General features: G+C 37.6%; 2 protein-coding genes across 3 annotated transcripts; one reads left to right on the top strand and one right to left on the bottom strand.

The window, feature by feature from the left end:
• Positions 1 to 8,422: 8,422 nt before the first annotated feature.
• INTS12 (integrator complex subunit 12) lies at positions 8,423 to 23,937 on the bottom strand. The gene is made up of 7 exons (XM_032186618.1): positions 23,801 to 23,937; positions 17,588 to 17,751; positions 15,428 to 15,580; positions 14,767 to 14,954; positions 11,139 to 11,298; positions 10,325 to 10,477; positions 8,423 to 9,403 (listed from the first exon to the last, which is right to left on the bottom strand). The coding sequence occupies exons 2-7, from the start codon at positions 17,741 to 17,743 to the stop codon at positions 8,822 to 8,824; spliced, it is 1,392 nt and encodes a 463-aa protein (XP_032042509.1). The 5' UTR covers positions 17,744 to 17,751; positions 23,801 to 23,937; the 3' UTR covers positions 8,423 to 8,821.
• A 102-nt stretch (positions 23,938 to 24,039) lies between these two features.
• On the top strand, positions 24,040 to 93,592 carry GSTCD (glutathione S-transferase C-terminal domain containing). Of its 2 annotated transcripts, none has more exons than XM_032187496.1 (13): positions 24,040 to 24,088; positions 24,654 to 24,788; positions 31,496 to 31,927; positions 34,254 to 34,712; positions 38,881 to 39,135; positions 39,819 to 39,912; positions 77,973 to 78,088; positions 78,727 to 78,771; positions 80,507 to 80,635; positions 84,088 to 84,221; positions 86,054 to 86,084; positions 90,182 to 90,247; positions 92,499 to 93,592. In XM_032187496.1, exons 3-13 carry the CDS (start codon positions 31,517 to 31,519, stop codon positions 92,640 to 92,642), a joined length of 1,884 nt encoding a protein of 627 aa, XP_032043387.1. In that variant the 5' UTR covers positions 24,040 to 24,088; positions 24,654 to 24,788; positions 31,496 to 31,516; the 3' UTR covers positions 92,643 to 93,592. The 2 variants fall into 2 exon arrangements, with proteins under 2 accessions (XP_032043387.1, XP_032043388.1); XM_032187497.1 differs by having other exon boundaries at positions 90,182 to 90,251.
• The last annotated feature ends 7,789 nt before the right edge of the window (positions 93,593 to 101,381 follow it).

Genomic DNA, 101,381 nt, shown 5'->3' with positions numbered 1-101,381 from the left:
ATTAACATCTCGAAGAGCTGGCTTTTCTATTACCCCATAATTTTCTCTTCTGTCAGTGTCCTACGTCAAAAGTCAACCTACAAGTACACATTGCAGCTAACGTTATGTTTTTCTTTCATGATATTCAGCAAATAATATTCAAGATGAAGACAAATAGCCTTGAAAAAGGACAAATCTAGTCTTCAGGGATTGTAGTTCAAAATGAATTATTCCTAAGCCCCTACCTTGATGAACATAGACAAATCTCAATACTCAGGGCTTTTCCATTGTCTTTTTTTATCCTCAGCCACTTTTGTAATGAACCTTTTTCTCAGTGACAACAAATATTGAAGTGGGAAGAGAAAAAGGGTTTCATTTTCATAGGAAACATTTCAATTTAAAACATACTGAGTATGTTGGTGCTAGTGGCTGGTCTCAGGGAAGAAGGTATATTTAGTTAAATATGGAAATGCGTGGAGAGGAATAGCAGGCACAAGAAACAGGTAACGTGAAATAGGGAAGTTATTATTCTCAGAAAAAAAAATCACAACTACTTCATATGATTGGCAATAATTTGTAGCAATATGAATGTGCCTCTAGGTTTGAAATTACATGCCTCTACACTAACTGTGTTATAGTGCAGGACGTGTGTAGTGAAACAAAACTTGTGTTATTAGGCTTGGGAATTTATTAAGCTTTGGGGAAAAAAAAGTGAAGCAATGCCTTACCATGAATATTTACTGTCTATCTGACTCCTTAGGTCAGATACAGAGATCTTACTGTCTAGTGAATAAGCTAGGATTTAAGATGTGTCAAAATTTCTCTTCCAGAAAAAAAACACATTCTCATTTTGAAAGTGTCTAACATTAGAGTGAACAGTGAGTGAAGAACATATTAATGAGCCGATTTACAATTTGCAAAACTCAGGGTCAGAACCCCTGTATTTTGCTAAGGTATCTTAAAAACCGTTAAGGTTATTTTAATAAGTTAAAATGGTTCACATCATATCCTCAGTGAGCATGAGAAAACAAACAAACAAAAAAAACAAGGAGTGACATGATTTTCAAGTCGTGCTTCTTGAGGTTCACTGCCTGCAGCAATCCTTAGGTCAGGGTGGTGCCCTACACTTGAGCTAGACCGAATGGTGATCTAACGATACGTCATCACTATTACCATTGATAACTGAGTGTTCATCACAATCTATTTCAATACAGAAATGCCTACCCCCTCTAGTGATGAATGAAGACCTTATTGTGCTAAGCACTGCATAAAAGGGGGGAAGAAGCAAGAGACTAGGCCTAAAGCAGTTAGTGTAAGAGAAAGATAAAACTCCTGTCAGGTATTTTCTGTATTGCTTCATAATTGCTTATTACTGACTGGCCATTAAAGTGACAACATTATTAAATTTGATGAGGGGATGTTGCTGATCAAGGGTGTGTGGATGAAGAAATTGTTCTAAAGCTATTGTGCAAGTTTCTACTTCCTGTAGCTGAAGTGCGGGGTATGAAGATAAAATGAACCCAAACCCTTCCTGAGATATAATAGGAAATAACCTGTCAGCAAAGAAAGGATGAGAGAAATTATGGTAGCTGATGCAAAAAATTGCTTTTGCTGCACAAATGAATCTAGTTGCATTTTCTTTAGAGTCCTGTATTTTTCTTTCATTTTACTGAAAAGGTGAAGTTCTCAGTTTTGCTCAGATGAATGTAGATCGCAGAGATAAGATCCTGAAATCTATGCTGGATTAAATCCTATGACAGAAACTTTTTGAGTTCTCTGAGATGGACATCCAGAAATCACTATGTGAAACACTGTGAACAATCCAATGACCAGTAATAATAGATATCATGTGGTTTTGCCTAACTTGTACATAACCTTATGCACTTCAGTCTTGCCGTTTGCAAGCAAAAAAGGTTCCTATCCCTTTTATTAATGGATGAAGCTGTTTTTACAGAAAACTTGTTATTATTTAAATGGAAAAAGTAAAGCTGGGGTGCAGGAGGGCAAGCATCAGCTTGGATGAATGAATTGAAACTACAATTGATTCTGCCCTACTGTGTTTTCCCTGCTTCAGTACTTATATTTTAAGATTGTGGGGAAGATGTATACAAGAAGCTTTTCAGCATGCCTTATGTTTCAGAATATTTTATTTGGAGATGACCTATTTGCAATAGCTGAAACAGTTTTAGAAATGACTGAATTGTGTTTAATAGGTTCAGTGCAGTCATGTAAGCACAATGAAGAAGTTTAGCATTTCAGACAAGAAAATTAAGGGACAGAGTCAGAAAAAAAAAGTCTGAAGTGTTAGTTCTGAGAACTCAGCTTGAGTCATACGGAGGGCTCTGATTTTGAGTGTTATGTATATTCACGATGAAAAATCAGGCTCTGTGAAGGTGTCTCAAAGTCTATTCAAATGCTGCTTTCCAAAATGTTTACTAAGGATCCTGAAGTAAAAAGAAATGAAGGATGAAATATAATGGAGCTGCCCACCTCTATTTCACTAAATTTTTACAGGATTTGGGAACTCCTAATAGGCTATGAAATCCTAGTCTATGGTTAGTACCCTTAATTTTATATTGTGGGCTAATTTATATGACTTCATTATATTCTTTTTATCTTTACAGTATCTTGGAATTTGCTAATTTCACTAATAATCACTTTATTAAGTATTCACATAGATTGGCTTATTTAATCATCTCAGGAAGTCAAAGTTTTGTGTGTTATGATTTGATATTACAGGTATATGGCAAGCTTTTATTTTTCTTTTAAACGAATTAATGCAAACTGCAATCACTGCAAAACATGAAGAGATGCTCTTTGAATCTAAAGCCTTCCTACATTAAGGAGATTTACAACAATTCAAATGAGACTTGCTAAGACACATTTTTGTTAAGGTCACGCTTTAAATACTAGGAACTGAGATATGTTAGTTCTCCAGAAATTCCTAAGAACTGTGTAATGTTTTTGCAGCAGTTTCTTTCATGTGAAGAAGGTTACAGTATTCTAAGAGCTTTCTTGTTCTCATTAATGACAGAACTAATCTATTTTGATTGAAGCAGGAACAGGCTACAGTTTTATTAGACTGATCTTGCATATATTCAAATATGCATTTTACTTACTTGAGCAGTTGTGACAGCAAGCATGTGCAAAAATTTCCAAGATTGGGTCCACACAAGCTAAAGTGTTTGTCAAATCAAGGGCAATTCACTTTAAGTGTTGACATTGACAGCCTGGAACCCAGCAAACGTACAAGCCAATGAACACAGCTTAGAGTCTTTGGCAACTGTGTGCTCCATTGCCTTCCCTCTGCTTGGAGGGTGCTTGTGCACTTTAACTAAGGAGTCACCTTTTCAGCACAAACACAGGTAGAAGAATTATTCCTTCTGACTTTGTGATTGAGTAATTAGCACCTTCGAATAGTAAAATACACTTCTGCTGTCATTTTAAAAGAGATTGTAAAAATACAGATATGTGAAATGAACTAGACCTGTGAAAGAAAACACAGCCGTAACAATGCTTGTGCTTACAGATCTATTATTGATGATTCCTCTTACAGTACTGTTCATAAATGGTGAAAAATCTTCTTTTAAATTATTGTAATAATAAAAATTTATTTTTGTAAAGATACGTTGTCTTTTTGTTTTGTTAAAACAAACAACAAAAACAACATCAACGAGACTTTTTCCAGGAGCAAAGAGCTTTATATGCTACCCAAAGTCTGCTTCTTCTGTTGTGAACTATAAAAAGTGTCACTGCAAAACTAGCACAGCAGAGAAAACAGACAGTTGCCTCAAACAATATTCTGCATATTTGGTATACATCTTAGCTTATCTATTAATATGTTAGAACTTGCTCAGTACTTTTACAGCAGTGAGATCCAAAATACTCTTCAAGTTTGCAAATATCACATTACTTCTGTTCTTTTGTAGCTACTTCTGTGGTTGTGCCCGTTACTTTCTGTCACATCCAGCCAGAGTTCCATCATAAGCTGTAATAGAAAAGAGGTGTATTACTAACGTAACAGAGAGCTGTGTGTTCGATGCCAGCATCTTTCCTCTTAGACCTGGATACCACCAGCAGTCCCTAGTCTAGCCAGAAGAAGTGTCATAGAAATAGTCATAGTCATAGAAGAAGTCTCATAGAAACACAAAATGGTTTGGATTGGAAGGGACCTTTAAAGACCACCCAGTTCCACCCCCTGCCATGGGCAGGGACACCTCCCACCAGACCAGGTTGCCCAAAGCCCCATCCAACCTGACCTCAACCTGGCATGTTCGTGCAACCAGAGCAAGTTCATTCACATTACTAAGGATGTCAAAATCTGGGCATCTATGAATAACATTCTATTTAAGTGGAAGTACAATATTGCCATACCAATTTATAAAATTGGTAAGAAAAGTCAAGTAGCCATTCTTACAGTAAGTCACAGAGCAATCTGGTTTAGGGACAGAAAACCACAGGACTGTTTTCCAATTCTTTTTTCTAAATAAATATGAGATACACTTCTCAAAATCCAAAGGACCTTCCTTCTTTCTGCCCTACACTAGATTCTTCAATCTGAAGTGCAAATTCAGTTAACAGTCCTGTAGAATGGATCCCTCTCCTGAAAATACAGTTGTTAATTCCACCCTAACTATAACTTCAAGGCAGAAAGCAACTGTTCCCTTCAATCTACTCTGTTTTTCAACAATGTCTATCTTACATATTCAAGCTAAACATTTGACTTAAAAGACGAGGTCTATGCTATAAATCCCTCCTGATCTAATACTTCAAAGAATCACAATCCTAATTGACATTTTTATACCAACAGAAGGAGACTTTATATTTCATTTAGGAATCAGGAAAAGTTACAATGGAAAAAAAAGTCCTTTGCTGATACATGTTGCAGTTCTACTGCAGATTTTGCTAATAGAGCAGCATCAACAAGTCCAGCTAGACTTGGCTTTATTAGAAGAAAACGATGGGGATTCACAAAAGGTATAGCATATGTCATTGTATTCTAAATGAATAGATGACCTACAGCCAACTCATACCTGGGTTTTAGAAGTAAAATCATCAGGATGCACTCAAATCAGGTCTCAGAGGTATTTTAAATGGCACGAGCTACCACAGTTTGAAAACAAAGATCTTTTTTTTTTTTCCGCTTTTGTTCACCCCATACAGTGTACCTAAAGAGAAACGCAGAGTTCAGATGTAAGCTCCTGAACTCTCAAAAGCAAAACTTTATGTATATTCAGAGGCAAGATGGGAGCAGCTTACGTCTTGAACCTTCCTGTGGGAGCAAATTATACCACTAGAGTGAATACTTTACATAGTAGCACTCCAGCCATTAAAAGAATCGATCTTCATACTCTGCTTCATAGCACATGCAACATTCTTCAGACTAACATTTCACAAGAAAATTATGCCTCCTGTTTGCAAATGAAAACTGGTTCAACGTCTTTTCCTACTACACCACCATTAAAAACCTCCTGTGATAGGGAGCAGGAAAGATGGGCTGATCAAAAAGCACCAGAATCCAGAGCTTCTTTCTCTTCTTAATGCTGTTATTTTTAAGTTGTCCTGGAAGCTGCAGGCACTACAAAGACAAAACCTTCCTTTTTTACCCCACAGGAAATTATAGTTAAAAAAGAACAAAAGCTGTCAATGTAACCAAGGCTATCCTGAGTAAGTGAAGCTATTCCTTTGGATATTTAAGGAATCTTAGCCTAAAATCTTAGTTGCGGAGAGGGGAAAGGAGGTGAAGGAAGTAGCTGCATACTACAGCTATTTACACACACTTGAAACACAGAACTGGTAAGAAAAGCTGTAGTTTTCACCTACCTCTTAAACTCTGAGGTGCTTTCATAATTAGAAATGCTCCTCTCAACGGAGGGAACTGAGAGGGGATCGCTGCAGGCTGGTCACAGTCAGCAAGACTGAAGATCCTTTTCCAGTTCTCGAGAGCTGAACAAAACGTGGATCATCTGGGACAAACAGAGGGAGCACAGCTGTGAACAGTTCAGGGGTGTGAGTGGAGAGCTGGAAGATACGACACTTTCTCAAGTACCTGTGTCTTAATAGCAGCATATAAAGCACTATGTGTTGCCTGCATGTGGCTGGAACGGGTTCAAAGACGCGTAACAAAATCCAGCAGGATAAATGAAAAGAGCTGAAGGGAAGCTTGTGGGTGAGAGATCTAGGGTCTAGTCAGGAAAATTACACAAATGTCTCAGCAAGAAACTCCTGAGAAACAGTCACAGCGTGTACAAACCTTCCCTGTAACAGCAGCCAGGCTAAGTGCAAGGCTGTATTGGGGGCTTACACTCTGCAAAGGGAAGGAGAGACCAAGCTGATCCCACCTAAGGCTCTGGACATGGGAATTTACCATACTGAACTTAAAGAATACCCCAACAGAGACAAATACTCTCTTTTTTTTTCCCACCCCCTCCTACACCCTTTTCCCTTTTCAAGCTCTCAGCATTATTAACAGGTAGGCAGAGGCCCCAAGATGCTTGCAGGATACAAGTCACCTCTAACACTGCCAGTGCCTGGATGCATCCCAGCTTCTCTCTTGCAACAGTCCTGCAGCATCTGCTTCCTCTGCTCCTGGAACCGAGACACTAAGTAACAATGCAAGGTAAACACAGATATGACAGTTAACATGGAAGGTGTGTGGAATACGTCACTGGTTATAAAAAGGAAACTTTTCCTATGCAGTTTTTTTTTCATTATTCTTTATGAAAAAGTGTGAACATTCACTTCCATGATGGACTAAAGGAATACATTCAGATTTCTGAAAAACCCTTTTCTATTTGAAAATCTATGCTATTAGGAATATTTTGGACCTATTTTAACATCTAAAATACCATATATCACTTCTAAATACACAAGTGAATTAGAGTGGGAGAAAAAAAAAAAAGCAAGTTTGTGAGTTGGGAAGAAAGGAATAAGGTTTCTGAATATCCCTACCCAAATCAAACAAACAAGAACCCCTTTGTCTCATGAATGCTACGAGATGGACAGTGGGGTGGCATATTAGGATCTCTGTTCTGGATTACATGGGTCCTAATACTTGGCCTCCTGAGTTCCAGATCCTGGCCCTAGCACCTTCAGGCAGCGTTGGCAGGCTAGCCAACCTGACATGCAAGCAGCGAGGTTGCCATGGGTCTTGACATTAATACACATCTGACACTGTGAAACACCAAAACTCGAGGTTGTTTTGTAGTTTTTCCTCCAGTTATAACTTAAGAGATAAGACAGGTGCCCTAGGATAGCTGGGTGAGGCCTGTGTCCTTTCATTTCTTTGTGAATACACTTCTACAGCCAGAAGATTGCAATCAAGTTCATACAAGCTTAAGATTCTTCTCCATCTCCAATATGCCCTGGCACCTCTCTCCAAACTGCACCTCCAAATCCAATACATCTTCCAATACATCTCCCTCGATATAAACCCATCTACCCATAAGCCTTGAAAGATGCAACATAGATATCCTATTAGGAAAAAAACCCGCAACATTTGCTAGCAAATTCAAACACAAAGTTTTCCAGCAGAAAGCACATCTGAGTAGCATTCATTTTAAAAACAAAATCACCGAGTGGAACAGGGAAAAGGAACCAAACTTCCATAACGCATGTGATCCATTTGCTACTTTGAGTAGCATGTAGAAAGACATGCACTTGCATGCATTTTTTCCTATTTCTACCTCCCCCAAAAATTACTAGAAAAGATTTTCCTACTCATGCCATAACTGTAACAAACAGAGAGAGTGGTTTTATCCATACAACGTATTGAACAGTGACCAGTGCTGTTGCTAACTATTATTTCTACCTTTGCTCACTCCTTGTATCAGAAGGCAGTGATCTCACAGTAATCACACAGGCTATGCTGGAACAGTTAAGAATGTAAGCTTCATTTTCCAAGATAGGTTAGCAGGCACTACTACTTTGGTACACACAACATGATCAAAGGTGCACCAGAAAGGGAACTAACGCACTGACATAAACAGTGATTCCCTTCATGTTTTTCTGTTTTCCCTTCTCTCTCATATCAAAACAATGTGGTTCAATGGGATTGGGGATTTAATTATAAGATACACTGCCCAACACATATTTTCCATTCACATTATAACAGGAAAACCAAGGGTTTTTACAGGTTGAAAATGCTGTTTTGGCTCTCTTCCACTCTTCTGACAACTTCGGGACTCATTTATCATCTTCTACCCTTTCCTCGTCCCTCAGAGAACAGCAACAAGATGACAGATGAGGTTTCTCAGTGCACAAAAGCAAAATATGCCACTTAAAATTCTCATGATATAAAACAGAGTTAATTTTTTTGAAGTCAGTAAAAAGAAAAATCTATTTTTTCTTTAATGAAGTGTACAATTTGGGATAAACTTCATTAACAGCACAACACAGAACTCTGAAGAGAAGCAGCATTTTAAATATCAGAAAACAGGCTGAAAGAGAAGTGGTAGTGATTTCCCAGATTAATAATGCTTTTTATTAATAGTACTGCTTAAGATGACAGGTTCATTAAATCCAATTTATTAAGTGTCCACATAAATCTTTTTTTTTTTTTTTTTAATACTCCAGAGGACCCGATGTTTACAACTTCACATTTCATTGCTTTGAGCTATAAAACAGGAGCATGTAATAGCAAATATCCCTCTAGCATATTCAATTCCTAATTTGTGAAGTCAGAAGGAATACTAGGATTACCTAAGCTTGGCCTCCTGTACATCAGTTTTGGGCTTCCCTGATTTAATTACTGGTTCAGTCCAGTAACCGTGATATTTTCTTTAAGAGAAACATAAATGCTGCCGCTTCACAGAACACAACCAACAGTCAGCCAGCAGCGGCACTACTTCTTGAGTTTCTTTTGAGCAGCCTTCTTCTTGACCATCTGTAGCCTCTTCATGGCATTGAGCTGCGATTCCTGAGAAGTCGGGCCTTTCAGGGAGGCTGACTGATTGCCGGTATCTGCTGTGGTTTTGCTTGCACTGCCCCCACTGTTACCCGCAGTCCCGCTGTTGCCATTCCCACCGCTCACCTGGATGCTGGTGCTCGGTGTGGTACTGCTGGGACTAGGGAGCCCTACTTTGCTGACGTTGTCGCTGCTTACCGAACGGCTAAGAGTGGTTTTTCCGAGCGTCAAAGGCGGAGGAGGTTTCAGCTGTACAGGGCTTGTGCTGTTGTTACCTGAAGCTATTTTTGACCCGAGTCCTGTTTTGGAAGTTGCCAACCCTGACAAACCCACAGGTTTCTGGTTGTTTGAAGAAGCTGCAGGTTTCCCGCTGGCGCTCTGTGCTGTTGATCCCAGTTTGGTAGTTGATGGATTGGCAGAGGAGGTTTTGGCTGCAAAGGCAGCCCATCCTGTAAGGCCACTGGTTGCTGAAGAGGAAACACTTGTACTGGCTGTGTTCCCCGAAACTGCTGCTGAGGTCTAAAATAAAGAAATCATTCTTATTATAGTAGCATTTATTTGTCTAACACATCACAGCAGGAATAGATTGAGCCCGTTTCAGTTCTTTTCCCAGGAACACCCAGTGGACAATATTTTGTCACTGGTCACTACAGTTAAAAAGCATTAACAGGAAAAGGAAAGGATGCAGATGAAGATAACTTTAAATTTCCCAGCCAAATAAAACCAGTAATACCTTCCTCCAGCCCCCTTTTTCTTTTTAAAATAAAGCTAGCAGCTTATCATATGGCATTGGGATCCCCCAACTTTTTTCACAGCTGTTCCCATCCAGGCAGCACAACAGCAAATACAACTTCAAACACAGATTAATTGCTTTGATTCCGAGTTACAGATGTGTTTTCCTAGGTAAGGGTCATCATTTGTTAGATTTGTTATTTATCATGCTGCTTCTGGTTTACCACCCTTAACCAACTTGCAACGACATCTATTAAATAACTTGGGGAATTAGAAGCATGAGACAACATATATTAGCCTCCTAAATTAGATCTCACAACATCAGCTGGGTTTCCCCGTTACCATAACAAGAAGCCTTCTAACTAACAAAAAATACAAATGGTACTTGACCACAAAGAGCAAATCATCTTTTATAGAATTATGAGGATTCCTACTTGTATAAAATACCATTAAGAAATTCCTGGAATAAATTCTGTTCACTCTTTTAACATAAAAGTACAGTCAACAGCTGGATGTTTTAAGGAGTTGATTTTTTTTTTCCCAGCTCTTTTAGGGCTAATGCAAAATCACTGTGCTATGGTACCACCTGCAGTATAGCAGGCTTTCATTCATGGTTCCTGTGAGAAAAGATGGGTCTAACTTCAAAAAATATATGTAATCATGCAGTGGAATGTAAACTCTCCCTCTGAAAAATTTAAACTGCATTACCTTGACTTCTGTTCTCTTGAATGCCAGAAAAGTTGATGGGGTCTCAAGTTTCAACTTAATTTCTGGCTTCTTGACCAATGGATCTTTCACAGCTGGTGCAACTGAAACCACTGCTGGAGCGGGTTTTTGAGGTGGTTTTTGTGTCTTCTGAGCCTGTGTAGAAAAAAAACAGCAACAACAGCTAGTTATAGGCTCCATAATGTAGACTGTTTTAAGAAAAAACACTAGCATTATCATATTGCAGTCTAGCCTTTACAATTTCAAGCCGAAAAGTGCCTCAGAAGTAAGGTAACAGACTAGAATTGTGGAGAACATAGTGAATATGGTACTGGGGACAGAATTCAGTCAAAAAGCCCTACTGAACAGGATTTTCAATTTCACTGTGGGGAGAGAGGCAGTGTTGATGCTTAGGGAACAGGAAAGCACTGTGCCATCACAGAAAGAAGGCAAAGACAGGGTGAACTTGAGGAAGACATGGACATGATCCAGCAGTATCGGGATGCAGGCTGTAGAAATTCTAAGAATTTGCAAGTAAAATGGTAGATTTCTTTATTATTATTATTATTATTTTTATTAAAAAAAAAAGGATATGGGCATATGGAAGGAAAAATTTAAGTCACTGCAAAGGCTATCCTGTGCAATAATTGATCTCAAGCAAATACTCTGCTCAGTTCAGAGCCTGATGATAGTAGAATACTTTAGGTTCTCCAACATGCTTCCAAAGACATCTGCAGACTACAAGATATCCTCATGTATAAGAAATAACCTGCTCTGTTCAAATAGTGCTCATACTAGACAAAGAAATGACTCCTACCATTCTCTTCATCTGTCTGGTACAGCGGGCACAGTACCACACAAGTCGAGGATCATTCACTTCCTTGTCTGTCACCTGAGGTTTATGGCAATCCTGGTGGTAGAGATTATGGCACTCCTGACACTCCACTAGCTGATTCCCAGAAATAACTGTCATTTGCCTGCAGAGAAAATAGTTAAGAACAGATTATTGGAGAAAACACTTAAAGGATTATCCAATTGTTGCAAATGTTGCAAGGCTTAAGACGAAAACTAGAAATATTTTTACTTTCACAAATGTTTTGTGCCTGTGGCAAGTGAGCTACATCACCTTTTTTTTCCCCTGTGTGAATAATAAATATTTCAGAAATTTGGAGTTTTTAGATTTTCACACAAGAATTTACATTAAAAAGTCCAATATTATTAAACATGCATACCTGACACTTCTTGTTTTCCTTTTTGATTTTTATATTAGAAATTAAAGTCTCACCTGGTTTTCTTCACCTAGGGATTTGAGATACCTCACTGTTTACCAATTATGTGACTTCTTTATTATAGTAGCATCCAAAGGCCTAGCCTACATTTGGATAATTTTGTTGTAAACTGTAGAGCAATACAGATAAAGAACAAATAATTTTGCACTGACAAGCATGTAAGAATGCTTTCTGCTAAAGGATTTTAAAGCATCACCATCCAAAATACACTACTTTGCAGGTGTTTTATTAGCCATCCTTTTGGTCCCTACAGACAGACACTTGGGATTTGAGATAATACCAGAATCATGGAAAGATGAAACAGAGAGGATTAACTGTGCAGCACTGCCTTGGAGCAAACACGTAAGCTGGTGATGAGGACTTAATTTTGCGTGGGTCTCTGGTGAAAGTAATCACGCTATATAAATGACAAATTAGTGATGTACACATGACTAGAAGTATGTCTGTGAGTTAGCCAAATACCAGTTTCCTAATGATTTCTTCTTTCAGATGACAAATCAGGCTATTTAATTGCTAAGCTGCTTTTGCTCATATCCCTGAGGAGCAGGTACCCAGGTAACCATGGAAACTCTATTTGTAGATGGGTACAGAAAGGTAATTCCTTATTTCTTTATATAACAGGAAAATGAAGTCTGAAGGTATTGTCCATATGGACACTAGAATGTTTTCTAAACATTTTTTCTCTTTTAAATGGGCTATTTAAAAAAAACAAAGAAAGAAACATTTCTGAAATTCCAGGGCCTATCATTTTAGATGCAGGATATTTCAAAAGCCATTTTGTTTGTCTATTATTCCTAAATAAATGGGGTCAGAACAAAGCTGTGATGTTTTAACCCCATGTCTCAAGGGATGAGACTTACCTTATTTGAAACTTACAAAGATAATCCCAGACTAAATAAAAAAACCTGAACTGTTCATGCCTGGAATCAAGTTAAACCAGCCTTGTTTTTAAATGATAGCTGTGAAACAAACCTATCGACTTTTTACCTTCAGAAAACAAACAAGTATTCATAAAAATAAGGTTGTTCTTTCAATAACATTTTAAAAATACATACATACATATATATATATATATATATATATAAATATAAAGAAGTTCAGTATTATCTGCAAATTGTTGTAATATTACTTCATATAACTGAGAATCCTTGTAGCTGTTGAGCCCTGTTTTCCTATGATCTGCAAGCATTGAAGGGTGAAGTTATTTAAATATTCTCTCCTTCTTTGTGCCTACCTTGGTATAACAGAACAAGAAAAAATCACCATGGGCAAAGTTCAATACACCTGATAATTGTGCAAATACTTTTTACATTAAATGTTTCTCTGGGATTTGCTAATGTCTTTACTTTGGTTTCTACATCTATTAAAAAAAGGAATAGTTAAAATTCAAATGCACTCTTTTGCATTTGTGAACTCACAGCTGGGGTTTTGTTGTCAACTTGTCTTCTTAAGCAATATAAGACATTTGGCTAAGATTAAAAAGAGATCCCCATGCACTCTACCACTGGACATGGTGTTTTCATTCACAACTGTTCACACACAAATATTAAAAGCTGTCAGTTTCCAAATGCTATTCGTACCAGAGTTATTTTACAGAAGTATCTAGTGCTTTGTATATTTCATATGTACAGGGATGTCAGTATTTAGACTCAAGATGCACAGCCTCAGTAAGGGCTCCCATATTGACAGCTGAGAAGTAAGTAGTGGAATACAGTGGTAACAAATGTTGGATTTAGGAAGTATGAAGTGTGAGTGCTCTGAAAACAATCCTACCCAGCTTGAGCTGGAAATCAAGAACCAGAAGACATCAGTTCCAGCAGGTTTCACATAAAATGAAAACAAATCCCGAGTCTTGGATGACTGCTGCCATCCTTTTTCTATGGGTTGTTTTGTTCCTGCTGTGCTTCTCCCTTCCTCTGGCATCACCTTAATAGGAGCTATTTTATTAGTGCTATTGCAAGAAGGTAAAATTGAAAGATTTATTTCAGACTTCAAATGTTTGAACTGTTCTTCCTTTTTCAACGTCCATAATAAAAAGATTAAGAAATTGAACCAACACATGGGAATAAAGTGAAATCTCATCACTGCATAACTGGTTAACAGTATAATTAGCTGTAACAATGGAAATTTATCCTGTATGGACTGGATGCACCTCCTCATCTGCAAAACTGGAACAACCATGGAGATGACTGAAGAACAAAGTTAAACAGAACATGGCTTCCCAACTGGCTTAAGCTGAGCTAGAAAATAGTAATTAGTAATGCTACCAGGAATCTGGCCAGTCCCACCTTCTTCCTTGCCCTGGCCCCATGTTTTTGTATCCACATGTGTCAGCATAAGTATGCTCACTAAGCTGACTGAAATGTAAACCCACTGAAGAACCTGAGCGGAGAGCTGATCTAGAAGCTGATTCAGTTGATAACATGTTGGTGATACACCCCTAACTGGGACAAGGAAGGAGGTACAACTGGAAGAGCCAAACAGTTCCTTTTGGCAGCAGTGGGGATTTACGGGGATATAAATCATCTGTGAAACCAAATCCTGATTCAAGTTATTTGATCCCAGGGTGAATATTTGAAAGTGTATTTTTTAATATTTGTTAACATGAGATGTCTTGTTAAGAGAATGTTGCTATGATCCATTTTATAAGCCCTTGCTGAAAAGTGAAAAAGAACCCATCTTGATTGCAAGACTGAAGATATATTTACAGGGTTAACTGAAAAACATGGTCGTGTGTAAAGTAATGCCAAATTATTATGAAGATGGGAGCAACACATACAGAACTCATAACACCACCAAAAATACACTCAGAAGAGAACAGATTTTCTAGAATGTTGCTTGGTATTAGCTATTAATATTTGAACTTGTTTTCCAATACTTAAATCAGTATTTGTTATACTAGGTTTGATATCTTGTTTTTTTTTTTTTTATTTCTCATGTCCTCTTTCCCAAAAAAGAAAAGTAGCTTCTCGTTACAGGCTCAATTTTCAAGCAACCATTCTTGTTCATAAAGGGTGCTTAAATGTACTAATTTTGCATATGTGCTTAAGCGATTTCCAGAACAAAACCTACAGGTAGCATTAACTAAATAGTACACAGACAAAACCAAACAAACAGAAGCACAGACACAATTGCAATGAAGCAGTGTTGACTTACCTGCAAACAACACAGGCCAAACCCATTTCCATAGCAAAATCATCAGCACTGGTTTCCTCAAAGCTAGATAAGTCAGGCATGGATAAATCTTTACTCGTCTGAACTGTAATAGGAGAGGAACGAGCCTCTTGCTTCTCAAGCCTGGGCTTCTTTGGCATATCAGCTCCTTCCACAGTATCTGCTTTTACCTATCACAGACACAGAATGTAAAAACACAGAAACCTAATGGATCTTATTAAAATGAGAAAATGATTGGAACAATTAGCTTAGCAGTATAAGACAGGGTACTTTATACAGCACACCCAGAGCATGTTTTCTTTAGATACATTTTCTCCAAAATATTTATGACCTAGGAGCTCAAGTCCACTTTTTGTACTTCACCTCAAAATCCTCAAGAAATCCTCAGGAAACCCCCATTTCAGGTTGACACATTTTATTAACCTGTTATTATGGCTACATTTAAAACATTCACTTGTCCCAAGACCTATACTGAATTGCCTAAGTGACAACATGATTGGATAAGGCAGCTCCTAGGCTCATAGCTATGCACAATTACTGAGAGCTGAGTTACACAGATTACACAGAAAAAGGGAGTTTACATGTAAAACACTTCAAATTTGTTAGCGGAGTTATGTCAACAGGAAACAAAAATAAGACTCACTTTATCAGAAGATTTCTTTTCTGTTTCTTTCTTCACCTTTTCTGATGCAGTGGGCTTGCCATTGTTGTTGCCAGAAGGCAAACTAGAAGCAGCTTTAGGCTCTTGCTTACTGGAAATAGGTTTGGTAACAGATACTTTTGGTTGTTCTACTTCCTAAAAACAGAAACAAAAGTTGAAGGCAAGTTACTTGCAAGTTTGCAGTTAGTTACATCACAGTATCACACAATGCTGTTTACTCATACATTATTTTTTTTTTTTGTATAGCCAAAATTTTTTGGATATATCTTAAATCTTTTTATATCACAGCCACAAATTAATGTTTCAGCTGCAGTTAGTTACTAAACCACTCACCTTCCAGAGGAAAAGATGCTTCTTATCTAAAGACAGATCCTCTTTGGAACATTAATTATTTTTTTTTCTGTTTTTAAAATTCAAAGGGACAATGAACACAAAATTTAGGTAGTTCTGAAGACTGAATATATGCTGAAAACGTAAGTTGACATCTGATGTCACCAGATATCAATACTTCATTCCCTGATGAAGGAAAATCTTAATCTCAGTTCATATTCACCTACCAGGCTAATAATTTAGATCTCAACAGAAATCAATAGATCTTCTTCGTGATGCCTTCATGTGAGCAATGGATAATAAGTGAGCCTGTAAATGAGTGATTAATCACAGCAATGTGTATGAGAAAGGTATCCCTCCAGCTTGGTAAAAGTGAATAATTCTCTGCTGTGCGCTGGGATGAGCCCTGAGCTTAAGCCCCACAAAGCATACTGACTTTCTGTTGCATGCAATCAAACAGATTTCTTCCTCTGGCTGTCATAACCCCATGCTCCTTGCTCTGTTTTTGGACACCACTGTCAACCAGAAACTAATCCTACAGCCTGAGAATGCAGGGGAAGGAATTCTTGTACTTTTTTTTTTTTTCTCCATTTCTGAGCTTTGCGGTCCAGCTGATACTGGAGACACAAGGAAAAGAGGAGAACAAAAGATTTCTTTCTCTGGGCTGAGCCCCAGTCTCACCTGATGTTGGGTGACTGCCTGTTGAACTGTTATTAGAACTGGCTTTCCAACCCCATCTGCAGTATTGGGGCAGGCTGCACAGGGGAGAGGTGGAGTCCCCATCCCTGGGCATGCTTAAGAGATGGGTGGATGTGCCATTAACGGGTAGGGTTTAGGGACGGTACCCAGTACATCAGGTTGGTGGATGGGTTCCATCTTGAAGGTCTTTTCCAGCCCAGGTGATTCTGTGATTATGCTCCCACTTTAAACTACAAACCAACGTATGCTGTAGCAGTAATAGTGCCTTTTAGATGTTTTGGAACCATGTACATGCAGAAACACAATATTCCTAGTGTACCGGCATACGGACCATCATTACAACACCCCAGCTTGACTTGTTGGCATCTTAAGGGTGAACACGCCCTCATTATCCATATGGCAGTACATGGCAACAGTAGGATGTCCCTGCTTGATTATTTTCATATGCTAATCTCAGATTCAAATATTCTCTCTAGCAGGTGTTTAGTGATTTTCAGGAGATGAAAAATCATGCTTTTATATAGGATGGTGATGCTTTTGGCCAACAAATCATTTACACTTCAGACCATTTGGGATTTTTTTCACTCTCATATGACTTCATCAATAATATTGAGAAAAGAGATCCAGTTTTATCAGTAAACAGCTTTTCGTTTAATATTTATCTGTTTGCAAAAATGTCTGCATTTTAAAGAGCTTTTAACTTTGATCATAACTGGAAAAATATAATTTTGATTCACCTTTGATAGCTTGTACAATAGCTTATCATGAAAAATGCCAAAGCCAACATAGAAGTAAACACAAGAAGTACCATTACAAAGTCATGACACTCGCGCTGTAGTACGGAATAGCCCTTTTACAGATCTGGATATACCAAGAAGGTAAAGAGATCTTTTTTCATTAACTGCAATTAATTAAATGAATTATGTTGTATAAAACGGGAACAATAAATTATATAATGTTTAAATTCAAACATTTAAACATTATATAATTACTCTTAATTTTTCCTTAGTTGCTGATTCTCTTTTCAACTCTTCAGCTGTAAAAGGTGAACTAGGAATAGGTGAAGCTTTTACAAGGCATATAAAAATGACGCATGCTGTCTAATATTAATACCTTCTGAGATGGACGATAGCTTGAGTCTGTTCCTCTGGCCAAAGACTCATCAAGAAGCGCTTTCAGCTTTTCAGCAGAATCCTTACTCTTCGAATGCAAGAAGCCCAGGGCTTTCAGAAAAATAGGATCGAGCTCCAAGTTCACCGTAGCAGCCATAGTGTTGTCTTTGTAGGAAGGAAAAATAAAATAAAATAAAAAAAAGAACTTAATTCATACAGAGCATAAGTCAAACAGCATGTGGCTAACTATGTTGTGTAAGACTTTTTTTTTTTGTCCAAAATAAAATTATATTAAAACACAGCAAGGGTAATATGTGAATTAATTATCATTAGAAGATGACTGATTGTGAACTTAGCAGTTGCAGAACTTGACTTTGGCTTTATGTCTGAAGTGATGTCAGATTTCGTTCTTTGCAATGCCTGAGTTACAAAACCTAAACTCACCATCCTTACACAAATAGAGCAAGTATTCCTTATTCTTCATATTCCATACATGCAGAATATTGAAATGAATGCAAAATAAGCAAAAATTTCAAGAAAAGCCGTTACTACACTTCTTGTTTGAAGATGCATATACAGGGAGTTTTATCTAATTGTTCACTTAAGAACAAAGAAAAATCTGACAGAATAATTCACTTCTGAAACTTCTGAGAACAGCTCACTATAACATACAACATAGAAATATAAAATAGCTTGCATGCAATGTTATTTATTTACTAAAATCTGAAAAATATACGGTTGATTTTTAAATTTAGTTGGAACAGATCAAAAATACAAACTTAAGTTGTGACTTAGCCAAGTTCCCTTGTGACAGCCTAGGTTTTCATATCAAGAAACTAGCCAGAGCTCTAAGATACCACACTGCCTATGTCTACATCAATGCCTATGCCAATGGAATAAAGTGAGGAAAAGGATAGAATGAATTAAAAAAAATAAAAGGTTGCTTCATAGCAATAGTATCTTACACTCTGGAGCTTTGTCTGTCAATTTCTCTAAGAAAAGGTCTAAGGGGACTGCACTTGCATCAGAAATTCTCCCTACAAAGAAAGATGCTTGCTAACTTAATTGGTAATTAACAATCATAAACTTGAGGAGAAAAACACTGAAAGAGAAGTTTCCTGCTGTTTTCCAAAACAGATACGCATAATTCTTATTAATCCCTTCAAATCTCACTTTGTCAGGGTATTTCATTTCTTATACAATAATCCAGAAGATGTTCTTGAAAGAACTTTCATCAGTTCTGCTCAAAAGCAGTGCCTGGACATTTTTTTCAGCTGGAGCCTCCAAGGTTTTGACTGAAGAATTCCTTTTGATATTCCAGGCAGTGAACTTTTACCTCTCTGGCCAATGCACCAGCAGCAGCAGTCTGCTCCCTCAGCACTTGCCTAGAAGTCTCCAGGAACCTTTATCTCATGCTGGGCTTTCACGAGACACCAGAGAATCACTCTACTGAGATCATCAAGGAGTTCAACATACAGTAGACTTCATAGGGATTTTATCAATGGACCCAGCAGAGAGTTAAGAATCCTCTTCAAGAACCTGTTCTCTATTCCTTAATCTACTTGTCAAATCATTTTCCAGTGGCCGCAGAACTTCTACTAGAAAGTACTATACACCACTAACTGTTTTTCCACTGATCAAGCAGAGACTACAGTACATGCCCCATCAATACAACTCAGTCTCTCTCTGATGTTTACAAAAAGCAAAATCAGTGTGTGTGGAAAGCACGCTTTTTTTTTTTTTTACGCATATACCTCTATTAAAATTTCTGGCTGTTCCTGAGCTCTGTGGTTAAGCTACCTGTTCCATTTCTTTGCTCTGCGAATACGGCTTCCAAATTTCAGTACCACTGTCTTAAATTAGGACTGCTACACCCTCTATTGTACAAAAACTGTAGAATTAAGACACCAACTACAGAAAATTAGAAAAATTCCCCAATTACAAACAACAAAAAAACCACACAACCTTCAGCTACTTTTCTGAGGCTTCTTCTGGGAATATATATACGTACCTAAGGAAGATGTAGCCTCAACAGTCATTAGCAGCCAATTCAGTACGCTTGTAGAATTTAGAGAACAAGAGTAAGCAAGACAATTCCATTATCATCTTTTGGAAGGTAATGCTTCCCAAATTTATTTTGAGCACTAGCTTTTTAAAGACTTCTATTGTTAAGAAATGGTTGAAAACCAGATTTAAAAGTGTTCCTTGTACTTAGTTTTTCATCGGTGTATGAAATTGCAGCAATTCTTTCTCTGTTCTCAAGGGTAAATTATAATAACATCATAGGCCACCGCAATTATAACCAAAACATCTATAGAAATTTCTCATGAGAAGAGAGGGAACTGGGCTTATAAAACAGTTTAAATATGCCTTAATTTGAAATTTGGTATTCAGTTTAGGCAAATTTTTAAATTTGAAAATTATATTTATAAATTACAGATGGTAAGTGTATCTAATGGAAAGATGAACACACCAATAGCTGTCTTTAAAATGGAATAATTTGAAAAAAATGAATGGATAACAACTATCAAGGACTAACACTAGCGATTTCAAAAAATCTGCTTTGAAAGCAGCCTTTTCCAGTTATTTACAGACAAGATCAGTAGTTTGATATTTATAAAGCTCAGATCCAATTACACTCATTCATGCTTTCTTTCACAAACTGCTGGTGAAGTCAGTATATAGCAACGTAATAGTTTTGGAGCAAGTAAAATGGAGTGTTTTATTAATGATGCCATAGGTGATTCTGGGCAAGAGCACTCTGACTTCCTTGCTGAAGTGGAATCTTTGCACAGAAAATAATTAAAATGCTGTTTCGGAGAAAGCAATAGGAAAGAAGTGAATATGACACTTTGCATAGCAGTTTAATTATGCTGCTGCAACATCAGAGGGCTTCGTTAAAATCCTTGCACCCAGGGCAGACATGGTTTTGCACATGCAGCAGGAACTGAACAGAACACGTAGGCGACCTGCAGAGCAGGGTCAAGAGCTCGAACGCACCCTCTAGCAAGCAAGCATTACACCATTAGTCTAGCCCTTAAACCACCCTTCTCAACTTATGTCTCACTATCCTGTAAGAGGTGTTTGATGACAGATGGAGAAGACCAAATGTACAGCAACAACATCCTCCTGAGATATAAGAAACCCTTCTAGGATGGATAATCACTGAAAACCTTCCAGTGTGGACTACACTAAATAGTTCTACGGGAAAAGCTCTATGGGGAAAAATGGCAATTGAGTAGGTTGTTATTCTCAGTGTCTAGGAATATTTTAATCTCTCATTTCTAGACTGAGCTATTGTCTTATGCCAAAAATCACAGAAAATTAATTGAGCACTATACAGAATACATGGTCTTTCAACTTAACAGTGAACCTTTCCGGGGTATTACAGCCCTTTCCTTTGTCACCTACTGTTTTGCGTGCCTATACACGTATTATTCATCGTCACTTTCAGTTAAATGGATCCGACTACATGACATTTTGAGGTACGGTCATATTGCCTTATTTTCGTCAGTCTGTTCTGAACTCCTATTTCTATTATTTTCTAAGACAATTGAGCACACTTTTCCATTCATTTTGCAGCGGTATTTTCAAACCCACTCTTTGTAAACTCAGCTATATTTACGTTTTCCACTGACACTGATTGCTAAAAGGAGGACTTTCACTCACATCCTTTTCAGCTACCTTCAACACCTGCAGTAGTTAACTTAAAACCCAATAATACGGAGCAGCAGCACAAAATCCCTTTCAGTGTGCTACTCTGTGTTTATCAATAATTAATTTTACACGCCACCAAAACATCAATTCATCCTTCCTTCCCGCCCTTGGATTTTTCTGTTCCTCAGGAATTTCTTTCTTCCTGCAGAAATCTAACAACTGTGACAGTGGCAGGTTTTGCATATTCACCAGCAATATTTTTTCAGATCACTCTCACATTTAATGCAGCTCTTGATGAAGTAGATCAAGGAAAGCAGGAAAAACTGAACTTCTATCTTCGGTTTTTGTTTCAGTATCTTAATCAGGATTTGATTCATGACAACATAATTTCACAGTCATCTCCCACGAGGGAGATTTCAAAACTCACACACTTTAGCAGTCCAGACAACTGTATTAATCAGAACACTTGGGTTAATCAGTTCTTATTTGTGTGACACCTTATCCAAAGAATTTTAGAAGGCTGGAATAAAGTCTTCCATTATGGAGTTAGTAGCACAGTGATCTTTCATTTTATATTCTATTCTACAGTGTGTTTTATATCGTACTTTTAAATTAATATTTCAATTTATCACAGTAACCTGCTTGTCTGACATTTCTATGATTACACCATTGCCTTATATTTACTGCTTCCTACTTCTCATAAACGATACTTCAGTTAAGAAACAGAGAATGACATGGGTTTGGCTGGGTTGGAGTTAATTTTTTTTGGTAGAGGCTCTTGTGACGCCGTGTTGTGGATTTTTGATTAAAATAGCGGTGATAACACACCGATGTTTTTAGTTGTTGCACAGCACTGCTCACCCAGAGCCAAGAGCTGTTCAGCTCCTTGCGCTGCCCTGCCAGCGAGGGGCTGGGGTGCAGCAGGAGCAGCTGGCCAAGGCTGATCAAAGGGATGTCCCTTGCCACGTGGTGCCACACTCAGCAGTAACAGTTGGCATAAAGAAGCAAGAAGGAGGGGATGTTCAGAGTGACCGTGTTTGTCTTCCTAAGAAGCCGTTTCCCTTGATGAGCTCTGCTTTCCTGCAAGTGGCTGAGCACCTGCCAGCTGATGGGGAGTAGCGAATGAGTTCCTTGTTTTGCTTTGCTTGCGTGCTCGGCTTTTGCTTTATCTAGTGAACTATCCTTAACTCAACCCGTGACTTCGTGCACTCCTACCTCTCTGATTCTCTCCCCGATCCCACCTGGGGAGAGCAAGCGAGCAGCTGGGTGGTGCTCAGCTGCCTGCTGGGCTAAAGCACAAAATGGCATCAATCCTTCTGCTTGGAAGGGGACCGATGGGGCCACCCTGTGCAGCCCCCTGCTCTAAGCACTTCCAATAATGAATTCAGACCAGCTCACTCAAGACATTGGCTTCCTTCATGGTCCTTCCATGGGTGGAAGGAGTGAGGCTGGCCAGCCTGTAGTCCTCTGAATTGTCCTTCTTGCCCTTTTTGCTAATGAATACAAGATTTGCCTTGCTCCAGTCTTAGGGAACCTTCCCCAGTCTCATGACTTTTCCAAGACAACAGTGAGTGGCTTCATTATGCTACCACCCGCTCTCAGCACCCCTTAGTGCAGTCCATCCAGGTGCACGGACCTGTCAGGCAATCAGCCCACACTACAATCCTCTCGTAGTTCCTCTTTTCCTTGAACCCTGCCTTGCTACAGAAAGGCCTGGGAGGCCACACTGTAGTCTGGGGCACAGCTGACATTGATGCCTCTGCCTCACCTAAGTCTGCTGTCAGTGAGTCACCCACCCCGTTCAGCAGCTGCACCGTATTTAACTTGTGCATTCTTTTCCTGACAATCACACAAAAGCATCTTGTTGCCATTAATATTTCTTCCTAGTTTTGAATCTAGTTTAGCTTTGGCCTTCCTAGTACCATCCTCAAACACCTCAGCAAAATTTTTATATTCCTCCTTTGCAGCCTGTCTCCACACTCACCTCCTGTGAATTTCCCTTTTTGCACCAGGGCTCCCTGTTCAATAAAGTTCTTCTGTTGTATCTTCCCTTTCTACAAACAGCTTTTGCTCTCCAGGATAGTTCTGCTGCCACAAGAACCAATTTTATCAGAGCATTTATTCAAGTAGATGAGACACCCATACCTGTGGGACTGAAATACACTCATCTCTGCTACCATGAGGCTTCAATACAGAAACAGCCTTGAGGATGCTGCTTAAACGGATGCCACTGCTCACTGATTCAAATTGCTGGCATAATGGTTATATCTATATTATTGTCTTTGCCTTTTCCTGTATCTCTGCTCACCGAGCCTCAGCAGGTGCACAGAGACCCATGATCCCGGTGGCAGAGCCCAACTTTGGCTACAGCCCAACCTCTGAGCGGCTTCCACCGAAGCCCCAGCACCATAAACTTCTCCCTCACGTTCCCTTGATGAAAGAAATGGATCTCCCCGATCCCCAGCGCCTCAAACCGCACCGTTTAACAGAATAAACCCTCCCCCCCCCCACATACAGCTGAGGCGCCTACCCCACAGCGCCCGCACCCCCATCCTACCTGCCGGGCCCCGCGGCCGGTCCAGCAGCAATTATAGACACCCCCCTTCTTCTCCTCCTTCTCCAGAGTCCTTGTGACACCCCCAAAAAACGGGAGGACCCCCCAAAAAAAAGAGAATGAGGGAGGCCGGGGCGGAGTGCGTGTGCGGGCGCCCCCTCAGCACCTCCCCTCCCCCCGCCCTCCCGTCAGAGCGCAGGGCCCGCTGCGCGCGCAGCGCGGGGAGGCGGGAAGGGGCGGGAACGCGCCTGAGGAGGAGGAGAGGGCGGGCACCTAATGGCGGCGCCTGAGGTGGGCTGAGGGGGGCGGCTTATACGGGTTAAATACACACGTTAAATACAATGGTGGCCTTAAATACACAGCAAAGGCAAATTTAGCTCTGCTTCCTTAGCCTTCTCCCTTAAGTGCGTTGCGTTAAGCTGAACCCTTGCTGGAGAAAAACGTGTTTTTTAAGTTACTCGTGGTGCTGAATGTTCCTCAGACGTTCGCGTGTTTATTAAAAACGTTTTACCATGTGGTAATAATTAAATAAACGAGATTTTTTTTCAGTAATGAAACGTTTGTGGGTTTGTTTACTCTTCGTTTTCCTGGGGAACATAATTTGAAGCCAGCACTTTATTGTATTGCTAACATGGAAGCAGAGTGAAACTAATTTAACTGCTATTTAACACACGTTAAAAGGGAGGAGAGAATAATAACAGTATAATTAGCGACAAGTATGCTTGCTTAATACTTACTATTTTTAAATGCTAAAGGTGATTCTTATGCAAAGGTAGACTATTATTTCTCTTATCTATAGGTGATGTCGCAAAACCCATTATTGCATTCAGCTGATTTCTCCCTTCTCTTTTAACAGTGGCTGCTGTAAATAAGGCCAGTATAGAACAGAAATCCATCTTTTCTCACACAATTTACAGTCCAATCAGAGAAGGAAAAGTGGCAGGAGAAACTATTATCCAGTCAGTGACCAGCGTGATGTCTTGTAGGTTTTGTAAGTACCACGTTTTGTTTTATTGTGTCTGTGGATGCTTCTGTCTTAATAAGCTGCTAGTGGATTTATAAATGTAATGTACAGGTGGTTGGTGCGTGAAAGTAAGTGGGAACAGGCAGCCAGGTGGGTTAGCAAGTCCTTCAGAGGTAAAGTTGTACCTAAACTGACAAGGAAGATACTCTACAGAGCTAAAATAGTGCAGATAAACATCTCAGAAACAAAATAACATAGGAAACAAGGCTTTTATAAATGTCTGTGCTTAGCGACAAGATGTTAGGAGGAATTCTCTAAAAGAAAAGATGTGAGGGGGTGGGATATGGCAGCGTAGGAGTCTACAGTTCTCTGAAGTGACTGTGCAGAAGGCCTTGCATATATTCTCACAAGAAACAATTTAAGGAAACGCAGGTAAAGTCACAGGACTCCAGACAGATTTATTTGGGTTTACGTCTTGTGGGAGACTCATCTGGAATAAAATTTAGCCTGATTTTATTCATAAGACTGGACTTCATAACAAAAATCTTTTAAGAAAAATGTTTTCTTAGGGTTGTTTTAGTACAGATTTCCTGCATGATGTTGAGCTACAAGCTGGTTATCCTCCAGGTTTTTTGCTTGTCCGATGGAAATACGTGACAATCCCACTTACAAGGCTATTGGGAAGAAAGTCTGAGACATTCAGTTACTGTTGTGATGATGGGACGTAGAAGTTTTTACAGTAACAAGCTATATAAATAAATTGGAACTTATACGTGTTTATGGTAAGCATCTGCTAGCGTCATGTAGAGCCGAATGTGAGAATGGACTAGGGCAGGCTTTGATGGTTAGATTCTTGAGTGCTTCATGCAGTTCAGCTGCCTGTGTGGCAAAGCTTGTTTCCAGGACAGAATTGTGGTTCCTGGTGCTGGCTAATGTGAATGCTGACAGTTTTGACGATTGCCTAAGCATCTCTGTTCTAATATTTTAAAAATGCTGCTTTCATCTTGGTAATTCTAGAAAATATTTAATGGAGACAGGAAATTTTCCATTTGAACCCCATAATAGAAGATGTAGGCCCTCTAACAAGCAGGTGGCTTGTCTTTGGTTACTCTATATCTGAGGCTGAAAAAGAAAATTTACTAGGTAAACGTTTGAGGTAGTCAGTGAGTGATCTTTTTTGTGATTTTTTTGATGTCTAGAAAACTAAGAGCAAGAGAAACTTCTGAATTAGGCTAAATCTTTTAACTTTAAAAATGAATTAAAAATATTTCTAAGTTACCAAGCTAGGTGTGTTATTTGGCAGTTGCAGAGAGCGTGTGACAGTCCAGAAATTACACTGTCCATCTTCAGCTAAGCGTTTTGTGGAAAATACGGGAACTTTTAGCACTGCTTTCTGAAGCTGGTAGAAAGAGACAACTGTGTATAGAAATCGGAAAATGGCAAAAGGTGACTTACAAAAGATTTCCTCACCAATTAGCCCATTTTATTCTTCATGGTGAAGTAAGAAGTTCCAAAAAGGTTAGCATTTCTTCTGTGTTTACCCTGTGCACGGTGAGCTCTGTGGTTGCAAAGAAACTGAATCTAATAGAGACTTAATTTATTCAGAATGCCATTTGGCTGTTCACATAGCTATGAGCAAAATTAACTCAATTGTTATTTTTTGGCCACCTGAAATATCTTATGTGCAATAGGCTGAACCTTTGGCTTAAAAAAAACACAAAACAAAATCTCCATAAGCTTTTGATTGTTTTTAAAGGAAGACTACAAGAAATCCCTTGCTCACTGGGATCTTGTAGGTGTTAAGAATTAACTTAGAAACAACTTCTAACTAATATAGTTGCAAAAAAATAACTTATAAGTAGTTCCTTTTTTTCTGCCCCACCATACCTGTACCTGTTGCAGTAAGAGTGTTTTCATGATGTATCCAATTCTGGCTTACTACTGTCTTTCTCAATGCGTGTTTCCTTTGTAGGGCAATACTTGGAGAATTTGAGATGTAGTGCAGTTGGAGAAAAAGCAGGAAGCTAAACAGGAGTTTAAGGGACAGAAGGGGAGGACATCTATTGCCTTTTATTCTTGATGCAGCTCTAGGAAAGTGGACTGAAAAAGACCAGGCAGATGAAATGATTATGAGGCCAGCTGTCAGTTCAAGAGAGAGTAGAATAAGTGACAAATGCCCATGGTATACTCAGTACTACACAGGAGGGGGGAAGAAAAGAAAAAGCTTAGCATTTCTTTCTGGAGACAGCTGATCTTCTAAGATTGAAACAAATGCAGTAGTTTGACAAAATAATTTGAGTAACTCTCCATGTTTAATAGTACAAATGAAATGTATGCAACTCTTGTCAATGATGAAGCTGGTGAATAGACAGGACCTGACTGGTGATAATAGTGTAAGAATGAAGTATTCATTACATCAGTGATGATAACTTTCCATGCACTTTCCAACTATTTCAGGAAACCTAGTGGTGAAATGGAACAGAAAGGAGAAGAGTTGCCAAAGGCAGTGTTTTTTGTTTTTCTCACTGTAGTGACTTTCCTCAGACCTTTTCCAGGTGCAGGCATGGAGAGTTTGAGTCAGACCAACCTCTGTTTCAATCATTGCATCCCTATCTTGTTTTGCGGATGCAAACAGGAGCTCTAAGTCCAATACTTCTTTTGTTTGTCCTGCTGTGTAGAGCTCATCATTTCATCCCTTGAAGGTTAGCTTCAGAAACAGGAAAGTATTATTGTCCTAAGTGGACCATAATTAGAAACGCAATCTGTTCCACTCCATGGAATAGGTCTAATAACTCGGATGTAAACTGACCATCTCAGCAACAGAACAGGGAGTGTGGTTCTGGGAAACCAATGTCCGTGCTTTAATACTTCCAGTTTGAGAAGAAAAAGGGACTTTGGTATGAAAAGTTGTAGGAGTGTGAAATGTGAGAAGTCGGGACTATATCTGAAAAAAACAGGACTGTATATTGTAAAGACTACTTAGGGCAGGTACTGTGAGTACCTGCAGCATCAGGGTCTTTAGCTGAATTACCAACTTGAATGATTAATTGTTGCTGTATTGTTACTGTCATTTTTTGTTGATGTGATTCCTTAAAAGGGAAGCTGTAATGTTGACTGTCATTTTCATCTTTGTCTTTCGTCTTACTTCTCCCACATGAGAAGAGTCAAACTAAATGAAACAGTTGAATTAGCTTAAAAACAAACAAACAAACAAAAAAACTTCATACAAGAATCTCTGTTTTTTTTATGGCTACTTTAAAAAAAAAAAAAAAGCTAACACATGCTTTTTATGAATAAGTGGTATTTAAAGTGTTTTGCTTTTCTGGATAAATGCAGCTATAGCGCATGCACAAAACCTAGTTAAAGGGGAATCTGTCTTTTGGAAAACTTGTTAAAACAACTGCCTGTCCACCTGGAAGCTTTATAGGTAAAAATTCAAAGCAGTGAATGTACTGTTTTGTCTGAGAGGGAAGTCTTGGCCCTTCATTTCTGCCCTCTACAAAATGATTTCTTCTCCGTCAATTCAGCAAACTGTTCTGTTTTTTACAGTTTGAGCACAGTGCTGCTAAGTTGATCATGAGCATCATAGTTTCTGTGATCTGTGTTCTGTTGGTCGTCATAAAAGTTCATTTAGGTTCAGAAAAGAGTAGTTCAGTCTCTGATATAGTTCACCGTGTTGTCACTGAGGAGTAAATTACTGGGGATGTTCATAAAAAAGTTGCTTCTGTTGAGTTTTGAAGAAGTTAATAACCACCCTCAAGCTGTCCTGTCCAGAGATATCCTCTTCAAGGTATTCAGAAAAACACACCTTTCCTGAGCATACCTTTGCTTCAGCACAAAATCCAGAGTTTTACCTCAAATGGTTAGGGAAGATGACTTAATTCAAATCCTGTGGATTAAGGTAAATTGGCTGTGTGCATATTCACCTTCTCTGACATTGTCCCAAGGATGTCAAGAGCACGGAATGGGTACCTCTGGATGGTGTCTGTTTATTCTGCTTCAGCAAGATTCACCAGAGTTGGCCTGTCTGGTTTGTGTGGCTTCTCCACCAAATAGTTCTGTACCTGAGGGTAAGAATAGTTGAATTTGACGGGTCAAATTTCAAGTTAAATTTCAAACTTCAAGGAGACAGATGGATTAATAGGATGGTGTCAGCTGTGGCATTTACAGGGTTGAATATGGAGCAGCCCAATACCCAACAAGTCATTATTTCCAATCAGTCGCTGTCTCTCGGACAGACTGACAGCTGCTATCTGTTACTGTTGCTGGGTAGAAGTAATTTTGTTCAAGGGATTGCAGGAGAATTCACTCTGACAGTGTTAACCCATTCATCCACCAATTTTCAAAGCAGGACATCTTTGTCATTTTAATCAGTAGTCTGATGTAGTAGTACCTCTAGTTTTGCATCTTTCAGGTATTTATTTTTAGTCTGATATTATCCTTTTTAAAGAAAGATGTGGGAAGACTTTTTACGAGGACACGTAGGGATAGTAGAAGGGATAATGCTTTAAAAGTGAAAGGGTAGATTTAGATTAGATATGAGGAGGGAATTCTTCACTCTGAGGGTGGTGAGGCACTGGCACAGGTTGCCCAGAGAAGCTGTGGCTGCCCCATCCCTGGAGGTGCTCAAGGCCAGGCTGGATGGGGCTTTGGGCAACGTGGTCTTGTGGGAGGTGTCCCTGCCCATGGCAGGGGGGTTGGAATGGGAGGGTCTTTAAGGTCCTCTCCAACCCAAACCTTTCTATCATTTTGCGCTTCAGAGCTGCTGCTCTGGAGGTAAATGAGCAAGGGCATCAGTTTACGAGGTTTACTTATGAAGTTCTTGGTGCTGGATTTGAAATACCAGTTCTATAAGAACAGAAGGAAATAACAGAATAATGCTTTGGAACTGGAAACCTCATAAGAATTTACCAAAATATTCAGCAATTCTATACAACAACAAAAAAAAAATTATGTAAGAGTTTATAGAAGGATCCTGTGCAGTAAGGTGAACCAGAAATAATAAAATAAAATAAGAGAGGTGATTTGTAAGGTGAATGTGTATGTTTGAGTGGCTAGAGTGGCCAGGAAAAAAAGGGGTTTGTGTACTTTGTGAGTTCCCATGGAAAATAAAAATAACCCAAATGCATATCAAGGGTACCATTTAATAATGAAAGAAGTTTTTATAGTCATGGGTATGAGTTTAAATGCTTGTAACTATGGATTTAGCAAGTAAGACTAGCTCTTCTATAATCACCTCAACAGTTATTTCACTATACCGTGTTCTCCACAGAGTTGGTTACGATATTGAATCCATCTCGATTTATATGCTGGCAAGGTTTAACCAAGTAAACTAGCCTTTAGGGAAGTAGATATTTAATTATTGTATTATTGTATTCTTCTTGTGGCAGGTGTGTTAATTAAAGACAAGTAACAGGATTTGTATGTTGAGCCACTGTTGTTTTGAGACAAAGTTATGTGATGGAGCAGATGAAAAATCCTTCTGTGTAACCGTCATTATTATGATTTCCATTTAGAGTCACGTGGACTTGATTTTATTCTTCAACTGCCTGTCTTTGAACAATTGGTTTGTCCCAGTGACAGTTGATACGAAATAATACATTTGATGCACATCTACGGGAAGAAAAAATTTGATATTCTGAATATTTAAAACAAAAAAACTTTTTGCTACATAAATAATGACATCATATTCATGTAACTACACAGAGACCTTATAAATCTATACAGTTATTTGAAAGATTGATTCTGTTCTGATGTCACTTGTGCTTTTTATATATGTATTTATATGTTCATAATTATATATATATATATAATATACTGGCATTTCTTAGCAACATTCAGATTTCTTTCTCTTATTAAAAATATAAAAATGAAGCTTTATTCTATATGATTGTTTTAAGAGTGCCACCTAGTGCCTAAAGCTTTTCAATATGATTTGTGGTGTATAAGTCAATGGAGAATTTCATTAGGTGGTGGTGCAGAAAAATGATTGCATCATTGCTTTTTGTTAAACTGGTATGGGATGGTTTAGTAAGAAAAATGTAACTTTAAACAAAGTACAAGAAAACTGAATTTAGGGTTTTTAATGTAATGACAAGACATTAATTTCAGCTATGTTACTATTGTATTTGACTTTTAAAGTAGTCTTGTATTTAAGGTGCTCAGATAGCATTCCTGATTTTTTTTTTCCTTCCTGCACGTCCTCTTGACCTTCACTTAATATCTCACTAGGCTAGGTTGATTTTTTGATGTAGAAAGCAATGTTATTTCCCATGGCCTAGATGGCCTGTGTGTGCACATGCTCTAACAGTTACAGAAAGATGTCTGTGTCTTATAAAACTGACTGGTTTAGGGAGGTGCTCAGGAATATGTTTTTTCAATAATGGATGGTTAATGTTATGGGAGACTGCTCAAAAAAAAGAAAAAGTTTGTTATAAAATGTTTATACACTTAAAAAGCTTAAAAGGAGATCTTTTTTTTTTTCTTTTTGTATGTTTTGCTTGGTATCAGAAATCATTTCCCTGTTAGTGATTTGTATGTGAAGTGACAGCTTGTGTGTGAAACCTTTTCCTCTCAAGAAGGTCCTGCAGTCCATTTATTCAGGCAGGATGTCTTTAATGGTATTTTATGTTAAAGTCAGTTTTAGCAGATAGTGGAATGACCACTGTTTCAAACCCTCTTTTTTGTTCTCAATTGTGTATTCTTCTATGACTGTGTTCTGATTTCTGTTTCAGAAACTATAGCTCAGGAGGAAGATGAAAGATAGCGTCCCCGAAGAACATTTATATTTGGGTTTGTCTCATGAGTACGAAGATAGCATCTTTCCTCTTCATACATCTATTTCGCTGTTTTTGCTGTCCTACTGTGACTGCAAATTATTCAAAATTTTCTTAGTGCCGACTGGTGAAGATGTGGACAATCAGTTTGTGACAAAAAACCTCCTTGGCGATCTCGAGGTCCATTTAATCTCCAGATGCCAGCTTCCTATGGTCGTGCAGAGCTGCTGTTTACCTGCTGTTGTCGCAAAAGATGGCAAGTTCTGTCGAGCTGGGCTTGCCGTTGTCTTAAGGCATATAATACAGAAAACATACGAGGCTGATCCATCTAAAAAGTATGTTTTGGAACTCCTGGGCTTTAAGAAGACCTGCTTAAAAGCCTGTGCTGAGGTGAGTGTATCTCTTTTTCTTAGTTATATTATTGGGGTTTTGAAAAAGAACGGAATACTCTGATGTAGACTTTTAGTGTTGATGTAAATGAGATTTTTGCTCACAGGAGAAGTGTCTGTGTTTTGGCATAAGGGTGAAAAATGATTCTTTTTAAAGATGTAGCTATTTAGCAGCACAAAAAGAACCTTAAGATTTCAATGGGGGCAGACCTTTGCTTGAATATGAATATTCTAGTCTGTGAATATTCTATGAATTCCTTCTTTTTGTCAGTGTAGTTTCAATGAGTTACGCAGTATGGCTGTTCCAGTTTGAGGTAAATTTTAAAAATACCTAATGTAGTGTTAATTTGTCACAGAATGCCACGTTCTTTATCTACTCAGGTCAGATTTCTAAATGTGAGGTGTTCTGTGGAGTCATAGGTGTGGCTATTCTTGCAGCAACTACAAGTTCTTGAAGCATGTCATAAGGACCTGATCCTGTGTACTTTGCACATCATTAATTCTGTGTGAAGAATGTGGAATTTGAGAATTAAGTAAGTGGCAGTTCTGGGTTTATGGAGAGTGCAGGAATCAAATTGTAACTTTGCAAAGTTCGAGACTGTTTTCAGGTGTACTTATGTCTATTTATTAACATTAATGTAGGCAATTAAGAGCTTAAACTAGTAAAACACTTTTGAAAATTTTGCCCTGGATGCCAGCTTTGTCACAGCCCTACAAATACAAATTTATTGACAGTAGTCACTGCTGTATTTATCGCCTTCCTATGCTTGTTTTACATCTTATGAATAATCATCTTTTGACTTCAAGAATCTTGCCAACATTTAGTGTTTCCTTGAAGAGTAAAGGGAAATTGGATTTAACTGAACTATGCTTGTTTGGGGAAAAATAGGAAAAGCAAAATAAAGATTCTGACTACAAATATTATGCGTTTTTTTTAAAGATGGTTATTTAGTTTAACTTATAATACTAATGTACTGTACTGACTGTGTCTGTGAGTTCAGTAGCGTTCTTGTGTGAAACATGTGATGTAAGATTGTGCAGCTGATTCCATGTGACTGGCTCAAATTACCATGAATGAAGATGATAAACTAGTACTTGTGAATTATCCAGTCTGGAAGGGACCTACACCTCAAACCAGGATCAATGCCAGATTCAGAGCAGGTTGCTCAGGGCTTTGTCCAGTCAGTCTCAAAAACCTCCAAGGATGGAGGCTGCACAGCCTTTCCTAGCAGCCAGGTCTAACGCTCAGGATGGTGAAAAATACTTTCCTTGTGCCAATCTGGAACCTTCTCTGCTTCAGTCTGTGACATTTGTCTCTCATTCTGTGGTGCAGTGCACAGAAAGCCTGTTTCTGTCTTCTCAGTAGAAGCCTGGTAGTGGGTGCCTAGCCTCAGCCCAGGCCCCTAAAGAGCTCCACCTGTCCTTGACCTTCAGGTAGAGTGTGAACCCGTAGCTGCTACTCCTTGAGTTGACATTTCAGCCTATTTATCACCTCACAGTCTGCTCATCTCTCTAGCCTTGCCTTGCTCACTCCCCTTGGGGGGCTGAGCCCCACTATTTCACAGTCACTGAGGTCCATAATTGCATCTGATCGCTGCGCCTCCAACCCAGTTCATCCCTGTTGGTGAGGAGCAGATCTGGAGGAGTGTATCCCTGTGTTAGCCCATTGGGTACTGGCATTTAGAAGTTGTCCTTGGCATCTTCCAGAAACCTCTGGTTCTGATCTCTTCCTGGGACTGCTAGAAAACTTGGGTTCCGTGTTTCAAGTTGCTGCTAAGTGGGTAAACTGAATAAGACAAACATTTTATGGTTCTAAAACCCTTAAGTACAGATACTAAGACATAAAACAGGGCAATGATAATGTGAAAAAAATGGGGTATTGTTTGGTTAGACTAAAGTTTCTTGATGTTGCATGCTAAAAAAAAAGTGCTAATAAAGAATTTCTGTAAAATAGATGTGTTCAAAATCTGTTTTGTGTCATCTTCTGCTTCTATCACCAGCAGCTGGAGATGACCTCTATAAATTGCTCAGATCTTTCCTTCTCATGAGCTACACAGCCACCCTAATCTTATGCCAATAATAAGGAATAAAAATCTGCTATACTGGATAACTGTTCATCCAGTTTTATATATAAAAATTAGCTTCCTAACTTGCTATTGCAAGAGTAACACAGAGTATCCTAGCTTCTAAGATGATCAAAGGATTTATTTAAAGCTGGAGTTACCACATTTGGCTGGAGTTTTTTCTGTTTCAAATGGGCAAAAATGTACCTTGGATTTTGTTTTCTCCACTTGTAGAGACATTAATTACGTAAATTTGTCTGACAGGTTAGCCAGTGGACCAGACTTTGTGAGATCAGCATACCTCTGGCTGTTGAAGGATTTTTGACGGCAGCTCCCGAGCACTGTCAGGCCGTCCCTGCTGACATTTTACAGCTTGAAAGAAAACTTGGAGAACCTGTCCGAGTGCACAACGATGACAAAATTCGAAGGCAAAAACTTCAACAACAGAAGGCAGGTGCCAAGGCTGCAGTGCCTGGACTCAGTAAAGAAGCGACAGAGGAAGGAAAAACAGTGGAGGCAGATGATCATCCGCTTCCAAGTCTGGAACTGAGCGTAGCTTTCTCCAAGCTGCATGTCCAGGAAGCATCAAATGCGCTCCGAGAGGCCCCTGTCATCAGGAGAACAAAAACCTCTGACCTTCCGCCTTTGGACCACATTTTTGCAGAGGGGCTTTATTTTACCTTGGCGGATATAGTGCTTCTGCCGTGCATCCATCAGTTCTTGGTAAGACACCTGCTTCTGCAAACATGTAGTAGTGTATGTATTTTTGTAAGAATTGTAAGGGAGGCAGTGAATAGGAGGAGATTCAGAGCCCATGGTGGCTTTTTGGAGTTGTAAATCCTTGACTTCCTTACGTATATAGGAGCTGAGGAGACACTCAGGTATTGCCCACGGTAGACTTCCAAAAACTCATTTGTTTATGTGATTGGTGTATAATTTCTTGAGGCTCTCTTGAGAGGGCTTTTGTCTGCCTGTATTTCCTTTTAAAATATGGGATGCAATGATTTCTGATTTACTAATTTTCTACATAGTATGCTGACATTCTTAATCTCTGGTGTTGTTTTCTTCTAGTTCCTAAAAATTACTCTTTCATTTGGGACGAAACATTCCTATGGAGACAGCACTGCTTTAGTCTGTCTCAAATGAATCCCTTTTTTATCAGGCCCTCCCGTAAAACAAGCCAGCTTCTTTGCACATCTGTAGATAAAGATGAGTGTGTAGGACGGTATAGTACCTTCATATCAGAAAACCTTTTATTCTTCTGTGCAGTTCCGTGTTTTTTTTTTTTATTTATTTTTATAAAGCTTGGTCTGTGTTCTTCTCCAAGTAAGGTCTGCTCACTGTGACCCTGCTCAGAAGGGAAATGTTGTGTCTAGGGATGCAGCTTCTTTGAGATGTGCCTCAGCACCTCAAACCTCAGTAATTTTTGTCATTTGTTTACTTTTGTCATTTGTCATTCATGGTATTGTTACTGCTAAATTGGTCTCTGCAGTTTGTGGAAGGTCCTTTGTTTACTGCAGTGAAAGGAGAAATTCCTTGGAAAACATATCGCATAGCCCAGTAAAGCAGAGAGATTTGATTATCTTCCCCCCACCTCCTTCTGCCCCAGCTTTTTCTCACCTCTGGAAAGAAGCTTAGTGCTGCAAGTGACTTGAGCTCAGCTTCGGAGTCAATTTTACAGTGCTGCAAGACTGCGTAAGGGTCTTGCTCAGCACAATCTGTGCACTTGGGTTTATGAGGATGTAAACACAGAAAAGAATTAAGGAAATAACAACTCTATTTCATATGACAATAAAAGGATGCGATGAAGTTGCCTACGACCACTATTCCTGCAGGTACTGTACAAGACTGATAGCAAAACACGGTGTCTGTTGCCAAGAAGAGCTCTGAATGAATTTAGTATTTGCATTTTGATACAATTTGTTTTGCCAAATTTGCCTTATGGTGTTAAAAAACAAATGGAATTCCTGGAGAAGATGCTGTCGGTCTCTCTGAGGTAAAAAAAAAAAAAAAAAAAAAAGTCTCTAAAATCAAGACAATCACTAACAAACATTATTATGTTATTATGTGTTAAATGTCCCCTGTAACATCTTTCACCAAGGTCATTATCCTCAGTGGATTTCTGTATGATGGTCCTAATGTGGGAGTCCAGAAGTAGATCAACGTGTCCACCTGTGGATTAAGATGTTTAATGATTTAACAGAAATGATTATTAATTCATCTCTGCTTTGTGTATGTGTTTTGCAAATCACATAATTGAGGATTAACAGCAACTTCTGTATGGATGGTGCTAACCAAAACCATTAAGACAAAATGCTCTCCTACCTATTTGAAATGCTTTAAAGTATTTCAGATGTTTTTGTTTTTGTTTTTTTTTTTTTTTGCAAGGCCTTTTCTAACTAAGAAGAGTTGAATTTTTTTTATAGTAATGTTTGATTTACTGGTGCAGTGTATGAGAAGAATCCTGGATTGGGTGCTTGTTTGCAGCATCCAGCTGAACTCTTTCTGCAGATACACGAGCAGCTGAGAACACCAGGTTTTTGTTGCTGTTCTCCTGTTATCCTTGAGCCTGGGTAGTCTGCAGCTTGTGAGCTGTATGAAACTTGCTGCAACAAGCGAGCCTGGGAAATCTCTAAAGCTCATTGAAGATGTTTTCATGTCACAAATACTGAATGAGCCAGCGCTGAGAGGTGCCCTTCTGGGTCTGCTGTTTGGGAGTAGAGGGGGCCTTGTGGGTGAGGTGACAGGAGGTGGCTGTTTTGGCCACAGAGATCGTGAAACAGTTGAATTCCAAGTTTTTGGAGTGATGCAAAATAAAGTCAGCAGGGTTGCTGCTGTGGGTTTTAAGCAAGCAAACTCTTAAGCTTCTTAAGGATGACAAAAAGGTGGAGGCATTAAATGCCTTTTTTTGTCCCAGTTTTTATTATTAATGATAGAACTTGCGCTTCCTGGCTCTCTGTCAGCTTCCCAGCGAGGTGGTTGATGCCCCAAGCCTGTCAGTGCTCAAGAGGCATTTGGGCGATGCCCCCATTAATATGCTTTGGATTTTTGGTTAGCCCCGAAGTGGTCAGGGAGCTGGATCAATGATCTTTGAAGGTCCCTTCCACTGAACTGTTCTGTTCCTGGGTTGTCTTTAAAAAATCGTTATAGTTGCACTTCCACTTTGCTGTAAGGGTTTAAATAATGAAGTCTTCAATGGGTGTATGTCTGGAAAGTATCATGCAATAAATGTGAGGAAACCCATAGCTGATTGTAATTAGAATTACCAAAAGATAATGAAGCTGAAGAGTTGTTTTTCATTACCTCATTTCATTTCTGTTATCTTCCTGAGGTTAGCCTTGTTATGCTTCCTATTAGTTGTAACTGTTTAAAATTAATAGGAGAATAACAAAAGCTCGGCTCTCCATCTGGGAGAAACCACCATTCACTTTTTAAAATACAATGTAGAACACTTGTTATCGAGTGTAACAGTGCCTCTTGGAATTGCTTTCCGAAAGACTTCTTCCTTAACTGAATTAATATATTTCTGCCTCTGTTACCACTGCGATATTGCATTAGATATTAAAATTACAGTTCATCCTCCTTTTGTTCCTTTAGCTATTACTAATTACTGATGATTACCCTAAGAACATTATAAACACAGCATGCAAGAAAGCTGCTTAAATTTTTGTGTCATGTCAAGTGTTCTTTACCAATTCCTATTTCCATGCTGTGCAGAGAGATGTGTGGAAGAATACCATTTTTGCTTGGCCTTTTCGGACTTCTCATGTGAGCATGGTTTGCAGTTTTCTTTTTGAAGCATGCACAACATTACAGGATAGTTGAGGTCAGAAGAGACTTCTGAAGGTCATCTTGTCCAGCCCCCTGCGCAGAGCAGGGCCACCTAGAGTTGCCCAGGACCATGTTTAGTCAGGTTATGAGTACCTCCAAGGACGGAGATAACCTGAAAAAAGCTTACCTACATTTCAGCTTTCATTTCCATGCAGTCATTTCATACTCCTAAAGTTTTACAGAATGAATTTCACTGCACAAGGTAACTTTTTCCTTATTTTTGAACTAAAGGAGTGTTGTTTTGATCTGTTGATTAAAATACTCTTAATGTCCAGCAGTAACTTCAGTTTTAGTCAATCCATGTGTGGGTTGTGGGTTCTCTGATCCAGCAAAGGTCTAAACAAATAACATTTCTCAATTGTTTTTTCTCAGTTTAGTCATGTATACAGGTAGGTGTGTGGAATTTTTTATTACAGCTGAGGGAAGGTGGGGACCAGAGGAATCCCAAACATTCATCTCTTTGGCCCTTTCATTTCAAAGCTACTGTTACCTTTTCAAAGTTTCTTTCCTCATCCTTCTTTTTAAGATTAGATGGTCATCATTTAAAATTGTGATATGAGTATCTTTTTTTTTTTTTTTTTTTTTTTTGTAATATGTGTATCACATTCAGACTTAAGATATTACACTTTAGGATACACTTAAGATTTCAATTTCTGTTGAAGGCCACTTTGCTTTAAGTTCAGCATTCATTGCAATCATTTTGTTGGTGATTACCAACAAAAATGAATCAGTCCCTTGTTAGGAAATATCAGATAATCAATAATATTATTATAAATGCTGTTTTCCTGTTACTGACTTCAATTGTGATTAAAATCGGCCACGTAAGCACTTACCCTCTACAAAGCACATGAGAATTACAGACATTTAAACGGCCAGCTGGCATCTCCAGTGACAGGCCAGAGTTCTTAACTAGCTAAGCTTTTTCATTAGCAGCACGCTATGAGTAACCGTGTTGAGTTTTAGCATGGAACTAAGCTCACTTCCATAGTTCATGCCTCCTGTTTGTGGCTTATAGGAAAAGTTGTACAATAGTAAGTTACCTTTCCATTTATTTTTCTAGGTTCACAGCAAAAAACAAGGAAAAAATCTGGGAAACTTGCCTCTGATATCCAGTTGGTATCGAAGAGTTCAAGAAGTACCTGGAATAAAGAAAGCTGCTGACAAATGCAGTATGCAGCTTCTCCAGCTTCCAGAGTTGGTGCCTGCTCCACAGGAACAGCTACAAGACTTCTCTTCAGTTCCTGATGAATTAGAAGAGGAGCATGAAGACAGTCATTTTATAGGTGGTCCAAGGCCAACTATGACTAAGTTAATGGTAATTTAAGACTTTTTAATTAGTTAATTTCATGGTAATATTCAGCTTCATTCAAAGTAGATGGTTGCAGAGACTGTCTTTGACAACCTTGAACAGTTTAATGAATTTTGTCTGATATGCGTTGGCTTGGAAGGGATTTTACTTTTTTTTGTTCAGTTAACAATATTTGATTGTTCAGGAGTCAAGCAAATATAGGATGCTGGAAAGCTCTGTTAGTAATTCTCAGGAATCAAAGTAAGCTTTTGTTTAAATTGTGATATTACCTTCCTCTTTTAAAGGTATGTATAAAAAAAGATGACAAAAGATGTTGCTTTTATGTTTGGTTTAAGTATTCTATCATTTCTGCCTTTTTTTTTTTTCTTTGCTATTTCCTTTGAGCTTTGAACATCTGAGATCCATAATGAGTTTTGTTAAAGAAAAATCTCCATCATGTTCCATAACTCTCCATATTTCTTTGCACAGAGGCTGTCAGCCTCTTCTAAATAAAATGAACAGGGCTTTCCTGTGAAAATGAGAGAAATACATAATTTGAATCCCAAATAATGTAGTCATCTGCCTATTAAGTTTCACCTAGGGTGAAAGTGATACAGTTTGATCTGATGTCTTTAAGCTTGGTGGGAATTTTGCTACCAACTTCAGTAGATGAAAGATCAGAGCCTTATTTTTTGTTCTCTTTCACATAGGAAAGCGGTATCGAGGCAAAATTTTCTCCTCATCCGTGCCCTAACTGGACTATAGACTGGAGCAATCTCCCATCAGCAGTCAGTCCTGGAGAAGGTAAGGGTTTTTAGGTATGCATGTGTTTAACAGTGCCTTTTTCTGGTGTAGCTACTTAACTGTTTCAGAGGAATGTATGTCACTTCTCATCAATGTATTTCAAAGCTATGTAAAACAGGTAAGCAGTTTCAAATCTGTTTTAAAATGCAGGCTGTTTATAACACATGGTAAGAGGACTTAGGTCATCAACAGATGACGACCAAACTGGGAATAAAAGTTTGACCTTGAATCCTTTTCCTCACTGCTTCACCCCTTTCCTGAACTTTTCTTCATATCTAGGGCAGTAAATTTTGGCTACACAATGTTAATATAATCAGCCTGAATGTTATACATGGACTACATCTCCCAAAGCAGTAGCAGCCGATTTCATTATGATGAAAATAATCTTAATTAGAAAAATTTGGAAGATACATACCAGTCTTCCCTTTTGTGGCAGTGTTCCTTGCCCTGTAGGGGTTCTTTTCTTTGCTGAATTGCAGAGCAGTCTGCTGCCCAGTGGCTGTAGTTCTACAGAGAACAAAGAGATTTACCACAGCATTTGTTGTTTTCATTGGTGTTGTGAATATTGAATACCTCTTCTACCACACAGTGGAGTTGGCTCTGAAAGGTCTTGTAGATACTGCCAGACCACAAGAACTTAGCGGACAGGAACTCCTTTCTACGAGGAACAAAAGGGTTTGTGTTCTTTAGCCGCGGAGACTTACACAAAATACTCTTTATTTATTTTAATTTACCACTGTGTGAGAACAAGTGAGTATTCCCATCGATGATACAGGGTTTATAAACGTAAAATCAAATGTGAAGTTGGTTTCTTCTGTTTTGTATCTGTTTGTTGTTCACAAAACCATGACAACCCTCACTTGTACCATGAGTAGGTTCACAGTCTTATACAGAACTTCTCATGTTCTTCTAAAATGATTCTTCTGCTAGTAAAACCTAATTATTATTGCATGAATCAAATTCTCAGTGTTTTATTACTAAATCCTGCCCAATATGCTAAGAAAATAGTCACTGAACCTGACAGGGTTTTAAACTGGATTTGAGTACTGCAGTTCAAGTTTTTCAAGCAGATTACCCCTATGATTGGGAAATAAATTACCTTTTATTGATGTTCATAGAAGTTGAGACAAAATAATGAATATTTCAGTTAAAACTCGCATTGTTTTTTATCTACAGTAAGGTTGATTAGCTGGCAAATGATAATTTAGTATCATGCATGACGCTATTTCTTTGTTCTATCTCAGATTAAATAGTCGTAATTTGTGTTATATGTATGTGAAAGTTCTTGGATTGAATAGTTCAGCCTGTCTGTAAGACAAATTAGACCACCTTGCTGTCACACCTGTTCACTACAGAAAAGAATTACTGATGATTGTCATTCTACTGTAGTCACGTAAATAAATTTTTTTCATTCAGTATTTTTGGTAGGGATCATTTATTGTGGCAAAACAACAGATTATGGCATCGTGATTTGCATTTCATTTACTTAGTCATATTTCTGAAACAAAATAGAACTAAACCACTAGAACTAAGTGGTTTACCTGCTCCAGTTTTTAATAGTATTTGATTGATGACAATGCACTCGTGTTTACATTCTTTATATCCTCTAGCTTTCTAAATCGCTGCTATTATCTCAATTGCTTCTAAAATATTTGGCTTCAAAAATTGTGTGCATCAACCTTGAAACGTGTGAATCCATAGGCTTTTGTGAACACCTTGTTCTGTATTTATAATTTTGCAAATGCCCCAAAATGCAGTATCTTGGTGTCCTCTGTAGCTGTTGATATCCAAGGATACTGTACTTGTTACAAACTTTTTTCTTCTGGATGGAATTTAACATAAAACATTTATTTTAAAATGTATTGTAAACACTGGTTCTGTTCTAGTTAACTGTATAAAAGCTTGCTACTTTTATTTGTATTTTTTCTAAGGTCATTTTCCAAATCTGTGATTAGATCAGAAATATGTTGATATTATCTACAGACAATATTACATACAGAAGCAAAAACCTCTCATCACTTTGTTGTTTCTTCCATATAGTGTATAAAGATATTTCTTCAAGATCCCAAACCAAGTCTGTCTGCCTAATTGCATGTCTCGATACTGAAAAAATTTCTGCAAAATCTTGAAAGAAAATGCAGCATTTCTAAGGTAGATAGAAGAATAGAGGAATACTGGATGCTTGCGTGCCATTAAAATACACTGTGAAATAATTTGCAGTGTTTGCAATAATGGCTTCATTTGACAGGAGACATGAGTTAGGGGTCCAAACCAAGCTTGTGTTGAGCTTTACAGAGAGGTAAAGATTGTTATGGTTGGAAATGTGAACAAATAGAAGAGTGTGGCAGGTCTGAGTGTAAAAGTACAATGGCAGAGTGAAGGAAAATGACATATTTGCATCAGTAGTAATGAGGAATAATAATATGACGTGTCAGCATAGCAAATGTTTTCTTTCTTTTCTTCCCTAACAAAGTGGTGGCTGAAATCCAGGGAGGAGGGGGCTATTGAAATGAGAATGCTGATTAGAAGTAATGTGCTACTGTTGATTAAGTGTGAGGTCTGGGAAAAAGGAGGTAGATTGTATGCGATGAGGTTTGTGACCAAGAAAGAAATAGAGCATCTTTCTGTGGTTTCATAGTTCTTACTAGGCAGCAGCAGCAACAATTTTCTCTCGTTTTTGGAACTTCAGTCAACACTGGAGTCTTTGTGTTGTTAGTTTGTGTTGCTGGTGCTGTCTATGTGTGGAACAGTTCCTTGTCTTCAGTTTAAGTTCTTATTATCTGCAGAGGCTTGGTGGATATCAAGATCAGTTTGCCTGGTTATGATTAGAGAAGATTCCTTTAGGTTCACCCGAAGCACATTAAGGGAGAGGGGAGAGTGTATGTGTGTGGGGGAGTGATGACCCTTGTCACTGCTTTATTATTCTGCTGATTTATGAGGATGTAAGTCTTTGGTCCTGTCATTTTTTTTTTTCCACCGAGTAATGAGTTCACTGTCAAAGAGGAGAAAAATTATTTTTTACAACAGAATCCTTTTTGAATCTTTTTTTTTTTTTTTTCTTTAAACCATCTTTTTATTTATTTTGCTTTTTTACCCAACTGTGAAATTCAAAGTGAGGAATAACTGACCCACAGTCACAAACCCTTACTTCTTCTCTCATGAGTTCAAATACTTGTAGAGCAGGAAGTATTTAAAAAAGAAAAATGCCTTATTTGTGAGATCTCACTGTGAAATTACCAGCTAGACTGAAAGTGTGCATGTAATAGGATTTACTTACAAAGGTGGTGGTTAGCTGGGAGAAAATTCAGACTGTTCTTTCCTAAGTGTCAAAGCAATCACAGTATGAACATAGCATGTATTAAACTGTATTGGGTAGGATTGTCAGTAATGCTGTCTTTCTGATGAGCTTTTTCTTCAATGAAGAAATTTTAGGAGGTCAGAAAAGAGCTCCTTAGCTGAAATACGACTTGGTATATTAGGTGGATGTGAAGGGACACCTGGTATCACTTTTAGTATGCTAAAAACTTGGAGTGCATGCACAGCAGAAGATGGAAGGGGCAGTTACAGAATCTGGAGTGAGTTTGAGGCGAAGAATGTTAATTTTAAAAGTGTAGGCAAATTAATAAAGCTAAATCAAAATAAACGTAATGCATTTTACAAGTGAAGCTTGCTCTTTCCAATTAATGGGAGACATATAGCCCTTTAATTGTCTAGTTGGTCCTACTCACAGGACCAATTTTTCTGAAACAAGTGCATTTTAGTGGATTGTCTATAAACATGACACCCAGAGAAACATGTTAATTATTGTATGTCCTTCCTTGTTGCTTGCTAGGAGTTGATTGATTCCTAGTGTTGAATTGATTTGAATAAGTGTTTGACTTACGGAGTTGAGGTTCTCTGTGTATGAATTTAAAAAAGCCAATGCAGAAAAAGAAAAGGCCTTTCACATTTGCTGTGTCCAGCTCACAGCTGTAGGAGAGGCCATCAATCCATCGCAAGGCAATGCCTGCTGGCCTGGCTGAAGTGCAGACTCTCATCAAATCTGTTGGTCTTATGCTTGATATGTGATCAGTGACAAGCTGATGGCCTAATGGGAAGGGCTACATAAAACTTACTCACTTGATACTTGCCCCTCCATTTGCATTCAAATCTTCAGACATATGAGGAAGTCACTAGAGTTTTAGAAAACCTACTGAGTTTGTAAAGAACAAATTTGGAAAGCACAACATACAATATTCACGCTCTCCCTGACATGGTTACTGAGAAAAGAGATACGTTACCTTGATATATAAGCCACAGAATAATTCATACTGTGCTGTAAATGTTTCTCTTGGGGAGGGGGAAAACCCAAACAAACCACAAAACAGAATTCAGGAAATACATGTATATAATATCTAAAAGGTTGCCTTTGTTGTCTTCTTTACCTTAATAATTTATGTCAGCCCAGAATCTGATCCTTAGTGTTTTTACTTTGAGGGGTCTGCTCTTATTAATAGTCATATTTTGATATTTGCATGAATATAAATCTTACTAAAAGTGCCAAATTCAGTTGTTTATGTACATACAGAGTACAGAATGTTCACATTAGAAATAGAGTGCCTGTCTGAATTAGAAGAAAAAATTGTGACATGAGAAAGAAGCTGCTCTTACTGTGCCACCCTTCTTTGTTTGGTAGTGTAGTAACGATCATTTTTTCCCAGGAGGAAATGCTGCTACATTTTTTTTTCCTTTTTTCTTTTTGAGGTATCATGTTTTCTATTTTTATGAAGCAAAAACGTAAATGAAACACTTCGAATATAATTTCTGATGACTGATTATCTCAAATCATTTGAGTATGATAAGAAATTATGAGTTTACCTCACATTGATTTGAGAATTGACATCACGATAGTTATGATCAGATGACGAATATAACACTTCCTTAAAATTCTTTTTAAACAAACTCCTTACGAATTAAGAACGTGGAAAGAGAGAAATGTCTGTTTTCTTTATATGTCTCTCTGAAAAAATATTTTATGCTTGAGTGTATTTCTGCAGAGGAATTGTTTGTCAAAGTCTTACCCTCTTTAAAAACGTATCATTAAAAACCCAAGGTAGTGAAAGTTGCTTCCCTTTAGGAGAATCTTTGTGTTCCACAATTATTCCATAGAGTTGTTGCTCACATTTATGTCATTAATTAATTGCACACCAGGTTTTGTTTTTAACATACTGCCCAATATAACTTAGTGGTTAATGCAATACAAATTTTTATTTTTTTTTTACCGGAAGAAAGGAAAATGAATTGCAGATATTTGGCTGACACTTTGTTGCACTGACATTGTTAAAATATATCTTGCAAAGGCAAGAGTGAATTTCCTTCATTGGCAAAAATCTGCTAAATAAAAATTCATTGGAATGTGGATCTCGATGTTTTTTTTTATAGCTGGACAGCCACTGATCTTGGAGATCCCACTTATGTGTGTTATTTCAAAGCAGTTTGGTTTGTTCTCTGAGGTCAGCTCTCAAGGACTGTGTTTACTGATCAATGTAAGTGCTTGGCAAATACTGAGTACTGTATCAGTAATTTGCTACTCTGCATATTCTCTCCCCTTACCTATTCTCTTCTGCTTTTCTAAAACACTAGTTTAAACACTAGTTTTATAGGACATTTTATAAGAAACTTACATTAGGCTTTTAGAAAGTATTAGAAAGCAAAGTATGTAGAAGAATTTATTTCAATAGTTTACTTCACCTGCTTTCTGTGAGACACAAATTAGAATTTTTTATTCATTTACAGATCAATAATACAAGGCTTAGGAGCTGCAGTCTTTGTCTATTAATAAATTAATGTAATCACAACAGGTTTCTCCATGAGGCTGTTTTTTCAGGTTTGATCTATGACACTGTTCAGTGCAATCTGTAGTCTAGGTTTCCAATGTGCATAACTCATGAGTTAAGGCATCGGATATTTTGGTGTCTACACTTGAGATAAACCCTCTGGTCTTTGAAGACTAAATATATGCACATAGATGTGATCCTGTTTGTAAAATTCCTTTACCTATTTGCTAAGAAGTTGCTTTGTAAAATGATTTCCCAGGTTTCAAAACTCCTCCGAGCTACCCCCATCCCCTACACCACTCAGTAACAATTCTTTCTTCGTTTAGGTAGGATCTGAAATACTAATGGAGTAAGAAATGGCTTTGTGCTCTGTTTCCTCAGTTCAGTAAGACTCCTGAAATCCATCAATTCATAAATTTTAAGGCTAGAAAGACAGTATGATCATCTATACCTGTCTGCTGCCTGCTGCTGGCTATAAGCGAGATCTGTAATTGCTTGGACCATGCTGAATAGTTCAATGAATAATAATAATTTTAGAAAGACACCCAGCTGAAGGCAGAGCTGTGTTCACAGTACAATTTTATTTCTCTGAAGTGGAGATTAAACTATAAACCAGGTATTCAAGAGTGAAAGAGTATGTTGTGAAGGAGAGCAGCTTTAAAAAAGAACTTTGATTAAACTCATTGGGTGGGCTGACAAGAACAAAACATTGTTTACAATTTTAATTTAGAAACTTCTTCAAAAGTTAAGTACTTTCAAATAACACTGTCTAGACCAATAACAGTGTCACAGTTCTGTGGAATTAACTGATGTCTTGATTAGGCAGTCCTAGTGGTATACCAGGCGACAATCCTGAAGGATCATTGTTACCTTCCACTTCCAGAACTGATATTAAGTAAAAGATACTTACCTAATGTCAGACACTATGTTAAAGAAAGATAGCTAACTAAGGGTGATGCTGGTGGTTTACTTTTCAGCCAAAGAAAACTTCAAAAAATGTTCAGGCTTCATTTACAAAATTAGTGTTAATGAAAAGGGAGAAGCATCAATGAACTAAGATGAGATTCTTCATTTTGATCCGTCAACCACTGTAAAGCTTAGCTTCCCACTGAGTTCCCTGTATTTTGGACAAAATGATGCTTTTTTCAGTTTTATGCTTATACCAAATGTGAATCATCCTCTAATTGGATTTTAAGCAGACATTACTAAAAGGTTTTAGCAGCAGCCTTTTTTTAATTTTTTTTTACTTTATTTTTTAAAATTTTAACTATGTTGAAGGGAAACAGCATGAAGTGATGTCATTATCTTTTAGCCATTTTATGTTTTTCACTTCAATCCATATTAAAAGTGTAATTGTTAGCAAAACTTGCTAACATTAACTTGTAGAATAAATGCTTTATAAGATGCAGAGCTGTTTGTTTTGAAATTGTTAGCAAGATTCACTCAATATATCCAAGTTGCTTCTAGGATTATTTTGTGAAGGTAGGTCACAGCTATTTTGTTTTGTTCTTTCTTTTATATTGGCATTACCCTTGGACTATTTTAGTCTCGAGAGATGCTTCTGAGATGTGAATACGTGATGCTTAAAAATCAAAGCTGTTTTGGAGAATCTGATATTTTATTAAAATTCTTACTAATCAAGAGATGCAAATTCTGTGTTTTACTTTAAATGTTAAAAGCAACAGCATTTCTAAAATGAGATCCAGGCAGTCGTTTATTCCATAAAACAAAAAGTTGAAAGAAACACTTTAAAGTTCTCTATTTCCCTTCCAAGCCTGTCAGAACTTTTTGAAAGACTTTGAAGATTTTTTTTAAAATAGTTTTGTAGCCTATTTCAGTATCTCAAGCATCCTGAAGCAGGAACTCATCCTTCTTCTTCAACTGATTTTTCCATATCAGACAGCTCTTTGCCTGCAAGCCACATGGGTAACAATCCAAGTGAAGCTCAGCTGAAGCTGCTTCTCATTAACCTCTCCTTACAGCTATAGTTTAGCTGCACTCATTTAAAAGTTTAAACCACGTTTATGATGGCCTCGTACTTTGCAATTCAAGATCTGAAAAACCTGGGATGGTGATGGAGCTGTGTTGTCTCTTATTCTTAATAAATACTTGAGAAGTGAATGATTTTGAGAAACAAAAAGATGTAGACTAGAATATAGGTAATGTTGATATCGGAGGTGATAAGTGTATGAAAAACAAGCTTATTACTGCAATTTCACTATTTTATGTGGCTTAGCATCATAAGATTGTTCTTGCAAAACCTTAGACATCATGTGTGACTTTTTTGGACGTTTTGATTGCTCTGGGGTATAGCATTCCACAATTTTGATATGAGTTTGAGTTCAATAACTGATTTGTAGACCAAGAAAAAAATCTTTATGTAGCTGGCAATTATAAATAGCCCGTGCCAATAAACCAGATGATTTGTCTGTGGCAATATGTACTCTTCCTACTATTACTGTGCTCTTCCTCCATTTTTCTTTTCTTTTCATCTTGGTTGCCAAACTCCATAAGGGAAAGGAATGAATTATTTTATATTTTTAAGAAGCATACCTGGAGATAAGAGGCAATGCTATTATATGGCTAAGTTAAATTAATATGCAGTTATGAGCTTTTAAGTACCATGTTTCACTGAAATTGGTACTTTTTGAAAAATTTTGGCTTGCTTGTTTGCTCAAAGTCTGTTGTATTCTAAGTGCTGTTTTGAACTAAATGATATTATTCTTAACATCCTCTGAAATATTCAAAACCAGCAAAGAAAAAAAAAAAACCAGCAGTTGCTAATGCACCTTATTGAAAATCATACTAGAAAGAAAAATACCAACACAGCTGTCTTTTGATCCTGTTATGGGTAAGAAGTTGTTATGGTGCAGGTGATTGACAGGCTTTCCATAAAGCTAATAATTGCGGTGTGAGGTGCTGCAAAGTGTCACCTTTGCTTTAGTGGCATGCTTTGTGGACTAAGTGTAAACCCTGGAGAATTCCTGAGGCCTTAGCCCTTCCTATAGAATATCCCCTGGAACACGAGTTCAATTTTGATCAAGTTTAATCCCTAGAGGTATAGTTTTACAATTCACAAGTCCTTCTTAAATGCGATTTAATTAGGCTTCTGAGAGATTTGTTTTATAGAGAGCAGTATATAAAGTTTAGTAGAGGCTTTTTTTTCAGCCCCTTTGCGGTTTGTGCTTATTTACTGAATGTATCTGGAGAAATAGAATTAAATGTTGCAATTTGCCAGTTGAAATGTTCTTGGGATTTACGACGTGGGAACCGAAGGCAATTTTTAATGACTTGTTTTTGTAAATTCACAGTAGCCTCAGTTCTGACAGTTAAATTAAAACATGGTCTTGACTAAACAAGAGTAAACTTCTGCGAAATGTCTGCACTTGACAGTCACTGGGTATGTGTAAGTAGAATTTGGGTGTGATCTGCCCTAGAAAGAACATGCAGCTTCTTTCATTACAGACTGTGATTTTTTTGTGTGTATTTTTAATCTCATCTAAAGTTCTCTGACACATGGAAGGACATAAAAAGCAAAAACATTAATACATAGGTAACTATCAGATATTTTATTAACATAACAGTTAAATTAACTGTCCATGTCTTCCTCGGCAATCTGTCATGAAATTTAAATGGCCTGCTAAGAAGCTCTGGCCTTTGTTTCATTTAAACTGTTTGGTCATATGCTTTTCCTGATAGCATATTAGTAGAGTGTACTTGTTTCTTTGTCCAGATTATATTTCTAGGTTCCGTGTTCCTGGGATAGAAAAGCCCCTGAATTATTTATCTCTTAAGCCAGAGGTCTAAAGGAGAAGGGTCTGCTATGTAGTCAATAGCATGGAATTGCAGGTCATTCTTTACAGAGTATTATTACAGAGGAAAGGATTGATGATACATTCTAGAAATTTTGCCTGGGACAAAGGTCAGCATAAATCCAGGGCAGATGATTAATGTGATACAGAAAGACGTGGCTCAAAATCATAAGCAGGGGTATTTTGGGGGAAGACAGAATATACAGAAATTTATCACCTTTGATAGTCAGTAAAGGTGTATTTAAGAGTGGCGCTGTGGTACACAGTGACGCTTTGCAGAGAAGACTGTGGTGACACCTTGTTTCCTCCTCTTTGTCTGGAAAATACATGCACTAACATTTTTTAAGAGTCCCGTTCCTAGTATTTCCATTTCATACTGACTGATGCCGTGTATGCCATCCAGTCTAAATGGCACTGAGAATTACCCAGATGCAGACCATTCATGCTCTGCTGATCCTCACGAGGTTCTCATAGCAGCTGGATAAGTAGTTACCAAAAATACTTGCCTCTTTCAGAACTTCAGCAAAAATGTAAGCAGATAATTAGATAGGAAAATGCTATTTTTTGTTGTTATTGTTGTACGTGTTCCATTTCTTTTTTCTTGCTTGGTTCTGAATAGTTCAAAATAGATTTTGTCTGCTGCTGAATAATAATTAATTGCCTATTTCATGAATCTTGCTCAATGTACTTAGTACATGTCAACTTTTCTACAGAGCACATATAGTGTCCAAACTTAGAGCAAATTTGTTTTGATATCTTCTCCAATTCTAAATCTGTACATTCCTGATTTTCAGCATTTTGCAATAATTCTTTAGTTAATACCATACACGGTTTTTGGAATGTGAATTCCTTAAAAAAAAAAAAAAAAAAAAAAAAAGCCACAACCAAACAAACAACACAGCAAACTTTAGATATCTAAAAGTCTGTCCTACTTCTGCATAAGTGGAAAGATTTACTTCTTTGGGGGCAATGTTTTCCTTTTTGAAAGCTGTCTATCTAACTATCTAAATGTTTAATCAGATGTTGTGGTGATGAAATCTGTATGCATTAGTATATTTATATTAACAAGAAAGATATAGGGAGAGGGGGAATTGGTCCCTCTTTCTGTCTCCAAATACTCTGAATATGCTGCTGAAAAAAAGGCAACTTACAGATGAAATTAGTCTTATTTTTTTCTATAATATAGTAATATCTTAGTATTCCAGTTGCTGTGCATTTTAAATTGGTCTTTTATAGTACCAGCATTGTCTTTAAATGAGACATTTCAACTGCTTTGGTGTCCGTACTGTAAAATGTCTTCGCTGCTTCATTGAAGATTGTTCTGTAAGATTTCTTATTAGACTTAAATCCCTGCTACATCTGTAATAGGGTGTAACCACTGTACAGCTCAGCTCGTGTCCTTTAGCCATTTCATGTGCCATCCACTTGCCACACATGAGAATATGGAGGTTCATGATTTATAGATTAGCATGGCTATACACTGTAATCAATGCAAGGATTTAAAGTTATTTTTCCCTTTCTTTGCAGTATTTTTATAGCTCATTTACATTGTTTTCTCAGCATTGTAGCTGAGGGACATCTGGGTTTTAAATTTATCAGTCTAGCTGTGAAGTGAGCACGACTGATCCCTGTATTTCTGCTACAAAGCCTGTAGCAGTTCTTTCAAGCAGAGGTGTCAGGAGGCCTTCCTTACCTCTGCAACTGCATTTTGGCTCTCTTACTTTATTTAAAGTGTAGTGTTGGGCTCTGCAAATCTGTCTTTCAAGAGAGAAGTGTACTGGTAGAGCTGAACCAGAGTTTTTCGTAACTGTTTCTCCAGCCTGCTGGTGTGTGTCAGAGACTTCTGGAGCAGCAAATCTTCACTGGCCACAGGAGGGCAGCAAAATCTGTTTGGATAACAAACTGTACCTGTGCCCTGGGACTAAGGAGTCACCCAAGCGAAAGAGACCATTTTTATGTGGCAGTTCTCAGCCCTGGAACCCCTGATTCCACAGGTGGGGATGACCAGCTGGAAAACGCATTTTAAAACACTTTTACCTTCACATTAGATTTGACACTTTACCTGTTGAAACATTCATTGTGTTGCAGTCAGACTGAAAAGCTGTAAGTGCAGAGTAGTGTCTGTTTTACTAGGTGCTGTGTAAACACACAGCCCAGTAGTGCCTTTTGTCTTGAGTGTTTTCAAGGCTAAGAAAGAAAAGAGAACAGTTGAGCAGGGGGTGACAGGGGGCTAAAGTTGATCAGCTCAACCTCTTCTGCTGGAGTTTTGTATTTTTTTTTTTTGTGAGACAGGAGACTGCTGGATTATACTTTCAAAACAAAGAGTAGCTCAATAGAAATTTCTGGGAGTTTTTGCCTCAGTGTATGTTTAACATGAGAAGAATTGTGCAAGTTTTTTTTATTATTATTTTTTATTGATTAATAAATGCTGCCATAGTTCAAAAGCCAACATCTTGGTAATTGAAAAAGATGATATCATGGAAAGACAGCTATGGTTGGAATTCAGAGGAAAGGGAAATAGCTTGTTTGATAAGGTAGAAGAAAAAAGCAGACAAATAAAAAGGATGCAAAGAGGTGAATTTTTAAACAGCTTGATGCCTGTCTTTTTTTTTTTTTTTTTTTTTTTTTTTTTTTTGTAGCAGTACTTTTCATTAGGAAGGGAGAGCAACAGTCAAAATGTGAAAGCGCTGCCTAGCCTATGCAAGTGTTTGAAAATGTTCCCCAGAATCAAGTCAAAAAAGTTTTTCTTTCCTCTCAATTGGACCTCTCACAACTTCTTTTCCTAGCACAATCCTGCTTCCAAAAAAGGAAACGTAGGCGCTGAGAAGTTGAGATCAGGAGATTAACTAGACGTGAAAAGTAAGGTATAGTTTCTGTGCTTGGGTACAAAAAAGACTGCAGCCCAAAGAACAATTGAAACTGAGGAGGAATTTGTCTTTCTTCTCTTCCTCTGTCACTAAACACTGCAAACAGACCAGAAGAATTCTCATGTTGTTCTCACTTAAATTTATTGACATTCGTTCATATTTCGTTCTGGGGATAGATTCATTCAATAACAAAACATTATTTGTTACTATTTTGGGAGGGAAAAAGCAGGGGAATTGCTGCAAGTTGGAATGTTCCATAGATGATTTACATTATCTTTTTCATAATGTTCTTCAGAGATCCTATTAAATTATTTGTAGATGCAGAGAAAAAGAACCCAGCCCCTTTTCTTAGTTTGCAGCTTGGTCTTCTGACTTTGAGGTCAGCAATGGGGAATGAGAACAGGTGCTGTCATTTATAGTATTAGGCGTTTGTGGTTACCTTATTGTGAGGCTTTAAAAGCAATGTTAAAAAATTCTTATCCAAATGAGCAATTCCAGCACAGCTGTCAGTGTTTTAATTAGCAATCAATACTTCTAGCTGTTTGGTTTTCTTCTTTTAAGATCTTACTGAAGCATGGATGTGGGAGAGTAATTTGAAAGTTGGAAGGAAGCTCCATTGCAGTCTACAAAGAGAAATGGTAAATGTCAGTGCCTCTTCTGAAATTTACTGTGGTTTTACATTGCCTGAACTAGTGACTGTTCTGAGTCTAAGAGACAATTTCTGTGTTTCCATTAATTATATGAGCTAAATGACATAATTTAATTAAGTACAAGCAGAGCTGAAGAACTGTAGACTTAACTTTGTGAGTAAGTGATCATTGTGTAAAAAGTTGTGAGGCTTGAATGAGGCTTTATAACCTTTCACCCACCATTTTAGAAGGTTGTCCATCATCTGTTTAACAAGATTAACACATCAGGTTGTTAGATAACTGCTGTTAGGTGTCTATTCTTGCCTTGGAACTTTCCTTTTCATCCCTTTCTGTTAGATACATTATTGAAGTATTCAAAACCATGAGGAAAATGCAGTGCTGATGCCACTTAGTTGTTCTGGCATACCTAAATACACGTCTTTATGCAGCAGACCGTATCATTTGAACTTAAAATAGCTGATAGACTTCTGGTGGCTTTTTTAGATTTCCTACATCAAAGTAAAAGAACGTAAACTTCAGAAAGCAATTTAAAAAGTTGTCAGACCATCACAGTTTCCTAAATCTGTAGTCTTTGTTTTTGCTGGGCTCTGCATTAGATTCATGAAACTCTATGTAAGAGAATTAAATATCCTTAATGATAAATATCCTTATTGCTAAGGCTATTGGTTGCTTCAGAGTTTGCGACTGCCTAGATTTTAGGTCAATTCATAATGATCACACTAAATAACATGGATGTTTATTTTATGGTTATTAAACTAGACAATTTCCTTCAGAAATGTGGGCGAACATGTTTTGAACAACCTTCTTTTGCAGCGTAAGAGTTTTGTGTGGTGGGGATGGGGGTGGAGGACCAACTCATTTTAATAGAAAAAGCTCATTGCTATTGAGGTACTGTCAAGTTTTGTGCATTTAGTGGATTTCTGTGAGTTCTGTATTGACATTTTATGATAAGTTTATGGATCACGACATATTTCATCATGGCAGTGCAATAGGTTTGTGTATGTAAAACATACTTTGAAACTAATATTTCTGTTGGAAACACAGTAGTGTGTACACTCTTAAAGGTAAGCGTTGTACAAGTGTCTGGATATGCCTTCTTCATCCATTCCCCAGTCTTTATCTTTTGTAGAATTTAGGTATAGGCTTTGTATCCAATCCATAAATCATTTGTGACAAAACATGAGGCAAGAAGGATTATTTTCTGTCTGTTGAGGTTGCTTATTGTTTCCATCTGCACTTGCAGTGGTTTTTAGATTTCCATGTAAGAAGCATGAACGTATTGCTTGATTTGGATACAGACCCACATTAGATAATGACAGGAGTTTCATTTTAGCGTTCCTGAAAGTGAGTTCTTAGGCTACAGTTGTGCACTTGAAGTTTTAATCAGCAATTTTGAGGAAAACAGCACTGCTATAAATTCAGGAAAAAAATAACTAAACCTAATAGATTGGAGGAAAAAAAAATATTTTTATGAGCAATTCATAATCTGTTCTTATGAATGGTCTTAGACTTTCTAAGTTTTTAATTATATGGAGGAAAGACCAGGCTACTGTATGTTTAGTATTTTAGTGAAGGTGGTATTAATTATTTTGTACTTGAAATGAATTTTCTCCAGATGGTCTGGAATAGCTTCTGAAAAGTTAATTTTTGGTGCATGTCTCTTGTCAAATTTCTGGCATCTTTTCATAGCAATATCAAAAGGAATTCATATCCTTTAAAAACTTAAAATACTGAAAAGCAAAAGCAAGTAGGAAATTCAGCTGTTTGTAGAATTGTCTTGTAAGCGTAGAAAAATTGGAGAATAATCCCAATGTTAAAATCAGTCAAATTAAATCTTAAAAAGTAAAACCTGTTCCCTGTTGTGGAATGTTGATGAGAGAGAGGGAATGCGTGTGGGTGTTGTGCTGGCAGGTTCCTTCAAAAACTGTTGCAGATATCTCACTGAGCTGTTGGTCATCGTGTTGATGCTTTTACTTGCTTCTCTAAGCATTGGGAGTAGACCAGGTAAGAAAGTACTCACTTAACAGTTCCACGAACTCACCCTACCTGGAATCTTCTGATGTGTCTGATTGTTGAAGTGCTCTTAAATGTGCTTCAAGTTTTTTGGATATCCCACTTGCAGATCTTTGCTGTATTCTTGCATTTTTAGTGATAAGAAACAAAACAATGTTCCCCTCCCAAAGAGTGGAGTACCTTTTAGCAGTACAAACTTAGAACTGTTCCAAGCACTTCCATAAAGGAATGGTAAGGTGGAATTTTTTTTTTTTTTAACCTCAGCTTTCAGTTGCATTGCATGTTTTCTGCAATCCTCCTTTTGTTAGGAAGAATAGACCGAAAAACATAAAAACGAACTCTTAAACTTCTCAGTGTTATACAAACACTGCTTGCTGTCCTAGACTTTGGACCTGATATTTTGGAAGGCTCACGGAAAGTAAGCTGAATTCGTAAGTGGTTCTAGGCTGTATATGTGACATCAAAGGCTACATATGAAAGCTGGATGCTTCTTGGAAAAAGTGGAAAAACTGGAAAAAAAGTGCTGTTACTTGACTGTGACAGGTGTATTTTAGGCAAGAAAGAAGGAAATTTGTAGATATAACACTTTGAATCATGCCCCATATTTCATTCCTGCTCTATAGTCATTTTGCTTAAAATTGTATCTGCTTATATCATTCTTATGTTTCTATATCATCAACAGAATTTACTTGTATGTGTGTTATCTGCTATCAAAGTGCATGTTTCAATGATGTTAATACGGATTTAGTATTTATAGTTCATTTTCCCTCATACAGGGAAAACAGTCTGTTTTCCCAGTTTATAAGTCTTTTTTCAGAAGTAGTATCTACGAGCATGAACCAGGTTATTGCATATACATAAGAAAATCTGAGAAACCAGACTTAGTACAAAAGCTAAATTGTGTGGATTTTAATGAAAAAATTGACATTAATACGGATAAAATTGCAATACCTGAAAATGGTTGTTCACAAATGATGTTGTTGAATGGAATTGAATTCTGAAAGTGGTACTTTTTCTCCTTACTGAGAGAAAGAGTGTAGTTCGTTCTGCATTGAGAAGTTAAATGAACTTTTTTGTTCTTAGTAGTCTATTATGAAGAGAATCCTACCAATCCTGAAAGGTTCATTCTGTGTTCAGCAAAAAGGAAACAGGGATGAAGCAACAATGCTTACACCAAAGATGTTTGGTTAGTCGTGTTAATTTAATTCTATATTTCACGGAACTGTGAGATTCACAGATTTTGCTGCATGTGAAATGTCTAAGTTTTCTTGTTCACAGTGAGCTCTCTGTTTGTTGTTGTTTTATGCATCTTCTTGAGTGCATTGCTTTGAAGTATCCTCTGTTGAAAAGAGCACTGCAATGTGCTTCTACAGTATATGCTGCAGGACAGTCCAGGTCAATAAGTGTAAGAGAGACTGCCTTAGCCACGTCACCATGACATTAGGTGTGGGTGGTTTTGGTGTGACTTCCTTCACTGCCAGCTGGTGAGTATTGGCTTATTTTGCGCTTTCTATTTGTAGTGGACATCCATTGGTCTGCGAAGGGCAGGGACTTCTCTGTTGTTCATATTCCCCCTGTACTCAGCTCTGGTGAGGCCGCACCTCGAGTACTGTGTTCAGTTTTGGGCCCCTCGCTACAAGAAGGACATGGAGGTGCTTGAGCGGGTGCAGAGAAGGGCGACGAAGCTGGTGAGGGGCCTGGAGAACAAGTCCTACGAGGAGCGGCTGAGGGAGCTGGGGTTGTTCAGCCTGGAGAAGAGGAGGCTCAGGGGTGACCTTATCGCTCTCTACAGGTACCTCAAGGGAGGCTGTAGCGAGGTGGGGGTTGGCCTGTTCTCCCACGTGCCTGGTGACAGGACGAGGGGGAATGGGCTTAAGTTGCACCAGGGGAGTTTTAGGTTAGATGTTAGGAAGAACTTCTTTACCGAAAGGGTTGTGAGGCATTGGAACAGGCTGCCCAGGGAAGTGGTGGAGTCACCATCCCTGGAGGTCTTTAAAAGACGTTTAGATGTAGAGCTTAGGGATATGGTTTAGTGGAGGACTGGTTAGTGTTAGGTCAGAGGTTGGTCTAGATGATCTTGGAGGTCTCTTCCAAGCTAGATGACTCTGTGATTCTGTAGTACTTAAATTTCTCAACAGAAGGAACGATTTCATTGACAGATTGCTTTGCAGTACAAGTCTAATCTGAATTGGCCATTGGCATGCTACTGTATCTGTGACAAATTAGCACACAAGTTGGATTTTTTGCCTAAATTCTGCTATGCTTGCTGTGATATGCTAACCTGAAACCTGACTTGGCTTGAAAGCTCAGTGCTATGGATAGAAAGTGTGTTACCTAGATTAAAACTTTCCAGTACAAGTTAAACATCATAAATAAAAACTAAAAAGAAAAAGGAAAAAAAGTGCTGTTTGAAGCCCTCAGGGTAATATTAGGTCAGTACTTTGTAGTGTGAGGAAGCTGCACTTTGGTGTGGTAGTAGAAGTGCTCAAGCATGATTTAATAACTTGTTTAGCCTTGCCCTGATCTGGAATCCTTGGTTGTGCTTCATACTGCATGTACCCCTCATCAGTGTCCTTGTCCCAGAAGAGCTTGTTGTCTGGAGTCTGCCTGCCTTTCGTCCTCACAGGGTCTGAGTCTGCCACTTCCTCCATGTGTTGAGTTGCACTTAGATTTCACTTAGCTCATTTCCAGAGTAATTTCCTAAAGAAGAAAATAGAAGGTTGTGGAACTTGGCAGAGTTAGGGGTATCTTACTGCTAATATCAAGTCCTTCTTCACAGCGACTATTGACCATCTGAAGAGATGTATGGCTAGTCTTTGTTCATTTCCCCTTCTTACTACTATCAGATTTTTTTTTCCTTGGCAAACTATGAAAACCTTTTGAGCCCAGCTCTGGACTGACATAGAATTGAGGAGGTGTCTAACTGCTTTTGATGTAAATTCAGTGGTATGACTGTCTTTGGAATAATATGGTTGAGATGGCTGTATCTCTGATCACTGTAAATTGCCAAGTCCAAGGTCATACAAAGGATGTGCATTGATTTTTATTTATTTATTTAATAAAGTGTATGTATTAAGGCAACAGGTCTTCATTCTGTCTTTATTCAGGTAGTTGCAATTATTTGCAAGCCAGTTACAGAGATATGTCTGTACATATTGATTTAATATAACTGTGGGGATGTACATTTTTGCCATCGTGCATTGTTGCCTTTTTGTTTTTCCTGAAAGTCTTGATTAGATTTGGCCTTGCAGTAGTTTGTGATGTTTGTGGCAGGAGGAGGAGATAGATTCATCTATGTATATATTTTTTACAATGAAATAAAAAAAATAAAAACAAAAGCAGCACAAGAAACATTTGTAACGTTCATCTTAATTTCTCTTCCTGTTTGCTTTGTGGAGTGAAATTGTTGTGTTCTTCCTCTAGTTTTGCAGCATCTGAAATGCTTTACACTGTCGGTACCTTAAAATCTATTTGGATGAATGGGTTGTTGCAGCATGATTGTTCCTTGGCATTTTTTTTTTGTTTGTTTCTTTCATCGTAGCTCTTTCACAAATCTCTTCCAGAAAAGGGAGTATCCTTAATTGCATCCTTTTATCTCAGATGTTTATGTTGCTGCTGTTACTGTGGTTATCTAGTTTACAGTTTCTCAGCTGTTCCAAGTCAGAGCAGACTTTTGACATGGCACAGCAGGAATACCCATGTAACAGCTGAGGCACTGGGCTTAGCTGATCTGCCTAAGTAGGTCCACAGCAGAAAAGTGCAATAGCCTGAATCTCAACTCTGTTTCCATGCTGTTGTCCTAGCCAATGGCCGTCTTCTTATGCTCAAATAAAGTTGAAACTTTAGGTGTGATTTGTAGTAATGCAAGCATGAATACATTTTAATCAAGCAGGACTCTGAATATGGTGGCTGGGCTGGATTGTGGGTTTTAACTGTTTCTGAAATAGTATTTCTTGTCCTTTCTCCCTGTTTTTTCACCTTTAAAGCTTAAGGGAAGGAGGAAGAAACGATAACATATAGTCAGCCCTGCTTTACCTGTAGTCCAGAAACTTGTTACTAACCAACGTGGTATTGTATTGAGAAAGCATGAAGAACTTTTAGTACCAAAGTGTATCTCAAGATGTTAATGACATGCTTTAAAATACGTATGTTTGTTGTTCAGTACATATGGATGTTTCTTATTTATCATGGAAATGAAAAACTAGGCAAGTACTGTCAAAGGTCTTGTAGCCAGAGGGATTCTAGAGTTATTTTTTCCTGTGCAACTTTAGAATCAAGACAAAAGGTTAAGAAAGACTGCTTACCCTTGAGCAACTTCTGAGTTTATACTTGCAGCTGGTTTGGTCGTGTACTTGAACCATGAAGTAGCTGCACAGCTTTTCTGTGTGTACCAATCCTGAAGTTATTTGCATTCTTTCGCAGTTTCTCTAGTAGGCTGGAAGTAAGCAAAAATAAATATCACTGTGCTTTGAGTGTAGGAAATGTGGAAGCAAATGCCAAGTTTTAAACCCAGGTCCTGTTACTTCGGGCTGGTAGTTTCAAATAAATAAATTTGTTAATCAATAACCAAAAACATATTTCAAATTTATGTGTTTATGTGAAGTAACCATAGCCTCTGCTAGGCATGCATTGGTTTTGAGGAATTTTGACAATGAAAATAAATGTTTGTTCATATGGTTCCTTTTAGTTTGTCTGATCTATAATGTGAAAGCCAATATAAATTGCTACTCACAATTTGTCATTGTCCATATATTCTCTAATTTATTTTCAGAGCACAACCTGTTGCTGTGCAATTTTTGTGAAACAAGTTGATTGTGAAGCATGCCATAATTTCTTCACTCCAATTTCAGTCTTTTTTGAAAGACTGGAAATGAGTTATTAATTAAAATAATCTGTTACTCTTAAAAAGAAGAAAAAAATAGTAAACCCAATATGAGCTGACAGAACAATTCTTAATCCTGTGTTCTATGCTTCTCAAAAAACATCTGCCAAATGTTTTACTTTCCATCGTATCTGCAGCACGTATTTGACATTCCTCCTCTTCTGCTTGTTACCGGATGCTTTGGCCCAGTCATGATCCTACTTGATGGATATTAGAGTTATGAGTTCTCTGTAAGTTATTTTAGATGAAGTTAAAAATAAATCATATCTTCAAGGATTTTTTTTTTTTAACATTTTAAATCCTGGTTGCTTTGTAAACAAAGGTTAGATGATATTCTTCCTATATTTGCATCCCCCAAGCTTTTCTTGTTTTATGGTTCAAGCATCCTTTTTACATCTCTCTCTGTATTTTTAACTGTGGCATCAGATTATAGCTGCAGACAAATCCTGCTTGTCAGGAGCAAGTAGAGCACATGGCAGACATTAATGAATGCTGAACTCCTACTAGAGCCTTAATGTCAGAAATTTTGTTTAAAAATTGGTTTGTAGCCATTGTAATGCCAGACAGTGGGGCTGAAAATCACCGGAGTAACTTTCTTCAAAACACATTGGTTGTTTGTGGATTCAGCATCACCTGGCTCGTTGCTGAATTTGGAACATACAGGTCAACACAAATGTGTGTTCATGTTTGTATTGTCAGAGATATGAGCAGGTTTTACACTGTATTTTATCCTGAAGATCCTGCAAGGATAAGTTAATCTCTAATAATTAGCTGATATCTCAAATCTAGTTTAAGGCATTTTATGATCAGGGCCTTTTTCTTTTTGCATATGTTGTTCATCCTTTTGATAAATACCATAAGGAAATACTTCCTTATTTTCTTAAGTCATTTCTTAACCTATTAAAAAAAGATATAAGGAAACGTCCTATTGGCTTTGTTTGTTTTTAGTAAATTTTATTCTAACAGTGACTTGCAGAGCTTATTTTTCCCTACTGTGACCATGTGTCTAGCTTATTTAAATGTATGAGTAGTCCTTTTGAGGTCATGTGTAAAAACTGAGCAATAAGAACTTTTAGTAGAATCACTGCTTCAGTTTTATGATGTTTATTAACGTGTTTCAGTTAGTTGCTACTGCTCAAGTTGCTGTTGTGTAACGTAAACAAGGCCACTGAAAGAAATTTTAAGATTCTTTATCATATTCTTTCAGTTTTGTATCACAAATGTGCTGGATAGTAGAGTGTTCTGTAGACAGTATAAATTTCTACTTTGATTTAACCTCTCCATGTGTCAGAGAGGGAAAGAACATAGTGCTCAATTCATTTTTTTTTCAATTACTTTTTTGAAGGATTTTCAGCAATAATTAATAAAACAAACAAACAAAAAAAACACAATAACAACTAATGAAACACAACAACAACCCTGTAATCTCTTAGTCATGGACTCAGAACAGTTTTATGGGGAAGTCAAATCTGTAGGAATAAGTTCTCTAGCCCATTCATAAGACGTCTATCTGTTGCTGCTTGAATAAAATTGGAATCATATTTCATGATTATATTTTTAACAAATGGCTCATGGTAATAAAATGCACGTTTATCTCCTTTTACTCCTCTTGGAGTAAAAGGGAATGGCGATGTACATTGGCATAACAGACTTTAATTTATGTGAAGTATTTCAAACTTTTCTCCACAACATAAAGATAAGAAGAAATGAAATCAAAGTACTACAAGTAGTAAGCCTTCCTGGTTTTAGAAATATATTTTATTTTGCTTGGCTTTTCTAAGATTGTAGCTGTTCTGAGTTCTTTTAAAAAGGAACTTGTTCTTTCCTGCATGTAGATTTCAATTATATTTGGAACATTATATTAACGTAGTTCTCAGAGTGATTGTGCAAAGTATTTTTAATGTTTTTCTTATGTTGGATAGGAAATATTTTAGTTGGATCAACAGAGCGATAATCACTTAAAATTCTTTTTTTTAAAATGTGGATTTTCCCAGAGATAGATGTTCTTGGAGATGGGATTAACTGGTTCAGAAAAAACAATCAGGAGATTAAATAGGTCCCAATTACGGTGGCACAAACAAGCCAATTAAGTGAGACTAAAAAGCATTTTTAGCATTTCCCCTGGCAATTGCATCTAGTAATCAATGCCCTTCATCTTCTAACTTGCTGTACTCTCCCAAAGTTCAGTTGTCTTTGGTGTATCTCATTTGGAAATACTTTCCTTTGTTCTACATTCAGGCTAGGACCCACAGTAGCTGGAGTAGAAAGCCATGCTCTGCTTTGTATGAATACCTACATTCTGATACCCCAAGGTTTTGCCATCCACTAGATCAGGTTGCCCAGGGCCCCATCCAAGCTGGCCCGGAATAATGTAATCGTGCCCTGGAAATAAGTATTGTTTGGTGCATGGGTCAACCTTCAGCAAAGGTGGCTGTACAAAAACATGTAAAACAGCTGCCGGGAGCAGAGATTTCTTAATATAGAATTCCTGCTTTAAACAGAAAAGCTATACAGTATACCAAATGGGAAAAAAATTAGGTGTTATTGTGACGATCCTTGAAGCTTCCTGTGAACACTAAGGGGTCAGTCTATTTGTACTCCTAGCAGATATATGTTTTCATGAAGCCGGAAATAAAGCTGATATTATAAAAGAAACTTTGTGGGTCCCAGTATTTTTATGGGATGTATTTTTTTTGCCATTATTTTAATTGTTAAAAAACTTTAAAAAGACTCTTTTAATACCAGTTTCAGAGAAAAAGGTAAAAAGTTATCAGTCTTCCCTAGGTTAATAACCCTTTTATCATCATTGGTGGATCTGGGGAAATATTTCAGTCTTCAACTGTTTTCATGTTAAGGTACTACAGATAACCAGCACTCAAGAATCTAAAGAGCTAAATTTATTCTAAACACAGACAAGATGCTGATGATTCAAAATAACAGAGGAAGGGGATTGAAAGTAATGAAAGAAGGTGATTGCTTTCCCTGTTTAAACAGATCAGAGAGCATGATAATGTTAAAAAATTAAGAAAGTAGGAGTGAGTAGAGGCTGTTGATGAAATAACTCCCCTAAAATTCTTTAAAACAGGAACAAAAAAGACAGAAAACATGATTAGCTTTCAAAAGAGTTTGGGTGTCTATCGTTAAGTGCACAGATTGTAAGGAGTGAATAATCTGTAGCCAGATTCTCAACATAGTTTAAAATAAAGTGTTAAGATTATTTGGATGTCTAAATGAGGGGAAAACTCTTTTGAAGGTTATGGTATTCAGAAGTGCTGTCACTTCTGAATAATCACAAAGAATAAATCAATACAGAAAATGTGAGGTGGCTTTTTGGCATTGTTCAGTCAGCAGAACTTCCCATTAACCAAATGTCACCTGAATAAATGTTTGTCCTAAAAAAACAGACTCAGATTTGATTGCAAAGAGACTGACTGATCTAAATGGGAACTAAAACTACTGTATGGCAAACTGTGAAACAATAAAGCTTGGTTCAAGGTTGCTCTAAGCATGTATGTCTGTGCAGCAGAGCTTTGAAAGCCCAATTTGTAATTGCGTTTCCTAGGCCATATCTCTAGAGTAAGCTCTTGAATTGCTTTTATAGGTTGTTTTAGGCATTTCTTTATAAATACAGTTCAAGCCAACTATGTATTTCTGCTTTGTTTTTGTTTCATCTGTTTTTACTGTTTTGACGGTTTGCCTGGCAGTCTTTACAGCTTTAAATGCTGTTTCAAAAGATGTTGGTTAAGCTTACTTAAGTTGTGTCATGGGTTATTAGAAATAATTTGTAGAAAAAGTGAATAGATTCGGAAAATCATTGTATATATTTATTGGAAACCATTATACAAATCTAAACTTGGAAATGTTTTCTCTGGATAGGTAGCAGAAATATGTGGGAATAAATGTTTGCTACTGAAGTTATACTTCAAAATATTTATGTTCACGGAATCATAGACTATCCCAAGTTGGAAGGGACCCACAAAGATCAGAGTCCAACTTGTGAATAATTTCTTCTTTAGAAATATGAGGTGTGTAAGAATTAAAAATGCTTCACTGAATTGCTTCAGATAAAGCTGAGCCCTGTATAGTTGAGCCTTGAATGCAAGGTCTAATGGTTATATGAGAGCAAGGGAACATTACTTATCTTAGTCACTTCAGTTTAATGTGTTAAATTACTAAGTAAAAAAAATAAAAAATATTAAGGTCCTGGTCTCACAGACATTCCCCTTTGAAAAATCTTTTCACATTTCTTTATATTAATCAGTACATAGTAGTTTGTAAACAGGTGCTTTGATAAACTCTTTATCTCTACATAGATGCTTCTACATACAGATATTTTGGTCATACTATAAGAAAAAAACAAAACATTTTTCTTACAGTTGCAATGTAATTCACTATAGAGCTGGTTGTTCTGGCCTTGTGCCTCTTCAGTTTGGTTTACTCAAGAAGTTGCTAAATCTAAATAAAATAATCCCGGTAAAATAATATCAAAATAATCCAACTCTTGTAACAGAAGTGCCCATTTAAAGGATTATATCTGTGTAACAGTATTGATCTGATCAATGACACTGTAGGTTGGGCTTTGTGCCATGCTGTGTCTGTAGTAGTTACTGTCAGACAGTTTTATGTCCTTGGCCTTGAGGGGACTGCTCACGATGTCTATTCACATCATTCTCCTTTCAGTGCTTGCTTTGTATTTTGTATACAAGGGCAGAGGCATTTGGAGAATTAGTCTCAGAAATATCATGGGAGCATGTGATATTAAATGTGATATACCTTAAAGGAGGCTATAGTGAGGTGGGCATTGGACTCCTCCCAAGCACCAAGTGACGGGACAAGAGGAAATGGCCTTAATTTGCTCCAGGGGAAGTTTAGGTTGGATTTAGGAACCCTTTCTTCACCAAAAGGGTTGTGAAGCATTGGAACAGACTGCCCAGGGAAGTGGTTCAGTCACCATCCCTGGAGGTATTCAGAAGATGTATAGATGTAGAGCTTAGTGACATGGTTTTAATGGTAGACTTGGCAGTGCTAGGTTAAAGGTTGGGCTAGATGATCTTAGAGGTCTTTTCCAAACGAAACGCTCCCGTAGATGTCCATGCAGAAGTGAAGTGTCCCTATGCTATGGCATATTATGCAAAGCATTGCCACAGTTATCAGAAATATGTATATACACACATTTATATATATATATATATGTAAGATTTAATGTCAAAGAATTAGTTTCTTAGCAGAGGCACTGCTGAGCCATTCTTTTGAGACCTGGCTTGGCTTGACCAGCTGTTGATGATAGCTCTAATTTGAGCAGGAGGTTGTACCAGAAGATCTCCAGAGGTCTCTTCCAAAAAGTTTTTGCTGTGATGATTTGTTGTGCTCTTTTCTTGGTGCATTTTACGGCCTTTGACTCCTTTGACACTCTACCAACTTATAAAGTTTGTATGAGTGTACCATTTTCTACACAACTCAGTGCAAAGATTTGCCTGTTTTTCAAATGTTCTAGTTTTATATCCTATAATGCTCTTGAACTATCTCACATTTTTGTTATTTTCATCATAAGTGTTTTGTTCAGTAAGGCAGATGTTTTGGTGAACCTGCCTTCTGGCAATTAGTTGGAGATATATTTTCTTTTAAAGTTTTTGAAGGCAGATGTTACCTTAGCTTGGGTCTTTGTTTAGTTGACTGAAGTCTGAGTTGATGAGTTTCTGCTGGAAAGGAGTTTATAATTTTTTTTAGTTTCTGTTGGCTTCAGATCAAGTCCTAACGTATTTATAGAAATTCAGCAAGCTGTTTGAGTGCCTACAGTCCATGCTATCCACATTTTCTGTCTCTTCCACCACCTTAAAACCCTTTGTCTCATTTTGTTCAAGTCTAATAAAGTAATTAAAATGCATCGGGATAGAGGAAAGGAACGCACTGATGTTTTCACTTCTGCAGAGAATGTGGTGTTGACAGGAAGAGCAGGAAGATGCTATCATACGTTTCCTCCTCTAAATTAATTAATACAGAGTTTCCATGCTGAAGATAAGTTTATGGATGACCTTAGTGTTTAGTTTGATGGCCTTAAGTTTGGTGATAGTTTGTGCAGTAAACAGACATGACGTCTGAAGTTAAGCTGAAAGTCCTACTGTTTGTCCAACAGCCAGCTGGTCAGAGTTGCTTGCTACACAAGGGCCAAATGAATCATGTCTTTGTTTCCTGATGTTCTTTAAAAGTAAGGCCTAGGGGATTGTAGTAGACTACTGGGCTGGTGCCCACAGTTTCATTAACTTCTTTTTCCATTTAAATTGCGGTCTCCGTTTCAAAGGTGGTTGAAGGGATTTATGGATTTTCCTGGCTATTTGCTGTCATAAACTATGAAAGAATAATACAGAAGGCCACCCTGCAAAAAGCTGCTTAACACACAAATAAATGGAGTTGTTTTTTGTCATTAGAATCATTGCTTGGGCAGGAAGTGCCTGTTGCAAACATTCATTGCCTTGGAAGCTTATTTTGCTGTTGCTTTGGATTTTAGGAAAATGAGTTAACTGTGACAGCCTTTGCAAACTGGAGTTGCATTTGTCCCATTTAAAATCAGTAGGGAAGGACTCTTTTTGCTCATTTGTCAATGAGGAAAATCTCAAACCTCAATTTTGGCATTTATGCTTGTATCAGAGAACTTAGTTCTTCAGCAGTGTTTCTGAAGTGATCTTACACTGGATTAACTGGAGTTAAAATATTTTCTATCGTTGGCCAGCTTTCTGAATTGATATAGCCAAATTGTCTGAGTTTAACTGGTATTTTACATTTGCTCTGAAAATCTTCTAAGGATGCGTCTATTTGTGAATAAATGCTATGTAGCATAGCCCACTACTTCTATGTTAATAGAGAGGCATTTTGCCTTATGTGTAGTACTTCCAAAATGCATTAAAATGGACTAAAGGTTCAGGCTAAAGGACTGGCATCTCCACCTGCTTTTGGTGTGCCTACTTTGAGCTCTTTATGTGAGAAAAGAGTGGAGGGAAAAGGCTATGGAAAGAGAAGTGCTCATTGAAAAACACTTATTTGTTTTTTTCCCCACAGTCTGTCAGATGTATTTCTTACAACAGTTTATTTCTTATAGAGTGCAGTTCTGGAGGGTATACAAATCTGAATGCTGGCGGTCAGTATTTACAGGCTGGCAACCTGGCTAAAGCGAATACTAACACTAGACACCAGAAATTCCAAGAACACTTATCCAAATCTGATGATCCACTTTAAAGCTGTGTAGAAAACATTCTAATTCGGTAGTTAGTCAACGAATTTAATTGTGCTTACTGTCTGACCTGAAGATCATTTTGACTTTTTTTCCCCAAACTGGGCTAAGACAAATGAAGTTTAAAAAAAAAAAAAAAAAGAAATGAAAGGAGAACAGTTAAGTGGTCAAACAGTTACAATTACTGAATTAAAACCTTATGATGGAGTAGTGTAATTCCTGTATTTCCTATGAACTCTTGAATGTTTTTTTTTTTCGGCCCTTTTAACTAACATAAACCACATGAACACCCAGAGGCATTCATTTTATGCGGTAAAATGGATTGAATTTACTAAAATTTTCATAAATTCCAGATTTATATAGGATCAAGCTATAAGTGCTATGATAATTGCAGTGTAGATAAGACAAGGTAGAAATATAAATTTGACCTTTCCACGTGCAACTAGAATGGCTTATTTAGGATTCAGATCCAGTTGTTTTGAAATGTGGTTGCTTGTTTATTAAAATGTCAATGAGTTATGAATTGGCCATCAAACCCTTTGCAGTACGGGAAATTCCTTATCAGGATAAGTGTTTTGGAGGGATTCCTAGAGACGTTAACCTCTGCACAGTAAACAGGCATGATGTGTAAAGTTGAGCTAAAAGTAATGCTGTTTGCCCAGCAGCCAGCTGTTCGGAATTGCTTGCCGCAAAGAGGCCAAATGAATCACGTCTGTCTCTTAAACCAACTTTTCCTGTTGCTGAATTATTACTTCAGGCTTTCTCCTCTTAGAGATAGGCAAATCAACGACAAGCATCCAACTAATATTTATTTGCTTATTTAGAAGCTGTGGTGGTAATTAATGAGACAGTAGATACCAGAAGGTGTCTTTCAGCCTATGCTTCATGTACCTGTCTGTGTTTCACTGCTCCCTCAGTGGCACAGAGCCCCTTAGCTCTTACCTTTTCCAATATTCAGCATAAGGAGCTCAGAGAGGGCGATCCGCTGTGTTCCTGCGTGCACCGTGACTAGGCTGCTACTTAACATCCAAGAGTTGGCTCCCTGGAGGCAAGATCCTGCAGAACAGCTGTGAGGCTGAACGGCAGGGGCTTCTGGCCTTTGTTCTGCCCTCAGCAGGGGCCCTTCTCTGCTTCCTGCTGGGGAAGCAGCTCTCCAGTTTCTGCTAGAGACAGCCTCTCTTAGCCCCCGCTGAGCACTGAATTCAGCAGGAATTAGCAGCTCCCCCTTCTCAGCAAGACAGCAGCTGTCAATCAGGATATTAAGCTTGCAATAGATAAAGATACCACTTGATTCTTGTTTTATTGTCAGGCAGTGATGACTTAATCTGGAGACATTTTGCAGAAAGCAAGCAGCCCCTATCTTGTAAGTCTAGATGTCGCTGAGATTTGATATTATATTGTGTGTAGGCAAACCAGCATTCCTTTTGAGGTTAGAGACCTATTTACACTATTAAGCAGAGTTTGCTTTTCCCATTCCTCTATTCTCCCCTGAAAGTTTTATCATCTTTGAGTTCAAGGTTTGTACCGCTGTGCTTTTCTTCCTTGGCACGTCTCTTACACAAGGTCTCTGCTGTAAGTGATAGGTGGGTTTAGACAGGCGAGGAGTGGAAGGTAAAGGCAAAAGGGCTGACAGCTTAGGAGTAGTAAGAAAATGGAAAAAGAAAGCAGCAACGGTGAGGACAGGAGAAATGTGATAAAATGAGATGCTGCATGATGTGAGCAGGTGAGTTGAAGACACCAGGGAAGGTAAAGGGGTAAGGAAAAAAAATCTGAGGAAAGGTGGGTAAAGGGGAGACCATTTGGTGGAAGTGACGTTCAGTAACGTGCAGAGGAAGGAGGGAAAGGCAGTGGAAGTTAAAATATGAAATGAGTGAGTAGAGTAAACACAGGAGATGTAGTTAGTGCAAATAACCTGCATGTCACTTGCTGAATATAAGGTGCATAGAACTGGCACACAAACAATTGTTTCAGTGTGTTTGCCCCTGCTAATGTTAGTTTGGTTTGGTTTTTCAACAATTTTGCTTTTTAGCTTCAGATTGTGCTGTTGTCATGCACAACCTTGGACAGTTTTGTAACCTTTACAACATAAAAATTAGGATGTTCTTTAAAAAAAAAAAAAAGTGTCTTGTCTTCTATTGCTTTTACTCCTAGGGGCAGTAGTTGGTTGGTTTTGCTTGTTTCCTAACGTTGCTGCTGTTGCTGTTACTAGCGAAACACCTCTGGCCTTCCGTATAAGCAGCAGTCAAGTTGTGGGTTATACAAATTTATATAGGATGGTACTTACATGGTTAATGCTGTTTGTGCCTCAAATACAAACCATCCTGCTCTTTCTATCACTGAAGGTAGTAAGCTGCTGTTAACTTATTAGTGAAGCTAATAAGGTCATCCAGTAATTTCGAAGAACAATATTTTCTTAATACATCCAATCAAGGTAATACCAATTTATTGAACTGTTTTTGTTGTTCCTTCAGTGAAAAATTACACAGCAGCGTTCCTGGTCTTGTCAGATATTAGTCTATACTTAAGAACAGGGAAAAAAAAAGTTGAATATATTTGATATTAAGTTAGCTAAACCTGGGGTGGATTCATGAGAGCTTGATAGGGAAGCATGAGGTTTATACACTGCTAAGTAGGGCATGATTACTGCGTAGGTTTTGTATACATACAGATGCATTTCACCGTAAGTATGAGAGTATTAAAAGCATATTTTCTTGCAACTACTTTTTTTTTTGTGCAGATCAGCAACACCATTTGATGCAGAATGTTCTGCCGGTGGTTGAAGTTGGAAAAGAAAAGAACAGTCGAGTGTATTGCTCTTAAGACTGCCAGTTTGTTTACAGCAGAGGTAGCTTACACCACGGACTTGGAATTTTCTCCTTAAAAAGAAGAATTAAATTAAAAGGTTTAAGAAATAGTAATAATTGAAGAGCTAGGTATCTTTCATTTTTATTTTTATTTGATTATCACAGAGCTGTTACGCTTACTTGTAAGGGCATTTGAATGTGAACATTTTGTAGCTGTTTAGCATAACATTTGGAATATTTCCATTCTTATTTTTTAAACCAAAAATCAACTAATAAGTCTTATATATGTGTAGTTTTTCAGTATTAGTTACTTCTGCTTGCCTGCTTGCTTGAACATGTTATTGCAGGTCCCAGTAGTTTATGGGTCTCTCTTTTAAAAAGTTTGCTTTCTTTCCTAGAGCATAAGCTGATTAAAAACTAATACCCTTCTCAGTATTTAAAAGAAATGTGCCATGGAGGGATTACTTATGACTTTGGAACTACTGTGACATGCGTGTTCAATTTTGAGTAACCCCTGCACACACAAGTTCATGAATTACTTGGTTTGTTAACTTTTACAGTCTTGGTTGTAAGATCCTGTGAAATTTAGGCAAATAAGAAGAGAGATGGACACGGTCTTGATATGAAAGTTGCATACCCAAGTGACTTAATTTCCATCTGATCATATTTGCACAGATCTAAATTTAAAGTAAGGCTGTTACAAATCTGCCTGCCATACTGTGTTTGCTCTGACGCCCGCTTTTTGAGCAAGACATTTAGCGTTGCTACTGCCACAGGTTGGAAAGGACTCAGGAGGTTATATGGTCCCACAGGGGAAGCTTACAAGGTCTTGGAACTGATGATGAATTCAGAAAACACTGAGTTCTCTTTATAGCATTTTGATGCTAAAGAAGTGAATGTAATGCAGAAAGATGGAGGAGAAAACATGGGAGAGAAGGAGAAGCAACATATGGGGAAAGGGGAGAAAAGGAAGTGGAAGAAGGGTAAATGCCGTGCATCTTCTCACAGTTGTGTCATGACACAGTGCTTGGCATCTTCCTTAAAATCCCATGGTTGTATAAAATTGCCTGCTTTCATTTTAAAACAAAGCCATTTCCTAACCTCTGGGATTCTGGAAAAATAGCTTGGAAAATTTGAATCTCAAGGCTCTAGAATGAGTAAACAGATGAACAGAGTGCACAGTCAGCTAGCTTAAATATGTAGTAGCTCACCATTTTAGAACTGCCCTAGTGTTTTGGGAGAGGCAGTGATACTTGGTGTTTCTAAAGCATGCTGTTGGCAATGTTACAGTATGAAAAACTTAGCGGTAAGCATGGTTCTAACAAGTACATACTAGTGTGGATAACATTCATTAATTTGAGTATATCTAGAGCCTTCATAATCCCGTATAAAATAGTTTTTGAATAGCATAAATCCTAGATAAGATGTGTAAAATGTTAGCTGTCTGTGTCTGGATTCCTTTTAGTTGAATGCTCAGGTTATTTTAAATAGGCATTTAATAGGGCATTTAGTTTTAAATATACCAACTCACACACAAAAAACCACAACACCAACAAAAACACACATGCACACACACAACTTTTATAAATAGAACTGCTCTGCATTAATTTTCATTTCATTTTACTGACATCTGTTGACCTATATATATCTAAAAACTCCATATAAATATTACTTCTTTATGCCTGAAAGGATAAAACTGTTTTACAAAGCTTGCCTTAATAAAGAGCAGATAGCTTAGTACGATCAGGAGGAAGGTACTCTTATCTAAAAACCAATAAAATGTTCTTGTGGAGTTCAGCTGCCTTTCCTGTCCTTCTTGTTACTGCCCTCTATCTAAATATTTTAAACTATGCTTTGTTGCCTTCTCTTCTCTTACTCTCTTGACTGTAGCTAAAACATCACCACGCTTGATCATAAAAGCCTTTCTATAGTGGAAAAATGATGTACGCTCTGAGGTTATCTGTTCTGGCCTCATCTGTTGACTGAAAGTGCAAGCTATGCATTATCCAGGAGGATAGTTTGTAGACCTTATTTGTGACATTTGGGTTTGATGTTGGTTTTTCTTGTTTGGTTTGTTTTGTTTTCCAGTGAATGCCGAGGGCCCTATTGTACACACGTGTGCATTAGTTAACTTCATGAATGCTGTTAGTTCTCATGGACCTGCCAGGGACATTTGAGCCTGCAAAGTCTGGGCTTTGCAGAATGAAGAGTGACACTTTGTAAGCTGCACAGCACAGACCAGCTATCTATTCATGACAGTAGCTAGACTCTGGGCAACGAGTACTGATTTTTGTCAGCCTATTAGTCTCTTCCTTCTCGGAAGTTTAAAAAACAAACACACACAAAAAACCCCACAGCTTTCCTGAAAAGCTGATTACTGTTGTGATGAACTGGAAAAGCAGAGACACAAAGTAACAATGAAAATAGCCAAGATCTGATAGGAAAAGTTAAATAAACAGCATGCCAAGAGTACCTAATTGCAATTCTCTTCCTTTTAACATGGATTGCTGCCTTTAGGAATGCGTGAAGGTGCTGAAGCAGCATATATACCTGTTACATCTTTTAAAAAGAAAGCACTGACATGCCCTGTTACCAGCAAGTAAAGGCATGCAAGTCTTACGGGGTGTTTCCAAACTTCATAGATCCAGAGTATGTTTTGATAAATATTCACTTGGGACAAAAATAAAAGGGGCAAAAAAAAAAAAAACCCTGCATCAGCACTGGCTGCTGATTCCTTCTGTTGATTAAAACAAAAACAAAAAACACTCTGGGCAGTGGGATGACTTTGTGTGTTCGAAACAGGCATATTGAAGAACAAGTTAATTTATGAAACGTTAATAGTAAAAATAGAGGAAAATGTGTTTTTCTTCCATTGCAACCTGATCTGCAGTACAGCGCTCCCCTTGAATCCTTTAGTTTGTAGCTTATTTTTCCAAGTGAGAATGGAGAGGGAGTTCAGAAATGAAGGTGAGGTGTGTAAAACAGCAATAAATACTCAGTTTTTCAATGAATATTACTAGTTCTTTTTATTCACTCACTCTCTCTTTTGCTTGTCTGTGGTAAAGAAGTTCCTTGGACATTTCCTGGTAGGATTAATGCATTAAAATTCTGATGCAGAATTAAGGGCAGCGTGCAGTTAGAGTCAGATTTTATTTTTATGTTTAAATATTATAACTTGACCCAACTCAGTTAACTTTTGAAATTAAATCAGTGGGAAAACTATTTGAAGAGGAAATCAAGTTAAGCCTATGCAGGAAATCCAAGCCGAAAAGGCATGAGACAGTGGAGTATTTCTAGTGTACCTCTGTTAACCAGTGTTGAATGTCTACGTTATTTTTGCTTAAAGTATAATGCCTATATATAAACATCACACACATACATGTATCCAGTGTGTGGTAAGCAAAAAACAGAATAACAATTTCCATATGTTTATGTTGGGAAAAGCAAATGAGTCAATATTAACCCTAAGCTATCTGATCTTATATCTGATTAAACACAAGGTTTAACCTCTGAACAAGCAAGATAAATGAAATATAATAGAATGGGCTTATATTTTTCTGAGAATTAAAAAAGCAACAGATTATGCTCCATCCTTACATAGAGAAGTGCTATAAACCTTATGCTTTACTCACATTTTGTATCAAAAGCTGTTCAGTGCAAAAGTTTTCAGCTCAGCTGCGGTCTCCGTTTTGGCTGTACCTTACAATTCTCTTATGTTATCTCCAGAATTAGAGAAAAGGATTCCCAGTGTTATGCCTTGGTGATAAAAGTAGTAAAGTCTATCTTTTTCCTAGTCTGATTTTTATGTAAGAACTTCTACCTGGTTAATTAGAGGAAGTGATTTACACTTTGAGGACCTTGGTCATAGCCATATGGCAAACTGCCACAATGGTTACAAGCAGCAGTCTTTGTAAGTACGAGACAATTTTGTTCTGGGCTAAAATGCTCGTTATTTCTCTAGGTAGCAGGGAAATAACGAGCTAAAATGCTTTCTGGGCACTCTCACAGTGCCTACAGAAAGTCAAGGAGGAATCAAGGCAGTCCTGTACTGGGTAAACATGGGATGCACCACTAGAGTATGCATGAATAAGCAGTAAAGGAGACCCCACTGCTTAATGCGGTGCAGTGTAGCACCTGACAAAGAAACTAGCTGAGGATCCCCAAAGCAGTATTAGAGACAAAGAAGCTTGGGTTTGGTGCTGTGCTATGGGGCTGTTACCACTTCAAGAGCCAGTTCAGGTGCCATCGCCTTGTATTAACTGCATCTTTTTGCTGCAGCTTATGGATGTGCCTCCTGAAACTGCGTGTTTAGTTCTAGTCTGTGGAGATCTCGGGCCCATCTGTCTTCATATCTAATTATAGCTTGATGAGATGTTCTGCAGAACCAAAAAGCGTGTCCCCGCCTGCATGCTGCTTTGGAAAGGCAGCAAGATCAGAAAAACGAAATGGAAAAAAAATACTAAGGTTTGCTGTAGTTTTGCCTTCAATAAAACACCATTTCCAGCTTTGGATGCAGACCTATTTCATGCTTTGTGAGGCTTCAAAAACAGAAGCTGACTTTTTTCTATGTCACCATCCGGCACAGTTATTGTCTTTACTGATAGCATTTATTGCAGGATTTGGCAAGTTCTTTTAAGTACGGTTAATACTATTGTGTACTACAACACTATTCTATACTATTCTGTTACTATTTCTGGCTAGTAAGAACATTTCTTCATAAATAAATATTAGCTGAGCTGGCATCCTTCATCTGTTTGAATTCTGCTTTTGCTAGGAGTTGCATGGAAACCACTATACAGTATATTAATCTTACAAGTACTATACTTTTTTTTTTTTTTTTTTTTAAAAAAAAAAAAAAAGGAGGAAAAAAACCCACAAACATAATGTGAAAGCACGACAAGCATCCCCAAAACAAACAAGCAAACAGCCCCACCTTGTCCCCCAACAGGAACCAAAAATAGTATAGCAGGAGATGATAGCATCACCAAGGTGAAGGATGTAGGAGCTGAGTATTAAGAAACAATTAGAATATGCTGAATTATCATAAGTAACTGCCAGAAGAAAAACAACAACATTGGTTTCAGAAAAACTCGTTTTGATTAGTTACTGAGCCTTTTTGGCTGTACTACGATGAAGTCTAGTTAAGCAATATAGCAATAAATATGCTCTATGCACTGTGTTTCAGTGAAAAGTAGGTTTTTGTATTATCATTTGAATTGGTTAGCTGAGGTTTGTGGAAAACCTCATTAAAATAACGTGCTAAAATGAGAACTATGTAACATTCTGCTACGTGTGATGGAATGTATGCATGATGTGTTTATATCTGTGTTTTGGTAGCTGTATGTTATGTCGTGCTGTGTTACAACTTCAAAGCTGAATCAGGATAAGGCCTTAGAGATGATCCTGGGATTTTGCTTGTTTGAGGAAACTTGAGTGGCTTTTCAAATTTAACTTGAGAAATAAGGAAGTATTATTTGAAGGCTGAAGGATTATATGAACTTGAACACTGACAAAAGGTAATGTAAAAATAGAGGAGTGTTTGCTGAAAAATTACATTTTTGTGTGCCAAAATGAAAGACCTGTACGTGCCATAGACACTTTAACACTCTGCTTGACAAGGGCTGAATTAAGGGTAATGCTGGATTTGTGAATTCAAATAAAGTATTTTTGTTTTGACAATTAATCACAAATGAGAATAAATCTTTCTGGGACTGTGTGGCAGTATGTCAGTTGAGTTCTTGCAAAGGGAACAAAACACTTTACAGTGGCCTTTGTTGTAGGAAAAGGTCACGTTGCTCAAGGTTTCGCCTTGTCAGGCTAAACTGTCAAGATACCTTCTTTCTTATTATTCTTGAAGGCAGCGATTAGCATTATTTACCATTGCAGGGCTTGAGAAATACACACGGAGTTGTAGTGTTTTTAGACGTAGAAGTTTTAGTTGGATTTATTGCATGTTTGCCAAAATGAAGGACTGGTGTGCCCATGCTAACCTTCTCGACAGGCCATGCCACAGCTGGCTGGCTGGCTGGAATTCTAGCTACCACGTTCGAAATACAGAGGTAGACAAAAGGCCTATTGATTGCAGCTTGGTTTTCTGTCTTTCAAGGGAACGTATTCCACTTTGTAAGAATTTGTAGAGGAAGGATGAAGCCTTGTTTGTTGGTAACCATGAAGAGTTAATTTTCAGGGAGTTTTTAAAGGCTATGGACTGCTATTCTTTAACCTATTTCATATTAACTTACTGCTTAGGAGGTCATCTAACTGAAGACTAAGCAATGGATCTGTTGCTGCTGGAACCTGTTAGCATTTCAGGTTTTGACTTCAGTGACACCAGGACCTAATTGCTGACTTTGCACGGCATGAAAATTTGGTGGTGTTTTTCAGGAGGTACACTTGATACTGGTGAATCCAGGCCTCTCAGGAAAACCTTGGGGTCAGGGAATAAGAACAGAGCAGCTGGATAAGGCAATTAAGAGCTTTTGTGTGCCTGGATTTTTGTGCTGTTTGTTGCTTGGCAGGTGTGGTCTGTCCTTCAGTCTCAGCAGCAAAATGGTTCAGAACATTTCTGCTAATGTGTGTTGAGATGCAGGAACTGGAAACAAAATTGTCTCCCCGGTCTCTCTGGCAATTAAGAAGATTTAAAGTTGCAAGCAGCTATAAGACAGTGTTATACAAAAGTTACCAAGGGAAAAAAGCATTTACAATGAACCCCATTACTTTAATTGCAGAGTTAACTTGAGCTCAGGGTGAGTTGAATTCTGAAAGCTTCCCACCGAGGGGACTTGCATCTTTGTATCAGGAATGAGCTTAAGTACTTTCATTGCTTGTTTTCACCGAATAGAAAGAAGGAAAGAAAAACTGAACGTCAAAGTTAGTTGCATGGGGTTTTTATTTATTTATTTTTATTATTTATGTATTTATTTATTTTTAAGATAATGCTTGTAAGAACCAACTGTTGTTAAAACAAGCCTAATGTAAATGAAGCCACCTAGGCTTGTAAGGCAAACTTTGCTGTCTTCAAAGCCCTTTGGGAGGACAAGAGCTGACCTTTTTATCTTTGTGCTGTATTTCGAAGGAAGGGACTGTGCTTCGAGGTTCAAAGGAAAAGCCCGTGCTGAAGTCTGTCAAACAGAATACTCTGATACTTTTACCATGCTTTTGGAAAACCTACTTTTCTCTTAGCTGAACTTGAAATTGGATTCAGTATTGATCAGAAGTTATGTCCCTGCTAGCATTCTTCACCTTGGAAGGCTGGCCTGCCCTAAATGAAGAGCTGTCATGCCAACACTGGTTTGTGTCCACACTGAGCTGTTGGGGCAGCTCACTTTTACCAGCATGAGGTGCAGTCCCACCTCTTGCTGCTGACTAGACAGTTTCATTACAACTAAGGAACTGCATTTTGGACTTTATCAAGCATATTTGAAAGAAATTAATATTTTTTCCGCTTCTGGTTGTGTTACAGATGCTATGAAAAGCTGTGCAGGAGTGGTCATTTTAAGAAGCACCTTGTTGCACAGATAGTCGTTTCAATAAACTGGGCTGCTTAATGTGAAAGTTAACAGGAGAAAGAGTGAGACTTCTTGAAACAAGATGCTTAAGGGTAGCATAGGGATTTGTTTTGGCAACAACTACTGTGAATGGGTTTGAGCTCTCTTTCTGGGCATGATTGACAGGTTGGGAATATCACCATGCTGGAGCTTAGGCTCATTTGATTATTTCGTATGTACACTTCTTCCAGTTTACACAGGTCTGTTCCTAAGGATACATTAACAGCAAGAGCTGGAAGGTTTTAACTGTGCTCAGCATGTTAAGAAAGCTCTATCTAATATTTTTAAATTTAGCTCAAAATGGATTTTTTTGGAAGCCCGGGTATTTGTTTTTTAGTGTCCGTCATACATTTCAGACTTCCAATGCTTAGCTGTTACCCAATTAAAATTATCAATGTTGAGAACTGTTTATCACTGTTTAAGTATTTGCTCTGTCATCCCCAGGAAAGATGTCTAGCGACCGGGCTCTGAGGAAACAGCAGCAATTGAATAATTTGGTAGCAGCAGTGACAAAGCTCGCTAAGCCTGGAGATGTGATTGTGGATTTTTGCAGTGGAGGGGTAAGGTGTATTTTCTTTACATTTCATTTGGCTTTCATCTTCAGATTTGTAGATAGATGCTGCCATGTCTCCTGTGAAGAAAGGCTGAGAGAGCTGGGGCTGTTCAGCCTAAAGAAGAGAAAACTTTGGAGTGACCTCATTGCAATTTTTCAATACCTAAAAGGGGCTTGTAAAAAAAAAAAAAAAAAAAAAAAAAGAGCGACTTTTTGCTCAGTCAGATAATGACAGGAGAAGAGGGAATAGCTTTAAACTAAAAGAGGGAAGATTTAGATTAGATGTTAGGAAGAAATTCTTCACTCAGAGGGTGGTGAGGCACTGGAACAGGTCTCCCAGAGAGGCTGTGGATGCCCCATCCCTGGAAGTGTTCAAGACCAGGTTTGACAAGACCCTGGGCAACCTGGCCTAGTGCATGGCATGCCTGCCCATGGCAGGGGGGTTGGAACTGGATGGTCTTTGAGGTCCCTTCCAACCTGACCCATTCTATGGTATGATTCTGTGATAAAGCAAAGCAAAAATACGTATGCTGAAATTCTAACCGCTTTCAAAGGTTCTGTCAATGGTTAGGGAATAATCAATGTGAAATGAGTCAACAACAGGGGACACTGACAAGATTTTGTTGTTTGCTTTGGTTTTCACAGGGGCATGTCGGAATTGTTCTTGCTTACATGCTGCCATCGTGTCAGGTAAGCTCTAAATGAAGAGTATAAATGGTATGAGCTTTTTGTCTCTGATAAATACCTTAAAAAGATGTGCATCTAGGGAAGATAAACATGAAGACAAGACTGTTACTTCTGGGGAGAACTTATGCTCTAGAGAGAGATGTTTCGTTAGTACCTGTAAAGGTATTTATCACGTTATTATTAGTGGGGGGAAAAGGGTAGAAGTCATCCCTGGAAAGGAAAGTTTAGAAAAATTTCCTCCTATGATAAATGAAAGGGGGAAAAAAAAATAAATGTAACTTTAGAGTACAAACATTGACCTGTGTATGCTTTGATTCAGCAAAGTAAGCAATTACAGTGCTAAAGTGCATAGATGATCTTACTGCTTTCTAACAAAGCATTTAAGCTTATGTTGTAAAGTGTGTATAGACATGAAGCCCTTGTTATGTGAAGAAGGTCTGCCAGTACCTCTGCCGTATTTTACCCCAAGTGAGGAAACATAGAGGCATAATATGATAGCATTTTTTGCTGTTAGAAATCTTAGAGGTTATTGCTACACTTGTACACATACACTTTGCTCTGTCTGCAGCCAGTTGTGCCCAATTAAGAAATAAATTGGCAGAGGTAAACTTTTTTAGAAGAAAGGTTTCATATGTGAATACCAATTACAATATTTTCCTATTTCCAACATTGAACAATATGAGTATCTTTTTTTTTCTTTTTTTTTTTTTTTTTTCACTCTGTTCCTAATTATGTTCTTAATTATATCACGTTGCTTTGGGAAATGACTGGGTGAGATGGAGCCAATGAAAGGAGTGAGAGACTGGCTCCTTCTATAGGTGTGCTGCTGGGTATGCTTCTGGGCTTGGCTTGGGCAGGACATCCATTTACAGACTAAGGCCATGAACCAGCAGAAAGAGTAAGGGAGTAACCTCCTCTAACAGGAGGAGAGCAAGAACTCTGGAAACATGGGGTCTCACTCAGTGTTTCGAGTTGGCTGGCAGCAAGCATCCTCGTGAAAGGACACAGAGGACAGGGAGAGTTACTTATATTATGTCTCGTTATTCTCTTCTCTGTCTCATCTAGTTACTTTAACTTATCTTTGTTTAAAAATTTAATTTTCTAGGTTATTTTAACCCTTAAAATACAACCTTTTGAGTCAAAAGATTTGGATTACTGTTGGAGTGCAGTGCAAAATTGTTTGGAAACATTTGCCTCAGAGGTCATGATCTGTCATGATGGGTGTCTACCATCCTTGTAAGCTCTACCTTAATTCTTGTCACTGATTAGGAGAAAAATGGTTCTTCGTTTTCATAACAAACTGGATGCAGAAGTCAAGAAACTGAGCTATCCGGTCTCACTGATGTGACCCAGACTTCCATCAAATATAATTGTGCAAAAAATATATATATTTTACAGCAGAGATTTGAAATGTGCAAATTTTTAGTGTAATCACAGATGTGTGAGGTGCTTGCCTGAGAAAAGGGAAGTTCTAGACCTAAGACAACAAATGAATAAATAAATACATTTGCCAGCTGATTGGTACTGGCAAGTTTTTAATGCCTTTCATTGTTGTTTTGTCATCTGCTAATCATTCTGTAGGTCTTATAAGTAACTTGTAGAGAACTTATAAGTAACTTAAAGAGTAACTTATAAGTAACTTGAGAAAACTTCTCTAAAGTTTTGTGCATGCTGGTAACGTTTGACTTTTATTTTTCAGTATTATTTTGCTTTACTCTGTCTTGTGTATGAAATCTAGGTGGTGCTCATAGAAAATAAGGAGTTATCTCTGATCCGTGCTAAAGACAGAAGTGATGAACTAGGTTTAAACAACATCTCATTCATTCAAGCAAATCTGGACTATTTTAATGGGTCTTTTAACATTGGGGTAAGTGTTTGTAACTTTTCAAGTTCAGAATTTTAATTTCAATGTCTGGTTAACTATTTTCTACAACTACTTAACTAAAATATCTGAGAAAAGGAAATTTTATGCTTATACAGCTTATTCTGATGCTACATGAAGCACCCTTGTTATATTAACCAATATTAGGTTGGTTTTGTGTTTATTATTTATTTATATGAGTCAATAAGGAAGCAGTATCTATTCTAATCAAATATGACAATATGGGTGCTGCTTGGCCGTTCTGAAGACAAATAGTGTGGTAGATTCTTGATTTAATGATATTATTTTAAGATTAGTTATTCACTGATGGAGGTATGCTGGGGAAGGTTTTGAAGACAGGAAGAAAAAGGCAGCTTGTGCTCAAAGTAAGCCTGGGTACAGGAAAGTGAGATCAGAGGTGTAGGTAGGTGACAGTAAAGGCATTTGCAGATAAAGCAAGCAACTCAAGACTTCACAACGCAAAACTGAGAAGGAACTTTAATGACAGGGAGAATGTTACACTAATGATTTGCGTGTGTATTCTTTGTGAAGGGTGTACTCGAGCTGTATTTTTAAAGGCAGAGTGAGATCTCAATTTTGTAGGACTCGTACTGAGCACTCCTGTTGCAGTCAGCGGGTGCTGGTCTGGCTTTTGGTGACTGTAAATGAGCAGACCAAAGCAGGAATCACTTTTATAGGAACAAAGTAAATGATTTGAATATTGATTCAAAGTATCCTGAACTCTGCAGCCCTAGTGAAGAGTAAGGTACAAATAGTCTCTTTTAATGCTGTAAAGATTGCTCTCTTCTGGTTTGATTTTATGTTAAAAGCATCTGAACTTTTACAGCAAGTTCCTAACTTTCAATGCAAGTCTGACTATTCCCTAAAGCATCCATCCAAGTGCCCGTTTGTCTGTAGCTTAGGGTGCTTAATGCTGAAGCTTTATGGCACATATTCTCCAGTTCTGTTTAACTATTTGGCTTGTTTAATAAGGGAATTGAAGCATAGAGCAGGAGAAAGAGGAGAGAATAAATTGTTTTATTTATTATTATCCTTCTAACTGTAAATTTCCAGTTCTCTAGCTTTATTTTCTGTGTTTTTTAAATCTCATTGGATGAACCAGAGATCTATTGCAAAAAATCAGAATCTCCAGAATAATTTAGTGAATACTGCGTGTGAGATGTGTCGTTTGTTAGTGAAGTTAGTCTCCAGTGTTATGGTCATGGGAGTTTTTCTTATTTTTTTTTGGTCTGTTTTTAAGGTTAATACTAAGTTAAATATTTCATTGGAGTTTTTGTTTAATAAAAAAGTGTTATATTCTCCCTTAAGTCTCATGACAAGTAAAATGCTAAAGTACATGTCTGGAAAAAATCACTTGCAAACTCTTCATTTCCAGGTCTGTGATTTCAGTTTGTTCGGCTTGATTCTGTACACTATTCCAGAGACAAACCTGGAGCTTCCCTTTTTTTGTGAGACCTGTATCAATCTCATCTCAGAATTAGTTTGTCCCATATAACGATTCCCTCTCCAGGATGAACTCCTGTTTCCTCTGCAGCCACACGTAGGCCAGGAGCTAGCTGTTTGACTTAACAGTAGTGCAAGTGCTTGATGGTACATTGGAAGGTAAATAATGTAAAGTTTAGCTACCTTTGTATCGTTAGGTCATAAACGCTGGTCTGATACAAAAATCGCAATATGATGATGCACAGATGTGTACAGAGTTTGGTGATGCATCGTTTCTAAACCCATCTTCTGTGGCTCGTAAAGCTATTCACTCGTTGCAAGACTGTGCCATTCTCAATGAAATAGTACAGCGTAAATGTGAGGGGGAGCATGACAAATTCACTGGCTACGGTACGTGAAATTTAAAGAGATCTAGAAAAATGAACCTGACAAGTCTTCATCTCTCTAGTTTTGGTATTAATTTAAAACAAGTTTATATGCATTTTTAGTTACTATGAAATAAAAAACTGCACTACTTGGCTGTTTTCTTAAGTGCTATCTGAGAGGAGTTCAAAAGCAGGTTAAGTAGAATGTGTCAACCAGTTCCTTTTTTATTCCGCCAAAAGGCCAGAGGACTAATACAGGTCAATGGTCTCGTACTCAATTAGCTTTGTGGCTTTCCTCAGGGGACACTTTGTTTTCCTTCGTCTACAGATGTGTGAATTTGTGAATGAAATGCATTAACTGCGTTTGTCCTTGCTTTTTATTTCATTTCAGATAGTGAGCTTGACATATAGGATATCCTGAGAAAACCTTGCCTTCAATTTTATTTGTTGATTTTTCTCTTAACTACATTGACTTTGAGGAACACAAAGAATAAATCAAATGGCTTACAGTTCATACAGGCTCAACAAAGCTACTGTTTTTTTGTTTGTTCATTTACTTGTGCTTTATCCAGTACTTTAAGGTTTAAGGTATCTTTTCCAAACATGCAAGCAAAGCAGTTTTTAGTTTCTGCTTGGATAAAAAGGGAAGTAACTATAATTATATTCCACGATAATCTCATATTTTTCTGGTCTTAAACTAGTTTTATTTTTGTTGTTAAATTCGTAAAGACAGAAAAATTGCATTGTGAAATTACTACATATATTAGTTTTTAATGTTCTGCTTGAGACAGGAGTATTTGTTACCATCTGTATGCAGTTATAGTTCAGCTGCTGATTAATGGTCTGCTCAGCTGAGCTTACATCAAGCAGTCTGCAAACAAAAAAGTCTTTGTTTTAATCCACATCTGAGAGCAAAGTTTTTATCTCCCAATTGCTGTACCTTGAAAAACAGCTTTGAACCTTGAAATGTGAACTTTGCAGCTTTAAACCTTTTTCGTAAATTTACACTGAACCAAAAGCATAGAAAACAATGCAGTTTTACAAATCTGAACTGCTGCATAAAGCAGCAGGCACAATATTCAATTAGGGGTAAGGCAGACTGTGTTTCTCCTCCAGGGCTGAGAGGCTGTAGAAGCATGTTGCAGGAGGCGCGTTCTTGATTTTTGTTTGATGTTTGGGATTTTCTGGTATCTAATAAGGTACAAATGGGAACGAGAGGGGGTTTTTGTATTTCTAAATCCTTTTGGCTTGAACAAAAACTTTTGACTAATCACCATGGTAGCTTGTCTTTTAAAATTTTTCTGTAGCTTCATTTACAGTTGAGTTGATAGGACAATGCAGTGCACCTACGCACCTATCTTTTGAGTACTTTTGGTGAGTGACCCTTGTTCAGTGCTGATGACTCCCTTCTTAAGTGGAGTTAGGTCATAAAGTTTCCACAGCATAGACATGAAAGAGAAAAATGCAAAGCCAAGGATTTAAGGACCAGGCCCTTGGCATAACAGCTTCATTGTTAAACTCTCTGCAAGGATTTAATTCAATCCATCAAAATACTACAACAGGATTGTATGTAGAATATTGCTGTAAAGAATGTGCTTGTTTCTTTGTTTTCTGTTTTTAACATTGTAGGTGGCTCTGCATGCATGTGGAGTGGCAACAGACATGGTGATTGAACATTGCATCAAGGCGCGGGCAGCCTTTGTCATCTCCCCATGCTGTTATGGCTTCATTCAGAACACTGTGAAGTTTAAATATCCACGAAGGTAAACTAAGACTAACAAGATAAACTTTAAAATAGCAATTCAAGTGAAAAAAGAAAGTGATAGAAGAGTACATAATTAATCAACTTAAGGTCAAGATTGTTGCACGTGTCCAGGTTCAATTGATTCATACTTACAGTGCAACCATCTCCTCCTTTTTCTCTTTGCAAATCCGTCTTGAAAGGGAGACAGATGGGTTATTCCTGGGTTATTTTTTCTGGATTTATCCAGGAAAAAAAATCACAGCAGTTCAAAAAAGACTCTATACCTTCAACACAGTAGATACAGTATGTGGTAATCTATGTAATATGCAGACCTCTTACCTTGAAATCACAAAGTTAATAGAAAACTCATGAAAAGTAATGTAAGAAGGGGAATTGACATTTTAATGTTGGAGAAAGATGTAAGCAATCGGTTTAAAGAAATGGGTCTGCTTTTATGCCACAGTTTACTGCTTGTGAAGCTGTTCTGATTTATTCCCAAGTAGACGAGCTCTCCTGTTTTTTGGATCCTAGTTTTAATACTGTTTCGGTGGACTGTGTAGGTATTTTGTTTCTCCAAATCTGCCACGTTGGAAATGCTTCTTTGTCTTAGGCTTAAGAATTTTTTAATGCCTTTGATACAAATAAAATGTGAAAGTTTGGCAAAAAGTAGCAGAAGATATGAGGCTAGCAGCTTTCTAAGGTAGAACTAGGTGGGGGAGAGGTTTTATTTTGTTTCATTTTATTTTCATAAAGCTGAACTTTGCCTTTTGGATGTCCAAGATGAATCAGATTTAATTATACTAGAAATTAAAGCATTGACTCAGCTATATATTTGCTAGAGTAGGAAGCTGAAACGTGCTGTCGTAAAAAGAATCAACAGATCTTAAAAATAAATAAATAAATAAATATGTTTCCATGGTAAATATTTTCCCTATCTTTCTCTGTTATTGAGGTGTGCTGTTACAGAAGTGCTTGGAGAGTAAATACTTAAAACTTAGTCAGTTTGCTAAACTTTGCATTTTACAGTCCTTTCTTAGTCAGTTTGATTCTTCCATCTCTTTAGAAGTGTCCCTTTTGTTTTCTCCTCTGACAGAGTAAAACATAGAAGTATTTTTAAGGAAGAGTCAATAAAATTTTAGGCTTTCTAAAGTTAACAGACATATAACTTTTCTCTGTTATTTTGTTGTAGGATCGACTAGATGCTGTTAACTTTTGCCAAGTTATATTTTAAATCATGAAGTCCAGAAATTCACACTATGTTAGGAATCTTTTGTTGCTGTAGATGCTGAAGAAATGTAAATTGTTGAGGTTTTGTGTTTGCTAAAATTATAAATCTGAGAGTGTAAGCCAATGTAGGAGTTGATGTGGTTCATAACATTGACCTCGGCTCAAGCTATATTTTAGGGTTTACTTCTTTTCCCTTAATTTTTAAGATTATGAAACGTGATAGACCTCCCATATCCCTATACTGCCCATATTCCCTATTCAGTTCCATCCTAGAAACACCTTACTCTTGTGATGCACAGAAAATGTGTGCCTCTAGAGGTTGTGTACCTGTAATACAAAGTATGTGAAAATGTGGAAAACCCAGTAAATCTGCATTAGCATTTTTGATAATTTAAAGAGTGGATCTGTATGAATAATTCAATAGAAGGATAAAAGACATCAAATGTGCTTTTCCTTTATTAGTGAACAAACTGTCATGGTTTCTGCTTTTTGAGTGCCTTTCTGTATGCTATGGATACTGCTGTTTTGCATAAAATGTGGTCAGGTATGTAAGAATTGCTTCTATTTTCCATCTTGGCTTTTTTAGATGTTAATTGAATTGGTCTTTTTTTTTTTTCTTTTCAGTAATCAGTTCAAAGAAATTTTATCCTACAAGGTATGTAAGATAAACAGCCGTGGACAGTGGATGGAGGGGGTTTGGGGCTGTTCCATGCATTTCACTGAGTCTTATCAAATGAAATATAAGTGCTTATCTTTTAATTGTGAGGGGGTGCATGTGTTATGTGATCTGTTCATTAGTAATACAGACACAGTTGTGTTGTGTTCTCTCCACCAACCATTTTTTAAGGCTTTTTTTTTCCTTCCATAAAGTTTCATGGTATCTCCCCCCAGTTAATTCTTTTTCATCATAAGGTATAAAAGAGCCATTCCTAAGATATACCTGTTTCAAACACTTAACAATTACAGGATACCAATTTATGTCTTAAATACTAATGCTCATACTGTAGAAATTTACTATCATTTTTTTAGGCAAAATGCTTACTTTTATAGATGGTATTTTATGACAAACTCAGATTTCCCCCTCTAATTTATGTCTAGAAGATTGGACATAATGAGTAGGAAGAACAAATACTCTTCATCAAGAATTCTGTACAGTATTGTTTTAAAAACTTTTATTCAAAATTGTTTTAGAAGTATTCAAATGTGTTTCGATCTGGAGTCTGTGTGGAGATTGCTTGAGGGAAAAGTGGGAGAATGAAGCAATGAGGTGTGCAGATCTGACAGAATGAAGGTAACTGGGGCGTGGAAAAGGACAAGAGCAGAGAAGTGGTCAGGTGACAACTGGTACCAATTCATTAAGCTGTGTCTGGTGTGTTTAAACTTGTTAGTGATGAGCAGCCAGAAGTTTGATGGTTAGGTGCGCTCAGTGTGGCACGGAAAGAGAATATCTGCAATTAGGAGAAGAAAGGATATATAGAAACTTTGCTAAGGTAACATGTCAAATCCTAGATAATTGTCTCAGTGTTTTTAATCCAGAAAAGCCTATGAATTCTGGAGATGCAGAATAATCCTCTATTCCTGAAATATGCTAGAAGGATGTTATTTCTAATTGCCAAATGTAATGGTGACAGTGTGCGTACTGATGATGCTGTATTTAGCAGGAAAATGGAGGTTGTCTTTTTAAATCCTCTAATTGGAGGTCATTTAAAAACATTAGAAAACTTCTCACTAGGGAGTTTCAGTTATTATAATCTTATCTTCATGACAGCTTGGTTTATGTACACTTCACTAATTTACATGGAAATAAATTTGTGTAGATTGAGATGATAAAAGTGGCATAGTGGATTTGGACCTGGAATGAGATTTTCCACTGATCAACATTCCTTCCATGTACTTACATGTTCCTAACACATAATCACCAAGCACTCAGGTTTGAGTTTAGAAAAAGTTCATTTGCCAACGTGTTATTAAAAGTAGACCTGTGGACGTTACAGAGGGACAGGGTGACATAAAAAAAAATAAAATCAAGGAAGCCTTGGTTAGGATGGTGTGTGTAATCTTATTGCAGCTCTGACTTTTTCTTTTTTTTCTTTTAATCCATGGACATGTAGGTCCCAGGGATTATCACCACTTTAGAAGTTCCAGTGTCTTACTGTTCGTGTAGCAGAAGCACACAGGGGCCAATGGCAATACTTAATAACATAGTAGTCTATACAAATGATCTAGGCTCGATGGTGCCTCAAGTAATCCTAGATATAAATAACTTTTTGTTATACAGCTAGCTATATGCATTTTTTATATTTCATATTAATAAACTGTTAAAGGTTACTGGCTAGTCGCCAAAGCTGCCATGTGTTAGCCAGACATTGTCTGTGTCACCCCCATCCAGTTCCCATTTTAAATTCATTTCTCTTATCTTCCATTTTAGTGAGATCTAAAAAGACATCCAGAAGTCTGGCAATTCCAAAACTTTTTGTGATGAGAACATCGTGCTGTAACTCATTAGTTTATAGCTATAAAGAATAAGGTGACGGTAGCTGTAGATGCCTACCGTGATACGTTTTGAGACTCTGTTTTTCAAGACATTGTCCATGTAGGAAATTTGGAAAGTAAGAAGGAATTACTTTGGACATCCAGCTCTGAAAACTTACCGGGCATTTCTGTGGGTGTTCTAAAGGCAAAATAACTGCTTGTACATGCCCAACATTTATGCAGTTTATAATCATTGTCCTTGATACTTTAAAACTACTTTTATCTTCATTTCTGCCAACAGGGAGTGTGACAATTTACTGGTTATATCATGGGAAAAAGAGTTGGTTATGTCTTAGGCTCTAGTTTAGTTTGAAGGTTCATCTCTTGTAGGAAGCCAAGGCACTAGGGCCAGTCCAGATTTCCAGGTTGTGCGGCAAGTCTTACCTGGGCTCTGGTCTAGCTGAATGAGCTGAGATGCTGTTGTTGCAAAGAGCCAGGCTGTGCCGAGTGCCTAAAGACTGGTGAAGGGTTCTGGGCTATCTCTGACCTTCTTCCTCTCCTGTGAAGCCCTTCTTTTTCTTCTCGAGCTGCCTACCCCTAAGAACAGCCACGTTGCCTGTGGCATTACTTCTCAGTTCCCCAGTGGTTATATCTGGGTTAAAGGTTTTCAGCTCTTTTGTACTACCGAAATAGCCGTATTTAAACTGCACTGACTGATACAACATGTTGAGTCCTAAATATGTTATAGCATGTTCTCATTTTGCTTGCAAATTTGTTATGGAGCTGTGAGCTGAAAACCCTCATGTGAGTTATCTGTAGTAGGAAACAAACATCTCTGCCTCAGGATATTGTGTGTTTATTTAAATAACTAAAATTTGAGTTTAAAGTAGCAATAATGGCTTACTGTATTTTATTTGAAAATCTGCGAGTAAACTGTTTTGTGGTCAGGTGTCTGCAATTACATGAATTGGATGGAGTGCACTGTGGAGAGAGTTACCATCTTGATTCAATATGAAGATGGGATTTCATTCAGGTTTTTTTGTGTGTGTGAAATGAAGACTTTTGGATGTTTATGTTCCCCTTACTAAAAAGCTGAAGTATCCTTACTTCAGGATACTGAAGGAAGCTGAAGTATCCTTAGGTGAAGTCTCTCTCTCCATCTGTTACAGCAACCACGCCCTTAAAATCATCTTTTTGTATAAGTCAGGAATCAAAAAAAACATTTTCCTTTTGATGCAAGACACATGTTCATTTTCAGATATGTAGCTGTGGAAGCTTTGTGTAGCAAAAAAAAAAAAAAAAAAGCTTCTGTTGTTGTCTGTTTCTGTTTTCTCCCCATCCCAGCATAGGAGACATGATAGGAACATGATAGGAGACTTGGGAATGTTGTGCAGTTCTTAACTGGTTCTGATTTACTCTGTCCTATACTTAATACTGCAGCTGTCCCAAATAGCACAGCTGTCAGCAGAGCATTAATTTCAGTGCTATACCTTCAAGGCTTTTTCTGTCACCATCTGGTTAGCTCACCTTCCTTAGCTAGGTTGATCTCTGAGAAACCGTTCTGCTAGCACAGCTGGCATTTCTTTGAAGGCTGTTGAGGTTAGGGTTCTGGCCCCATCCAAGCAGACAGCAAGGTGGTGGCTTAACCCTCTACCACACCATACCCATGAGTGCCAAGACAGCAAAAACTCAGTGGCAGCTATCGTGGAAGCCTCTGCAGAAACTTTTAAGTTCCTTCACGACCTTTTAGGTTGATCCTGGATGGGTTTGGCAGAGCAAAGGAAGTTTGTCGCCACGAAGTGGTGATTCTTTGATTCAGAATTGCTGCTTAGGAGAAACAATCCAGTATTTCAAGTCACCTATGTAAGAATTTTGTCTTGACCCTTCGCTGATGCAGTCATGTTGCCCAGTGATGACTGTGCTAAAAGAAGGCTGTTTTTGATCTACAGTAGCTGAGGGCAAAATAAATCTGACATATGCCTTTGAAAAATGCAGTCTTGCATACGTTACATCCAGTTCCACTGCTGCAGACGTTTGGAGGAATTTTAGCAAGAAACAAACCCTTCTGAGTAGAAATCTGCTTATGGTTACAAACACTTGATTTACAAATTTTTTTTACAAGCCAAAGCAATATCAAAATTAGGATTTACAGGCATTATTTTTCCAGAAACAGTCTTCTATGTGACAGAAGTTCTTAGTACTTACAAACATTTAATTAGATTTTTCTTACTTGAAAGAGAGAAATGCTACTGGGCCAAAGTTCTTTTCTTTTTCTTCCAGGAGCACATGATCCTTTGCAGGTTTGCAGATCAGACAGCTGTTCAGCTTCCACCCGAACGCAGGCTAGTAGGTATGAATTTCTGCAGCTGCTATGTAGACTATTGCAGTGTTATTAATATGTTGCTTTATGAAGAAATAGTTTAATGTTTTATGAAATCGGGGTTTCTTCACATTTCTCTCTATGCTGTTCTGAACTATGATACTGAAAATATTTTATTCATTCTGAATTATCAATATGAGCTAGAGGGTTTGCATTCCACTGAGTTTCATTGCCTTTCCACTTTCTCCTCCACTCCCAAATCATTCTATAAAAAGGGTGAGGTTTTTGTAAACTTTACTGAAGTCTTTCTGTTGCCAGTCCATCTTGCATTAAAAGCACTTCTGTAGGTAGTGATTTGCAGTCTGAACCCTTTGTCCTGCTTGTGATGACTTGTTTAGAAGGGCAAACATCCATGCCAACTGGAAACAACAAGGCTACACTGCAGAACGTGGGCTACTTTTGGTACAGACAGGCTTCAGAGCATACAAACCTATTTGTCCCACCTCATTACATTTGTAGAAATTTTAGAAAAAAAGCTATAAAAAATCTTCTGGGTCAGAAAAGACAGAAGAGGCTGGAAACTCTAAAGGTTTAACTCTCCATCCTTGGCTCACAAGAAACACTTCCTAAGTACATTAAAGCAGAAGGAGCAAATAATCACTGTGCTTTTTTTTTTTTTTTTTAAACTTCTTTTGAAGAATTTGAATTATCTCCTATATTCACTGCACAAAAAGAAAATAATACAGATACTAAGATAACAATATCTATTTTATAACAAACTTGTCAGCTCTTTTACTATCATCACAATATTTGTGAACAAGAAATAAATTCAGTCTTTAGTTACCAGCGTAGCACCCCATGTTTTTTCCTGATGCTTACCAGGTGTACTGAAAATTGGAAGAGGACTCAAACATTTTTGAAAGGCTGTAACTTTTGCCTACTCTCTCTTTGAAACTGCAGTTTTTCATCACAAATGCAACTTTGATGTGCTTTTCACTGACAAAAAACAACAACAACAACAAAAAAATAACAACCGTAAATCCTATTCTTCCTTTCTGTACAGGAAATGTCATTGCTTTTTCTGTTCTAAAGAGTGTAATATTGTTTTTAGTTCCACATAACACTACATTTCATTGAAGACCATTGAAGACCACTTTTCTGTTTCAGATTTGAAACTGCTGTTTCAAAACCTAAACCTTAAACTCCTACAGACACTTCCCAGGTGCATATCAGAGCTATTAATGATACATGCAACCAAGTTCTGTATAAATTCAAGGGAGAGAAATACACAATTACACAGGGTAGTTTAGGGTAGGGACAGGATATGAGTACTCTTGGCTATTATCTTCATCTCAGGCCAAAAATTATATTTAATTGTGCAGTTCTTTCAAGAAAAAGACAGAAACATTGGCTTTGAGTCTGAAGCAGGACTGTGTCTTGTTCATGACTCAAGAGTGTATGACTATCAGCAATTAAAATGTTTCAGGGAGGTGCTAATTTTTTTTTGCAAGAGTTGCAAACTGCTGAAAACGTGATGTGACAAATTCTGTATTTCAAAACATAGAAATCAATTAAAATGAGTAAACAGGTAAAACCAAATGGCCCTGTCAATTTATCATGGCTGTATCATAAATTTTTTTTAAGAGAAAAAAAAAAAAAAAAAACTTGAATTTTTCCTTCCCCTTTTTTTGCAGATAAATCTGAGATAAGGTTAATTTCCATTAGTAATTCAGTATTTTTGTTTATAAGCAGTTACCTTTGTGTGGTTTCAGATCAACTGGATCACTGTTCTGTATTTTATTCTTTCATTTGATAATCAGTATTCAAAGATTTTGAGATTTTAGATGAAACTACAGTAGGAAAACAGTTACAGTTATAAAGGAAGTAAATGCTTAGCAATTTTGAGAGCTAAGGGAAAAACTAGCCATTTTTTTCTTGTCACTTTTACGTTAATGCACACATTTTTCTGTAAGTTTTGGAAATACTTCAAAATAGTTGTGCTTATTGTGTTTCTCCGTGTGTATGTAAAGAGTTAATATTTTTTTTCTCAGGGTCATTGCTAAATGAGGGTTACAAGACAGATGTGACTTAGCACTATTAATGACTGCCTATTTGAAGTAAAACAGATTAGCATAGATTTTAATATATTTTTTAAGTAGATTCGGAACTTGTTCTGTAGATAACGTAGTGATGCATTTTCCTGACATTGAAGCGCATGTTTCTGGTAATGTTTCTATATTTTTAGATTTTCCATGCTCTCCTTTGCTCTCATTTTAGGCAAGCAGTGTATGGGGCTTGTGGATCTCGATCGGGCCTGGGCTGCAGAAGGAAGTAACTACTCTGTCCAAGTTATATCTATGGAGCCAGAGAGCTGTTCTCCAAAGAACAATATGTTTGTGGGCACCCCGACTTAGAGTGTGAAGCTCATACTTGATTTGAAGTTGAACATAAATCCTCAGTGCGTAACAACATCCAGCAGATCCAAGCATAGCTGGGAAGCAGACATCATGCATCTTGAACCCATTGTGTTTGGAAAAGGAAGCAGCATGAAAAGTTTTAGAAAATGAACTGCATGCAGGGAATTATAGCTTGTAATGTGTCATTAGGCAACTTTTGGTGGTTCTTGCTGAGAAGTCTCTACAACTGTTGATAGTATCCCATCTGTCTGCAGAGGTTTAGAAAAAAGGTGGTCTTAGAGAAGGGAAGGTGATTCTCTTCGCAGTAGAGCTGTCTTGGCTGCTTCAAAATTGTATTCATGTTCAAACCTTCATTCGTGCTCATGGGCAGAGTAGTTATCAGCCAGTTATGCAGATCACTAGAGGAACAGACGGGATTTATGGTGTTAGTGAGGAAGGTTGTGCGACAGGTGGTGGCTTGATTTCGCTAAAGAATTCCATCCTACTTCAGCAAGATTATTTTTAGTAAAAGTTTTTGAGAATACTTTGATCATCATTCTGTATATAGAAAAAACGTACTCTAACCTAATAATCCTTTTAAAAATGATTTAAAATTTTATCTTTGAATTTTACACAGTAATTCTGTAACCAGACAATTGAAAGTGAGTATTTAAAGAAAGAAAACCCTTATTTCTCCATCGACAAGATAACAGGAGCTAGTGATGATATCAGCAAACAGCTACTTCACTGCCACCTCTACTAGTTGAAGTGGATTGCTTTCCATTCTTAAGAGACTTGCTGTCAGATGCAATTGTTAAGACCAGCTTGTGTCTGTACACACATTCTTCATTTATTTTTATATTCAATTTAAATTTGAACGAAGTTGCAGTTGTGGAACCATTTGAAAAGGTCAACAACAGACTTGTTACTGTAAAATGAAAATAAATGTTCTTCTGTGCTTTTACTAGTAAACAGTTTCCTACCGTAGTTTAAAATTGTCTGTTAACACTAGTACAATGGATAAGAGCTTGTAACAGTATTTTTCCTGTATGATTGTGGGTTTCATACATTTGCAAATTTTGCCATGGAGTAATTTAAATGTATCTGAAGTTTGGTCAGCGTGTGTGACAAAAAAAAAACAGCCACGGGTATTGGAGGGAGAAAAAATAGGATCCCGAAATGCTTTATTCTTCATGAAAGTTCTCTCTCTAAAAGATCTATTTTTTTTTTGTTGTTGTTTTAATGTGAAGACTGAAGGAAGCTGCACACTTATTTGGAAGCACAAAGGTAAGCAAGTTTGTATTAAATGGTACCTTTAACCTGAGTCCTTGAGAACGATGCAGTACTTTTCCTGTAACTCTTTTAGTTAGCAGGAGGAGCTGGGAGCTGGAAGATTGCATAGCAACATAGCAAGTATAAAATACGTGGCAATACCAGGTGTTCCTGGGGGTTTCACCCGGATATACGCTTGCTCAATGAGAACTCAGGTTTTTAAGCCAGAAGTAAGTCAAATCTGAACATTATCCAGGTAGTATGTTTGTGAAGAAGGACGAACTTACCAAGGTCAGATAGGTGATTGAATCTTTGCTGTTGATGGTAAGGATTTTCACAAAGCTTTACTCTGCTCTGGGCAATGGATACTAATGTGTGTCTTTTAGGTATGGTGGTGATGTGTATTTGACGTGTTCTATTATTATGCAGTAATAATTAGCTTTCAGCAGAGCAAAAAACTGTGCTGTTACATGATTTGAAATTTCTACAACGTCCACCTCAATCATCTGTAATTTTTTTTGATCTACCAGAAATCAGAAAAGGAATGCACTTGGGATGTGCCATAGGAAATGTGTGCCGCTGAATACAAGATGAGGGAAAAAAAAATGATTTTTTTAAACAGGCAAAACTCTTTCTTGGAAGCAGAGGTGGTGCAGGAGCTTTATTTGGGCAGGTGTCCAACAGGTTATTAGATGCTTAGGTCAGTTAGGAAAAATAGCTAAAGCTAAACAAGAATCCCAGTACCAATCTCGGTTATTTTTGTTTCTTTTTTTTTTTTTTTTTTTTTAAATACCTATTTTCATGTTAGTGAGCTAATTTCCCATAGGTGTGCATACTTGTAACCTAAGTGAATTATTTTACATTGTGACAGCAGACTGGAAAAATCCCACTGATGCCATGAAAATCTGCCACCCCACATAGAATTGAGCTTCAGAGGGGAAAAAATAAAAAGGTTTATAGAAGAAAAAGTAGAAAGAACCGCAAAAGTAGCATTGTGTTTTTATATAATGTGACGTTCTTGTGTGACCTTACCACTATGGGCATCAGTGGGCTCTTGTTTCCTTTTTTCTCAGGAGGACAGAATCTTCCTCATTTCTAAGGATGGAGTTACCTTACTACGGCTAGTAAAGTCTGATCTATGCTTGTGGTGCACTGATGCTTTGTTTATTGAAAACTGAAGAGAAGCAGATGACAAAAGTATGGAAAGGAGAGAGCATTTTTAACAGGTGTTAACAGGTATTTTGCCACAGATTAAATTACCACTCGGTGCCATCTTTTTGCTCTAGAAACGTGAACTCATATTAGTTTTTAAGGTACATTGATCTGTTACATTTCCATATACATAAAAGGTATAACATGAACAGAGGCCAAGAATTTCCTAAGCAGCATGACTGGACATCACAGTGCCAGGAAGTGAACAATCATTGTTCTTCCCACAACTTGTTGCACACACAGCTAGCTTAATGTCCAAGATGCAGGCCTGAATACTGTTTGGTCCCACTGGGATGAGCTGTAGGGTGAACAAAGTATTGTCCTAACATAGTCATAATTTTCTGTTGTCTCGCCTGTATTGTTTTACATTACCCTTGGAGCCAGTAATGCTGGAAAAAGCAAATTTGTAACATGAAGCTGATGACCAGATTGCACTGATCTCATCTGTATGTTAAAGTTAGTCATCTGTGTGTACATGCATCTTTATTTTTGTTCTTTCCTTTCTGTCTTTATCATATTATCTGCTTCCTTGGTCTTCTTCCAAGAGGTGTTAGAATTGCAGTCTTTGGCAGAGGTGGCAGTATACAAGGGGCACTCCTGGTAGGTACATTGTGCGCCCTAATTTCCTTGGCTTTATCTTAATTAGAAAAGAAAAAAAGATATGGTGTTGTTATTACTATGCTAAACCAGTCTTTTTTATTTAAATTAAAGTTGCACGTTGTCAGTATTACCCATCTATTGTTCTTGCCAAGATGCACGTAAAATGCTTAATTCAGAAGGTCAACATAAATCTTAGGTGGTTGTTTTCTGTTTCTGTTGCTTGATTTTCAGCTGCCTGCTGGATCTGTAGTTTGAAAAGGTAATGCTAATCAGATTTATTTTATTGCTGCATTCCTAGGTGGCATTCTATGTTGATGTTTTCACTGAATAATTAGAAAGAACTGTGTAATCGTGTATATGCCTATATAAGTTTGTGGGATCTAAGTAATCTGCAGCAAAATGCCATGCAGTTGATTTTGAGTTTACATGGATAATCGTTTGGCTAGACACCATCAAGAAAAAAAAAAAGCTAGAGGAGCATTACTTAACAAAAGATAACAGAACGTCTGAAGTGTTGGTTTAGGCACTCAGACTAAATAGTGTATTTGTCTGCAGAAAGCACAATTCAGATTTTCCTTTAAGCCTTCTCAGGTACTGCTTTCAGTGTTTTTGCCTAGGAGCATTTGACTGTCATACCAGACTCCTCATGTACACTCTCAATCTAAGCTCCTGTCACTTTTATTACTTTTTTTTTTTTTGTAAAAAAAAAGGTGTATTGGTGGGACAAGATATCAAGCATGTACCTGCATACGTATCTGGCGTCAAAAATAATACTGATGCCTGGTGTCAAAAATGTTATATGCCTCTTCAATAAAAGGAAGCCGATCTCAGAACTTTCTGTGCTCAGACTTGCATTTAAACTACCTGTCATGCTTTCAGTTCAGTGGCTGTTTCTTAGCGAACTTCAGTTTCCTACAACTATCATTAAAATACATTGCATTTCCTAAATGAATAATATACTGTGATTATATGCAAATGGTAAAACTGAAACTAAGTTCATTTTCTTTGATTCTAGCTTTTATTCACACATAAATTAAATGAATAATGAAGTGTCTTGTTGTGCACTCTTCTCCTAAAAGTGCATTTGTCAAACACCTAGACTTTCAAAATTCCTCTGATAAGCCTTCTGTGTAAGGAGAAGTATTTAGGCTAGTTGTATAACGAATCACTCAGGACATTTCTGAGTGAAAACAGAACAATTTTTATACTTTATATGTGTCAAGTGATGTTTCCTAACTTGTGACTCAAAATGATTTTACTTGACTGTTTGAATTTCTCGCTTTTTTTTTCAGCGGTGCTTGTGGAACTCTTCAGTTTTTGCAAAGTGAGTGATAGTATTGGAGGTTTCCTTGTTAACTGATTAAATAATCAGTGATTTTTGGAGAAGAAATTATTGCTAATGCTGCGCTCTTTCCCCTTCAGACTATTTCACCTGACAGTTGCTGGTCTTTCATAAGTTCGTACAGCATCAGCTGTGATGAAGCCATTGAAACAGGTCTGCTAAATGATACAGTTACACTAATAAAGAATATAAATATTAATTTTAGCGTTATTTTTTTTAAAGGAAAAAGCTTTTCAGTGTCATGTAGAAACACGAACCTGATATGTCAAATGAAATTTACTTTGAATTAGTCTTGTTTCTTGGTGACAGCCCAGGAGTAACTGTATCTCCAGTGCTCGTACGTTAAATCTTATTTCCAGGAGGTGACACTGCCTCTGACTTTGCCTGGTAGATTGCTCCAGCAGTTTTACTATCACATTGATTGTGATAAATTGGTCATTCTTCCTTGAGTGAAAGAGTTCCCTTGAATTTTAAGCAATAGGATGACACTTACTCAAGATACATGAGAGCTGAAGGCACGGCTGTGCTGAAGATGGTAACTCTCCATGATGCATCTCCAAGATAATAGATTTTCATCCACTGACTTTAACGTGCATGACACCTGACTTATTATTTTTATGTGGTGAGACCTTTCTATATTTAGACCTCACTATTGTGGGTATTTGAAAAGCTTTAAGAGGCTGCTATTTTAAGAACATTTGAGCTAGTTTCATATGTTAATAGTAATCTTTTTTTTTTGGGGGGGGGGGGGGGGGGTTAAAATGATGTTCTGAGGTTTACTGAGATTTGGCTAATAGAATCTGTATACTATACTGGAGTTGTGACATCCCAATGAAAAACTCTTCATCTATTTTACGTTTATTGGATTTGAAAAACAGCAGAAATCTTTTGCAATTCTCTAAACTGCTGAAGTAGACATTCACACAGCAGAACAGAAAATGGGCCCAGAATGCAGAACTTGAAGAAAATTATTCAGTGTGAGCTCTTTGTTCTTTCACAGACCGATAGAGCTGGTAGTTGCAGAGCAGAGAAGACATGCAAGTGGCATGGGTCATAGTTTATGTAAGTACCAATGAATAATAAAGCAATGATGTCCTGAAGAGGTGTACCAAGTGTCGCCAGTCCAATAGGAAGCATGTTTGCAATGGATACATGATTATTTTAGCACTAAGGAAGCATTTCATGGGCATGAGATGCTGCACGTGTATATGGGCCAAAACCATGTAAGATGTATTGCAACCCAGTTTTATCAGATTTACCACAAAAATGTTAAAAAATAAAAATAAAAATTGAGCCACATCCTAATCAAAATACGTGGATAAGCCACTTGCTGAGACCAACCTTTACTGTTTTTCACTTAACAAATCTGAATGTTGGATGCTGCTGCTGATGTGGTGATAGCACATCAGCACGATGTCATTTGTTCACCTTTTCAAATCTACTGTACCCACACAATTCTCTGCCACCTATGGTTTGTTTAATTCACAGCAAGTACACGGGAGCACAGAAGAAACTTTTGCCAATTTGTATCACGGCTGATACTGCCTTTATTTTTTTTTTAATTATCCCTTCTTTGCCATGGGCATCTCTGAGTTTGAAATCCATTTGTTAACATTGGTGCCCAATATGGTATTAGTAAATTGCTGAAGATTGAGTTACATTTATTGAAACTTAGAAAAAAAATCTCTGTTCTGCACGTCTTCAGAATCAGAGTGCAACTAAATGAGTTTGAAGTCAGGAGAATCTTATGTATGTGAGAACTAAAATAATTTCAATAATTATGTTGTTATATGTGTGGTTGCAAAATTTGGGTAAACCACTGCAGGCTAGTTGTAAAAGGATTAGAAATAGATGCAGCATACAGACAAAAAGGCATTTTCACTTCTTAGCTGTGTTTCTTTCATATGCTGAAGCCAAGGTCTAATTTTAGAAAGTGTTATTAATATTTCTGTGAACTCTAATTCATCAAAAACATTAGTTCACATTAAAATGCTTACACTTCTTTCAGTCCTAAGTAATTATCACTTTATCTTTCTCTTAATGTGCTATTATAGCACTCATTTTTATTTCTCCCCCCTCTTTTTAGTGCTAGCTTTCTAACCCAGATTGTTACTCTGGGTGTGTTGGAGCAGCATTCCGTGCATATTTTTAATTGTTAACTGCTTTTTCTGAGCATTAAAGTGTCAATTTAAAATAACATGCTGGTGTACTTAGTGCCCTTTTTTTCTAGTACATCATTGTTGTAATTTTTAACATTTTTATGAGAATTTGGTTGCTTTTGCTGCATTTGTAACCATAAATGTAATTTAGCATAACTAAAAATGGAGGGTTTTGAAAGAAATTTATTTCCAGATGTATGAAGATAAAGTAAGTTACTATGAACTGTTATGGATATCACCCTGTATTTAGAGTTCAAACACTTTCAAATATTGCAATATAATTCTCTTCTACATTAAAGAGATGCAGCCGCCCAGTAATGGACAGAAGAGGCGAAGTCAGCTTCATAATGTGAAAGCAACAAAGAGGAAAAGGCAGATCTAGATAAAACAATGTGAGAGTAAGTTCATCTTTGCAATAGAACAGAAAACTTAAGTTAGCTTTCCTTTATCCCCAGCATTGTCTTGATGCCCAGATTTTGATGCGTTTCCCAGTTTGTGTTTTTTTTTTTTTCCTTAGGATTTCAGTAATTTTCTTGACCCCAACACAGTAGCATATCAGAGACCTTGGCATGACTCCAGTTCGAGGTGTACCGGGCAGATATTTTGGAATGGTTAAGGATTGATATGCCAGAACAGTTGTTCCTAAAGTAATGCTGCAGGTAAGGAAAGGGAGAGAGAATTTTGGTGCTTTTAGAACTTGTGCTGAAAGACGATACCTGTTGTTTAAGGAGGCTACAAAGTTAAATGGAAATGATTGACTTGGCAGGTTTGAAGGCTTCCAAGAGGCCTTGCTCCATAATTTTCCCAGGGATGGAAGTGAGGGTGACCTGCCTGGAGCTGCTTGTGTTGTCCTTCTTGCTGTAAGAACTGTCTTTCTGAAGTCATTGGGGAAGCCAGCCCTCTGCTGGCTTTACAACCTGTCAAAAAGCAGCCTTGTGAAGATTTCAGCCAGCCTCTCAATACTCTCAGATGCATCCCATCTAGTCCTATAGACTTGCATGGGTTACAGAACAACTTCAAAGAAGGGGAGGCAGGTTGTGGCTACGGTATGATGGGAAATGTTAAACCTGGAGGAAATTAAATTTTCTGGTGTATGAAATAAACATGAACAAGTCTAGAATTCACTTTTAATTTACTCATTAAAACAAAAACACTACCACCAACAAAAAAAAAACACCGCAGAGTAGCTATGCCACTGAAGAACATCTGATTTTTATCAGATGTTTTAGCCTAATATTTTCAAGACAGCCAGGGTACGTTTGGTGCAAGCATGTGGAGAGGAGCAGTGGGGTGTAAAAGTGGGAAGGGAAGGCTGAGCTGAATGGAGGATGGTTATTTGAGATACTCCAGCTGTGGAACTCACTCCCTCTAGCAATTTTGTTTCACTCCCTCTCCTCCCCTCTGCCTGTTTCTAGAGAGGTTTTTCATCTGGTATTTCCTGGATTGTGGACCATTTCTGGGTTACCTATGGCTTTTTGAACTGCTAGATGTAAGAGCTGCCTGTGTTTTCTTTTTTTTTTTTTTTTGCCTTTGTGTGGTTGTGTTGTGTGGTTTTTTTTTTTTTTTTTTTTTTTTGATGACAAGCTGACCTACTACTTGGTTGCATTAAGTTTATATAAAAATACATACTAAACACATGCAGGAGGTCAAGAAAATCATATAGGTGATTTTAACAGCTTACATACAAAGAATTGTATTGTTTTGCAAAGAAAATACAAAAGTGGTGGTCTAGGGTAATGTAACCAATTCAGGGCTTAGTGTAGAGCTGTGAGAGTACCAGTAAGTTTGCAAGCTTTGAGGTAAGCATTTTTATAATGTGTGTGTTTCTTTGTGGCATCTCTGCTTAGCCAGTGGAATTCCCCATCGCAGACTCACCGAGCCAAGATTTAAATCAGGGCTTTAAATAGCTTTTTTTTTTTTTTTTTTCTTTTTTATAATGAAGTTATCCATAGTTAAAATAGACAATAGTGAAGGATCATGGGGGATGGAAACCTCATGTTTTAGAACTTAGGCCAGCAACTTTGAGACAACTGCTGCTTGTTTAACAACACTGTCTCTCCTTTCTCTGAGGCCTCCAGTCTGGACCAGTATTGGCAACCAGAAGAATCAAAGATCTGAATCCCTGTTGCAAATCCCAGGTGCCTTCCTTTCACCTGAGGTCTCCAGAGATTCCTTAAAA

The sequence above is a fragment of the Aythya fuligula genome, chromosome 4, assembly GCF_009819795.1.
Source record: "Aythya fuligula isolate bAytFul2 chromosome 4, bAytFul2.pri, whole genome shotgun sequence".
Classification (NCBI taxonomy): Eukaryota; Metazoa; Chordata; class Aves; order Anseriformes; family Anatidae; genus Aythya; species Aythya fuligula.
This window is presented reverse-complemented; position numbering and strand designations above follow the sequence as displayed.

Coding starts and splice junctions, on each gene's coding strand:
- INTS12 (XM_032186618.1), bottom strand. CDS start 17,743: ATGGCTGCTACGGTGAACTTGGAGCTCGATCCTATTTTTCTGAAAGCC. Junction 11,299..14,766: donor TTGGCCTGTGTTGTTTGCAG/GTAAGTCAACAC, acceptor TTTTCTCTGCAG/GCAAATGACAGTTATTTCTG. Junction 10,478..11,138: donor CCAGACAGATGAAGAGAATG/GTAGGAGTCATT, acceptor TTTTCTACACAG/GCTCAGAAGACACAAAAACC.
- GSTCD (XM_032187496.1), top strand. CDS start 31,517: ATGAAAGATAGCGTCCCCGAAGAACATTTATATTTGGGTTTGTCTCAT. Junction 78,772..80,506: donor ACATGCTGCCATCGTGTCAG/GTAAGCTCTAAA, acceptor TATGAAATCTAG/GTGGTGCTCATAGAAAATAA. Junction 90,248..92,498: donor TTCCACCCGAACGCAGGCTA/GTAGGTATGAAT, acceptor CTCTCATTTTAG/GCAAGCAGTGTATGGGGCTT.